Source organism: Eublepharis macularius, chromosome 9 (assembly GCF_028583425.1).
Source record: "Eublepharis macularius isolate TG4126 chromosome 9, MPM_Emac_v1.0, whole genome shotgun sequence".
Taxonomy (NCBI): domain Eukaryota; kingdom Metazoa; phylum Chordata; class Lepidosauria; order Squamata; family Eublepharidae; genus Eublepharis; species Eublepharis macularius.
The window spans coordinates 51,185,203-51,329,381 of NC_072798.1; the positions used below are offsets into that span (position 1 = coordinate 51,185,203).

Consider the following 144,179-nt stretch of genomic DNA (forward strand, 5'->3'; position numbering starts at 1 on the left):
TTTTCCCCAGGGCAACTGATCTCTATGGCCTGGAGATCAGTTGGAATTCTGGAGGCTGGCAGCCCTAGTCTGTCCTCTTCTGGCTAGGTGAGTGTTAAGGGTGGTAGGGTTGGACTGGGGGGCTGCAAGCCTTGTTTTTTGGGGGGTGTCCCTGGGGGGTTCCCTAAGTCCAGCCCCAGCACCAGACAGTAATTTACATTACTGATAATGTTGTTGAATTGTGGTATAGCAGATTGACTATCCAGTCATATCCAGATGTTATCAAATTACTGTAGACCTAAACTAGGCTGTCAGAAAGCATTAGTAAAGGTGTAGGAGCACGGTGTGCACCTACTCGCAACCCCACTGTGCTGAGGTTCCATAATAGGATGCTTGGCAGATGCTTCATTTTTGATGCAGTTCGTGAGGGAACTCAGTAATTCAGGCACCATTTTGGCTACCTTGCCAAATACATCAAATCAAAATGTGTGTGCAGACTGGAATAAAATATTTGAAGTGCTTTTTACCTAAATAGAAAGGTCAGAGAAAACTTAAATGTTTGCTCCTCAGGATAGGTGTGACCTCCTTTAACCCTTTTACCTGGTCCCATTTTGTGTTGTTATCCCCGAGGACCTGGATGTCAAAACCAGATATAATTATGATGTCCTCAAGTAAGGCCAGCTTCCTCAGTTAGCTTTCATGAGGGGGTGGGATGAATCTAATGCATACCTGGGGATTCCTTGGATGTGCACAATTTTCTCTCCCCTTTGTGTCTGGTCCATTTTGTGACTTCTGTTACCCAAATGATGGCTCTGAATTAGTTATAACAAGTTTTCTTCCTTGCCTATCTTTCTGCCTTCAATCCCCTCCACTTCTGTCTCCTTCTGTCCTCCTTTATCATTGTTTTGGAAATTCTTATACTGCCACAACAACATAAAATGGCTGGATGAGACTTTGCAGCCTAATCCCAACAACATGGAAGTGCTATTGGTGAACAGAAGGTCTGATCCAGGATTTAAGGTTTCACGTACTCTGGATGGAGTTATGCTTCCCTTAAAGGAACAGGAATATAGCCTGGGGGGGGGGGTCTCTTGAACCCAGGCCTACTGCTGGATAAACAGACAGCAGCTGTGGTCAGGCCTGCCTTTTACTATTTTCAACTAGTTAGCCAGCTGCAGACTTTCCAGGGAAGAAAAGATCTAGCCACTGTGGAACATGCCCTAAATTAGATTAGTACAATTAGATTGTAGTACTGCTCTTGAGAAGTGTTCAGACACTTCAATTGGTGCAGAATGATGCAGCCAGGTTGTAATGGGAGAAGGGACCATATCATTGCAGTCGGCCCATCTACACTGGCTCCCAATGTTTCTAGGCACAATTCAAGGTGTTGGTGCTGATCTTTAAAGCCCTATATGTAATTGTGACTAACATACCTAAAGGACTGCCTACATCCTTAAAAAGCCTACATGGCCAATAGAGTCATCTTCAAAGGTCCTGCTTGTTGGTTTTAATAGTTCTTAAGGTGTGATTTGTTAGCCGTCTTAGTGGCCTTTATGAGGGCAGAAAGGTGAGGCATAAATTTGGTTAAATAAATAGATTGCCATAGCAAGTCCAGCAGATATATAAGGTGTGCCACTGCAGTTGTACTTTGGGGGATCTCTACAGGGTATGGAGTCCTCATCCAAGCAATGGGTAACCCATATCATCCCTGATCCTTGGCCATGGGCACTGTACTATGTGTTGAGGCCCCACAGTGCAACAGGGGACTGGGAAGATAGAGTGATTAGCATCCATCCAGACTGCGAAGGTCAAAATGGCACCCAGTCTCCAAGATTTTAGTTGCCATTGCAATCTTATCCATCTGTGATGCATCCATTTCTTGAAAATTTTTGCCCCGAATTATGACTTAAGGATGAAAAATCTTTGTATGCCTGGAGATTCCCTTGGTGTTCAGAACTCTCTCCCCCTTTGTGTCTGTTCCTGTTATACAGATTTACAGTATGAAGGGAGAGATATAGTTATGATGATTTCTGCGGGACAGAACCACTTACCTTGGAAGTTGTTTGAAACAAGGCATCCAGAAAAGCCAGCCAGCTGACCGTGTGTCTGTGTGTATAGGTCACATTTGTGCCATGTATTCTATATGTATGTGCAATTTTTAAAAAATTAATTATGGACAGGTAAACTTGCTTTACACTTTCTCCTTTAGGTAAACTTTCTCCTTCATCTGACCACTGGGATATCTTATAAATCCAGCTGGATGTGTAGTCTTCTGTTAGGTAGTTTTCTGTCAGGTTGGCAGGTCCTAACAGCACATCACGTAGACAAATTCATCGGTCTACTTACCTACCCACCCATTCAAAATACCCACATCCCACTTCTCTCTCAGTTATTCATTATTGCGGCACTACTGTAGTTTGGTTTCCTGTTATCTGGAATGTAACCTAGTTGAATTAACTGCTTCAACTGATTCATGGAAGTATTCGATTTACATAGAAAGTCAGTGACTGCAAGTTATTCACTGTAAGGTGAGTATCTTAGTGTACCTGATAGAGAAACAAGCAGATGAAATCTTGATCTCAGCATCCAACCATGAAGAGCACAAAGCTCAGGATACTGACGTAATGGAATGTTGACAGGCTGTTTCACAGGGAAGAAAACTGCTAATGATGAATGAGTTCGGTTTTACCTCTGCAGTCAAGTATCCTTAGAACCAATGGACAGCTTCGTAATGTGTCTGTGCACAGTAACAAAAGTGGTATCTTCAAAAAAGTGTTTATCGGAGCCTTGTAAGAGGTCTTCGTAATGATTTTTTCCAAGTGGCTATAAATGAATTTTCAGTAAATGGTTCAAAAGGTCATTCAATAAGCTCATCAATATGTGTTGGCCAAGCAGGAGCAAAAGGAAATTAAAATACGCTTAAACCAAGACTGATCAGGAGGTACTTAACTATCTTGTTGTTGTGACTTCTTTCTACACAGAGATTATAAATGTCTTGTTTCCCACAGGGAGCCAAAGATTTCATCACAGGATGACAAAATTCACTTAAAAGATTGTGCACATCCTTGGGAAACAGTTGATGACAGATGATACTCTTTCCTCGATACCATTACTGACACCCTCACTGCAGATGAGTTACTGAAGAATAAAAAGCATGTATCTATGTGGAGTTGATGGGATACCCTTATCAGCTTCTTTACAAACAGAGCAGCCGGAAACACAGGAGGCTGATCTTTAGTGTGAGAAAATAAAACAAATATTGCTTATAAGTGTAGCTAAAAGACAACTATACATTGGCTAAGCATCAGTATGAGACTGCCAGCTTGAATGTGGTACTCAATTTGCTCAATTTTCAAAACAGCAAATTGATTTTAACAGCATTATAGTTAGTTAAGTTTATTTTGATCAGCTTTAAAATAGTTTTAAAAGAAACAATAGGACTGCCATATACAGTAAAAGGGCATATATCTGCCATTATACTCAAGCATTCCAAGATTTCAGCATGCATTTCATGATACAGATGTTAATTATTAGAAAACTTGACCAGCTCCTTTCATATTAAACATGCAATTACACAAAAGTTTGCTACATAATAGTTTGTTTCTTTATAAGCATGTGAAAGCAGCATGGAAGTGTAAAACTGCTCCAGACTTCCTGAGAAATTTATTAAAATCAGCATAATACATTTGTTGCATAATAAACAAAATAGAAAAAAGACAACGGGCTTAGACATTTGTGATTTTGAATAGGACTACATTGGGCAAATCCACACACCCTCGGAGCGTCCCGGCATTGCGCTAAATGTTCACTAAACACCCGGAAGTATAGCATCTTTCTAGCGCGATTTCTGAAATCGCGCTAGAAAGACGCTATACTTCCGGGTGTTTAGCGAACGTTTAGCGCAATGCCGGGATGCGCCGAGGGCATGTGGATTTGCCCATTGTTAGTATGTCAGTTAGCATGTGTTTGTCAGACAGTTCAGTAGTGTTCTATAACTGATGACATATAACATATAGGCCTATAACTATAAAAATTGAGTTCAACGCCAACCAATCCCATCAAAGCCCGTCAAGGTAGAATGACAATGTTGCCTATAATCAGGACATATATCAGGGGAGGGGTGGAGGACTTAATTAGAAAAAAGCTTAAACCCAATTGACCAAAAACAGCAGTCCATCATGACCCCTAATTCCTGGAGTCATATAACTCAGAGGAGAGAAAGCACACTGTCAAGAAGGAAAAGGAAACACCCAAATCACGCTCCTCTCTCTTCTGTCAGCAAAGCTGTGTTTGTGCAGGAGTAAGCAGTGCCCGGCCCATATAAGCAAAAGCTCCACACTCTAGGAATCATCTTACCAAGTTAAAAAGGTCTGCAGTGGGATGGGAAATGCAGGGAAAATCCACTGATGGTTGAATGGATTCAAGCCTTCGTTTTCAGAGGGAAAAATGGTTAGACTAGATATCATTATAATTATGTTTGATCCCTTTTCAGAGAAATTGGGTTATAGAGGAAATAGAGAGATTCATGGTGCCATCTAAATGAGAGAGCTTTGTTTTGAGGTTAAATTGATATAAAGATATCCTATATCTCAATTTTACCCAATCCTTCCTCCAAAGAGCTTAAGGTGGCATACAAGGTTAAACTTTTCTCCTCCTTTTTCCTCATCCTGTGAAGTAGGCTGCACTGAGGGTTAATCTAAATGTTACTTCCTTCACAAGTTCTCCACAGAGCCAACTCAGGCTTGCAAAAAAACACAGCAGCTTTGGGGAATGGTTTTCATAATAATGGGCTTGGAAAGCTGCTGCCAGGGAAGGGAGAGCTCCCGCCTTTCTCTCTCGCTTTTTCCCTGTGCAAAAATAGAGGGGGGAGTTTCCCATTTCATCTGCTTCATGTAGGGTTGCCAGGCCCCCTCGATCTCCCAGCGGGAGACTGGGGCCTGGCTCTTACCTTGGAGGAGTTCGTGTGTGCGCGCTCCTGCGTGATGTCATTTCTGGGAGTGACGTCATCACACAGCCCCCATTTGGGCACTGATCGAGCCCGTTGTGGGCCGCTGTGGAGTGCAGGAACGCTCCCATGCCCCACAGGGGCCCACAACGGGCCCAATCTGTGCCCAAATGGGCCCAATCTGCACCCGATTTGGCACGGATCGGGTCCGTTTTGATGCGGATTGGGCCCATTTTGGACCCCTGTGGAGCGTGGGAGAGTTCCTGCGCTCCACAGGGGCCCACAACGGGTCCAATCTGCGCCCATTTTGGCACGGATCGGGTCCATTTTGTCACGGATTGGGCCCGTTGTGGGCCCCTGCGGAGCGCAGGAATGCTCCTGCGCTCCACAGGGGCCCCGATCCAGACCAAAACAGGCCTGATCCTGGGGCTGCTGTGTGCGGGGGCGCGCAGTACTGCAGGGGGGCGCGCATGGAAGGTGCGCGCCCCCCCCCCGCTGGCCAGGTAAGTGGGGGCAGCGGTGGGAGGGTGGGGGCGGGGGATCTCCCGCCCCCACCGGGGGTCTGGCTGCCCTAGCTTCATGTAGAGGTATTTTGTGCATGTGAGGCAGCAGAAATGGAAAAACTGTACCCTCCATTACTGTTTTTGCACAGGGGGAAAAGCTTGGGAGAAAGGCAGGAGCTCTCCTTCCCTGGCAGCAGCTTTCCAAGCCCATTTGGGCTCTCTTTTTTTAATGCAAGCCATTCCACAAAGTTGCTGAGCCCAGATTGGCTCTGTGGAGAATTTGTGAAGGAAGTAACCTATAGGGAGACCCTGAAAGTAACTTGCTCAACTTTATTTCCAAGTTTCACAGCTGTGCTTTGTGTCATGCCTAGTTTTAGAACAATATTCCAACATTACTGGCTCTTAGAGAAGTCAGATTTCAATTCAATCAGCCCCAACATTCATTCATTCATTCATTCATTCATTCATTCATTCATTCATTCATTCATTCATTCATTCTCTGTTGTTCTCTCCAGTTGGGGACCCAAAGCAGCTGATATCCAGGTAGGTTAGGTTGAGAAACTATGACTGGAACATGGTCACCCAGAAAGTTTCCATGGCCAAGCAGGGATTCAAACCTGGATCTCCCAGATTCTAGTCTGACACTTTACCGGCTACAAGGAGAAAAGCAATTTACAGTAAGCAAATTTGAGATGATAAGGTGAGTTAAACTGTTTCTTCCTGTAATCCCAAATAAATCAGTCTGTCATCCTCAAATGTGTTACCTATTCAAGAGAAAGGACAGGAGGGATGGAATTGTTTGGGCAAAATTTAAATCATGTGACTTGGTAAGGACTCTGCTGTCTGGGGTATGAGACATATCAGGCAGCCTAGTGAGAAAAAGGTAATAATTAAACTCCTCGTCTACCCCACTTTTACTGTTTTGTCTTATTTATATCATATTTCTGTGGACTGAAATTTTTAGCTGGTTTTAATGATGTAAATTGCTTTGATGTAAATTGGTTTGTCATTAACTGAGAGAAAAGTGGGGTATCAATATTTTAAATAAATAAAGCAGAGAGTATGATAGGTTAAACTAGTAATTTAAAAGCATATTAAATATGCAACTTTCAAAAGAAATAGTTATCTCTATATTATAACATTCTGCACCAGTCGCAGCATTTGAACATCCAGAGAAGTTAACTGTGTTAGTCTGTAGTTGCAAAATATTAAAGACTCCAGTAGCACCATAAGCTTGCGAGAACCACAGTTCTCTTCATCAGATCTGACGAAGAGATCTGTGGTTCTCGAAAGCTTATGCTACGATAAAGTTGGTTAGTCTTAAAGGTGCTACAGCGCTCAAACAGGCATCATGTAGAGAAATTAAATCCTAAATTTGAAAGAAAAGATATAGAAACTTTTTACCAAGTAGATTTCTAGCATAAAAGGTTGACCAAGATTTTGGTCAAGGAAATTGTTTAAAGCTATCTTGACTTTCAGTGCGGGCTTATAGTGGAGTGACTTTTCTTAGGCTGGCGGTGCTAGTGTCTTAGAAATAGCTGGTTAGTTCTACGCTTTATTAGAATTGAAAGATTATTTTACGTTTTTTGAAAAAACAAATGGAATAGTCCAGAGTAAAGTGGGTCAAAGGCAAGTTCTATAAGTGTCTTTTGCACCATTAATTCTTTATTTAGGTTAATTTGGGTTTTATGCATTATAGTTGTGGTAAGAATTCTGTGGTTTGGATCGAGGTTAGTCCCAAAACTATGGCATAGAACCAGTCCTGGCTTGAAGACATCTTCCTAAGGCTCTCTCTGCATTAAAAGTTTCATTGCATGTAAGTTTTGTTTCTTGAGAGAGCTGGCTGAAGGATGCAGCACCTTTCCATAACAAAAACCAGTGAGGGGGGGGCGTGGCGTCATGCAAAGATGGCAGGCGTCTGAAAGCCTCACTCCATACCCTGATCCCCTGCTGTGGTTCCCAGCAAGCACCCAAACAGTGGTAAGCTCATAAAAACTATGGGAAAAGCTGCAGGGGGTAAAGCCAAACCAGTAGGACCCAGCAAATCCTCCTTAAAAGCCTTCCTTGAGCCCTTAGAAACAAGGCAAGCTCTGGCTGCAAATCGGCCAGAGTTGATCAAAATGGCGACTGTGCAGCAGTTAGAACAGCCTGAGAAAATGCAGCCTCTTGAAGACGAACTTCAAATTAAATTAGAACAACTAGAGAATAAAATAGTTTCTAGATTAGAAGGCATAATCAAAATGGCCTTAAGGAATCTATTCAACATGCAGCTCAAACAGCAGAAAATGCTATGCAAATGAGCAAAGAAAATCAAAAGGAGATCCAGGTCCTGCAAGCTGAAAATGAACTTCTTCAAGAAAAAATAATGGACCTTGACAATAAATCAAGGTTTAATAATGTCAAAATTAAGGGGTTTGAAGAAAATGATGAATGCAACTCTGACCTTATAGCCTTCATTGCAGAATGGCTTAGACAAGAACTGAAATTAGAAGAAGGCATTACACCCATTATTACCCATGCTTATAGAGTGGGATCAGTTAACAATTCAAGAAGATCCAGACAACAGAGGGACATAATAATAACTCTACCTGATATCAGGGCAAAGGAAAAAATCATGAGAGAATAAAGATCCAGAGGGAATTTTTCCTACCAAAATAAAAAAAAATATACATCTTTCAGGACCTCCCAAATGAAACATTAGCCAGAAGAAGAGAGTTAAAGCCTATCATCAACAAACTAAATGAAGCAGAAATAAGGTATAGATGGGCTTCATCAACAAAGATTCTGGTGCATCTACAAGGGAAGACATTTCAAGCTAACAATGTAGAAAGTGGCATTAAAATGCTAAAAGATCTTCAGTTAGACTGGCAATCTGTTTCTCCAAGCAAACCTAAGATGTACAAAGCTGGATCTTCACAGAACAATTGGAGCAAGATTTCTGTGAAAAAAGATGCAAGCAAATAATAGGAACTGTCTTGACTAAAGGGACTATACCATTCTACAAGTAAGAAGAATGAAAAGAAATATTTGGGCATTCATAGACTTTATTTAAAAACATGTTCATGGCTTATTTGGTATTTTGGGCTTTTAACAGTTAATATAAAGCCAGGCTGGCCGGGGGGTGGGGGGTGGGATGGCTTTGAGGTACTGACTATCCCCAGCATATCTACAAACCCCAGACACTGGGTGTTCTTGAGCTTAACTCAGGGACAGTGGAATATAAATTTTGGTTACTAGTGTTTATATTTCCTTTTCCAAAAAGGAAAAGGCTCTGGTGGTTTCCTCCTTGGTGTAGTTAAAGGAGGCTGGTTGCCTTGTTTGTTTGTTTGACCTGTTTTTCTTCTTCCCGCTTTTTCTACCTGTTTTTTTTTTTAGTTTCCCTCCTCTGTAAACACAAAGGAGGCTTGTGGGGTTTTTTTCTTCTTCTTTCTATACTTTACTTTTCCCTTCTCTTTTTTCTATCTATTTCCTCTTTCTTAAACAACTTCATACATCTCAGATCCTTATCTGACTTCTCTATCAAATCTCAAAATTATCTATCATATAAGAGTCAATTCGTTTTTGCTTATGTGGGAAATTCTTACTTTTAAAGTTCATTCAAGATACAGAGCAATCTATGGTATCAGAAAAGTTGAATGAGATATATATTTTTGGTCTATTAATTTAATTCTATATCTTGCAGGAAAATGGAATTCAAAGTTATTTCATTGAATTGCAGAGGTCTTAATAATGTCATAAAATGTAAAAGAATCCAATCTATGCTACAGAAACAACGCCCTGATATTCTACTACTGCAGGAAACACATCTGTCTGAAAAAGTGAAGCAGGTATTTAAGTCCAAGTGGTGGGAACTCTAATACTTAGCACATGGCAACTCAAAATCTAGGGGAGTGGCGATATTAATATCAAAAAATATTAGAACTGAGGAAATTATTACAGAAATAGATCAGAAAGGAAGATACTTATTTATAAAAGGCAAATTTGATTAAAAAAAACTCACATTAGCGTCTGTCTATGCTCCAAATAGCAACCAAAGTGAATTTTTAAAAGAAACCTTTGCTAAATTAAAACTATTCCAGGAGGGAGACATTTTATTAGGGGGAAATTTAAATCTAATTGTTAATCCCAAATTAGACCACTCAAAACACAAGAATCACAACTCTGTTAATCTAAACCCTTCTAAGATAGGCCAGCTAGCAAGCATCCTAAAACAATTTGATCTAAAGGATATATGGAGGACACAATTTCCTACTGAAAGAGACTATACTTACTATTCTCCTAGATTTGATTCTTATACTAGGATTGATTATATTTTAGCATCACCAAACCTTCTACAGCATGTCTCTAATTCAAAAATAGGCCCCAAACTATGGTCTGACCATTCATGAGTAGAATGCTAGCTACAACTGTCAGAACAAAAAATCAGACCACTAAACTGGAGTTTAAATAAATTCCTTTTATTCGACTCTGCAGCCCGAAAAGACATAACAGAGGAAATAGAAAATTATTTCAAATATAATTCCAACTGTGGTGTCTCATTAGAATTAATCTGGGATGCAATGAAAGCTGTTGTCAGAGGCAGATATATTGCTATTGCCTCTGCCTATAAGAGAAAAAAGGACAAGGTTAAATTGGAACTATTGAATAAAATTTCCCAACTAGATCAAACTCATAAGAAAACTTGTAGCAAGAAAATATACAAAAGGCTATTAGTTGAAAGAAAAAAACTAGAAACTCTCGAAACTACATCTATTCAGAAAAACTTACTATTTTTAAAACATAAGTTTTGGCAAAAAAACCTCTAAAAATTTGAAGATTCTTGCTTGGAAAGTAGGGAAAAAAAGAGCTGCGAGACTAATAAACCATATAAGAGATGAAGAAGGTCAACTTCAAACTAAATCTGAAACAATTATTAAAACCTTCCAAAAATTCTATCAAAAATTATATAGTTCAGATAATCCAAATTTAACAACAATTCATAACTATCTGAGCAATCTAGATGACAAAAACAAACTAACAGAAGCTCATAAAAAACTTATTGACCAACCAATAACAATCAAAGAGACCCAAGAAGTAATCAAAATTTGAAAAACAATAAATCCCCTGGAAACGATGGCTTTCCGGCAGAGTATTACAAAAAATTCTCGCGTTTGTTGGCCCCCCACCTTACTAGCGTCTGTAATTTAATCTTAGATAAGGGTTAAATGCCCCCCTCCTGGGCTGATTCAAGTATGGTAGTTCTTTTAAAACCTGGAAAAGATGCGACCAATCCAACATCATACCGCCCAATATCCCTATTGAATCAGGATACAAAAATCTTTACAGCCATCTTAACAGCTAGGCTCAATAACATTATTCCAAACTATATCAATGAAGATCAGTTTGGATTCATACCAAATCGACAACTAACAGATAATATTAGAAAAACATTGAATATTATTAACTATGGGAAGCAGGCCAAGCTACACTCACTCATTCTAGGCTTAGATATTGAAAAAGCTTTTGACCGTGTGGAAATTCCTTACCTTAAAGAGCTACTAAGAAAAATGAACTTTGGAGACAACTTTCTAAGGGCTATTCATACGATTTACGCCAACCCTACTACTCAAATCAAAATCAATGGTTACAAATCAGGAAAAATTAACCTTTCTCGAGGCACCAGACAGGGATGCCCTCTCTCCCCACTTCTTTTTGCGCTTGCAATAGAGCCGTTCACAAACCATGTTAGAAACTGTCCTACAATAAGAGGCATTAACATAGGCAAAAAAGAATACAAACTCTCCCTATTTGCAGACGATATGGCTTTATATCTCTCAGATCCTAAGCTCTCATTGGAAAAATTAGATGGCATTTCAACCGAATTCTCAAAAGCTTCAGGCCTGTCTATCAATATTAATAAAAGTGAAATATACCCTATATATCTATCAACAGATCTAATTACTGATATTAAAGGTAGTTATAAGTACAAGTGGGTTAAAAAGAGCTGGCAATATTTAGGAATCAAAATACCAATTAACCTAGGTGACCTGTTAAATATAAATTTATCTGAAATCAATCATTCTATTAATTCATTATTAGATGAATGGGGGGGAAATCAACTATCATTAATTGAAAGAATAAATCTTATTAAATCATTTATTTTTCCCAAAGTTCTTTTTATGTTTCGGGCAATTCCCATTACCATAGCTGACAAAACCTTCAACATCTGGCAATCAAGAATTAGCAAATTCATTTGGAATGGGAAAAAACCAAGAATATCATTAGAAACAATGAAAAGAACCACTAGCAGAGGTGGTCTTGACTTCCCCGATTTAAAAACTTACTATGAGGCTGCCCACCTTAAAAACATAGCAGTGATAATAAATGAATCCATATCACTTGACTGGAAGAGTATTGAACAAAGTTATATGCAAGGAAAAATTATAAGTGAATGTATATGGAATAAAAATTCTGAGCGCCCTACCAATTTAAAAAATAATCCCATTATAAGAAGTGACTTAAAGATTTGGGACAATCTCAGAAATAAGCTAATACAGTCGCATTCATTAGTCTCTCCTTTTGTAGGACAGCATTGGTTTCCCCCAGCCTATAACACGAACTCATTTAAATGGTGGAGACTTAATAACAAAACAAGACTAACGGATGTTTTAGATAGAGGCTCACTGCAAGAAATAGTCAGACTTGAAAGAAACACAGCCCTTCATATCCCCTGGTTTGAATACTTACAAATTAAGCATCTTATTGAGTCTCCCAATATTAAAGCTTTACTAAAAAAGCCTCTTACAAATTTTGAAAAAATTCTAAAAGAAAGACCAGAAAAGCAAAAGGGCCTATTGTCCAGAATTTACTCTATTCTTTTAGAAGAAAAACAGAAGACTAAGATTTTGTCCTACCAAAAAATGTGGCATAAAGAATGTAATTTTGATCCTTCCAATGACAAATGGAGTATTATTTGGAAATCTCAAATCTTCAGGTCAAAAATAGTCAACATAAAGATGCAATTCTTAAAATTAATTTCTCATTGGTACTTGACCCCAGTTAAACTGCATTATATGAACGCTTCTTTATCTGCAAATTGTTGGAAGCAATGTGGGGAACAGGGTACTTATATTCACTGCTGGTGGGGTTGTAAATTTATTAGTTCTTTTTGGGATGCAATAATTAAGGAAATTGAACACATAACAACCTATAAGGTCCCAAAATCCCCAGAAATAATTTTACTAAACTGTTGGGAAAATCCTGAGATTCCTACTGCCAGATTGGACCTCATTTACTCACTTATAGCTATAGCTAAACTAACAATAGCTTCAAGCTGGAACCACAGAACTGCTCCCTCCTTGAATAGTTGGAAAAACCGCATTTGGGACCACTTTATTATGCAAAAAATCACAGACCAGATGGCTCAGAGAGAAAACCCTAACTACAAATCATATTTTCTTGAAAAATGGCTTCCTGTCTTAGACTACCTGACTAAAGAATATACTGGATATAAAAATACAACAAAACAAGACCTCTACTATTCCATGGCTTATTTATAATTATAATATTCAATTCTGCTTATAAGAAATTCACGTTTTCTTTTCTTAAGATAAATAGGCTACCACCTTGCAGGATTTGTGGTGTGCTGTTTACAAGTTAAAAACTTTTTCTATTGTTATTATGTTCTAAGTTTATGGTTAATGTTGAACATTATTTCCATGTTAATGAATATATCTGTTTAATGTATTGTATATTTAAGTACTGTTGTTAGTTGAAAAACCTTGTAAAAAAACTAATAATTTTTTTTTAAAAAAAAAACACAGTGAGGGTCATAAGGAAAGGGCTAATGGGCAAAGCCCTTTTTGGCCTCCACATGAAAATCACAAACAAGACCAGAGATATCAGGCCCCTAGAACACTTTGACCTGCCAGTGACGGGAAAAATATACGCATTCATTTGTTATTTACAGCTTTAGCCTATATGTATATTGAGTATACCGTCATCTGAGAAGAGAATGTTCTAATAACATCCCTATATCAGAAGAGGTGCCCCTAGAACATCCCGGTGTCAGGAATACAAAAGTAAAACAAAGCCTACATAGTTAATGAAGTGTCAAGCTACGTCACAGGCCCAGAGAATCGGTCTATAAAAGTGCTGGGCAGAAGAGCTCTCTTCACTGCCCCTTGGTGAGGTACTGAGACCTGTTTAGGTTCTCTGTCTCCCAATGGTAGTCACTTCACTGACCCTTGGGAACACACAGGTTCTTGTTTAACCCTGTGTGTGTCAATGGCAGTCACTGCGCTGCCTCTTGGGAACTCATAGCGGCCTGCCTTGGTCCTGGGGTTTTCAACAGGGAGTACAAGAGCTCTTGTGGGGGTAGGGATTTATGCTACAGTACTTTTATTCTTGCTTGCTTATAGGTATCAGGATTTATATTTCAGAACTTTCCTTCCTGCATGCTTATAGGTCTCTATAAGGATTTTCTATAGAACTGTATAGGTTTGTATAGGGTTTTATATTATAGAGCTATTATTCTTGTTAAGTCTGTATCGGGATTCTATGTTATAGTACTACTATTGTTACATGCTTACACTTCTGTGTCATTATCAGTCTTACTAACCATTTTGAAACATCCAAGGGCAGACAGGCCCAGTGTTGGCGCCTTGTCTTGCTACTAATGTATCTCTTTTGTTTTTAAAATAACCCTTCAGTACTGGTTAAGATCTTGTCTGTACAAAGGTGTCTACGTCAGTAGCTCAGATCAGCACTACGGAAAGCGAGTTTAGTTTTACATCCACACAAGCCTTGGCAAGGGGATTCCCCAGAACAAAGAACCGAGGTGCCAACGGGGACCCACGGAGAGAGTGAGGAGAGGGGGTCCCCCAAAATATTCTCAGTGTTACCTGCATTGGTTTCCTTGTGAGTAAATAGAATGGGGGGGATTAGCAAGCAAGGAAGACAGCTATGCGAGAGGGCAGTAACCACAGGATCTCTTCACCCATAATTTACAGAGTCCTTTCCCAAGGATATACACACATGAAGCTGGTGTTCTTAATTAAAGGGTAATTTTTATTCAAGGGGCAAATGCATAAACACACAAGAGGCCTAAGAAAAGCAGTGGTGAAGGTGGGATAGATTTGATGGTTTGTGAGGTGATAATTACCTATCTGGAGAGCACAGGGTCCAAGGAGGGAGAGCTTCAAATGGCGGCATTCTCGGCCAAGGGAGCAAGAGGCTTAGGGCAAACCTCAAGAGAACAGCGCTTTAGATCTGGTGACCGTCGTGATCTGAGCCTTCATTGTCAATGAGGCATCCAAGATCACCCCCAGGCTCTTGACTCTTGGGGCTGGTGCAAGCACCGCCCCATCAAGTGCAGGAAGCTGGGACCCCAAATCCACGTTTCCGCGACTCAAGTACAGGATCTGTGTCTTCGCAGGGTTTAGCTTCAGCCGACTTTGTCTCAACCAACCAGCCACAGCTTCAAAAGCCTGCTCCAGGACATCTGGGGTAGTTCCAGGCTGGCAGTCCATCAGCAGATACAGCTGAGTGTCATCTGCACGAGAGCCAAAGATTGTATTGGTGGCACCCAAGCTCAAAACTCCACACCAACTGGGCAAGAGGGCACATATAGATGTTAAACAGCAAAGGGGAGAGTATCGCTCCCTGCGGCACACCACATACTACTGGCCAGCGGGATGATAACTTATCTCCTAGCGCCAATGGATTATAGGCTTTCTGGAGTTGCTGCCTAAAGTAGTGAGACGAAACAAAAATTAAAAACAGGCAAACAATCCCATTGTGCTTAGAACACTAAAAGCTGATTCACATTACAAAGTCCTTGTGTTAAACACATCTGCCATCGGTCCTGTTGACGTGTCTCTCAACTGAGCAGGGCCCCACTTCGAATCTGGACTATGGCACAAGGAAAGTGGAGGTTAAGCCTTCCCTCTCTGCTTTCTCAATTTGAAACAGCCTCATGAGGAATTTGCAATGTTGTCTAAATTGTCGTCACATGTGCATTAAACTCCAAGAACATGTCTGTTGACAGGACATGTTAGAGACACACAATTTTATAATACATGAATTGGCCCTACTTTGCTTTCCTCCAGGAAAGCACTCCCAAAGAATCATATTAAATGTTTCTAACATGTTTCTAACATTAAAACATATTAAATGTTTTAACGTTAAATTAAAAAAATCCCCAAAGAAATATTATATGTTCTGGATCTGTGTTTTCCTGAGATTGCATCCAGTGTCTTTACCTTAGTACTCAGTCAGCAGGCAGCCATCACTGAACAGGTTTAAACCAAGGCAACTCTGTTTCTACAAATTTTGCATAGGAAGCAGACATTTCTTCATGGTATCAGATATACAGTGCAATCCTAAGCAGAGTTACACCAGTCTAAGCCCATTCATTTCAATGGGCTTAGACCGGTGTAACTCTGCTTAGGATTGCTCTGTAAGTGTTGTGTGATTGGCTTAGGGGCATGTAAGGATAGACAAACTGGTGTGACCCTTCTCACTGTGATATTTATTTCCCCAACCCAGTTAAATTTCTTGGTTGTCAGTCACTCATTTCCTGTTAACTTATCCTGTCCCCTGCTTTCAATGTCAATTGCTCAGTCTTTCTTGAATTGATTCCACCTCCCCACAGCTTTCCCAATACTTCTACCACATTTGTAACACCAAAAATAACAGTGTATAATATGCACACCATTATCATGGAGACTTGCGATACAAGGGATGTGAAGCAGCATTAGAACAGTTTCAAGACAGAAGACTGGGAGAAGAATGGTGAAATTTTAGCCAAGGAAGAAATAGGAAAAGAGAAGAGGTGATAGCAGAAGCTATATTCCAGCTACTCATAGCCCGGATCCTTCTTGTTCAAAAAGTCAAGAACTATGTTCCTGTCAGAGAATAATCAATACACAGAAAATAATAAAAAGTCCAGTAGCACCTTTAAGACTAACCAACTTTATTGAGGCATAAACTTTTGAGAACCACAGCTTTGGTTGGTGTGGATTTTCCGGGCTGTATAGCTGTGGTCTTGGCATTATCAATGCCAAGACCACAGCTATACAGCCCGGAAAATCCACAACAACCATCATTCTCTGGCCGTGAAAGCCTTCGACAATACAACCACAGCTTTCTTCATCAGATGCATGGAGGGTATAAAGAAACTGGCCACAGATATATAAGTGGTGAGGGGAGGGGAGAAAGGGTGCAGGGAGTGAGGGCCATGTACATGCAAATCACTTGCAAAAGTCATGAAAGAGGTGGCGTGCACAATCCAGGCTGGGTGTGACTCCTTCCCTCCATTGCTCAGTCTGAATGGAATGCCTGAAATGCAGTTACTTCTGATAACGAGATAACCATCCAGTGTCTCTATTCAATCCAAGACTGATTGAGTCAAATGTACATATGAATTCCAATTCAGCAACTTCCACTTGGATTTTGCTTTTGAAATGTTTCTGTTGAACTACCATGTGGTGACCTTTCAGTCCTTGATGGAATGTCCTGGTAGACTGAAGTGTTCTCCTACTGGTTTCTGGAGATCATCATTTTTGATGTCAGATTTGTGTCCATTTATTCTTTTGCGCAGAGGTTGGCTGGTTTGTCCTGTGTACAGAGCAGAGGGGCATTGTTGGCACATGAGGGCATATATCACATTGGAGGATGAGCAGCTGCAAGAGCCAAAGATTGTGTAGTTGACACCATTGGGTCCTGTAATTGTATTTTCTGGGTAGATATGTGGGCAGAATTGGCATCTGGGTCTGTTGCAGGGTCTGGTTCTTATGCTGGTGACTCTGTTAGCTGGTTCATGGTTGTTAGTGAGAAGTCTTTTAAGGTTGGGGGGCTGTCTGTAAGCAAGGAGAGGTCTTCCACCCAAGTCTTGTGAGAGAGAGGCATTATTTTCCAGGATGGGTTGTAGATGACTGATGATATGTTGGATAGGTTTGAGCTGGGAACTATAGGTGACAACCAGTAGTGTTCTGTTGTTGGTTCTTTTAGGTTTGTCCTGGAGTAGGCTGTTTCTGGGTACTGGTCTGGCCCTGTCAATTTGTTTCCTCACTTAATTTGGTAGGTATTGTAGCCCCTAAACTGTGTGTTGTAAATCTCTTAAGTGAGATATTTTTTGGATGGAATATTATCCTAGACAAAAACACTTCCCTTCATTTCCTTTTCTAGAAAAAAGGGCTATCAGGAATATTACCCCAGACAAAACCACAGCACAGCTTGCCACTCAACTGGGCCACTTTGGGCTTACTCACAATTATTTCAGATTTGGTGACTACCTATGTCTACTGGACAACGGCACAGTCATGGGCACACACATGGTACCACAGTATGCTAACATATTCATGGCAGACTTGGAGCAACGCTTCCTCAACTACCATCCACTAAAACTATTCCTGTACTTAAGGTTCTTGGGTGACATCTTCATCATTTGGACCCATAGGAAGGAAGCCCTTGAGAGTTTTCACCAGGACTTCAAGAATTTTCACCCCAGCATCAACCTGAGCCTGCCCTGGACCTCTCTACACAACAGGTACACTTCCTGGACACCACTGTACAACTACGTAATAGACAGATAAAGACCACCTTATACCAGAAACCCACCGACCGATACTCATATCTACATGCCTCCAGTTACCACCTAAAACATACCACTCAGTTGATTGTCTACAGCTAAGCCTTATGTTACAATTGTATCTGCTCCAATGCTCTTGATTGGGACTCTCACTTATGAGATTTACAACAAGCATTTTGGGGGCTACGTTACCTACCAAATGAGGTGAGGAAGAGAGCTGTGGTTCTCGAAAGCTTATGCCTCAATAAAGTTGGTTAGCCTTAAAAGTGCTACTAGACTTTTTACTATTTTGCAACTACAGACGAACACAGCTAACGCCTCTGGATCTTTGACCACAGAAAATAATGAATAAGAATCAAAGTGCGGTTACTAACACTGGCTTGGGGAAATTGCTGGAGATCTGTGGGTGGTTTCTGGGGGAAACGAGTAGCTTACCCAAGGCCACCTACTGAGCTCCTGACAGTAGTGGGATTTGAACCAGTAGAGTGCTGATTCTGTGCACAGGATAGATAGAGTACGCACTTTTCAGAAGATCCACTTCAAGTATCATAGAATAGCGTTTTCCATCTGTGGATGTTGATGGTTAATGTGGCACTGCCTGAAACAAATTGTATCATGAGTGGATGGGTGAAGCAAACACCGATGTTCAGGCATCTTTAGAGTAAGTTAGGATCCTAATAGTGCAATCCTAAAAAGCTTCACTCCAGTCTAAACCTATTGAAATCAAAGGTCTTAGACTGGAGCAACTCTTCTTAGGACTGCATTGTAAAGGGAGTAAAGGTTCTACTGAAAACATTTTCGCAGAACATTTTATTTATTTATTTACTTCATGTATACTCAACCTTTCTTGCTGAGCCTCAAGGCGGATTACAGTTTTTAAAAAGGCAGTAAGGGCAGTATAATGGATACAATCCCCAAATATTGCGCTAAAAACACATTATAATACAGACACGAATTGCAGGAATTGCAGCAAAACAACACATGACATATATAAACACCGTAATATAATTTCAGGGAGGTAGCCGTATTGGTCCCTAGTAGAAGAGTAAGATCCAGGTCCAGTAGCACCTTAAAGACCAACTAGCTTCCCAGAGTATGAGTTTCAAGATCTCATGCCCTGGAAATATAGTTGGTCTTAAAGATATTAGCTTGTTTATTTTTATATATTCACACATATACATTACGGTGTGTGTGTATAAATACAAATATATTAACTGGATTACAAAATAAGAGAACAACACATCCTAAATTCATTCAGGTCAGTGGGCTTATAAGAGTGTAACTTTAGGATGGCTCTGGTTGAGCCTCTTATGTGCCATTTATGCGAATGCTGGAATAGAGTTTACAAGGACGTGAAAATAGAAGTCACTTTCAATGCAAAAGGGACCTTTTGACCAATCATGTCTGTGGAAATGAACTTTTCGTGCAATGGGCTTTGTGCTCTACCTGCCCACTCATGGGCATGTGGGAAAGAAAGTGGAGGAGTTGAAAGTGGAAGTTGTTGGCAACCGCAAACAAAAAAAACCCTGCAGACTTTGGCCCCTGCAGTTTGCACTGGAATCACACACATGGGAAATGCAGCTATGGCTGCGAACTGCAATCCTACCCTTGCAGTAAACTGCACTGCACAGTGCGTAGCTCCTTGTGGAAAGTGCCTCATCTGAGCAACGCAGCCCGCTTTGCTCTACATCAAAGACTACATGTACTCAAATCATTCCCTCGCTCACCGTGCTGCGTTCGGTCGCCGTCTCTCCCGCTACTGTACGGAGACCAGCAGGACGACGAGCCAACTGACTGACAAAACCGATAAAGCGCGCATACGACTCGCGGGGCGAGGTGGCCTTGCTGAACTCCTGGAGCTGAAGGGCAGCCCCGCCCGGCCCCTCCTTTCCGAGGAGGCCGCCCAGCGCCGCCCAGCCCGCGGCGTGCCGAAGGTGTCCCGCGCCGGCCGCCCTGAAGTTTCCCAGGGCTTCCCTCTCTCCGGCAAGGGCGCTCGAGGAAGGCGTGTCCTCACCGGGCTGCTGCTGCTGCGGGAAGCAGCCGGGAGGTATAAAAGAAGGGCCGAGGGGCCGGCTCGAGCTTCACTCCCCTCCGCTGCGAGCTAGTCGCATCCTGCCGCGCCGCCTCCGTGTGCGCGCGCGCCTGGGAGCGAAAAGCGAGCGAGCGAGCGCGAGAGGCACGGCAGGCGGAGGCGCGGGGCAAGCCCGATGCGCGGACTAGCCTTGCAACATGCTGGAGCTACGGAGCCGCTGAAAGGCGCTTGCACGCAGCTGCCCGAGACGGATCGCAGCGCTCTCTTTCCTTATGAAGAAGGCACAAGTGAGTGGCGGGACGTCGCGCGCCGTGGCCGGAGCCGGGGGCTGGCAAGAGGGAGCGCAGGTGGGAGCGGCGGGGTCTGGCTTGGACGGAGCTTCTCTCGGGCTGCTGCAGGCACTCGGGACTGCTCGCACGTGGCTTGGGGCGGCAGAGCAACGCTCTCCGCCTTTGCCGCTACCTGGCAGCGGCTGGGACCCCGCCGATGGGGAGCGAGGACGCCCGGGGCCAGGCAGCGCTGGCAGAGGTCGGTTGGGACCTGCGGTTCTTCAGCCGAGGAGAGACCTGACACGCTTCTTTCTGTCGTTTGTACAATTGACAAGGAAGTTCTGGGCTGAGGACTGAGAGGGGGCGCTTAATAGGTGACCCTTTGCAGGGCAGACGATGCGCCGCGCAGATGAGCGGCTAGGCTGCTGTCTGACTGAGCCGCCCATGGAAGACAGCGCGGGGTTAATGGCTTCACCCCGATGGCCGCTTTCTGGGCTTCATTTTAGTGTCGGTTTGCATTTGTCGAGACTTGGTTTTCTTCTCCCTGCCGCCTTTCCCCCCAGTCATCATGCATTGCTCTGTGTGCATTCTTAGATCCTGTTCCTTATTTTTTTTCTAAATTGTGCCCTAGATTACTGTCCTGTGGGTATTTCTTTAACGAGGGGCAAGAGAGATCGACAGGCAAAGGAAGGAGAAAATAATCTCTCCTCTCATTTGCCACTTGGAAAAAAAAGCAAGAGCTTGCAGGTGAAGAGCCGGAGCAGATCTTGGCTCCATCTTCCTCTGCAGGAATATCTTTCGGCAGCTTGTGTCACTTACCGTTTCCACAGCCTTCCTCTCCCCACCCCTTTATCTCTTTCCTGCTTGTTTCCTGTGGTACCTGCTGTTCTCTTGGTCCCTTTGTCAGTTTAGGTCTCTCAAGTGTTTTTTTCTACAGGAAAGAAGGAAGTCTAAACAGGAAAAATCAATTAAAGCTCCCCAAGTTGTATTTTTGGGTGTCTGGGGGAAAGTATGATGAAACAGGGAGACTCCATGTGCTTCACACTTTTCAGACAACAGAAGAAATTATCGTTTTATCAATAACAACGTTGAGATTTCAGCACAGCTACACCGTAAATTGAACTGGTTGTCTTCGTAGTATTTGGCAGGAAATTCCTTGGAAGCAGATTGCAGTGCAGACGCCTTCGTGCAAACTTTGCTGCAGACTGGCCAGTATTGGACCGTAAAATTCAGTTGAATGCGCAAAGGGCTTGATTCGTACAGCCTAATGTGCCTTGAACAAGCAAGAGCGTCTTGAGCAGAGTGAGGCAGCGCTGAATTTCAAAACTCTCTCAGAGAGGATTGAATGAAAACTTTACATGAATCAGGAGACCCAGTTGCATCTGATTCCATCCCAGACCTGAATTAAAGCCCTTCAGAGAGAGGAACGTTTACTGTTCAGGTTAATGGTGTGTCTGAGAAAAACTGATCTTGTCCCATTTAGTAGCCGGGGGAGGCAAGCCAGACTTGGCCTTCAGGATGATGTGTGGCTTGGCTCTGAAGTTCTTGTGGAGACTTATGGCACTCTGGAGCATATAGGCTTTCTGCTGAGTGCAGGTCAGTCACAGAGCTGTGGTTGGACAGCATTCTCCACCCCCACCCCAAATAACTAGAAGATAAAGAAAGAAGAAACAGCACTAGAGGGCAAAGTCAAATGTCTAATCCCCTTGGAAAGGGTGGAGCAGAAGAGGCTTCATGCAAAAAAAGGAATCCCCACCCCCACCCCCGCTTGTCAAAAATTAACATTCCATGCTCAAGGAAAGTGAAAGCCCATAGGTAGTAAATGGTACCTTGTTTCTTCCTGCCCCTTTTTTGTTGCTCCAGAGGAGGTTTATCTTGATATCTGGTCATAGGTTGAGATTGATTGGCCTTTGAGCACAGATTGTACATCTTTATGCCCAAGTAAGATGTCACTAACCACTACAACTTAACACATCAACCTTTGTTTTGTATAGTGATTTTTTTTCCTGTCTTTCCTCTGTAATATGCTGGGTTGCTTATATAACCATGCTATACCATTAATTGAAAAGAAAAAGGAAGGCAAAAGAATGGTCTCTGCTGCAGGATTTTTGCTTTACAAATTGATCTTATAGTTGGGTTAAGGTTTCCAGCTTGATCTTAGGCACGCTGATTAAGAAGCAAACCCTTGGGAGTTCGGTAGTTCTTACTTCCTAGTAAGCAGGCTTAGGACTGCAGGGTAGGGATGCCGTGCTGACAGTGAAGTCTGAAGCACAGCAGGAGTCCACTGGAGTCATCAGGGCTTAGAAGGGTGTGTTTAGGCTCCTACTGTAAGCATACTTACTAAGATATAAGCCTGATTGAATTCAATAGGACCTGTATGTTTATGATTGACTGTAAAAGAAAGCATTTAAAGAACTTGGAAGAGTCAGTGTCCTGAGCAAGACTAGATCAATTTATGAGTTTCATTCTCAGAAATGGGAGGTACTGATTCATGCAAATAGGTGAGTGTATTCTGAACTGGATGTTTAACTGTGTTTATAGGTAGGGCTCTAGCTGAATAAAACATATATAGGAAAATGAAAATATTGCTTGGGCTCACAAGAGTATGAGAGCATAGAATAACTTTGTTTACAGTGGCATCATATAGGTTGTAAATTCAAACTGGGCTGAATGAGCTGGCGCAATTTCAACATACCTAAAAACTGAGTTTTCAAAACTGACCATTGCATGTGCACATTTTAAAAAATTCATTACTCATGAATGGTTTTGGAAATTTCAGACAGCTGTAATGCCTTTTAAATTAACAATTTAAGATAGGATCACAGATTCTCATTTACAGTAATAACACTGATGAAATCTTATTGAAGGATTACTTTTGTGAGAGGATTTGTGGGATTATATGCTTTAGTAAATAAACACCAGAACCAGAAGTGACTATCTAATTTCTACTGTGGCATTTAAAACAATAAGAGTGTCACAGTAATTATTTCTAAACTTAATTTTTTTTAAAAAAAAATGTGTTAAGTAGGAATATTTTGATCATTGGGGAGGTCTTGTAAAAAAAATAACATGGCAACATGTTAATTTGACATAATGCGTTGGGGAAAATACTTTTTTAAAAGCATTGTAAAAATCTAAGTATCAGATACTGGCATTTTAGGAATAGTGGCCTTAATGACAAGTTTGGGGATGCCTGCCAAAGACAGTCAGAAATTTGACCTGCCTGCTAGACATACAAACTTTAGGAGACCTTAGTGGTGGAAAAGAGCTAGAGGCAGAATACTGCTTTCCTTTGTTGAATGGGTGCATTCATTGCCAGCAGTTACATGACCTTCAGTGCTCCTCTATGAGGACGGTCCTGGTAGGACGGCATTCTTGCTATTGGAAAGAAGTCTTTGGAAATAAGTAGGCAGCGCAAACTATGCAAGACCTCTTTTCTTTTGGGAACACCATAATCAGAAGAAACAAGAAAACTCTTATTCTGCTTTCCAGTAGTACTGTATGACTTTCGTGCTTGATTTAAGTCCTCCTGAAGCTCCAGTTTCATTGGCTTCAGTGGTAGATCCATTTTTACAAGTACAGCAGTCATTTGCCTGTAGCAGCAAACTGCTGACGTCTGTACTGATACGCTTTTAGAAAACTGAAGTGGCATAATATGAAAGACTTGTTGGGTGTGAGGTAGGGGACGTTCAAGCAAGGCTAAACAGAAAAGAGAAGGTCAGATCAGACAATTGAGTATTGTATGCAGTTGCAAAGGAGCGGCAGAGGCAGTCAGTGTGATTTTGATATCAGCTTCTTTAATTTCGTCATTTGGGAGACATCTCATTGTCATAGACAAGCTAAGAAATAAAAGCGTTTATTTACACACAATGAAGAAAAGGATTATCATCTCATTTAGCTGTTTTTATGGCCATCTTAAATGTTAATGACTTCCTTAATAGCGTTTTGAACCTCTGGATTTGTCTGCTCTGCTAAATTTATGCCAGGCTTTTAGCCTCCAAACATATTTTCTAGACCTTGAGACATACAAAATGATAATAAAGTATGTATAATATATGCGGAGTTAATTTTCTTAAGTATTGTGTATGAATAGCCCTCCTATAACTGAGGTTAAGGGGAAAGACTTGGGGTACTGCATGTGATTTTTGACAGTGCTTGCTCTCTGGTGTCTCGCTAGTATTTAAGTATTTGTGCCAAAGCTTTTGAGCCTTCACAAAGATCATTTCTTTTATAACCCTTGTAATGAATTATCTTACGTAATTCATAGGGTCACCATAACTCAGAAGTGACTTGAAAGCACATAACTCATATACTAGGTTAATTAATTTATTTGAACGTTTTTGTAATAAATGGTGAAAATCTCTTATGCAGTTCTTTATCAGTTGAAGATATGCTGGAAACTCTTTCAGAAGCTGTGTTACAAGCCAGGTTTTTAAACAGGTCAACCAATGCATTATTTTCACATATCTTCTTTTTGCCTGAGAATTTCTTCCTAAGTCATCCTATGGACTGCATAACATATGTGGGCAAGTTGTAATTTAAAAATGGCACTTATTTCAAGAGAAGTGTGTAAAATCACTTCGCGTTCTACGATTTAAACAGTAGAGGAGTTTCCGTTCATGAAAGTGTACACCCCAGGTGTGCGTTCTAGAATTTGCTAAATGTCAGATCAGCAGGCATAGCAGGAAAGAAAGATGAAATGAAGGATATGGAAACAGTTTTCATTATGTTGCTTATATCTTCATTTTTTTAACAATATATAGGGTATATTGGAATATGTGCCAAGTAATAATTGCCCCAAATACTTGTAAAATGTGAAAATTAGTATTTTTATCAACCTATGATTGAACATTGAAATTGAACTGAAGAACTACTGCAAATGGAGAGAATATTTGATTATTTGATTTTAGAAATAACAAGCACTTGCGGGGTGCAATTCTCAAAATTACACATTCTGGCATAGAACCACTAGAGCTGTTTCTAAGAAATTGGTTTGATCATTGTGGTCTGAGTTTATTTCAGTGTCAATTATAGTGGCTAAAATGAAATCCTGACTGCTTAGCTTTAACAACTAATGTAATGAAGATTAGAGGTGACCTACAACACACTTCAAGATGGGTAGCCATGTTAGTCTGTCTGTAGCAGTGAAAAAGAGAAAGAATCCAGTAGCATCTACACGACTAACCCTGAAGAAGTGAGCTGTGGCTCATGAAAGTTGTTCTGCATTGTAAAGTTACTTGTAATTGTAGGAGGACACCATTTTGAAACATAATTTGTGTGTGGTTTAACTCTAGATTCCTACTTTGCATCATTACTGAAGAGCTTGTCTGCTTTACTTCTATACTTGGGATATTTGGTTTGCAATATTTTCAGCTCATTTTGATGTTGTTTATGCTCTAATGTGGAGAGAACAGTCTCAAGGGATTGGCCAAGACCACAAACTGCTCTGCCTACATCTAACAGCGAAGATGCTTCATTGGATTAATGCAAAGTCTTGTCCATACATATCTTGTCGTGAAATAACACACAGTGGTGAAATACAGTTCTTTAATCAGGGGTGGTACTTGGAATGATAGCTGAGTGGCTATACCAGTCTTAAGCCATGTGTTATGTTATGACACAGTTGAGATGGTCATTGCGTAGATACTGATATTTGGAAAGAAGCAGTGAAGACAAGCTTAAAGAAGATTTTAGGAGTATGATCCTGGATTGCAATTTCTAAGTATCTGTGACAGGACTGGATTCTTACGATTCCAAAATGGAGGGACTGCCCCCACCAGTGGGTTACTGAAACCTTGTAGAATGGTGAGTGTTTTAATACTTTGACAGGAGTAGGACAAGCTTAAATTTTGCTGCTTCAATGGAATTGCAAAAAATTGATAAACAGGCTAAAGTTGGCTCTGTGTTTGTGTGAATATAACTGGATTGTTCAATTCAGGTGAAGAAAATAAAGAAGGAATTGGATATTTCAGCCATTTCATTATGTTGTTATTTTGTTAGTAAACAGAGCAAAGATGTGGTGTAGTTAAGGGATGTTAAAATTGGGGAGTTAAGGAGTTCACTAAAGCAGTGGGCTGTAGACAGTCTCTGCCTCTCCTATGCAAACACTGTAAGCAGAAATTTCGAAGAAGAATGTCCATTCAACTCAGTAGCGTTCCCCCAGTAGAATTCCTCAAGTTTGACCCCAGAGGCCTAGTTCTTGCCTCAGATTGCAGGTGAAGGACTCCCTGGATTGAATCCTCCATACATTCATTGATGTAGGCAAGCTGCTATAACCTGAAATGGTACAGCCCAGAAATTCAAGGACTGGGCCTAAGCTAAGTCCACAAGGACTATCCCAGACTGCATAGTACTTTCATGGTTAATTCTCATAACTGTTTTTGGACTAAGTTCTTGACATGGAGGCACTTTTCTTTAGAATTTGGGTAGCAACATGGTTACAATTTACGAAAATATTCTACTTGGGAAATTCCATAGGGAAAACATCAAAAATAGTTCTTTGACCTAACCTTTCTAGAATCATCATTCTTGAATGTGTGAACTGTTACTCCAGACTAGGGGACAGTACCAAGCTTGTATTAAGTCATAGCCATAGCTTGTACTTCCAAGCATGATGGAAGTTAGAGGGAGACACAATGAAAAAGAGACCTGGAAGGATAAGGTCAGGGGAGTGACTAGTATCCATTAATTGGATAGGAACCAAGGTTTTAGCTGCCCTGAAAATAAAAGATAGTTGCAATATCTTGAAACCAGAAAATATTTGAAGAATTACTGTAACTCTGGAGCCATTCCAAGGATTTGATTCATGGCACATATATGAGAGTATTCCTTGACTCCCATGGCTGTACAGCAGAGGACTTTCCTTACTAACTGCTAGAAGTGTTTGAGTGTGAAGAATATGTGCACACTGGATGCTACTTCAGATTGCTTCTCAATAATATATCCTATAAAAAAAGGGTAGGAAAATGTTCAGAGACCGAACAGGCAAATGTTTACACCCTACATACTTTGTCAGCTACCAGTTGTTCTGTTGCTTATTCACAATGCCCCCTCCCTCAATTCCATAAAAGGTATCTACATTCAGGGTTCATTTCGAGGGGGAACGCGCCAGAACACAGTTCCGGCAGTTCCCCAAAGAGGTCACTTGTCAGGTGGCCCCACCCACCTGACTTTTGGCCATTTTGGGCCCGTTTCGGCCTGGATTGGGGCCAAAACAGCCCAGATCGGGCCTCTGATGGGTGGTGGATCACCTTCCTGCTCAGTAGCGGCCCGGTCCTGACCATTTGGGGCCCCTTTTTGGCCATTTTCAGCCACTTTTTGCCATTTGGGGCCCAATTTTGGCCCTGAAAGGCCAGGATTGGGTCCAAAACAGCCAGGATAGGTGATGTCAGGGGGTGTGGCATATGCAAATAAGTTATGACACTCTTCCAGTGATGTCAAGGGGCATGACATATGCTAATGAGTTATGCTAATGAGTTCCTCCAGCTCTTTTTCTATGATATGACCCCTTTCTACATTTATGATGTGGCATTTAAGTGACAGCTAATCTCTACACACACACACACCAGTCGACCTCAGAAGGTTGGTGTAAGGGTAAAAGAGGGGAGGTTATATGAGCCATCTATGCTTCCATTTAAACAAAGGGACAGATGAAAATGTGCTAATTACATAAATATGGAGAAAGTACACATTTGTTTCCAGAGCTGCAGTTGTGTGTTAAAACCATGCAAACACACTTAATACATTATGTATGACTCCATCCTTAGTTATACCAAAAGGAACACAGTAAATTACTGACAGTAACATCCTAAACAGAATAGTTAACTCCTCCAAGTTCATTGACTTCAGTGTGCTTAAAGGAGTGTAACACTGCTTAGGATGCTACTATTAATAAACCTGGAGTATTTTCTTGTTTAAACCATTAAAAATGCTGTTGTGGATTACAGATGTGCAGGGGGCTTTCTCTCACATATTGAAATTAAAATATACCAGCAGTATTGATAGTAATGAACTGCTAATTTTATGAATTGCTGGACTTATCTAATCATTTTGATTTTAGAGACTTGTTTGGCCAAATCCAGCTCTTTCCTACATTTATCTCTCTTCTTTCCTTGAATTTTTACCTGCTGTGCTGTTTTTCTCAATAGTGACTTGTTCTAATACTTTCAGAAATTGTATCGCCTCAGGGATATTCTCTCTGACCTTGTGTATACTGAATAGATCCCTAGATCTTCCCTTTCAGCTGGCTCCTAGAATGTATTAGGAATTGTAAATTGAATTATACTGTGTGAAAACAGCAATTTCTTTTGGTGTGAAGGATTGCTTTTGAAGCTTAATGAAAGAAAGCCCAGGGTACTTTTGGTATGCAGATGTTGAGGTTTACCAAAAGGATTGCAACAGGATTGAAAGAAAATAAGGTAAATAAGGATGAAATTGAAACAATTATCATGCTTTCTCTAAAAGGAAAGGAAGCAAATATATTGAAAAGAACTGCTGGGAAAAATAAAGAATTGAGTCCAGTAGCACCTGGATATCTGATGAAGGGAGCCTTAACTCACAAAAGCTCACCTCCTGAAAATCTTGTTGGTGCTACTGGATTTGCATCTTGCTGTTTTACTGCAGACCATCATAGAGACTCACCTGAAACAATCTTGTTGGGGAAAATGTATTTTTCTTTACTTTTAATAGATACTTTTAATAGATACTTACAATCCTAAGCACACTTACTAGAGAGTATTTCCCAACATGGACACAATCTGGAGAACCGGATTTGATTCCCCACTCCTCCTCCTGAAGCCAGCTGGGTGACCTCGGGTCAGTCACAGGTCTCTCAGAGCTCTCTCAACCTCACCTACCTCACAGGGTGATTGTTGTGGGGATAATAATGACATACTTTGTAAACTGTTCCAAGTGGTGTTAAGTGGTCCTGAAAGTGGTATATAAATTGAATGTTGTTGTTGTTATGAAACTGCTTTATACTGAGTCAGACCATCGGTCCATCAAGGTCAGTATTGTCTACCCAGACTGGCAGCAGCTTTTCAAGGTCTTCAGCAGAGGTCTTTCACATCACCTATGGCTTGATCCTTACTGAGGGAAAGCAGAAGGTTGAATAAATTTTAGCCTTGCAATAGCCCTATGAATTAATCCAAAATGGGACAACATGACAGAGTTTTGAGCTTTGTGACAAATTGGAAATTGAAGCCCAGTTCTCATTTGTTCCAATACTCTTACCAGTTATATTACAGTGATCCACTAATACATTACAACCTGTAGGTTTCTGTAGACTTATTTATGAGCAAATTATGTGCAGTATATTTTCTCATGAGTCAAAATATTGCAGCCCTATGTATCAACTGCATGGCAAGGTGTCTGTGCACCCCTCTTTCATCTCCTGACTTTGAAGAATGGGAAAAGCAGTTTTCAGAATGATGTTAGTAGACATCTACAGTTGCATAAATGGAAACCTAATAACTGACAAATCAAGAGGATATTTTTAAAATCCATGGATCGGTCTATTCTTTTACTACAAGTTGTGAATCACTACGAGCATGCATTCCAAATCCTTATTCAACCTATCCCCATTTCTGTGCCTCCTGAGATTTTGTCAGATTTTTTTAGATCAAGGCGTGAAAGAGAATAAGAACTAGGAAAGCCCATGTTAGAGCTAAACTTAAAACAATGGTTTTTTCCCCTTACAACAGTGGAGAGCCTGGCATGACGAAACCCAGCTTGTTCTATTAGAGTTATCACAACAGTAATTTTTTTCCCCCTTATCAGCCCACTAATGATCTAACTCTTCCTCCTCCTTCCCCCAATTTCTCCTCCCGCCGTTGCATTCCAGAACTTGGGTTTAAAAATAAACCCATTGCATTATACCCAGAAAGAAATACTTGCGGCCATACCACAGAGGGCAAAATAAAATGATTGGGTTTTTTCACCTCCCTTTTTACTGATCAGATGACATATAATCAGTCTTGTCCCCTAACGTGATTTTCTCTTATCCTCCCCCGCTGTGAACATTTGCTGTCCTGCTGAGTGAGGGTTGCAGTCAGATCACAACAGATGCTAACCTATTCCTAGGTACTAAGCAAGCAGCTCTTGCTGATGTTGGTGCTTTGGTCATGAATAATATTGGCAAGGGGGACTTGCAGAAGAAATGCAGTAGAGGAGATGGGATCAAAGGAAAGTATGCTTTCTCTATTCCCCTTTTTGCCACTTTCTTCCTTGCTCCACAAATCCTGGAATTGGCAGGGCAGTCTATAAAATCTCACGTGATTTCTTCCTTTGCCTGTATCCAAAAAGACAGGAGAAGAGGATGAAATTCTCTTTCCACTGAGCATTCTGTTCCCTTGTTAGAAATTTGGATGAGGGTAGCGTTGAGGAGGGGAATAGGTTCATAAGAACATAAGAACATAAGCAAAGCCATGTTGGATCAGGCCAGTGGCCCATCCAGTCCAACATTCTGTCACACACAGTGGCTAGAAATCCAGTGCCATCTAAAGGACTGTCAGTGAGGCCAGGACACCAGAAGCCCTCCCACTGCCTTCCTTCCAGCACCAAGACAACAGAGCACCACCTCCCCACAAAGAGAATAGGACAGTTCAGGACAGTGGCTCCATGACCTACCTCGTAGGTATCACTGGCAGATGTTCATCTGACCCTTTCCAGCCAGGCTAATCGTGATGTGACGCCCCCCATTGGTCAGTAATGACTTGGAGCTTGCACAGGGGACTACCTTTACCTTTAAATGGGGCACATGCTTTGGGGCATGTGCCCCCTCCCCCCGAATCTGTATCCATCTTGTAGCTGGCCACCCTGCTCCATGGGTTTGTTCAATGTTGAACAGGTGGTGCAATATGCAGCTGTTTTAAAGTACTGTTTTATAACGATGATTTTATATTTTATGGTGCTATGTTTTATTATTGTATTTATTATACCATTGTGATCCGCTCTGAGCCCGCTAGTGGAGAGAGCAGAATATAGGAATAAATAAATAGTACCCATGATGAGGCATGGATATTGGTGAAAGGACAGGGGGATTGTACTGACTGTTTTCTGTCAATAATTGTGCGGACTAAGCAAGGGGTTTGTTGTTTTGGTGGGGCATGAAGGCATACAGGAGGCATTCTTATATTTTCATCCATAGCAAAGATTTTGTTTTCAGGCATTCTCACAGCTAATCTGGAATATAAGGAGTGCAGACAAATTAAAGTTCATGGGCTTTAAAGTTTGTCCTTAGCAGAGTTTTTCCTTCCTTACAGTAATGTCATAAGCATCAGTGTTGTGGGTCTTAATGGGCCAGGTGTAGTCCATTGGCCAGTCCTGACGTAGATAGTCACATGTATTTCATCTGGCTGCCATAGTGGCATTAATGCAAAGACTCATAGTGGTATATGATTAAATAGAGTTTGCTTTTGTTGTGCAGAATCGCTTTTATTCAATTCAGTTGTAAAACAACCCTGTTCACAGCTGACATACTTGACCATCTGTTGGATGACTAGTAAGTTTTAGAGATATGCTTTGACAGCACACACAGTGGCACACACATCTTTGGGTTTGGGCCTTAAGCAGAACTTTTCTCCCTGATGTGCAAAGTTTTTTACTTTGCAGGATTTTTTAAAATGTGGGGAATCACCGTTTGAGGCCAGCTTATCTTAAGAACTACCTTGTCCCATATGACCCTACTGGTCACTCCGGTCATCTTTGGAGGCCATGCTTTGGATGCCCCTGCCATTTGAGGCTAGGTGGGTGGCAACCTGAGAAAGGGCCTTCTCGGTCGTGGCGAGATTCATATGTCCCCCTAAACTGCTGTCTTCTGCAAGCAGGTGAAGACTTTGTTTTGTTTGGCACACCCCCAATAACTGTTATTAGCCTTGTTCTTGATCTTTGTGTTCGTGTGAATGTGTTTTTATTGAATTATACTATTTTAAATGTTATTTTGAATTCAACATTTTTAAAATGTTTCGATTTTTTTAATGTTCACTGTCTTGGGGACCTTATTTGGGTAGAAAGATCACATACAAATGTTTTAAATAAATAGAAAAAATTCAAAATGGTATTGTGCACGGGACATTTGAATCAGTACACACACCATTCTAATAGCTGAAGGCATTCTGTCATTAAGTTCTGTTCCATAAATAGTGTGTCAGTCTTGCAGATGAAACAACATTCTTGTCTTGTGTAAAAAAGAATTCTGACCATACTGTATCCATCGGGGGTTGTGTAATTAATTCTGTTATTCGAGTACCTAATGCAATAATTACATGGCAGTTCCTTTTAAAATGCTTGCAGATTTAGATGTCAGCTGAATTGCAACTGAGCAAAAAAATTTATATACTTGCAGTCATACGTGGGAGGCTGAACAATAGACAGCCCGCTTAATTTAGAAAGCTTGTATAATAAGTTTGGCACGTTCCCTCTCCAGATTAAAAGAGAGAGGGAGAGAGAGAGAACTTCTCACTCACAAAGTAAGCTTCTATAGGGAAGCATGTAATGAATTCTTTCCTATACACTTCTTCTTGAGCATTCCAACTGATACATTCTTTAGATTGTGTAACCTTTTTGCTGTTTCATTTATGAGAGTTCAATCATTGTCCAGTGGAAGAACACTTAATCATCAATTTACGGATTTTAATCTAGAGAGCTCTGCATGTACATGGATTTCCTGCTGCTACAGAAGGCAGTATACCAGCATGGGAGCTCTGTGTGTATGCTTTGGATTGTGCTCCTAGTTTGTCCTTTTCATGCACGAGGAATGCCAACCTCCAGGTGGGACCTGGAGGTTTCCAGAATTAGGTGAACCCAGATTACATAGATCAGTTTCCTTGGAGAAAAAGGCAGCTTTGGAGAGTAGACTTTATGCTATTATGCCATGCTGGGGTCCTTCCTCTACCTAAACCTCACCCTCCCCAGGCTCCATCCACCCTCCCCAGGCTCCATCTTCAGGAAATTCCCAGCATGGAGTTGGCAATCTTATGCACTCTTTCATAGGACCAACCTAGATGTGATGTAATGATTTAAAGTCATTTTAAAATGCCATGAGGGCCTGATCCTGATTGAGTCCACAGTGGAGTGTTCTTTTCCCACACTCACACCTTTCCAAGGGCTGAAACAGCTGTGGGGAGGTGAAGATGTGGCCATTTTTGGCACTTGATGAGATATGGTGCAGGGGGAAACGAGAGTATCTCAGTCTGCTGTGATGTGGGCCCAATCAGGGATGGACCTTCATGCCATTTTTGAATGACTTTAAAATGGCAGCAGTATCCTTGTGGCAGCCACAAGGTTGCTGTCATGACTAGTTTGGCCCATACTGTTTAGTGTTCCAGAAGTATATTCTAGATTGTATGGAATATTTAACTGTCTAGTTTATACACATGATTTTTTAGTTCAGCACATACGTTTTTCTCAGTGAAATTTTGGGCCTTACTCAGAAAAATTTCTAGAACATATTTTTTTCCTTTTCCAGGATGAGTGCCAGTAGTCGTTTGTTTGAAGTCAGTGTCTCTTATTTCAGAGAACTCCAACTCCACAGTACACTTTAGTAGAGATGGAATAAATCCAGTGCTACTTTAAAAACAAAAAAACAAAAACCTTGCACTCTGGTGTTTAGCAAGCACACAATCATTATTTGTGCTATTTCATTATCATTATATACTTTTTGCAATGCCTAATACTGCCCTTGCAGTCCAAGCAATCTCGCAGAAGATCACTTACAGTTCTTGTACCAAATCACCAATACCGATACTCTTTTATACATTGCTCTTTTTCAGCTAATTAGCAATGGAGAGAGAAGAGTCTGTGGATTATAGCAATTTCTGGGGAGACATTGTATGACCTTCTCCTCTAGCCTCTTTTGGGAGAATGCTCCCCTCCCACCCCATCTCTTTCGCTTGCTGGACCTTCTGCAATGCACAGTCAGGTGCAAGAATTTCTTTTGTGTTCAGGTGATTTTTCATGTAGCCTCCTATATTTGAAACAGAAAGTTGTGATTGAAGTTGGAATTGGCAGTTTTCAATTGATGGTTGCTTGTGTGATCTGTTTCTTCCCCAGAAATGTTTTGAAACCCCATTTCTAGAAGCATCACACTGTATTTAGAATAGTGTATGTGAAAATTGTCTCCATTCTCATGGTGAAATAGTTGTCTTTCAGAGAATACTAAATCTCTGGTCAAGAACTGTTTAACGTTTTAAGCATATTTTTGCATGTTTTGTGCCTATCAAGATATTCCAAAATAGGTAACTACACCAAATAAATTGTGATATACAGGGTCATTATTTGACAATTATTTTACAGTTGTACCATCTTGACTATACAAGATTTAGATGTTATAAAAAATGAAATTATAATCCTGCTAGGTGTAACACTGCAGGCAAGGATTCTGAAGGCAATCTTGATTTGAGAATGGATCCCTGTGGGACTGCCTCTTCTGTCAGCAGTTGTTCTAGTGGAGTAGTTTTTTATTGCTGCATTAAAACATTACACTGCATGACAAATACTTATTTTAAATATGTATCCTAAATCAAACATGTTCATGACATTGCTGCATACCTTATGTTTTATCACATTTTTCTGGTTCAGCTGAAAGCAGTTTGCTTTGCTTCATCATTAAGCAAAGCACTCACAGCCTTGTTTTGGACGGTTGTTTTATAGCTATGTAGTTCCCCAAAAGAATAATCAAAGCTACAGAATGAGCATCATAGGTCTACAGATTTTTTTCACTACGATGAGCATTCCTTCTCCTCTGGCAGACACTTATAAAGCATAGCACAGCTGTGGGGATGGCCATCTCCAAATGGAGTTCATCATTGTGCCTCCAAGGTGCTTTGAGCATCTTGGAAAATGTAGAGAGACAAGGACGAGCTGTAGCATTCCTGACAGTGAAACTCGAGGGTTGAAAGGGGAGCTATGCTGATCTCATAGTGCCCTTCAGAGTGCTTTTGAGGTTCAACATGATGCCACATGCAGGCCCCCTCCCTCTTTTCTGTCAGCCAAAATGTATGAACCCCGATGACTATTCTCCAGAAACTCTGCCAAGTCCTGTTTCAGTTTATTTCCAGCTGCTTTTATAGCTGATATTTGACAGTGATGATGTGTGGTTCGCTCTTTTGAAAGTTTAATATTTTTTAGATGTTTAACCTGAATTGTTCCAGCCCACTGTGACACCTGAATTTGAACTGGATTAAAAATGGAAAGAAATATCCTGGACACTTTTGCAAGTTGTTGAATACCTCCATGTACTAACAATCCAATCCTAAGAACACATTTCCAGCAAGTAAGTCTCATTATTTGGATGTCACCAATATGCAGATGATACTCAGCTCTATATCTCACTATTTAGGTCCACTCAGGAAGCAGTAGAAATCTTGGATCGCTGCCTGACAACTGTAGTGAAATGGTTAAAACCGAACAAATTGAAATTGAACCCAGACAAGATGGAAGTGATGCTTGTTCAAATGGCAGAGATGGAGTTCATCTGACCCTTGCAGACACGGTTAACAGCCTAGGAGTTATATTGGATCCAGTGCTACTACTAGAAGAACAAGTTAAGGCAGCTGCAAAAAACACCTTTTACAACCTCACTGTAGCCTGGAAGATGGCTTCTTATCTCGACCTGGCCGACCTGGCCACCTGGATCCATGCTATGGTAACATCAAGACTTGATTATTGTAATGCCCTACACATAGGTCTCCCATTCAGATTAACTAAGAGACTCCAATTGGTGCAAAATGCTGCAGTGCAACTGCTATCAGGAGCAAGCAGGAGCATGAACATCACCCCCATTCTGCAATCGCTCCATTGGCTACCTATCAGCTACCATGCTCAGTTCAAGGTATTGGTTATCACATACAAAGCTCTTCACAGCCTTGGCTCGACATACCTATGGGACAGCCTTCCTCCCTATGTTCCTCCACGACAGCTTTGCTCATCTGAACAGGATCTCCTGCAGGTGGCACTCTGCACATGGGCGAAATCAACAGTAGCCCATACATGGGCTTTCTCTGTGGTGGCCCTTAACCTGTGGAACTGCCTACCTGAGGAGATCAGGAGAGCCCCCACTCTCCTAGCTTTCTGCAAATGATGCAAAACCCAATTATTCAAAAAGGATTTTGTATTGTAGGGAAGGGCTCTCAGATGCTTTGCTAATGAGTTAAGGACCATAGACTTCACCACTATGTTGCCTTACATACTACATGTTGTCTTTAATATGTGTTGCTATGAGCTACTTGTGCTTCATGTGGTCTAATAGCCCTAGGATTGCTTATGTTCCATATCAGCATTTCTTCAACTCTGTATTGGATCCTTGCTATACTATGTCTTTGTAAATTGTGTTTATTTACCCTATGGCATTGTTTATGGAAATGTCCTTGAAATTAACTGTACTAATCTCACACTGTGGAATCCGCAGACTATAAATAAATAAATATAAATTGAATAGACTTGAGAGAGATTATGAGTAGACCTGTTTAGGATTGGTGTGTAAACAGTCAGTTATTTAGTGGATTGCATTGCCATGTTTTTTTTTAAAATGCTTTTACTTTCCTTAATTTACCATGCTTTGTATTTAATAAACAAAACAAACTGAATATGTTAATTTGAAGTTCTTTCTTTTTTTTTGTCGTCTTTTAATATAAAACCTGCAAGCAGTAACTATCATCCTGTCTTGGATTTTTATTAATAAAAGGTTCCAAGTTGTGAGTAAACCTAGTCCAAATTTTATTTTTACTATATTTATTTTTACTGTCACAGAGAGTCCAACACTCCTTGCCCCCTGTGGCACCATCCAGTGACAGTAAGCAATTTACACTTTACTGCAGTTTTCTTAAATCATGGCACTAAATGTGATTGTCAAACTGTGAAGTTTCACAGTTTAACTGCTTTGTGGTCAACAGACTTGGTGCATAGGAGATTTCTTTCACTGTTTCCCAGACACATTATTTTTTTACTGTGATATATTTTGTAAAAGAGAGAGAATACCAGTGAAGTGAAAATATTCTTACAGTGGAAAAATTCACCAGTAGAAACCCTTGATAAACAATAAAATTCTTTTCAAAAAAAACTTTGTATTTTGAAACATGTATAGCAAAAAATGTCTATTATATTCATGTATTCAACACATCTCAGTAGGGTTGCACTAGCCTTTTATACAGCAACACACTTTCTCTGTCCTGCTATTCATGGGAGCCAAGGAAACTGCTTGCTTTTGCAAGGCTCTTGTTAAAAGGAGACGTTTGCAGTTGAATTGTGGGAACCATGGTACCCTAGCTCAGTAACAGATCCCCTTGCTAGGGTATTATTAAAACACTATTTTTATGCTGTAGTAATAACAAGCAGTGATGATTTCAAGGATGGTGTTAGGAGATCTAGTAATAGTTTCCCTACACACCCATTACTACCTCTAAAATATATATATTTAACCAGTTCTCCCTCTGAAGCGGAGGACATCTTGGGTGATTCCCACCGTCCAATCAGGGAGGCAGGAACTAATTTTCTTCCTCTTCCTGTCTGGCATGTGGGACACCCTCTCTCTTCAGTTCTGTTCCTGCCTCCAGGGAGAGCAGTTCTTCAGCAGACTAGCTCTGATACTTTCTTATTAAGACTTCACTTTCACTTTCCCATTCCTACACCTTTGCACTTCTCTTCCTTTAATCTTTCCTTTGTCTTTCAAACTCTTTTGACTTAAAACTTTCATAGTTCCTCCCTATCTTTTTGCTGTCCTCTTCTGTCTCTTACTACTCTTCCTGGCTGACTGAGAGGATCATGGCAGCCATTTGGGGCAGCTGCCTACAAGATGGATGCCAGGGATTCTGAGGACAGCTTCCTACACAACAGAGAGGAATGCTCCCCAGTATTCGCATCGAACGCGATGGGGATTGATGAATCTGGGGCCAACATGCCTCCCAGCTTGTACACGCTCCCGGCTTGTACGTGCTCCCAGCAACGAGTCAGCACCAACATGCCTCTGTGGCTTGTGCGATCTCCTGGCTACAAGTCAGCCTCAGAGCCACAGAAGAGTTTCAAAAGGCCCGTCCCACTGATCGGGAGATGGCTGCAGCTGCGTGCTGCTCTGCAGCTGGAGTTGGCGTGTTACCTCAGCCCAGGCTTTTGGTGGGAAAAGACAACAGGAATCTCCTCAGCTCTGGCACCACAGTGAATGTGCCCATGCCAGCCTCCTGGCTGGAGATTCCACAGCAGGCTTTTTCTCTTCAGATCTAGCCCTGCCTTTACAACAGGACTCCTCCCATCAGATGGATAACGTATGAAGGGCACAAACTTGCCTGTGTCTTTGAACCTTTTAACTTCCTAAGACTAACCATGAGGGAAGAAATATATCATCTCTGCTGGGCTGAAACCTCTGTTAATAGTGGTGTGGTGTCTACCTCCTCCTCTTCCTTCCTCCATGGGTGAGGCTGAGGCTCAGTGAAAGAACTTCTGCTTGCCTGCAGAAGAATCCAGGTTTGTTTCCCATTAACTCCAGTTAAAAAGATCAGGTAGATGATGGGAAAAACTTCCTGAGATCCTGGAGACCTGGTGCCAGTCTGAGTAGACAACACTGACCTTGATGGACCGATGGTCTGAGTCAGAATAAGGCAGCTTGTAATGCGTAGAGGAGGCCATTAGGCCTACTCTACGCATTACCATCCTTACCAGTAATACCAGTGATACCCAAACTCCTGAGAAGGATCAAGTAACAGGTAGCGAAGTGCTGGTGATTGCCTCTTGGTGGCCCCGCAGACTGCTTTTCCAGACTCCAACAGACGGTGATATCTCCACCCCTCATTCCACCAACCTCTCCGGTCACATTACAGCAGGGAATGATCTGGCACTCTCATTTAGACTCACTTAACTGTGTGGAAATAGAAAGGAAAATCTTCCTAAGATAGGGATATTCCGGAGAGGTGGCTGACACTCTCCTAGCATCCAGAAAACAGTTCATGGTCAGAATTTTCAATTCCTCTTGGAAAGCCCTCACTCAGTGGGGCAGGAGGAAAGCACTGGACATTTTATACAGCCCTGACGAAACATCCATTTGGACTGGTCAAGGATGTTCCCCTGAGAAGGCTGAGAATGAAGACCATCTTCCTTATTGTGGTCACATCTGCCAGAAGAATCTTGGACCTAAGTGCACCATCAGTCAGACCTGAACTCTGTATCTTTCACAACGATAAGGTGATACTTCGTATTGTCCCCACCTTTCTTCCAAAAGTCTATTCCAAATTCCATAGGTTGCAAGAGATAAGACTACCATATTTCTACCTGAATCCTAAATATACTAGGGAGAGGGTCTGACACAACCTAGATGTCAGAAGGAAGCTCAAGGCTTAGCTGCCTCAAACAGTACAGATCAGAAAGTCGGACTTAATGTTCATCAGTACATCTCCCCTCAATTTGGGGAAGAAAATGCCTTCAGCAGCTGTAGGTGCCAATAACAAAACATACTCTATCAAAGCTCACAAAGCTCTCATCGTAGAGGTTCCTAATGGAATAACAGCTCACTCTGCGAGCAACATTACAGAGGAACACTTCTGTAGAAGTCTGCAAGGCAGCAACATGGTTGTTGATCTCGACCTTGGTGAGAAGCTAGAAATCAAATCTGTATTATTCTGTGGATACCACCTGCGGTAGAATGATCTGCAGTGTATGATCTCGGACGAAGACCACTCAAGATGTCCTCCGCCTCAAAGGGAGAATGGACCTTTGGACACTTACTGTGAAGGGTTGTTCTCCTCTGAGGAAAGGAGGACATCTTGCCCTCCCTGGGTCTTCCTCCTGTACCCGGCCGCCTCATTCTTCTACCTCCTCTGGTTTATGCTTTATTTACAGCACATATTAACAGAACAGGTGTTTTTTCTCTCAGTATTGACAGTTGCTGAATGATAAATTCAATGTTACGACTTTGTGGAGTCACCTGAACTGAAGAGAGAGCATGTCCCACATGCCAGACAGGAAGAGGAAGAAAATTAGTTCCTGCCTCCCTGATTGGATGGTGGGAATCACACAAGATGTCATCCTTTCCTCAGAGGAGAAGGACCCTTCACAGTAAATGTCCAAAGGTCCGGTTTCTCTCTCTCTCTCCATCCATCCAATATTTAATATGTCCAGACATATTAGTGGGTTAGTGTCAGTAATACAAAGAGGACCGTTGAGGTACATCATTGTAGCTACTTGCATTCTTTCCCATTAAATTACTAAAACATCTGCAATTTATTTAATTTCTTCCGTTTTTATTGAATTTGCAGTTTGGCTTTCCAGAATTCAAAGTTAAGTATTTTAATTTGCAGAAAATTTGTAACATGCCATTCATCACAGTGGTTCTCAAGGTAGAACACAAATAATTACATTAAAACAACAAAATAAAATTGAACAGTATCAAAAGATAATTTGAGGGAACACTGAGCAGAAGGCCTTACTGTAGCCAATAAAAGGTGCGGGATTGATAATGAACAGTCTTTACAACCTATTGGAAAGGGACAGGTTTCTAAAAGGGTACACCTTGTCTGGCAACTTACTCACAGTTCCCAACCTGCAGTGACCATCAGTCCATGGGATGATAAAGCAAGTTCTCATGAGATTCTCTGACTAGAGATTAAGGAGCGAGAGGTATATGAGAGGTATAAGAAGAAAGTCTTCCCTTTGATGTCTGGTCTCAGATTATAAATTGTTTGACAGGCATCAGCCTGGAAGCAAATAGTAACTGAAGATCATACAGTATAATTTTTTATACATTCTTAGTATCTAGCATAGGGAACCATTTAGCTACCTCATCTTGGACCAGTTGAAATGTCTGAACATCTTTCAGCGGGATTAGTCCAAGCTGCTTTGTGCAAATATTAGTATAATGTTGGTTATATATAATATCTTGATGCAGCCATTATTAAAAACTATGACGACTTTATACATTAGATCCTGCAGAAGCAAAAAAAAATCTGATGGAATTGTGTTTTTGAAATAATGATATGAACAAGCTAAAGGTACTGTGATGGATGAATGTATTATAACTTTCTCTTTAGAGAGTATTATACATGATAGGGATAATGAGTCTCTAATGAAATGACATAGTAATGATCAGTCAGCAGACAGCAGACAGATACTTATGGTACATGCCTAACGAGAGTTACACCTTTCTAAGTTATACATGGTCCATTTACCCTTTTTGAAGTAGCCCTCTCAGGGGCTCTACTATACAAAGTTTTCAACTTGAAGGTGGTGGGAGGCAGTGTTTGTAGGGTTGCTGGGTCCAGGTTGAGAAATTCCTGGAGATTTGGGAGGTGGAACCTGAAGAGGACAGGGTTTGGGTAGAGGAGGGACCTCAGCAGGTAATAATACATTCAATTTATGTACAACCCTTCAGGACAACTTAACACCCACTCAGAGTACTTTACAAAGTGTGTTGTTATTGTCATCACAACAAAACACCCTGTCAGGTGGGTGGGGCTGAGAGAGCTCTGGAGAACTGTGACTGACCCAAGGTCACCCAGCTGGCTTCAAGTGGAAGAGTGGGCAATCAAACCCAGTTCTCCAGATTAGAGTCCCACCACTCTTAACCACTACACCAAACTGGTATAATGCCATAGAGGTCATGTTCTAGAGCTGCCCTTTCCTCCAGGGGAACTGAGATCTGTGGCCTGGAAATCAGTTGTAAATCTTCAGCCACCACCTGAAGGTTGGCAGCCTTAGACCTTTGCCACTTCAGAAGAAATACGGAAAGGTCCCTGAATAAAATTTTTACAGCATATACCAGAATGGTATAGTTAATTAAATAATAATTGTGGTGAATATGATTGTCAGAATAAAATATATATGGCTCTTCAGTTTAGGGGTAATGTGTCCCTAATGAAATGACATTGTAAGTGGCTTTTCATGTTAAAGGATTTATCCTCTTTCAGTCAATTTCCTTGTGCTATTTTAAACCTGTAGTTTTACTTGCACAGTCCTTCCTTGATGCAAAGTCCAACCTATTTCCACTTTTTTTGTTGTGGAAAGGCTCCACAGAATTCAAAATTTAATTATTCTATTTTCTCACAGGTCAATGTATATAAAGTACACACTTTAAATGGGAGGTTTAAGTCTGACCTGGATACATATAATTCACCTTTATGATAAAACCCTCTTTTATCCAAATAGGCTGGGAAGCATTATGGTGTAACAGTTGCTTGGATAGAATAAGTGAAATTTTTGCTTTATGGGGAAAACATTCTGTTGTGATTAATGACCAAGATTTTATTGATGCTGATTTTTTTTTAATTTATAGGGAAACAATCAGATTTGTAATAGCAGTACACAGTTTTTAATTGCTGGAAGCATTTGGGGTAATTCATTACCAACTCTAAGCATCTCAGATAAAGGGCTTATCACTGGTTCACACATGTATTAAAGTTAAGACTTGTTAGTAAGATTTGGAGATTAGTCTCAATTACTAATTTATCCACTTCTAGGCAAGTTAGCTTTTGGACTTGGAAGATTATATGGCTTATATCCCTGTGTCACTTAAGATAAACATTCCTTCACATTCCTGGGGGAACAGAGGTAGCACATTAACTCTTGAGTGTTGGCTGCCCCCCAAGATAAAAAAAAGGAAGTGGATATAATTTCAACATATAAAAAGTGTAGCAGTAGTGGAGATCATAATCTAATAAATAAAATTATAAATAGTTTTTGTATCTCTTTCTTGCTGTATTTATAGATTTCCCATATGCATGCATATTTGCAGTTCTCTAAAATGTGAATTTAGGGATACCATTTCCCCAGCGGGGGCAGGGAATCCCCCACTCCCAGCTGCTGCGCCCCTTCCACCCTCTCACCTGGCTAGTGGGGAGAAAAATGTGGAGAACGGGCGTGGAAGGTAAAAAACCTCCAGGGCAAACACAGAGCGGGTGTGCTCCTGGCGGAGCCCGACGACACCACTTCCTCAAGTGATGTCATTGATGTCATTGGTCCAATGGTGGGCATGCTCCCATGCTTCACTGGGGCCAGTTTTTGCCCTCGGGGGGTTGAGTTGGCCCTGTGCAAAGTGCAGGAGCATACCCACTGCTGGCGCGATGATGTCACTTTTGGAAGTGATGTCATCACATCGGCGGCAGGCATGTCCCCACGCTTCAACAGGGCCATTTTGGGCCCCCAGTGGGCTGAATTGGCCTTGAGCATGTAAAGAGAAGCCTTCTGGTAAATACTTCCCCCCCCTCCAGGAGGATATAGGGACCTAGTAATCCTTTGTGAATTCATACAAGTATGAAGATAGACCACTGCTTGCCTTGAAGAAAAATAGTATGAAATATTTCCATTTGTTCTTCCCACTATACATTTTACTACTTTATAGCTTAAAAAGTTACGTTTTCTGCCAATGTATGATACAGTTACATAGGGCAAATCAACAGGTCCTGTGTTGTGGTAAAATTAGCTAAACTTCCGGAAGTATAGCGTCTTTCTAGCGCGATTTCTGACTCATCGCATGATGAGTCAGAAATCGCGCTAGATAGATGCTATACTTCCAGAAGTTTAGCGAACGTTTACCACAATGCTGTGACGTGTGGATTCAGCCATGGTCACTAGAAAGGTTTTTGAGGGAATGGGAATTTGAGGAACAGTGGACAGGGAAGAATCCTAGCAAAAAAAATCATTGCAAGTCACAAGATTGCGCCTAATAAAAGAATTAGAAATTTTTGTAACAATTGAAATTTCTTACAAATATTACAAATATTTTTTGGAGTTATGAGTAAAATATGTTTTCACTCTTTACCCTTTTAAAATGCTTTTATGCGACAGTAGGAGAAGGCTGGCCATTTGACTCACTGCAAAGGTTCTTGTTGGGCTGTGGTCCTCAAGGGCCTTTGAAACAAGCATAACCAAGCTTCTGTAGCATCACTAGTACCATAGGAGTAAATTGACTCATGCCCTTCAGCAGCAGCTGAAGTATTGACTCACCAGTTGCCTCCTACCCCAGCAGCATGGGAGGTGAAGGTGTAAACCAGTGCCCATCGTCCATCCTGCTGGCCAGATCAGAGCCTGCAGTGCTGGCTCTCGGCTTGGCTTGCTGGTTCACGGGCCATTTAAGCTTTCCAGGCTGCTCCAGTCTACAGTGCTAGGAAATTACTGGAAGTTCAAAATCTGAGGCTATTGAATATTTCAGAAACTGATTCGAGAGAAACTTAAGAGGGCTGTACTTTCAAGGATATATTTTTTTTTAAATGATGTGGATTTCATGTGACTAATTTTGTATGCACAGCTAGTGCGGTACTTAAATGTATCTGATTATGATAAGGCATTGAATTGTTAGATAATTTTATAAAGTTTAAGTCAGTATCAAGATTTACTGTGAATCCTATGTTATATTAAAACCACACATTAGGGTATGCTCTCACCCCACCCCAAGGCTAGAAGCAGTTTCATAGAGGAATTATTGTTAGCTCTTATATATAGTTATATTGTAGTTAGTTCTTATATATAGGTGCTGTGATTTTTTTAATGTTCTGTTTCTCGATAAGGCTGACTTCATGGGGAAAGGATTGTTTCTAAGACAGCTAATTTTAAAATAATCCTTTTGCTTGTTTGCCAAAAGGTTGTTGGTTTCTCTTTGTAGCACTTTTGTTTTTCCTATTTTCCCAGTCTATCTAAACTAAGCTATGTATATGGTATATCAGTTTACTGCTCTGCCTTTCATTCTAGGGTATATATGAATAAAAATAAGGCATTCGTACTCTTTTTAAAATATATAGAACTGCCCTTAGTGGGGTATAATGTGGTACAGTTTACCCTTCAAAGCAGCCATTTTCTCCACAGGAACTGATCTCTGTCATCTGGAGATCAATTATAATTCTGGGAGTTCTCCAGACCCTGCGTGGATGTTGGCAGCCCCCCCCCCCCACACACACACACACACCTCTACTAAAGTGTATTATCACTCTAAAACATTTTCAAAGTATTATTTCCAGTTTTTCCACTGAAAAAAATAGAGGAGAGATCCTTGGGTTAAAAAAAATGTGGTAGATGGCATGCTAGAATAACTGGTATGTGAAGACAATGGCTGGCAAAGATTTCTTTGTGTCTAAAGGGTTTCTTAGAGATGGTTTACAAAGCAAACAGTTGCCAGTAATCCAAGTGCAAACCATGCATAGATTCAGGCTGTGTATACTTTGCAGGATGTTCTTGTATACATTTACAGCTTACTGTGAAATCTTGAGTGTGCCACTTCCTAGTAAAGGACTTGCAACAACCAGTGTGTGGGATCCGAAAACTTCATGGATTATTAGTCAGCATGTCAACATAATGTTAAGCTTTTTTATACTGGCTCTTTGTTTTTCTCTTGCTTTACTGGGAAATGCAACAGCAGTAACCAATGTTTATTTCACTATAAAAAAACAGCAATTGCCCTTTTTTTAAAAAAAAAGTCCTCAGAAAGGATTCCAGTGTCATGGTGGGAAAATGGCAGCAACAGGGGGCTGACAGAAGGAAAATGGTGGTGGTGTGGGCAGTTCCCATCCAGATGGCTTGGACTGTGTTGTTTCTGATACCAAACCAGATTTGAGAAAGAACATATAGAGGAGGGGTGGGGGGAAGCCTGACAAGTGCACAATTAGAGGACGTTGTGGGGATATTTCAAAAAAACGTACTGCAGTTGGGAAGGCTATGAGGAGAAAAACCTTCATGTGGATGCAGCCAGAGGCCTTCTCATCTCTTTCAGGTCACAGGTCAGCCTCTTAAGAGCCCCTAAATAATGGGGGCAGGGGGGTTAGCAATAAACATGTAAAAGTCATGAGATATACTGGCTTTTGGGACAAACTAAGCTACTGAGTCCAGGAATGTCACAGGCACCATCCAGTCGCCCCATACAATAATTAACAGGAGGGAGATTAACAGCAGCTCGGTCAGTAATATGATTTCCCTGCAAAGGATGCCTTTGCTGGATAAGCAGTCACTGTGCATTCCTTCCTGACATGGGAAAAAAATACAAACTTTGGAAAGGTCCAAAGGACCAGTTCTGGGATGCTCACATCTGGTTTCATAATAAAACATATTTCGTTGACCTTTTTGCATGCACAGCTGGAAAAAAATGACATTGTATAACTATAATGAAAATGGATGTTCATTCTGTTGTGGGAAAGCAAAGTAAATTATGTATTACTACTGCAGTAGATCCTCTTGGATCAGGCTCTGACTTCTCTAAACTTCATAGCCTTGATATATCAAGGGATATCTAATGCAGCAGTGTTGAGAAATATTCTTAAATGTTGTGTGTGAATTTTTTACACAACAAGTGTCATTTATCAACAAAACCAGCGTATGCTACCAGAAGCACCATGGTTACAAATTTTACTGAGACACTTGCTAACTTTAACTATTACTGAGGCACTTGCTAACTGGACTATTTTAATGATTCTTTTAAGATTATTATTGATTTTATGGTTTTGTGATTGATTCGCTGTATTTTGTGAATGTTGTTAGCCGCCCTGAGCCCATTTGTGAGGAGAGCAGGGTATAAATAAAATTAATGTAATAAATAAATAACTTAGACAGCTTTCAGCAGATTCAGGCATTTCAGTTTCAAATGCACATGCTGAAATCATATGTTTAATTCTTACATACATAAGAATGCCAGCAAGGAGATTTCAAGGCAAGTGAGAAGGAGAAGTACTATGCCTCTGCAGAGGCCTACTTGATGGTCCCTCATCCAACTACCATTCTTGCTTAGCTTCCAAGATCTGATGAGATCGGGCTTTACTATGCTGCCTTCCTAGCCACATTTAATTCCTAGCAGTCCAAAATCTTTCCTTAGAGCAGTTTTGCAAAAGAACCACACTGGATTCAAAACACTTAAATAAATTGATGACAGGCAGACACTTTGTGCACCCTGATGCTTCAGTTGTGGTCTGTGGCTGTCAGGAAGGGCTCTTCCAACTAGCAAGCAAGCAAGCAAAATGTTTACTGTTGTAGCTGTGGACCATAACATCCTAACTCCATAGAACAATTCATTTCAGTACAAGTTGCACAGTCCATCATAAGGCACAACTAGTATTTTAAAGAAAAAATAGGAATTATTATCTGTGATTTATTATTATTTCTTTAGAACATTTGCATGCTGCCTTTCTACTTGAATAGGGTCCCCAAATGGGCAAACCTTAAAAATTTAAAACAACATTTTAAACAATTTAAATTTAAAATATTTTAAATAGTACAAAAATAATTAAACGCACATACAGTGGCATGTGATTGTAATTTGTGCACTGTGCTTGCTGTAACACATTTGTGGAATCTCCATAGGGCATATCTTGGGCAGGGGGAAAAGAAATGGATCAAGGTCTGGGCTGTAAAGGAGCCCAGCATACCAGCACACATCTTGTGTGGCTTTAATTTTTCAGCTGCACAAAAATTCTTTGGGAACAGCATATTTCCACATTTTTCTATACATAGATGCATCTTGACAGTTCCTATGAATGTATTCACATGGAAAATATAATTTGTTTACCAGCCCATCCACAAATACAGTCACAACAGTCTGGCAGTAATTTCTGCAAGGGTGGCAATTTATAAAACTCCAGGAGCAATCAGAAGGAAGGTTGCCAGGTCTTTGCGGTTCCTTTGATAGACAGCTGAGTCAGTGTCAGCATGCTTACAGTATGTAGCAGGAGATTTTGATCATGTGTACAGCCCTTTGGAATCTGACCTATTGCCATACTTTGGGTTACATTGGCTAAATACCTTGTTTTGCCATTCCCTGCAGCACTCTTATGCAACTAAGCTTTTATAGTGTCCCTGCTTTATGTTTGTAACATTTTGCAGCTGAGATTGTATAGTTGTATTAGAGTGACTCGAAGACCTGAAGTTGAACAAGATAGCTATTTGATCTCCGCCAGTTCTGTATTTCTAAGAATGTGTGTTCATAGTATACAACTTTAAAGAAATATATACACATTATAACCTTAAGTTGGAGACACACTGGACTTGTGGGAAAGAAAATCCCTCCCCTCATACACTGCCCCCTTCTCTTTCCAGCCCTTGGTTATCTTTGTCTTCCCCCATCTTCCACTCTGTTTCTTTTTTTCCAGTCCTTTCCCACTTCTCTCCTGCACACCAATTCCTGCTCTGTTGCCCTCCTTTTCTCACCACTTTCTCTCCCTGTCCTCTGGCAGTCCCAACAGTCTCTCTCCTTTCTTCACTCCCACTGCCTGCCTACCTGAAACTGTCTCACCCCCTCCATTCTCAATTTTCCCTCTTTCCCTCCCCCTGTAACCTGTCCACTTTTTTTTGTCCTACCGGCCTACCTTTTTTCTACAGCACCTCTTCAGCTTTAATCTTCTCCTCTTCCTCTACTTCCTTGCTTTCTATGTTTTTACCTTTTCCAGACTTTCTGTCTCTCTTCCTACCCCCTTCATACACTAATAATGACATGGAAGCCAGCTGCCAAGCAACCCGCCCCCAATGGGCTCCAAACTCACCATGTAGTTTTGCAGTATCTTGATAGCATTCTCATTATGGTGCGGGCCCTGTTTCTGTTATTTTGAGGAGGAGGATTTAACCTTTGCAAGCCTTTTTAAAAAAAATTTCAGGATTTTCTGCAAATCTGGGCCCTCCCTCAAATTTGTACAAAAGTTTCCCTTGTCTGTTCCTCGCCCCACTGGATGCATTTTTGACCCACCTTCTAGGGCCAAGTTCAGAATTATATAGATTGCATAGGATACTTTCCTAAGAGTTCTAGTGATTCTTAATCACCAGACCTTGCACTTTCTCTTTGCTTTAATATTTCCTTTGATAGATGTGTATACTTTCTTATTTTCCATAGTATACTACTATGCTGGGGGACTTGTAAAAAGGGATGAAAATAATTGGACTAACAGCTTTAAAATGATGTTCTGTATTGAAAAACATTGAGAATTGTAGGAAATGGAATGACGACGTAAATAGCATGAGAATGACTCTGACTTCAGGGTGTCATTGAACTTTGAGTAAAGATAGGCTTGAAGGGTCTCTGTTCTGGTTGCTTATCCTCTACATGTACCCAGTTGTGCCAGCAGAGCAGGGGAAAATTAAAGGACTCATTTGAGCAATGAAAGCACGGATCAGTTCCTGGAGTTTTTCTACAGTTGCAGTAGCTATCTTAAAGATTTTATTTATGGTTTTCAATGTTAGAGTGGTTCCAAAATTATTTTTGATGGAAATTTTCATTATAATTACAGATCTGGGATGGGGGGAGGGGTGTTCACCATGGTTGTTTATTGTATGGTAGGAATGTCCTGGTTTAGAATTCAAATTTGTTTGTTTTTTGGGTTCTGGAATTTTGAAACCATTATTTTCCGTGTGTATATGAGGGTCTTGGGCAGCTGTTTATAAATGACACCAAGTTTGCGCAGAACATAATCGTCCCTCTTTTCTAAAGATCATCCAAGTTTCAAGCAGAATAAAAAAGGATTCAGTTTTATAAACCCCTGAGGTAGATGCCTCTTGTCGCAGATGCGGTTCTCTGTACTGATTTTTGTGGGAGAAATGGTGGTCAGCCAGTGGCCTAGCACAGGAGAGTATTGGCCAGCCACCTGCATTAAAATACCCACCACCAACAAACCCCAATCCACTTGATTTTCCTGTTCTTACGTGCCTGACTGACATTTTTTTTTTTTACCTTTTCACAGAAAACTGCCATTCGTCCTTGTTGTGGTCTATTGCTTGTTTCATTTCACAAAGTGAGGAAAGAGGAAGGGAAGGTGAACCACAGCTCTGTCATTATTCACTATGTGGGGCTTTTTTGTGGGTGTGGGGCTGAAGTGACTATTGACTCTAAGTGTCACGAAAATTGCAGGAAAGCTAGTGCTGCCTGTCCACTAAAGAATCACCAAGTTGCAAGTGCATTGGAGCAAAGGGCCAGTTATATGGGCCCCTGAGCAAAAGTGCCTTCAGCCATCAAGGAAGGTTTCAGCCCCCACAAAGGATGAAAAAGCGAGCCAGAACCACAGCTCTGCAGCCCTGTCTCTGGCTTGTGCTGGCTGGGAGCTGCCTTCCTTGGGTTGCTGCCTGGGAAATTGGGAGAATCAAAGAAAAACAAGATGCCTGCTGCAGATAATGGTAACACAAAAAACAACATGGATTTTGGGGGGGGGGAGCAGTGTTTTTGTATTGCCTAAGAATCCCAAATTTGTGTAATTCTACAAAATCATGGTTATGACCCCAAACAACAATTTTCCTTTATATTTTTTGGCTTGAGAATTCTGGAATGCTCAACCCAAGAATCCTTGTTTCAAATCCTGGTAGAATTTGCTGGATATATTTTTCAACTCAGCAGTCAGTGGGAAATTATCTGTGCCACAAAAGCAAAGAGGTGTTAAAGCAGTTAAATAAATTTATTTGTTCATTTATACCCCATCTTTCTCCCCAATGGAAATCCAAAGCCGCTTACATCATTCTCTTCTTCTCCATCTTAAAACACATTTTAAAATTTATCCATTTAAAAGTTGTAATATCCTGAATGAGATTTTTCATGCTTCTGGAATTCTTCTGTTAACCACAAGCTAAATGTCATGCTTAGCTGCACTGTGATTACATAGAATTATAGCAAATGTTAAGAGAATTGTATAGTAATTTTGTTATTAGTTATTTGAAATATACAGTGCTATCCAAAGGGACAATCCACATACAATAAAATTATGATTTGTAATTAGAGGAATGAGCCCTAGAAATCTTTAGGTTTGTGCTCTTACTTTCACATCCCCTCTCATTTTTCATTGTGCATGGCTAGGCAATTAATCCTCTCTGGTTTTTGCAGCAAACAATAGTTTGTTGTTTCTTCCAAACAAGGTTTCTAAGCTATGTTTTAATCCTGCTTTGGAGGCAAAACAATAAACTACAGTTTGTGATTAGGATGAAATAACAGACAATGGTGTATATAAAGTGATTCATTTTCCAAGTAGGAGAACAGGATATGAGCTGGTATCTTCTCTAGACTTGTTGCTGTAACAAAATGTTTGTCCTGACTCATAATTTAGACTCGCTGCATTATTTTAGAAGGGTTTAGGGTTAGGGTTGAATAAAAAATTGTTAGTACTGTCATAATGTTACACCAGCACTTTATGGACACTGTAACCTGGTCCAAGTTGTTTAGGATTATGGTATAAATATGACACTATGTAACAGATCTTCTGTGTATTTCTATACATTGATTCCAGTGGGATTAGACAGTAATAACTCTACATAGAATTGCCCTGTAAATACTAATATGTTATTGTTTTCCTATAACAGAGACCTCTTTACAATATGTTTGTTTACATTACTTTTAGTTTGCCTGTCACAAGGCTGATTACATAAAGTCCTCTTTTCGATGAATATCAATATATGATTCTCAGTGTTGCCAAATATGTGGATACTTAAAAATCCAGAGATTGGAGTCTTGAAAGACGAGAGATCTTTCTGCAAACCTGTGAAGCACTCCAGCTTTGCAGAAAGAAATGAAATCTTTTTTTAAAAATCTGGGTTAAAAAAGGTCAAAGTAATAGAAGCAGCACCTGTAACTATAAAAAACAAATGCCATCAGGGTCCATGGCTAGGAAACCGCAACAGTGTTGCCGGTTGAAGCCTTGGTTTCTGTCACTAAGAGGAAGGGCTTTTCCAGGGCTATTTTGTCATTTGAGGGAGGACTCTTGGCACCAGGACTGGCAGCAACCATAAGGCAACTTAATACCACTCAACTTGTATGACTCATCCAGGCCCAACTACTTACTGCTGTTCAGCAGCAGCCACCCCACAAAAGCAGTGTGCACAGTGGTTAGAGTCTCACACTAACATCTGGATCAAGATGGGTAGCCGTGTTAGTTTATCTGAAGCAGTAGAAAAGAGCAAGAGTCCAGTAGCACCTATACAACTAACTACAGCTCGTTTCTTCAGATACTGTGGCTCACGAAAGCTCATACCCTATTTTATTAGTCTTATAGGTGCTTCTGGACTCTTGATCATTTCTACTGCACTAGCATCTGGGAGTCTCAAGTTTGAATGCCCACTCTCCATGGAAGCTCACAGGGTGACTTTGGGCCACTCTCACACACTCAAGCTAACGTATCTCACAGGATTGTTGTGAGGATAAAATGGAGGAGAGGAGAATGATGGAAGATGCTTTTGGTCTCTGTTGTGGAGAAAGACGAGGTATAAATGAAATAAAGAATAAATAGACTCAAAGATGGGAAGGGCAGTTAAATGATATTTTGGTTTGTTGGTGCATGGAAAGGAGAGGAAGATGCAGGGAAAGGTGGGGGCTGCTATAAGGAGTAAACAAAGAAATTGTGTGGAGAGTAAAATACAGCAGAAAACAAGGTGCTCCCTGCAAGTCCCTGTGAGTTCCCTGCCATGCAACCGGTCCTGATGCCCAGTACTACTCAGCCACACTTTTCCTGGATAGAGGCTGCCCTGGGGAGGGAAGGAAAGAAAGCTGAAGACAAGAAGGAAGATAAAGTTATCTTAGCTGGTATGTGAAGAGAAGGAAACAGGAAAAGGGGAGAGGCTATGGGGGCATTTAGGAAAAAGACAAAGGAAATAGTTGTGGTGGGGGGACAAGATGTTCCCCATAAATCCTTGCAGGTCCCCGTCTTGTCAATGTATCTATTAGTCAACATGGCCTCATCTATGGATACTTAAAACTCTGGATCAGGGCCATGGAGACATAAAACAGATCTTTCTGCAAACTTGGATGACTCTCCCAAGTTTGCAGAAAAGCCTGAAATCTTGACTGGAGCCGCCTTCCCCAAAACCTCTGTCCAGCTCCATTCATGCCTAGAGAGGGACCAGAGAAGGGTGGGGGTGATGAGGAGGAACTGCCACTGCTTTGTGAGCCTCTGAGGTGGCAGTGATGTGGGTGGGTGAACTGCAGAAGATTGGCAGTGGGGAGAAGCTGCCACTGCTGTCTCCTCCATAAGACAAGGAATGGCAATGAAGGCAGGCACCTAGGTGGGTGCAGGGGAGGAGGAGGAAGAACTGGAACTGCTGCTGCTGCCACCATGCTAGTAGAGGTGGCAGTGATGCAGACTGGAGAGCAAGCGAACTGTAGAAGGGCAGCAATGCAGGTGGTCAGGGAGGAAGAAGCTGGCGCTGTCCTTCCACCCCAGCATCAGGATGCAGCAGTGAAGCAGACTAGCTGGCAAGTGGGGGATCAGGAGCTAGCTAGTTGGCAGCTCAGTGATCCCCACCCCTGTAAGTCTTGCAGGTCCCTGCTTGTACCTTCTTAATAATGGGCAGTTGGAACAAATGTGCACAGTCGTGAATGTGGGCAGCATACACAACACCTATTATCCTATATATGAGTTCAGAGAAAACAGCTATGGAACCCTCCCATTTAGCAATTAAAGCCATATGTGTACGACAGTCAATCTTTTGTATTCACTTGGCACAATTAAGCAGGCATCTGCAATATATTAGAGAAAGTATAAGCCAAATGTGCTGTTGATATGGAGAACTGCATTTTTGAAGGAAGGCTTTGATTTCCTTCCTGGAGTGCTACTTATGGTCTTACACACTTCTGTGCAATTGCTAAATTTTCTTCTGTTCTACCTTGTTCCTTGAAAGAGTTGGCAGTGAACGCCTACGAGCCAGGGTAAATTGAGGTGAATGCAGCGTGTGTTGAATTTTGAGTTAGCGTTCTCAAGAGCAATATTTGCATATGTATCCACCATCAGGTCACGTCAGATCATACTGGGAATGTATGATTGAGTGGATCAGTTTGCACTAGTTTGTGCTTTTATCAGAGAAAGCACTGAAATAGTGGGGTAGAGGAATAGAGAAATCATCTCCCCTCCATCATGAAGACAAAAAGAGCAAGAGTCCAGTAACACCTATAAGACTTAACAAAATTTGTGGTAGGGTATGAGTTTCCATGAGTCACGGCTTACTTCTTCAAGTATCTATATTGACTCACGAAAGCTCATACCCTACCACAAATTTTGTTAGTTTTACAGGTGCTACTGGACTCTTGCTCTTTTCTACTGCTACAATTTCTCCCTGCTCCTTTTTATTGTAACAGGCCTAGCTAGTCCAGACACAGCACACCCCTATTCCTTTCCAGCCTGAAGAAAGCCTGAGGACTTGGCACATAATCTCTAGGCTAGGTCTTCACTTCAGACATCAGAGCCCCCAGTTTTAGCCTTGAGTCCCTAACACTGTTACAGCACAAGGATCCGCTATCTCCACGTAGCGGGTCTGTGCTGTGCATATATCTTTTGCAATAGCTTCCACATAAAGGTAGTTTTAAGTGGCATCCATGTGACACTAATAGCATGAGAAAAGGGCCCTAGAAAGACAAATTTAAGTTATCTTTAGTTATCTTTAGTTCCTTCCTTCCCAGTTCATTTTACAGAGGTTTTTTTTAATATGATCTTGCTGGTTAACACTTCTCAAAAACTATAAATACATAAGCTTAGGTTCATGAAAGACTTTTGTGATTATTCTCTGTCTTCTGTTCCAGTTCCAGTATCTTGGCATATTACATATGCACATTATAAAACATTCTTACCCACATGGTATGCACTCTGCATGTTTGTGCAAGAATTACGATTGAACATCTGTATCAAGTACATTCTGACAGGAACTTAGTAACAAAACTGTTCAATAATTTAGAAATTGTAGGGAAAAACAAAATGGCAAATTGTGTAAACTTCCTTCTGGGTTTTATCTGTAGCTGTGATTCTGAACATACTAAATTGCCTAGCCTTATATTGAGTCAAGCGGCTGAGCAATTGTGCTCAATATTTCTTCCTCAGGGGTCTGGACAAAGAAAGGTCTTTGCCAATACTTGCTTCTTGAGAGGTTTTGGATGGAACTTGGGACTCTTTGCATGCAAAGCGTCATACGAATTGACTACTCTGCAGGCACTTTAGCTACACAGTGTGTGTTCCTTAACAATTCTCACTTAGCGTACATGATCTAAGTCATTTAGTTTAGCTCAGTAAGCCTTATGATACCATGTAAAGTAGGCCAGATATATTGCCTCTGTATTGTAGATAATGGTAAGTGTGATGACCTGGGGGGGGGGGACTAAATATGTGTTTGATGAAAAGGGCCAATCACAGTGTCAATACTGTGGATCATTTTGCCTCGACCCCCTATTTTCAAAGAATACATCATCATCATCATCATCATCACTGTGTTTATATACGGTTTTTCTAGACAGATTAGTGCCCCACTCTGAGCAGTGAACAATATCAGAGTTATTATTATTTCCACATTACAGCTGGGGAGCTGATGCTGAGTGGCTTACCCAAGGCCACCTACTGAGCTCATGGCAGCAGTGGGATTTGAACTTGCAGAGTGCTGTTTCACAATCACTATGCTATAGCAGCTTTCTTGAGGCAGTATTGGTCAGAAGTGGCCCAGTGGGGAGTGGGCAGTATATAGCTTTATTGGGGCAGCGACTATCTTTCCCATACAGCCTTTTGACTCTGTAGAGGGCCTATCCACCCTCCCATGGAATAACACAGAATTAGCCAGTTGCTATTATAGAGCCAAGCAGGAATTTGGGGCTTTGGAAGAAACCTTTTTCACTTGCTTTGTGATGTCCTGAAAGGAGGAGTGTCTACTTAACTAAGCCTGGTCATAGACCGGTTAGGCCAACTAGTTGGCAAGAGTAGGGCAGGTTGCTCAAGGAAAGTTACTCAAAGGGGAAGGAAAAGGAAGCATGCCACACAATAAGGGGAGCATCCTTGATCCTGAGCAGCATCTTTCTGAACTTAGCAGAGACCTTATGGACAGCAGAGGAGGGGGGTGAGGCTTGGAACCTCTCCATAGTGCATGTGCAGGCAAGGATAAACAAGGCTTTCCACCAACCTAGTTTGGAGCCAGGGTGGGCCTGCCCATCAAAGTAGTCACAGTTGATTGCCACGTGCAGCTTGCCCTTGAGATAAATTAGCTACTAATAATAAGCAATTACATTGATCAGCCATTTAAATACATAAAACTGGCTGAACCCATACATTTTTATTTTGTGTCTTGATTTGGGCATTGTCAGGGCAGTATGTTATTAAAGACTTCGTTGTTTTCAGTTGTTATAATGTTCAAATTGACACAAAAATATGCTGATAATCCTACCTACTGTGGCTGTATGAGAATGTGTCTGTCCCCCGAATACCTCCCCCTGCTATTTACTACAAAATTTCATCTTTTATTTTTCCCTATGTCTCAGATGGTAAAAATTAGCATACCTTAGTATGTGTAGGGCGTGTAGGATCACAATACTCACTTTTTTTACTATAACATTACACTGGTATAATTGACACAGAGCCTGCTTTAGAACAGTAGTTTGAACCAGACAATCACACAGATTTCCTTGAGCCCTGTAATCCTATGTCATGCCATCATATGTTGTTGTGCCTGGCTAGTGTCATAACATCGCTGTATTTTCAGTTTCGATGGGAGACAGTATGGTATAGTGATTAGAGTATCAGACTAGGCTCTGGGAGACCCAGGTTTGATTCCCCACACTGCCTTAAAAGCTTGTTAGGTGACCTTGGACCAGTCACAAATTCCCAGCCTAAAGGCTGAGGATAAAAGGCGAAGATCACTTCAAGCTGCTTTGGGTCCCTATTAGGAAAAAAGATGGGATATAAATGAAGCGAATTGTTTGATTCCCTGGTTGTTGTCTGGATTTGTAAGGAAAATAAATATATCAACAATAAAATATCATGTTGAATAAATGAGCTTGTTTTCAAAACCGGGAGAACGATAGTCCTTGGTTCTTGTAGAAGCATATTCCATGATCTTGGACGAGCTCCGAGTAAAGCTCTACATCATGTTTAAATAAGTCCTTTGCTGCTGATAAATTGTTCCCTTGAACAAGGAGTATAGTTGTCAACCATAAATATAATGTGAATGCTGGTTCACAGTATTTGAAGCATACATTATCTATTATATGGAAAAGGCTCTTCAGTATTGGAAGAGATTTTGAGTCGCCAGAGAAAGTTGATGGATGGATGTCTTCCAAGATTATTTGTTGTGAAAATTACTGATTTTTTTACATTAAAAATTCATATGGGGGAAAAACATGATACCATAAGTTGGACCAGTTATGGATTGTAATACATGTATGATCAGAATTTATGTTGATCTACATGTACTTACCCACACTTCCCTACATGTAGATCAACATAAATTCTTGATCTACATGTACTTACCCACACTTCCCTACATGGTTTTCATGTTAGAAATAGATATGGATCCAACTCTGTGACTTTATCCAAAAAAGAAAACACCTTACTTTCAATACAGTGGCCCACCAATCTGGCAGTGCATTTGTCTGTAAATATGTAAAAGACATTTAAAGCAATAATAGTATACTTGTAGCTCATTAGTTGTGAGAGTTATCTTGTACAAAGATAGCATTAAGGGGAACATCTAGGTTAATAAAACTGATTTCATCTTATTAGGATTTTGCTTCATCATGTGCTGAAATGCTGAAACTGAACCTACTGCAGTGGAGGAAACTGTATTGTACTGCTGGGAGTCACTCCATTGTGTATTATGAAAAAAAGAGTTGTATGACACTTCCATTTAAATGGCTAAAATGTAAGAACCCTGTAAGCACACAGTCTGCCCACATTATGTTTGGAGAAGGGAAAGGAGGGTAGCACAATGAGACATGACTTACTGAGCATGTCACCACACCAGTCAACTTTACCAGCGTCCGTTTTAGCCTTATTAGGCTAAGGGCCTAGTGGAGAGCCTGAAAAATGCAAATACTGAATCTCTGATGAGAGCATAGTAATTCTACAAGCAGCCCTTTGGATCATTTCCCATTATATGAGCTTTATGCTGTTTCAAATAGTAACAAAGGCCAACATGAAGGTTATTTTTTGGGACTGTCTCAAGTAGAAAGTTTGATTAAATTTCTCCATTGTTTCCTTTAGCAGTGCCTTAAAGAATTCAATATTTTGTATTCTGGAATTGCATTTTCTGGAGTTTCTACCATGCAACCTGTAAGACATAACAATATGCTATGTTAAGACTAGTATTGAGTTAACTAGATTGAAGTACAAGGGAATATTTATATTACCCATATTGTGAAATCTAGTTTTAATTTAATGTAAACACCTTATTCCTCAAGATGAGGTGAATCTTTATGTCAAAATAGCCTTTGCTCCACACCCGTGCAACACCCTTGATAAGGGATGTGGAAAAAGAGGTTTAGATCAGGGGTAGTTTTACTGTCTTTGCCATTCTTTTAAAAAAACTTTTGAGATACGTGCTATATAGTACAGAAAAGAGGCAGATCACTCTAGGAAAAAAATGCAGCTCAGTGAAAATCCACTTTATTGTTGTCTTCCGCAGTAGATAAAGACTACTTTGTTTTGTTTGGTGTTCCCTCACTAGCATGAGTTGTCATCCCTCTTTATGTGATTTTATGTGTTTATATGTTTTATTTAATTGTTATATATGCTTTTTATGTTTGAACTGTGTTAGTGTTTTGATATTCGCCCCCTTAGGGATCAAGAATTTGGTGGAAAGGCAACACACAAATAATTTTTTGGTATAGAGAACTGAGAATAGCATTTTCATATTCAGAAAAAGTACCTGTTTAGCAGGTCCTGTGGACATATAAGTAGCATCATCTCACCTTGGCACGAAACTGCTGTAGGCACTAAACTGCTGTAGGACAGAGATGGAACACAGAATCAGACGGACCCTTATCTAATCTCCCATGGATGTTCTTATCCCTATTAATGATTTGAGATCCAGAGGAGTTAGCCATGTTAGTCTATAGTAACAAAATCAAAAAGAGTCCAGTAGCACCTTTAAGACTAACCAACTTTATTGTAGCATAAGCTTTCGAGAATCACAGTTCTCTTCGTCAGATGCATGGAGGGTAAGAAGAAACTGGTCAGATATAGAGGAGGGGAGGGGAGAGAGGAGTAGATGCAAACAGCTCTCAAACAGCTCCTTCTGATATGGAGATCAGTTTGCTTCTGATTTCCTTTACAGAAGCAAACTGATCTCCATATCAGAAGGAGCTGTTTGAGAGCTGTTTGCATCTACTCCTCCCTCCCCTCCTCTATATCTGACCAGTTTCTTCTTACCCTCCATGCATCTGACGAAGAGAACTGTGATTCTCGAAAGCTTATGCTACAATAAAGTTGGTTAGTCTTAAAGGTGCTACTGGACTCTTTGATTAATGATTTGATAACTAAATCAAATAGGCTTCAGATAAATATCTAGAAAATAGTCTAATACCAGTTTCTTTACAATGAAAGATCATTTTTAAGAACACGACACATACTGTGACGGCTTTCCATGAAGCTAGTAATATTTGAACTGGTAAGCCAGCTTCGTGATGAAAACATTGAACTGGGACAGTGAAATATGCCTTAGAAATATACATTACATTCCAAAAGTATTTGTAATGAAAAAAAGACACAGTGTGTTTAATTATACTTATCTGTACTTTTGTAATTTAATAGCCAGTATAGTATTTTAAACTATTCATTCTTTCACTCCTAGGTATTAAGGTATTATATGGTACTCTGTGTAATGAGTGTAAAGATTACCTAGCAAATATTCCCTCTCTTTTACAGACTTGGATTATCACTTGCTTTTATCTTCAACTGCTCCTACTCAATCCTCTTGTCAAAGCCCAAAGTCCCTGCGGGAATCCTGTGACAGATGATGTGAATTACATTGAAAAACTGGCAAGTGGCTTTTCTTTTAAACTTCTTTCTAAATACTAGATGGAAGTGGACTAGACACTCTGGGGAAATGTGGTCACTGAAGACGCTCTACTTGATTTACATAGGAGATAGGGGCACAAAAAGGAATACACATTTTACAGCTCACAAGTATCCCTGAACAAGGTAGCCTCCCATCTGCACATCCTTTTCTATTTAAGCAATATCTTTTAACACCAGAAATATCTCAGATTTCCAAATTATTTTTAATGAGTTTTTGAATTCTCCTAAGTGCTGCTTTGAGCTTCCTCTCAAATGTTCTGTAGGTGCCTCCATGTAGTATCCACAAAAAAATCCCCTCCTTCATATTGGGCTTGTTTATTTTGAGGTATTTTGCTTTTATGAATGTTAGTGGTAGAGATTGTCCTCAACTCATAGCTGACTTATGGCGACCCCCGCCCCGCCCCAGGAGTTTCATGGCACGAGACTGACAATGGTGGTTTGCCATTGCCTGCCTCTGCAACTGTGGTCTTCATGAGGGGTCTTCTATCCAATTACTAACCAAAGCCAACCCTTCTTAGCTTCTGAGATCTGATGAGATCAGGCTCACCTGGATTATCCAGGTCAGGGTTTTATGAATGTTACAGAAGGAAAATAGAATGTGTACTTTTCTTAGTTTATAAACAAAGACAATAGGGATATATATAATCTTTTATGGATTGCATAATTCTATAGTGTTTAACTAAATAAATGTTAGGTATTTTGTGCCCACTACTATAGATGCAAGCAACAAAAATTTCATTGGAAGACTTTTTATAATACACTGCAAGTTTTTATGCTACACTCAAAATAGATTTTAAAGTACTGTTGAATGTAGAACATCATGAATAATGTACATAGCTGTTTCAGTAGAACTGTTCAGATTTTAGTACATGTAGTTTTCGTGATGCTGCTCACCTCATTTAATAATTTAATAAGAAATTTACTTTATGGAGCAAACAAGGTGTTTCATTAAAACAAAGGGAGTGTCAGAATCTGTTGCTCCACGTTGTGGTCAGATTTGGGTAGATTGGTGGGTTATTATAAATAATGCTATGAAACATTCTTGCTTGTAACAAGCTCCAGTGTAGCAAGGAGGGTTTTTTATTTAGTTATTTACTTGGATATTTTACCCTGCTTTTTTCCACTTGTGTGGACTCTTAAAGTGGCTTACAGTATGAGAAAATAACAATATCGAATACAACAAATCTACCAGTCAGCAAAAAAGTAATCCACAGAAGAGAGAAGGGAAACAGAGCAAGTAGTAAAAACTCTTTACTGATGGCAGCAGTCTCTCCCCAGACACTTCCTTCCAGGAGGCAGCTTCCTTGTAAACTTCAAGGGACTGATGGGGAACAGGTGGTAAAAGCTCTGCCCTTATGGCAATAGTCTGTCTCCAGATTATAGCAGCTACAGAGCTGCTTGCATGCATTCATGTGATCCAGTTTCATGTATATCCCACTTTTTGCTGCAAGAAAGGTGGAGTATAAATGAATGAATGAATGAATGAATAAGTAAATAAATAAAGCATTTACGCAAATCACTGTGCACAGAGATTTTCCTAATTCACTTCAATTAATAAGCTTCACCTGTACGTTGCAAAAAGCATGGCCTAAATGCCTCTTTAGCCTAGGTGTGTTTGAAGTGTTTTTCTTGATATGGAGATTAACCCATGTTCGGAAAAGAACAGTTTATAGAGGTCTTTCCTACTGCATTCTTTCCAAGGTACTACTGCTTCTAAATAGTATCCAATCTATAACCTCTTAGAACAGCCAGAGATCATGTGGAAGATGATTTAAAACCTCTTCATCTGCCCAAGGGTACAGAATTCAAATACTCAAGCACTGCCAGCCATCATACCTGGGCATACTTTTCCTGATATTCTTCAATAGCTATCAGGGTTAGAAAAGGGCTTATTAAAAAGACTGTATAGGTGTGAAATGTGAGACGGACATATCATATATGCAAAAAAAGCAAAATAATAATTAAAATTCCCCGTAGAACAAAGAAACACCTGGAAACCTAGAGCTTTGCAGGTGCTTTATTTCACAATGAACAGCTACAGAAAAAAATTAGAGGAATTTGCCTGAACAGATGCCCATGTTTGTCTTTAATTATCCTATGACCACAGATGACTATCAGCATTTTATCGCTGAAGTGGATGTGCATATAAGCTTTCATTCCATGGAAGTACAACTCTGTTACAAAGCAAACTAACAGCACATTTTTTTGTGTAAGGGGTTAACCAGATGTATCAATGGCAAATCTGCAAGTTAGAACATTTTTATGCAATGTGTTCATGGTCATCTCCAGTTACAGTACTTAGATGTCTTCAGCAAATGCCATCAAATGTTTAGTAGTGTTTAATTGGTATTTTAGATTTTATAAATTAGTGTTTTTATTGTAATTCATATTGTGCTTTTATTGTATATTATCTAACGCTGTTGTAACCTGTCCTGAACTCTTCCCGCTGCCTTTTCCTTATAGTCCCTTCCTCTCAACTTTCTCAGTGGACTTATATGGGAAATAAGCTCTGCTGGAAGAAAAATGGGCAGAGGGGGTTATAAGCCAAAGCAGGAGATATGGGGAAGGATTCAAGCCACCACCACCACCCTGCAATCATTTTTCTCTGCTTTAAATCCCCCACTCCATTTTTGTAAAGATATTGTACAACCTACATTCTAATGCATACACCACTGCCCCATGTATTTGCAGTTCTGAACAAAACACTAGTATAGATGTCTCATAATTGGTACAGAAAAGGATGATGATACAAAACGTTTGGGTCAGATGCCTGCTCCAGACCTGAGTAGAATCTCCAGGAAAATGCTTAGGGGCCATCTCTTCCTATTTCCTGTTTCTTCAGATACGTAAGATTATACATGGTGGTTTAACAGACTATATCAACAGGAATCCTCTTCAGTTTCACTGTCCATTGTACCTGATCTATTGTATGTGATGGAGGTTTCAGCCTTGGTAGAACTTAGATTCTATTTTCCATTGCTGTTGTAATTTCTTAATTTTAATCACATGAGTGTACAGCCCATCCCAGCTTTTAAACTATGCAGTCCATCACAGAAGGAATAAAGAAATTTAGGAAATAGTCTTTGCTGGAGGAGTGAAGGGGAGAAAGGTATAAACAGGGAAAAGAGGGAAGAATCACAGGCCAAAGCAGGAACAAGCAACAGTAGGATGACAGCAAGGGAAATGAAAGGGAAGTGCTCACAGCTGTCTCAAAGCCATCAGGCACTGTTCACCTATTTATTCTGTACTGTGTTGGTTCACAAAAGACACATGTTAATTTTGATCTAATTGTAAACTTTCTCTTTACATTTATGATTGTTCCTCATTGAATGCAAAGTATTCTAGACTAAACAATGTAGCCTAAACCATGGGGCACAAAGGTACCCTGGCGCAGAATTATGTCTTCTGTCCCTGGAATGATAGATTGATGGCTCATCCAGAGGTGTAACAATTAATTGGGAAAGGTTTGATTAATCATATCTGGGAGGGACTAGAGGTAAGAAAGGCACTTGATGACCTGTGATGGCTGGATTGGAGGGGCTATCAGGTCCCTGATTAGCCCAGATTAGGAAGGCAGGGTAAGGAAAGTACAGAAGAGCATTGATGACATAAGCAGGAACTCCTTTTGTTTTACTTAAGTGCTTCTCCGGGGCACGGAGGGGCAGCTAGTCAGCCTGACACACCTTTTGGTAATTTTCTAACTACAGCCGGGGTTGGTATCTGTTCTGCCTGGCCAGCCAGCGTTTTTGTGCTTACGGCAAACGAGGAAGGGTCTTGTGATACTTTATATTCATAGGCTGCCCTTGCAATAAGGAGAAAGGGTAGAATTGCTAACACTAAAGTCTCAGAACTATGGGAAGTGTTTTATCTCTGGTGTTTACTCAACTTGTCCTGCATACAAAGTGGTGCCTCAGTAGAAAATCTTAAATGGTTGATAGGGAGGACAGGATATTTCAACAACATTGATTGTTGACCATGTAAGGCATTATAGGTAATAACTAGTACCTTTCTTTGTGCCTAGCAGCATAAAGGCAGACAGTGAAAATCTTTTAAATTGTCGACATATGGTTCCTGTAACTTTGAAATCGCACTCCTAAGGCAGCTGGCAGTTTGTACAGATGCCGGAATATTTATGCATTGCCATGCAACCAGTTGTGACAGCATACTGCCTGTTGCTGTTTACACCAGTTGTACCTTTAGGGTTGCATGGCCATCAGGAGTTCATAGTCACAGAGTTGTGAGGAATGGATGACTCTTGCTAATCTGAAGAAAGAAAGGGACAGTGGCCTTACTTTTGTATGAAGTAGGGAGGGGGGGGGGAATCTCTCCACTGCAGATACTTCATATTCACTCTGCTGCTTCCTTGGTTACCTAGGCAAGCAGTTCAAAGTCAGCTGTGGATACTTCTCTTTCTTTTGCCACAGGTACAGGTGCTTTTGTGTCCATGCATGCAGGTGGCCTTAGAGTGTCTTGGCTGGTTGCATCTGTGGTCATGGTGGCTCATCCTTTAGTTCTAAGGACTGATTAACATGGTTGTCATGGGACAACAAAGCTGTGCCAGTGCCAGCAGCAGAGACATCCCCAGGGCCTATTGGCAGCTCTGCTAGGCCCTGGGATGGTCTTGGAAGAGCAAGAGCTTACTCAGCTCTCTGTGGGTGGGCTACAGTGGGAACTGTGTTGCATCAGCCAGACCCTTTCAGTCCCAGGGCACCTAATCAGTGGGGTAGAAGGCAATCAGGCAGCAACCACAGGGGGCAGCATTTCATCAACCATGGGGGAGAATATACTGGAGGGAGGAGCCCTTTCAAAGCAATTAGCGGCAGGTACCCAAATTTCAGCCTGCATCCGTTTCTAGGAGGCCTGGTTTGTGGGAAGGGATGGTAGCAGGTGCAGGACATGCACATAGAATTGTCAGCTCCAGGTTGAGAAAATCCTGGATGGATTTTGGGGAGGGGAGGGTTTGAGGAAGGACCTTAGCAGGGTGCAGTTCCATGCAGCACATTCTCCAAAGCATCCATTTTCTCCAGGAGAACTGATCTTTGTAGTTTGGACATCAGTTATAATTCTGGGAGATCTCCAGGTCCCACCCAGAGGTTGGCGTATCCATGGAGGCTGCCTTTAAAAATGGGAGGAAGTAGGCATATGAGAACAGGGCAGACCTTTGCTCTTGAGGTGAAGGTAGGAAGGCTGGGAAGAGATGAGGAGGAGGACTAGAGCGCCAGCCTAACCACTCCCTCTCACTTCCTAGGCCACTGGAGCTGGATAGATCATGACTCTACAGGGTGGTTGCCCCTCCAGCAGTAGTCACCAAAAATATAAAAACATGTTGCAAACCTCTTATAAAATTAGTTTGGTGAGTTACTTTTTTATGGAGGCTATTGTTTGTGTGTGCAAATACATCTGCAAATATGCATAAGAAGCTTAAGTTAAATCATGAAGAACATGACCAACAAAAATCAAGGTTTTGTGATTCTCTGTTGGAACATTTACGCTGGTACAAATCTCAGGAAATTTAGCCTTGGAGAGTAGAAAAGCTGTATCCCCACAATATGTCACTTCATCTGAATCACAAATTCTGATCTGGCTTGAGATTGAAATACTGTTCTGGGGAGGAGGGCCCAAGCCATAGTTTGGGATTTTAACTACTTATCATGAAAACTCAAGTCTTATTATTGCACATAAGGGGAAAGAACACGCAAGTCCAAAGATTCATTGTGTTTGGGTCAAAAACTGGCTTGTCCTTTGCTTGTTTGATTCATGCCTTTATGTAATTTCCATGTCCATTCTTGTATGGTAAGTCCTGCTGTGCAGAAAAAAGCAGAAAACCATACAGGAGATTAATTGCCCCAAGGACCTCAGAGCAGCATCCATATCACTGTCCCCAATTTTGACATCATAACAATCAGAAAGGGAATATCCTCTGTTTAATTACTGTTGGTGACATTGTTCTCTCAGAGGATTTCTTCCAAACTGTGAATTCTCTCATAGGCAAAGTTGAGCACCATCCCTCTCATATATTTGGGAACCAGGAAACAACCCAACCAACAGACCAACCCAGCCTGTGGGATGGGGGACTCCCAAGGGCTGGTTTCCTTCCTAGAGTCCTCTGCTAGAGCTGCTCCTTCTACTCTCTGAAAAGGAGCTAACTACTTAAGATGGGGAGGGATCGAAGAATGAGACTCTGTCTGGCTTCTCCTCCTTTCTAGATCCATAACAAGAAATCCCTACGTACGTTATACCAAGTAGGATGCCTGCCACTGCTCTCTAGTTCTGGATGGACCCTCCATGCAGTTTCACCTGTCAATAGACTAGTAGCCTAGGCTTATGGCACAAAAGGATTTTCATTTCTGGGCTTAGTATAGAGGAAAAGTTGGCAAGGCACTATGGAACAGTTTTCAGCTCACAAATGGGCTATATTTTTGTTTGTTTATATTGAAATATTTATATCCCACTTTTCCTTGTGGCTCAGGGTGGCTTACAAGATGAGCCTGGTCCTCTTGAAATCTTCATGTTCACAAAGGACTCTGGACCACTGTCCTTATCCAGTTTGTACATTTATTTGACTTGAATATCCATTCACAGTATGTATGAAAATATATTTATTAGGATGTTTCATTTAACATTAAGAAACATTTGTATGATTTCATGCTGGAAATTTTGTTTAAACCATTCATGTTAAACCTAAGCAAACCCAAAAAGTTCAGCTAAGTATATAATACATGTGTTTGTCATTTAGTTTATATAATTACTTGTAAGAATCACTGGTGTCTTTTAAGATGTGTTCCAAGAGCAAAACATTCAACATTCATTTCCAAAACAAACTAAGGAGATGAGATATTAAGACTTGATCCTTTTCTACAGCAATTATGCTACTGAGGATATAAACATTTGTTACACTGATAACTCATTAATGGTAATCTGTGTTCATCTAGCAGCTTTTTACAAATCCTGCTAGCAGAAACCAGCTGGGACACACATACATATAGGAAAAAACCACCAATTTACCCCCAAGATAACTGTAAAATTGATATTCCAATGCTAAATTTGATATCCCAATCAATAAGGATGCGATTACAGCAATTTTAGAGTTCCGGCATGTTTAGACCAGGCCTGTACATCATAAGGCCCATGGGAAGATCATGTGTACCCCCTCCCTGACCATTTATACCCCCCTCAGATAATTTCAAATGTACTTTGTAGTTTTCCTATGATTCTGCAAGAACTAATTTTTATTGGCTTTTAAAAAAAATAATACCGTACCCATTTCTTACTCATATATGTTCATGAGACATCAAAGGCTTGCAGAACTCTACCAAGAGAGAGTGAGGATAAAAGAATTCCTATATCTGCATTGCTTTTCCTCTTGCAAGTTGGTATTATGGTCTTACTGCCAGTTTTTCTATCCTTTCCAATTTTGTCAGCCACCCTACATGGATCTGCCTGTGTGACTTCCTCAGAATATGAATTTCATGTGTGGAAAACTTATGTGCTGTTGCAGCTCAGCTCTTTGAGGAAAAAAGTTGGGGGCGGGCTGTTTGAGATGCATAAAAGAGGGAGGTCATCAGACAATGGATTAAAATTAAAATTGTAACAAAAATACATTTCAAAGTACCATGTAGCAATGTGACTGTTTTAAAATTAATTAAAATGTAAAATGGCCCTTAGAACAATCTGAGTTGTTTATCCCTGCTTTAGAATATTTGCTGAATTTTGTCTTCTGATGGAAATGCTTCCTATCACTATTATTAAGCTTGTATGTTTCCTTTGTGGGACCAATAGCAGAAACCTACTGAGGTTGAAAAAAGGCCATAGGAGGGGGGGGGGGAAGGTTGGCTCCATCTGTGCCACCCCCAACGTGGTGGCCATTTGCTATCTAAAAACCTGTAGTAGAACCATTCATGGCATGTAGGAGGCCTCACTCAAGTTCAATTTCTGACATTTTTAAAAAATGAATGTCTATGCTGCCTTTCCAGTGAACCTAGTTGAGGTAGATAGGGGCTTGGCTGATTGATCTCTGTCTTTTGGTGCTACACCTCTGAAGATGCCAGCCACAGCTGCTGGCGAAACGTCAGGAACTACAATGCCAAGACCACGGCAATACAGCCCGGAAAACCCACAACAACCATCCTTTTTAACTGTTTTTTATTTTATATTACTGTAATATTGAAATTACGAAATATCGAAATAATGACACTCCAAGGAAGTGAAACTTCAGTAAAATTCAGGCACTGAACTGTCCTGCATAGGAAATGCCCACGAAAGCTTTCCACATGCTTCCAAATTTCCAAAAAAGAAACGGGAGAGAGCCATCAGTGCTGTCAGTGGGGGAAAGAGAGGCATCATTATCTTCAATGATGTTTCTTTATAAGGCAAGATCGAAATAACGGAAAAGTGCACTCAAAAAAATTTTTAAAAAAATGGGCGGGAAAAAAGGTCCCGCCCAAAAAAGCAGTTTTCGAGCGGCCGTGTGACCAGAGGGACACGCGAGAAAGACGGATTGGAAGCAGGAATGTGAACGAAGAGGAAACAATTGTGGATTGGAGGCAAACGGAAGATATCCAATAAACATGCGGGTAATGGGTGAATGTGGATTCCACCTCAGTATAATTTCAAATTATACTGCTACTGTTCATGCCAGTTCAGGAGGAATAAAGTAGAGATAACAAATCCACATTGTTATGGATGATACTTTGGCATGCACAGCATGATCCAAAAAAACAAATATACCTCATGAGTCCTATATTATGGCTTACCAGAGACTTCATTCTCCCCTGCTCCATTTTTTCTGGCTCAATTAGGCTGTAAAAACAGGATTTATAAAGTGTTTGCTGGAAGAAACTTCTTTCTTTTGGGGGGAAAGGGCCCAAACTTTGTTCTGGTTGCCATCTTATATACTAATAGTCAAGTGGCCTGATCTGAGGATACTTCAGTCCAGAGATTGGAGCCATGAACAGAAAAGACATATCTTCCTACTCACCTTAAAAATGCCCAAGGTTTGCAGAAAAATCTGAAATCTGAAAAAAAAATACCCGGGAAGAGGGGTTAAAAATCCAAAAAGATAAAAGAAGTGCTTGTAGCTTTAACCAAATGCCCTTAGCAGTGGTTGCTAGGCATCCATAAAAGTTCAGCGGTGTTCTAGGCTTGGTTTCTCTCAGTAAAAGGCAGGAGGAGGGGCAGGGCCCTTTTCAGAGTCATTTTGGCCTTTGAGGGAGGACCCATTGGGGCCAGGCTCAGAATCAACCGTCAACCGAATTGATATCATGCAACTGGCATAACCCAGCCCTGCCTGCTCCCTACTGTTCAACAATAGTCCGTCCCCCCCATTAAAGCCACAGCACGGTTGTTGTGAGAATAATATGGAAGACTGTGACACTGAGAGATCTCTGTCTTTTGGTGCTACACCTCTGAAGATGCCAGCCACAGCTGCTGGCGAAACGTCAGGAACTACAGTGCCAAGACCATGGCAATACAGCCTGGAAAACCCACAACAACCAATATGGAAGTCCTTGCGGGTGCCACACTTCTTACTACTAAAGCAAGAACTATTACTTATCATTGTCACCAAATCCAGTGAGAAAGTTTATACACTGATCTGCTCAACTTTCTGCTAATTCAAAGACACAGATGTCTGCCTAAAGTTCTTCTGCTAAAATATCTGACAGTGATCTGAACTGTCATCTAATTCTATGTTGTTTAAATAAAATTTATGATGTTTAATTATTCAAATATTGTTGACCTTGGCTTTCTAGTTCTAAAGTCCACCAAGTGAGTACTAAGTATTTAGTACTCAGCTGCCTGGCCCAAGGCTGTCCAGGTGCTCTCCAACATCACAGGCAGGCTGAGGAGGCATAACACTTTCTGCATCTAAAACTTCACTTTGACTACAAAGCAAATAAGCTAATGGCAACAACTGAGACAGGGCTAGCAAGCATTTCAGAGGTCAAAGACAGTATTGCTAGGAATAAGGCGGTCAGATGGCAAAGAAAGGGCTGCGAGCCTATTAGAGGAAGTTCCAGAAGTCTTAAACAGCAATGTATCTAAGTCTCAACATGGCTCTGTCTGTGGGAGACTGGGGCAAAAAAACCCTAAGACAAATCTCTCTACAGACCTAGCACAATGCAAGTGGGCTGGCAGCTAACACTATGCAACTTGGCCTGGCTTGGCCCAGCCCCTGGAACCTCACAGAGTTTTCCCAGTGAAAGCCTAATGGGATGGGAAAGCTGAAGATGGGGGCGCAGATAAAGGTAGATTGGCTGCTGGGTAGCAAGGAGAGAATGAAGCGGGAAAGAGGGAGTGGCTATGGGGACTTCCATTAAGGGGAAAGAGGAAATAATGGGGGAGGGGAAATGAGGTGTCTTCCACTTGCATACTTTCTAAATTTGCCATTGAGGTACTGGGCCCATCTTTTATCTGCTCCTTTGAAATGTAGACAGGTGATCCTAGAACATACTAATAAAACTATATTAAAATACGTTTTAAAAAATTCTAACAGTGCAATCTTGTACAGAATTATTCCATTTTACAATGTCCTATGATTTCTGATGTAATGTAGTCTGCACTGGAAAAGGTCTGTTTAGGGTTGCACTGTAAATTAAGGAAGTTTTTCTGAATTAGAGTATGCTTTTTTTCAAACCAGTTGTCAGGCACAAGCTATCTAAGGCTGAGGTGTGATCCCCAGCTTTTTGTTTAGAAGATGTTAAAAATGTTTTCAGTCTTCAAATCTGTAGCCTTGGACACTTATGTTTTATAACTGTGAGTGAGAAGTGCTTGACAGGCTTCAATGTCAGGAAAGTAGATGGTATACATAATGCATGTCAGTTCTTGTTGTGCTTGTTGGTCTGGAACAAATTTCATCTTGTGGTGACCTTTCTTAAAGGAGTATACACTTGCTGACACAGCTAAGTATATTCTAGTATAATGAGTATGGAAAACTGCACCTGAAGCTTTCGTCTTCTCTTTTTGTTTGGTGTGTGGTTAATAGTGTATCCCTATGCACAGCATGGAAACGAGCTGCTTATATGGGATGGTGAGAGATTTACAGAAGGAAAACAGTAGAAGAAACTTGTAAAACTGAGTCAAACAGGTTTGAGAAGTAGGGAAGAAATACTGTGAATTACATATACTTTTTTTGCTGTGATCTTAAGGTCATCTACCTCCTATAGCTTTTTTCTCATTATATACATAGTGTATAAAGTAAAAATACTGGAATAATGTTAGATTTTCAGTTAAAGTTAAAATGAGACTATGGACACATCCATGGTGAACGTGACACAATTATAAGATTAAATAAAAACTCGAGATAACATGAAATGACCTTTCAGACATTTGTGAATACTTTCGCTGCCACATCTTTGTTGTTGAACCATCACAAACATAACAATATGCCTGTTTTCAACTGAGTTCCAAATCTGGCACCAATCTTGGGAATATGCTCTCCGGACAGTTCTCCCCATCACCTTCCCTTGTAAGCCTTGATCCTGGTTTAGCGTTACTTCATTTGACAGAAAGCCCTTTTAAAATACATGTTGATCAAGTGCCATCAGTATTCAACCCTGACCACAATGTCATCATAAGGATAATCTGACAAATCATGTACACAGCATCTTTGTTCCATGATAATCTGGGGAATAATAGAATTGCAAGTAATTATTCATTTCTTTTATTTCGGTATTATTTTTAAGTATTTATTTGAGAAATATAAATGAACTTCAGCTTCCAAAACATATACTCTACCCCTTATCTTAATATCTGTCCTTCTACTCGTCTTAACTTAGTGATTACATAAAAATCAACATGCAGAAACAAATGTTAAGATTTTGTAGATTATGCAAAAGGTGCTAATGGGTTGGTACATTAAACTCTACCTATTATCTTTCTGTTATACCTTGCTTTAGTATGCTAAAGTAAGCTTATGTAAAAAGCTTCATATCAAAGTTACTAAATAGCATTGAATATCTTTTATTGTCTCTTTGTAGGTTGGAAATCTTCCAAATGATTATAGGATAACCCTTAAATATGTCGAGAAGATGGACAGTCTGGTATGTGTAGCCACTTGATTATTTTCTATAACACAATCAAAAGAAGTATAAATGAGTTCTTGCCTTCTAATCTTATGTCATGTGAATTTCATAGTTGTAAACTCAGGCTAATCAGAGACCAGTCAAGAACTCCTATCTCAAAAGATAGGAGTAACTGTGTGAGTAATTGCAAGGGTCCCGATTAGGGAACATATAACACCTATACTATGCCAGCTGCACTGGTTACCAGTTGAGTACCGGATCCAGTTCAAGGTTTTGGTGTTGACCTATAAAGCCCTATGCAGACTGGGCCCAGCATATCTGCAGGACCACCTCTCCCCATATATACCCCAGAGGATGCTTCGTTCAACAAATAAACAACTGTGGGTGGTCTGTGGCCCAAGGGAGGCCCTCCTGGTCTCAGTCAGAGCCAGGGCCTTTTCAGTCCTGGCACCGACCTGGTGGAGCTCTCTGTCTGAGGAAACCAAGGCCCGGCGGGATTTGTTATCTTTCCGCTGGGCCTGTAAGACAGAGATGTTCCGCCAGGCATATGGTGGAGGCTAGGTTCAGTGGAGGCTCCCACTGGCCACACTAAAGATCTATCCACCACCCTACATATGAGCCAGGGCTTGAAAAGCAGTATTTTATCGTTGCCATCTAAAGAGAAGCTGTATTGTATTTATTGTATAAAGTTGTTTTAATGTTATTTGTATAATGTTTTATCCGTTTTTAACTGTTATTTATGTAAATTCAAATGTTGTACTCCACCCTGAGCCCGCCTGGTGGGGATGGCGGACTAAAAATCTAATATAATAAATAATAAATAATACATATCTGAACCCAAACTGAATGCCATGATTTCTGTGAGAGAACTAGAAACGTAATTATTTCTCTTTAAAATTAAAGTCAGGCTAGGTTGTGCCCTAGAGGGCCAGTTTGGTGTAGTGGTTAAGAGCATGGGATTCTAATCTGGGGAACCGGGTTTGATTCCCCACTCCTCCACTTGAAGCCAGCTAGGTGACCTTAGGTCAGTCACAGCTTCTAGGAACTCTCTCAGCCCCACCCACCTCACAGGGTGATTGCTGTTTTGGGGGTAATAATAACATACTTTGTAAACTGCTCCAAGTGGGTGTTAAGTCATCCTGAAGGGCAGTATATAAATTGAATGTTATTAATGTTATTATAATTATCATTTCTTTACGTGATTATAAAAAGCAATGTATGTTCATCAGTGATCAAGAACAGGGAATAATATAGATGTCTGGCAATATGAATGGTTTGTATTTTAGCTTATATTGTACAATGACTCCAGCAAGAGTGAAGAGCAGCATGTGTATAATTATCATTTCCTCAAAGGAAAGAAACATAAGACATTGCCAGAAATAAAGAGAAATGAACAACTGCTAGCTGAAGTAATTGCTATTATTATCTCTTTTAATGAATTTAATCAAAAGAATATTTTATTTTACTGTCATGTATGTATTGTCTTGATTTTTTTTCCTACTGAATGCTTTAGCTCCTATTCTAAGCACTATCAGGTCCAATGTAGTAATCATGTTATTATACAAATCCTGTGATGTATTTGCAATAATAAACATTTCCAGTATTGTCCAAGGGTGACTTAGTTAGTTCTTTGTAAACACTCCCAATAAGCTTTATTGTTAGAGAATGTTAAGAAAGATACATATTCCTTGCTGATTTTTAAAAATTGCTTTAAGTAGCAACTATATGTCAAAGCTATATGATCCATTAATTTTGCCTAATACTCATTATACAAGGAATCCTGCATCTTTTGTATGTACCAATGTTACTGTTAGGTTCCACTTTCTTCTTTTGTAAGTCTAGCCTGTGCTCCTTGGTTAGATGTGGTGGTGGAAAGTGCTGTCACATCATAGCTGAGTTATGACGACTCCTTATGGAGTTTTCCTGGCAAGAGACTAACAGAAGTGGTTTGCCATTGCCTGCCTCTGCCACCCTAATCTTCATATGAGGTCTCCAATTACTAACCAAGGCCAATCCTGCTTAGCTTCCAAGATCTGATGAGATTGGGGTTGCCTGGGCTATCCAGGTCAGGGTGGTCATAGATATAGTACCAAGGTCTGAGATAGTACCAAGGTTTTCTATATTAAAAAAAAAATTCTTTGTCTCTTCTCGTAGTCTATTTTAATGTTCAGCAATCAATGTTTGCTTGAAAGAGAAAGGAAGAGGAAGGGACTGTGAGAGTGTGCAGGTCTTTAATCTCCTGCCTGTAGTTAAGAGATTGGCATTGTTTCATCGGCACCAGGGGCATCCACTAATCACACAACAAAACTGTTCCTGAACTGTATCATTTCTAGCTGCTAATGAGGGCCTTGCAAGATTGGTGCCTCTCTCTCCCCCCGCAAAATATTTTTACCAGAGATCCTGAGAACTTCCACATGAGATTGAACTGTTGGTTGACATGTGAGTCAAGTCACATGTCAACTGAATCACATGTAGGTTTTTGTTTAAAGGTTGAATTGAATGCTGTGTAGAGCAGCTATGTGCCTATGCAGGAGCCACTTCCATAGGATCACCTGCAGAAGTTCCATCGGATGCTGCAAGGTCATGAGCATGTAAAGGAAACCACTGCTCCATGCAGCTCTTCATCACAGTGCAGGGCAAGAGTCATGTGGTTGTCCAAGGAATGATAAGTCTTCCCCTGAACAATAAGTACAGCTTACATGGGGCAGTGCAAGGATGTGTATGTATGGATTCTTCCAAATCTGAATAGTTCACCTGCCTTTCCTATTAAGAAACACTGCATCATAAGTCATAGGCCAAGAATACATTGGCGGCGGGAGGGGGGGGGGGGAACCAACACAAATGATACTTTTCAAGAACACATCTTTTCTTAGTCAAACAAGTTTTTAAAACAAGAGTTGGGTGGCAGCACTGTGTGCCTGTACGGAAACTGCAGTTTCCATGAGGTAGAAAAGATAAGTAAGTTGATCTGGATCTAGACAACTTGCTTGTCTTTGTCATTAATGATCATTGAGTCAGGCAGCAATAAGAAACACAAATAGACACGTTTCTACAGTATTACTAATTGTGAGATGTAAATGTTATGTGCACTTAGACATTACTTCAAACAGCAGGTGGTGAAGTGGTGGTGACAGTGAATGAGGGGAAGCTGCGGGAAAGTAGTATGGGATTTTGATCAATCATATTTTTTACATGAATTAGCTGTTCAACCGCCAACAAATGTTCACCTGTGCTGATAACAATATGTGCACTCTGTATATTGGTGTTGTGCTCGTGAGCAGTCATGTGGAGGTAGGGAGCAGGGCCAGCACGCTTGTGCTCTTTGTCCCTCTCCATGTGTTCAGTAAGCTGTGCAGGAGATGTGTTTACAGGGCTATTGATACACCAGAAGAAGATGGGAAGCCAGCAACACTTCCTGATTTTAAGCTTTAAATTACTAATGAAGAAAAGCAGAAAAAGAAAGATCTTCTCAAGTTATTTTGGTGGAAAGATCCAAGCTTCAGCATCTCTACATATCAACTCCTCTATCAAACAGTTTTCATGTATTTATCCCTCTCCACCTTTTATTATTTTTCCCAAAATTCAATTTTGATCTTTGGATTTCAGGTGGGAGGTACTTTTTCCAACATACAGTTGGAGAAAATGGAATTGTTTGCGCTGACAAACAATAAATATTGCTTCTGGCAGCCTCCTGCTAAACCATCAGTCCAGAGTACACCCTTTAAGTCCATTGAAGTCAATGGCTTAGAATTGTATAAGTCTGCTTAGGATAGTTCTGAATTCCCAAGTATTGGGGGAGCCCCCAGGCAGCCAGTTCCATAAGAAATTGCTTGGTGCAGACAGAAAGCACTGCTCATCTCTTGTTAACTTGTGGCAGTCCATTCAGATTAATCAGTTTCTTTCCTTGTGTGGACTGCTAGGTGAACCCCCAGACACAACAGGCTTTCTAAGGCTTCCCATCTCTCCTAATGTGCCAGACATCCAGATGTGTATTTGACATACCCACATTTCTCATGGAACATCTTGTTGTTTTCCTACTTGTGGTAAAATTTTCTCACACTAATGTTCTCTGATTTAATAAAAAACAGATGGACGGCAGTCCATCTGAATTACTTTTGACAAGCCCTGGAATTCATCTAATACTAGAAATAGTCATTCATAAATTTGCACTGTTAATTTATTTCATACTGCCTTGTTTGTGAGCTCTGACTCTTGAAAGCTTTTGCTAGAATAACTTTTGTTAGTTTCTAAAGTGCCCTGTTTTATATTGTGTACAGTTTGATCTTTTTTGCACTGGGCTTCTTCATTGTTTCTAGCCCCATACTGCATCTATTTCTCTCCAGAGTTCTGCATGCATGGTCAGAATTCTCAAAACTGCTTCTCTGGTTGTATTGCATTCTGCATACTGAAAGGATGCATCAGCTGCAGAGTCAATTGTTCCCTGGGGTTTTTGACCTGCACACATATCCCGATGTTTTTTCCACTGAAGTCACTGGAAAGTGAAGTCACTTTTTTGCAGTTCAGAATGCTTTCTTGGGTGTGAGGCCTGGCCCTGGCTCTGCCTTTCACCCTCCCCCTTTATCCTCCTGCATCCTGATTGGTTGAACAACAACCATTCCAGTTCTTTCTTTCTTAAAAATGTTTTTTAAACAACAATGTTGCAATATTGGTGCATTTTTTAAAAACTTTGCAAGTTTCCTAAGCATATCAGCTTCAATATGGCTAAGAGAAATTTTAAAAATGGATTAAAAATGTGTTGTGTGTGCACACTAACCTTGGCAGTAAGAAGTAAATTCCTTTTTATTTTTTTAAATAACAATGTTGCATCATTGGTGCATTAAAAAAACCTTGCATGTTTCCTCAGCTGATCAACTGAGGAAACTGACCTGTCCTCAGGTGATCAATGGATGAAACAGAAAGCCAGCAGCAGAAGCAGGATATTTTTCTAGTGCAAACCCCCCCCCCCCCCACACACACACCACTTTGGTTCAAGTAATGCAGAATTACAGAGGCCCAAAGCAGATCTGATCGTTGTTGATCAAATGCCCGGAAAACCTGGTATAAGGTGCATGCATAAGACACCTTTATTTTGACAAATAAGGAAACCAAAACTATGTATCTTCAATATCCTGACAGCTGTGTCCATCAAAATACATAATGATTTGTCCAGACCCATTGTCTAGTGAATGAAAATCAGTACTGGGGTTCTCAATCATTAGTGTAGTTTTCATTCATTCCTAGAAATGTATTGGTTTTTGTGATTTTCACAGACATATAAAGTGCATCCAATACAATTCTTAATACATTACAAATTACTTTTAGTGGCGTATCTAAGGTTGTAGGCTGAAATAAAAACACAAATTGCAAATACTCTGGGGAGGGGGGGGCGTGTCACTGTGACTTAAAGCCTAATGAAATATGTTTGCTGGCAGGAAGACATATTTATTTATTTATTTACCTTTCCACCTAAATAGGGTCCCCGAATCAGCATCAAAATATTTCAACATTAAAACAGCATTTAAAATAAGTGTGCGTATCAATAAAAACACAAACATACATAACACCAAAGCTTGGGAGGAGGACCAATAACAGTTACTGGTTTGAGCCATTCAAAACAAAGAAATTTTTCCTCACTGGCAGAAGACAGCAGTAGAAGGATACAGTTGAATCTCCCTGGAGGTGGGAGTTTAGAAGTTTCAGCATCATGGGGTAGTGGACTTACAGTGCAGTCCTAAATAGCGTTATACCCACCTAAGCTTATTGAATTTGCCTAAAATAGAATTAAAAGGGTGTAACTTTGATTAGGATAGAATTCTTAAAGTTTGAATTTAACTCAGGATGATTGGATTCAAATCCCTACCTGAACCATGAAGCTTGCTGAATAACCTTGAGGCAACTATTCTTTCTCAGCCCAACTTGCTTCATGGAGTTTTTGTAGAAGCAAAATGAGATCATCCATATATACCATGCAGAGTTCCTTAAAGGAAGGGTAGAGAATCTGTCATTTTTTAAATCCCTCCTTTCCCTCCAATGAGCTGAGTGTGGTACACATGATTCTCCTGTAGTCTAATTTGTCCTCAAAACAACTTTATAGGATAGATCAGGCTGAAAGAGTGTGTGTGACCCAATGTCACCCAGTGAGTTTCATGGCAGTGTAGAGAGTTGAACCTAGGTGATTTGGTATTCTGGTTTCAATAGTTTTGGATACAAATGGAAAGAATGATAAATTGGTTTTGTTTTGTATGTATATAAACAAAAGGAAAATATCAGCCTTTTCTTTGAGTTTCAGACTGTTCGTTAATGAAGCCACAGGTTTAATTGTTTTCAGTAGTAATAATACATGTCACCACACTTGTTTGGCCTGCCTCAAGGTTTCAGTCAAAGGTACAGTTCGTTGTGTGGAGATTTCCTTTTGGGCAGTGGAGTGCCATTCTTACAGTGAAGCTCTTGCATTAGGTCTCTAGCTAATGATTGGATTGGAAAACTACAGTAGTAGCGGTCAAACACAAAAGGAAAATAACTCACATTGACCTGATCTTAAGTGGGTTTTCATTGTTCACTGATGTATATTTTCCAATAAGACAAAAGTTTAATACACAAATGGAGAAGACTACTGCAGAATTTTTTTAGAAGTTAAATTATTCTCCAGCGTCAAAGTGAAGAAACATTTTAAAAGTATAGAATTGTCGAGGTACACTAGTCTGTCTGTGTGGTGCATGTGTTTATGCATGAGCCACAATACTTTCAGATTTACTCCGGAGAAGAACTGCAGCTATGAATAAACACTTCTTAAGATACCAATGGACTGCCCCAAACAGCTCTGCATCACCATTGCCAGAGCATTTATCTGTATGGTGGAGAAGTGCCAGCAAGTTTTCTCCCATCTCAAACTTTCCTCTATGTAACATAGTAGGAGTTGAGCAGCTAGCCCTGAGGGAAGAAGCTCAGGAAGTCTCAAGACAAATGAGAAGAATTGAAGAGAAACACAGAAAAAAAATAAAATACAGTTTCTTGCTAATTCAAAAATTATACTAATTCTGTGGTTGTCATGCCTCTCTTGTCAGGCAAGCCAAGCAGTCCAAGGTTCAGAGCTGAAAGCCAATAGCCCCCATCTTGCTAGTCTTTATTCCAGGTCCCTCGAGAATCAGAAAGTGTGGAACTTGTTCAAATGTTCCTGTCAAAAATATTATGAACTATTTCCCCAGGATCATGGGGCATTTATACTCAGAACTTACATGGCTCTTTGTAGAACTAAGAAGGGCAGAAAAGGCCCTTTGGGGCATGTGCACCAGATGAGGTAAATGGGTTTTCAAGTGTGCTGATACATTTGTCAGGCTACTGAGCACCCATCTGGGTTTCAGATCTGTGAGATTTACATGATGTACTTCAGCTCATGGAATGGATGTTTGGTTAACTAAGAACTTTACAACATTAACCTTGTTTGAACAGAGAGCTTTCCTTCATTATAAGAATAATTTAAGGCTAAAAATACAATGATTAATGTAGTTGTCCTTATTAAAAGAAAAGCAAGATTATGGAATAGATTCTAGCATGATAAGTCTGAAAAAAAAGTTAAAAACTAGTTGTGAAGTTTGCCTGTCCTTAAATTGGCAAAGAGGACAAAGCAGAAATGGCAATGTTTGCTGACAGTCATGGCTGACCTAGTTATGTTAAGAAGAGTTGTCAGGAATTGCAAAAGGACTCAAGAAAACAGCAGGCTACCTAATGACAGCTGAATTTTAATTCAACAAAGTGCAAGCTAATACTGATTGGAAACAAGGAGTTAATCTACTTTTACACACTTAAATTACTTAAACAGTTGTTTTCTTTGGAATGTAATGTTACTTTTTTTTCCTTTTATCATTCCTGACAGCCTAATCATTGTTGGTTGCATTTGATGGTCCCTGAATTGACAAAGAGTCTGAATAATCTTCTCCAAAAATTTCAAAAAATTTCAGATATGTCAGATGTCTTAAGTAATTATTCAATCATCAGTAATCTCGCAAGGATCATCAATGATATAATGGCATGTCTGTCTCCTAAAAATAAGGTAATGATCTTAACATTGATTTCCCTCTTTGTTTCTAAATAATGCTGTGTGTATAGATTAATATAATGCCTCCTCCACAAAAATCATTCTCTGTTGCCTTCAAGATTATATCAGCTTTCTTCTTAAGCCCTTTATACAGCTTCTTATACTTGTGTTAAAAACATTCTGTGCGTCCTCCCGCTGCCTTTTGTGTACATGGAAATGTGCAGGGATGGGAAGAAATATGGCGTTCATCAATCCCATGTGGGACTCAGCACATTGGTCTCAAGCTATGCCTATGAGTGTTCAGCATAATGAGGGCACAAAAGCTACAGACATGAAAATGAATAGGATTAGACTCTTGCTTTTCTAACGTTCACGTTTCTGGGGATGTTTTCCTTGTGTGTAAGCTTTGTGCCTATGCGATGCCAAATACATGGGGGTAGAGCTAGCATGCGTGGATTTTGGGAAGGGGTGGACACTACCCACTAACATCTATCCCATCCAGTGAAAAATCTCATTGTCCTATCTGATTTAGCCCAAAGATGAGTAGTATTTAATTCTGGATTTTGATGGACCAGTGTAATATGAACTTTCTTTTAAAATAAATGTTGTATTTTTATAGAATTTTAGAAAACAAAATGATTATCTGTATAAAGAAGATCAGTTCTTCCCTGAAGACTTCTTTAAGCATTTTTATAGCACCATTGAAGTGTACAAAGCCATTGCAAATAAACCAGAGCAGAATGAGTGTATTCTGCTTTCAACCACAGAAATACCCCAAAATGGTAAGAGTTCTTTCGTAGTCTCAACTGATGCAAATTTTTATAATTCCTTTAGCAGGGTTCTGTCAATTCTTTATAATCTTCCGTGTACAGTTACAGGTGATTAAATGTAGACCCAGATCTTTCTTGTGGCGACATTTAGCTGCTAAACTTTGACAATAAACTCTTAACCGCTCTGTCATATTAGAGAAACGTTAAGCAGGCCAGGAAGGTAGGAGATCAATCTGTGTGTGTGTGAAATGCATATTTTGGGGGAAGTCAGATTTTTTGAACAATTCAGCTAAAACCAATTGTTGCTAACTGCGGATCAATCTTGCATGTAAAAATTTTAATTGAATAATTCTTGCCTTTGTTGCAGTATTTAGTAATTCACTTTTTCATTGTCCGTCTTCTGTGCATCCCCACATGGGACTGCGCACGCGCAGGCCTGCCGACCGGAGCTTTCTTCTAGCTAAAATTTCCACTAGGGGGCGCACTTCTGCCGACCGTGCATGTGCAGTTTTTCCCGCCAATACGGCCAACCGGCGGAAGGCGCCCCCTCACCCTCAGTTTCTCTTTTGCCGCCAACCGGTGAAGAGCTAGCTGCTTCCACTGCGATCGTCAGTGAAAGCGTTTCATCTTCTTTTCCAATTGGTACAGTGAGTGTTTCAGCCGAGCAAGATGGCTGAAAAAGCACTCTTTAAGAGGTGTGTGACTTGCTCAACTAAGATGCCTGGCACAGACGGCCACTCCGTCTGCCTCGAATGTCTGGGGGAAACCCATGTGGTTCCCAAATGCAAGCATTGGCAAAAATTCACTCCTAAGGCGAGGGCCGAGAGACAGGCGAGGCTGCAGGCCATGCTTTGGTGACAGGCTATGCGGGCGACTAATGGTTCAGAAAACCCTTCTAAGCCCCCATCTCTGAGCGGGAAGTCTTCTCGGAGTGCTACTTCCACCACTAAATCGGCCTCCCCCAGTCGGGCTCGAGAGCCTGCTCCTTCAGAGACCAGTGCTGAGGGCCCTTCCAGTACCCCTCGGATCCATAGACCTAAGTCGTCTACACCGAGTCCGAGGAGCGCGTCGGATCCGACATCGGTGAAATCGGATCCGAAGAAGGTCGACCTGAAGCCCTCGGATCCGAAGGGCTCGGATTCAGCCCGTTCTGGCCATTCTTCGAGGGAGTCCACGCGATCGGAACCGAGCGGCTCAAATCCGACCAAATCATCGGATCCGACAGCTTCGGAGCCGAAGACTCACAAATGCGCTGGAGAAGTAAAACATTCAGACCAGCCTCCTAAGAAGACGTCTAAGCAAAAGCACACGGCTTCTGTCCAGACGGATCCGACGTGGGATAGACCTAAGACCCCTTCCCCTCGGATCCACTCGCCTCCCTACCAGTCATCTATTGATGAAGGCGAGCTCCATGAGACCCGCTGGACCGACTCTCCTGTTTGTTCGGAATGTCGTCGGGTCCTCGAGGGAGAGTCCCCTGCTCCTACTGCCGTTCTGCTGAGAGGTTCGGTTCCGACTTCTTCCGTCCTCGCCATACTTACTCGATCGAGTCGGCTCCAGAGGATTGGGAGCGCCCCCTCAGCGACTACTCCCATTATGGTTCCCCTCATCGGGGACAAGGTTAACGATTCTCGGAGCGGGAGCGCAAGCAGAGTCCCAGCCCTCCATCGGATCCATCACCAGATGAGATCATCATTGGGGCCGGTAGGGTTTCCCCTACTGAAGATTTCCGTTTGTATGCAGAACAGATGATGAGGATGGCACGCTCTGTGGAGCTTGAAGTGTCGGCTGTGAATCCTAAGCCCAAAGACAAGATAATACGTCATATCTACTCTGGGAATCCAGCGTCCATCGCCTTCCCTATCGTCGAGGGCTTGGAGAAGATCATCACCTCTGTGTGTGAGAAGCCTGCTTCCATCCATCCAACATCTCGCCGCCTAGAGGCTCTTTACAAAACTAGAGATGATGTGTGTACTTATCTCTTCTCTCACCCACCACCATCATCACTTGTGGCTGAGGAGATGCAATCTCGACAGCAGCAGGGATCCCATGCTGTCCCGGCGGACAAAGAAAGTAGGAAGCTGGATGCCCTGGGCAAGAAGGTGTATTCTTCAGCTGCCCTAGCTGTTAAAATCTCCAACTATTCATCTATAATGGGCGCTTACCAAATTTTCTTATGGGACAGAATTGCCGTTTTTCTGGACAAGCTCCCTGAGGATCAGAAGATGCTTGCCAAGGTGATCAGGGATGAGGCCTTGCATTTGTCCAAGCAGCAAATCAGTGCTGGCCATAATACCCTTGAGACATCTTCAAGGGCCTTAGCATCAGTTGTAGTGCTTCAACGCCACGCCTGGCTCCGAACAACTGCACTGCCCCTGGAAACTCGGAATAGGGTCGAGGATATGCCCTTTGAGGAGAAGACTCTATTTTCCGGCAAGACGGACGAATATCTCTCCCAGAAGCGCAAAGACCGCCTAACAGCACGCTCTTACGGCATTACCCACTCAAAGCCACCTCAGTACAACCGCGAGTCGTACCGTTCATCTTACTTCTATCATGGCAGGAACCATAGATACCAACCGTATCCACCCTATGGTTCGTTCAGGCAGCCCCAGCAACAATCGGGCTCGGATATGTGGTTTGTCATTCTAGACCTCAAAGATGCGTACTTCCACATCTCAATACACCCAGACCATAGAAAATTTTTGAGGTTCATCTCCAATGGAAGGGTCTTCCAATATCAGGTTTTACCCTTTGGCCTTTCCACGGCGCCCAGAGTCTTTACTAAGTATATGGCTCCAGTAGTGGCATTCCTGAGGCAGCAGGGGTGCTTTATTTTCCCCTATTCGGATGACTGGCTTTTAGCAGTCCCTTCTGCGGATCTCCTTCGTGAACATGTAGAGAAGGTGATCCGTACCTGCTCACGTCTTGGGCTTTTGGTGAATTTTCAGAAGTCAGTCCTAATCCCTTCCCGAAGGGCAAAATTTATTGGCATGGTTCTTGATGTCATACAAAACAAGGGATTTTTACCGTCTGACCGTGCGGTGCGCATTAGGCGCATTGTGACCTTTTTCTCCAGATGCCGTTTTCAGTTGGCATCGGCTATCCAGGCTTTATTAGGCCTCATGGCGTCCTCCACGGGTGTTACTCCTTTTGCCAGACTGCACATGCGACCACTTCAACTTTGGTTCCTTTCAGTGCATGATTTCCAGGTTTCTAGCCAGAACAGGAAATATTCTATCCCTCGGAGGGTGATTCAATCTCTTACCTGGTGGCTCTCAGAGAGTAGCTTGTTTCAAGGGGTTGCCTTTGGCTCACTTCAATGTCAGATTACCATATCCACTGATGCCAGTACCATAGGCTGGGGGGCTCAATGTGGTTCATTAAGGGCTCACGGTACATGGACATCTCAGGACAGAGAGCTCCACATTAACTTATTAGAGCTGATTGCCATTCGCTTTGCCCTTATCGCGTTTGCAGATACGCTTCGACACAAGGCAGTTCAGATCCTTACAGTCAATTGCACGGCCATGATCTACGTGAACAAGCAGGGAGGCACCACCTCCCGAGCCCTTTGCGAGGAAGCAATGCGAATTTGGGAATGGGCCATAGACAGGGACATTCATTTACAAGCAGTTCATATCCCCGGAACCTCAAACGTGATCGCGGACAAGTTGAGCCGTCTGACATCAGACAATCACGAGTGGACAATAATAGATTCCCAATTGGACAGAATCTTTCAGGAATGGGGCTTCCCCGAGGTGGATCTGTTCGCCTCAGAGAGCAACAAGAAAGCCCCACTGTTCTGTTCCAGGGGGGGCTTGGGTCGACAGTCCCTGGGGGATGCCTTTCAGATCACCTGGACAGGGCACCTCTTCTACGCATTCCCACCGTTTCCCCTGGTGTCCAGAGTAGTGAGCAAGATTCAATGAGAGGGGACACAGGTGGTTCTGGTGATGCCCTATTGGCCGCGTCAACCCTGGTTTCAGTGAGTGATGCAACTATCACAGGGTTTGTTTTGTCAGTTTGACCCTGTTCCAGATCTCCTCTGTTTCACGATCTACCCAAACTGAGACTGACAGCATGGTTCATAAGGGTCCGCCCGGCTTGTCCGACAGAGTAGCAGAGATTCTGGTTAATGCCAGGAGGGATACTACCCGTAGATCGTACACAGCTAAGTGGAAACGTTTTGAGAGTTGGGCTGCCATTAGCGGACTGGATGTATGGACCTGTCAACTGGGCTCCATCTTTGATTTTCTTTTGAGCTTTAAGGATTTGGGTTTGTCAAATTCTTCAATCAGGGTTTATTTGGCTGCCATTTCGGCCTTCCATCACAAGATTGATGGCAAGACAGTTTTCTCCCATAGTTTATCCAAAGCTTTTTTGAAGGGACTGCTGAATATGTACCCTCCTGTTAGGGAGATTGTCCCTCAGTGGTCTCTCACATTGGTGCTAGTTGCGCTTATGAAAGCCCCTTTCGAGCCTTTGGCTTCTTGTGAGTTGAAGTTTTTGTCTTTGAAAGTTGCGTTTCTAATAGCAATTACATCGGCACGTAGGGTTAGTGAGTTAGTGGCCCTGAAGCATGATACTCTTCTACCTTCAGAGAACCCGCCCATTTAGGAAAGTGACTCAATTGTTTCTTTGTTATGCTGGTCCTCGTGAGGGTAAGGCTGCTATCCCACAGACGATCTCTCAGTGGGTGACGATGGCAGTCAGGACTTGTTATTCACAGTCTAAGGTCGATTGCCCTTTGGAGGTTCGGGCCCATTCTACTAAGGCCCAGGCTTCTTCAGCAGCCTTTCTGAAGGAGATTCCCATTCGGGACATTTGTAGGGCGGCTACCTGGTCCTCAACTGAGACGTTTGCCAAACATTATGCCCTGGATACGCTGGAGCGCAGAGAGGCTGCTGTGGGTCACGCTGTGCTTCAATCGCTTTTCCAGTGAGAGAACATACCCACCTCCAGGTAAGCGGCTTGTGAGTCTCCCATGTGGGGATGCACAGAAGACGGACAATGAAAACAGAGTTTCACTTACCATAACTGCTGTTCATTGACGTCTTCTGTGCAGACACACATACCCTCCCTCCTGCCCCGCTATGTTCCTCTTACAAGTTTTTTTTGGGGGGGGGGGGGTCGGCGGCACAGGAGAAACTGAGGGTGAGAGGGCGCCTTCCACCGGATGGCCGTATTGGAGGGGAAAGCCGCACATGCGCGGTCGGCAGAAGTGCGCCCCCTAGTGGAAATTTTAGCTAGAAGAAAACTCCGGTCGGCAGGCCTGCGCGTGCGCAGTCCCATCTGTGTCTGCACAGAAGACGTCAATGAACAGCAGTTACGGTAAGCGAAACTCTTTTTTTTTCCAAAATAACCACTGATGCACTCTCTTTCTGCCATAGAGTCCAGAGTCAGCAAGCCCTTTTGGTTACCTCCCGTTGCTGCTAGCTCCCTTAGGAATGACAGCAGTGGTGATACCAGTAACAGTAAGTACAAAGAAGTGTGTTACCATGACGAAAGATTTCTTTCTTGATGAAAAACAAAAAGAATAAAGAACAATAATTGTTCAGGATGACAGTTCCTGATTGGTATGAGTAACAGAAATGCATTTGATGGCAAATTGATGGCCATGAGCATAGGCGGCTTTAAAAGGGGGTTAGACAGATTCATGGAGGACAGGTCGGTCAAAGGTTCTACAAACCTGAGGAAAGCTTCAGGTTTGCAGAAAAATCTGAAATCTAAAGAAAAAAAAATGGGAAGTTAATCCCCTCAAATAATGGCAGCAGCACCTGTACTTTAAAAAATGAAAGCCCTGGGCAACCACAGCAGTATTGATGGTTGTTGGGGGTTTTCCGGGCTGTATTGCCGTGGTCTTGGCATTTTCCACACTGTGACACTGAGAGATCTCTGTCTTTCGGTGCTACACCTCTGAAGATGCCAGTCACAGCTGCTGGCGAAACGTCAGGAACTACAATGCCAAGACCACGGCAATACAGCCCGGAAAACCCCCAACAACCATCGTTCTCCGGCCGTGAAAGCCTTCGACAATACATCACAGCAGTATTGTTAGCCTTCAAACCTTTGTTTTTATCAGGGGGAGAAGGCAGGGCTGTTTTGGCCTTTGAGAGAAGAATCATCAGGGCCAGACCCACCAGTAACTTGTTATGACTCACCCACACTGGCTGCTAGCTACTCTTCAATAGCAACCATTACATGAAATCCAGTGCGGTGCAGTAATGAGAGTTTCAGACTAGAAAAGGGCAAAATTACTTGAAGGGCCATCACTTGTTTATTTATATTTCTTTTTAATTAACCTTTGAATCAGTAGCTGCATTTCACAGAGAGTTCAAGATGGTGTTTAGTTGGACTGTCATTTTCTGATACTTTTATAGCTTAACACATTTCTTGCATTTATGCTTTCCAGCAAACTAAATCAGTATTGCTTCTTTGTTGTTTTGCCCATCTTTTAAAATTATATCACCCAAGAGTGCAGTCCCAAGCAGAGTTACAGCCATGAAAGTGTATTAACGTCAAAGGATTTACAAGGTGTAACTCTGTTTAGGATTGCACTGCAAATTACTGTATAGGTGAGAAATGCATTGAAGTAGTATAGATAACAATCTTGTTTTAATTAATTTGGAATAAGCCCCTGGGTTACATAGCATGGGAATTAGTGTGTGGTTTTTTTAGTTAATTTTTCAACAACACACCTTATTAACTGACCCTTCTATAATTAGACAATCAACACTGGAAACATAATTTGGCCTATTTTTTAGGCATGTCATAACTTCTCTGGAAGACTATCCTATCAAAGGTGTTCAGAAAGGTAACTCCAAAAAATCTTACTCCACCCAGTACACTGATGTGATGATTTTCTGTAGGGATGACAAGTACATAAAAATGTTATCAGAAGGATCACAATTGATCCAGCTATTTTGGTTTTGTTTAGCTGACACAGTTGAGATGATTGACATTTTGTTTATTATTATGAAAAGTAGACTATAGCAGGGATGGATGTTATAGCTTGATTTTGAAACATTCAAAGTATTCACATTTAATGTCTCTCTTGATAAATAGATGCAAAATCTTGATAAACAGATGCACAAGCACTGTGAGAGATACAGAATATCAAAGTATACAAGTTTGAGTACAAGTTTCAAATCTATCATTAAGAACATGAGATGGAGTGATTTATGGAAAGCAACTTTTATTCACACAGCCAGCATTTTTCTATGTATCTAGATACGTAGTTTATGCAACTTGTCTTGAAGTGGTTAAAAGCAGATCTTTCCACGGGCTTGAGACCTGTTTTGATAGCTATCACTATTTTCCATGCACCCTCCCCACAAATGTTTTCATTTTAGCAGCATCAACAGATTACAGCTAAATTAAAAAAATAAACAGCATCTTAAAAGGGTCAGAGTATAAATATGAAACACACAGATGTCTGTTTGAGGGAATTTAATGTGCACGATGGGGTTTGGCTCCACAAAATCTATTTTTTCAACTTTTGGTCCCCCTCCTCCAATATGGCTATGATTTATTTATTTAGAATATTTCTGTACCACCGCTTCAAAATCCAGCTAGAGGCATCTCACAATTAAAACAACAACACAATATTTAAGACACACCATTAAAAACAAGCCATCAGTGAACATAAAAACTACTCATAAAACAGAGGCAGACCATTACAAATCTAGTAGGAACCCCCCTCCATTAAAAGCCTGTGTGTTTGGGCCCGAACGTGTTCAGGCCTGATGCCAGGTGAGCCTCAAGGAGAAGGACGTTCCAACCCTGTCTATAGACACCATTTGCCTCACTTCTGAAGACGGGCTTTGCTGCACAGGTTTTTTCATAAACTCTGGCTCCATACTGCTTTGATTTATCCCTTGATTTCCACACACATTTTTTTAGCCTTTATTTTTTGCATTTTTTGTTTTTTTCTCTGTTTCCCCCCCCCCCCTGGTTCTTTTGAGACCATTTTTACCCTGATCTTTTTCTGGAGTTAATTTTGAATCCGTTTTTTATTATACATAATGTTTCTCTCAGTTTTAATTGTCCTGCCCACTCCACTCATCTCCAACCTACTTTTTCAAACATTCATTGAACCACTCCTTCCCCCTGCCTTTTCCCCTTGCTTTGTTTTGCTTTCAATCTTTTTTTAATCCTCAATTTCATATCACTATGTCAACCTACCATTGTAATAATAGATGCAGAAGGTTCTCTGAATTCTGAGCTTTCATTTTTTAAAAAAGGAAGTCTCTAGTCCCTTCCATTGCAGAGATATCTTTTTCTTTATATCTCTACAAGGGAAGAAGCTAGAGACTTGCTTTTTTAAAAAAAAATGAAGGCTATGAATTCAGAGAACCTGCTACACCTATTATTACGATAGTAGGTCAATATGTTGAGGTGAAATTGATTATTCTTTTTAAAAAACACCTTTGTGGCACAGGAGAGGGCCCCATTTCTGATTCCAGAAAAAGCAGCATGCTTTGAAAAACATACAGTCACTGCTGCCCTGGGCTCTATCCCAACAGAGGTTAGTTTGCCCTGCCAGTGCCAACCCTGCCTCCTGGCTTTGGGTCAACCTGGGCAGGGCTTTCCGGTTTAGACCATGGAGATGAGGGACTTTGGTATGAGTGGTGAAGCTGCTCTACTTTTAAACTTCCCATGTAAAGACTGGCAGCATGTTCGTTTTCTGTCTTTTATTTTTAAATTCAGCCCTTATATTGCTATATCAGTATAAGCCTGTGTGAAAAATTAAAAGGGGGGGGGGCAGTGCTGTGATGACACTAATGATGTCAGCTCCCTCTCTGATTATTTAAGAAACATGAAGAAGAAAATAAACCATCTCTACAATTGTAAAAATGCAAAGAAAGGGCAGGCAGGCATAAGAACCTGGATCAACTGTTAAGAAAATCAGGAATAAGTTGAACATGAGGAAAAGCCTGGTGAAGGGTACTCAGAGCAGGGCTTGAGAGAACAGACGTTAACTGGTGGGCTTGATAGTATAGGAGGAAAACATCCTTCAGGTATCTTGACTCAAAGTCTTTTAGGGTTATAAAAGTAAGAACCAACACTTTTAATTGTCCTGGGGATCAGATGTAATACGATATTATCCCTGTAACCAACCCTGACAATAGCCTGGGTAGCTCATTCAGGACTATTTGAAGTTTACAAACCATTTTGAAAGGCAGTCCCACCTAGAGTGCATTTCAGTAATATAATTTGGATGTATGAGAGCATAGATCACTAGGGCCAGATTATACTTTCCAAGAAATGGTGAACCCGCTGGAGTTCATAAAAGTCACTATATGCCATGAAGGAAACCTGAGCCTCCAACTGTAGGCCACGTTCTAGTAGCACCCCCAGGCTATGAACCTGCTCATTCAGTGGGAATGCAGTTCCCTTCAGGACGGGCTCATTCTGCAATCAGTCACGCATTTTGCTGCACATGGCTTGAATGTAACATAAGAATTACACAACACATGTATAAAGAAGAATCAAGTGTACGCTGTATGGATTGTACATCCATTCACTGAAACTTGTATATAAGGAAATGGATTGAAAATAAAACAGCCAGTATTGTCATGCCTTTATATAAATCTGTCTCATTTGGAATACTGTGCACAGTTCTAATCACCTCATCTCACAAAGAGATGTGAGGAAATGTGTGGGAAAAGGCAACCCAAATTATTGAATTAGTGTCTGTATAAAAATATTTTTGAGACTTTTTAGTTTAGAAAAAAATATGAGGAAACATGATACAGGTTTACAAAATTAGGCACAGTATGGAGAAAGTGGATAGAGACAATTTTGCTTCCATATCCCATCATGCTAAAAATCACAATCATCCACTAAAACTGATTGGCAGTAGATTCATGATGGGAGGAAAGGCAGTGCAGTGTAGCCCAGTCCTGTCAGATCTTGGAAGCTAAACAGGATCAGTTCTTGACACCAAGGAAGACTCTGTAGAGGAAGACAATGGCAAACCCCCTCTGCTTCTCACTTGTCTTGAAAGCCCCTTGCTGGGGTTGCCAAAAGTCAGTTGTGACTTGATGGCATTTTACACACACACACACAGAGTCATAATAGAGAAAACACTTCTGCATAAACAGCATAGTCGACTTACGAACTTCACTGATTGTCTCTGCTTTTTCAAGGGGTTAGATAAATTCATGGAGGACTGGCCTGTCAGTAGATACTTACTATGTTGCCCAGTTCCTGATGAGCAAACAAGTTAGGACAGTTACCTTCATATCCTCTTGTGGGATTTTTGGAAGCTAATGGCAGGCAGCTTTTGGAAATTCAGTGCAGGACTTCTCTTAGTGTTCCGTTGTACTGGGTCTTTAGTCTGAGTTGCACTGAAAAAACAAACAATAAAATTATTTTGAAGCAACAAATAAGAACTGAAATAAGAATACATTAGCCAATAATAAGATAGCATTTTCCAGTCTGCTCCCTTAATTCACTCTGGTTAGCTAGAATTGTTTTTAAAAATCACCTTCTAGTTACAGTAGCATGAAGTGTCTGTTCTGCTTGACTAAAATTTCCTTTAGAGTTGGCACACCTGCAGGGCCTAAACAAAGTTCAAACAATGTTGACTATAAATCTGACTAAAGAACAAGATTTCAACTATAAAGCAGCCTTATAAACTGTGCATTAGCATTGTCAGGCACTGTTTGCAGCGAAGCTCAAAATGTGGTTTGAACTAGATAGAACAGGTTCTTTGTGGCAGAAGTAAATGAGAAATAAAACCCATAAAAATGTCTGACACTATTCACCAAGGAATTGAAATAATGAATAACTTGTAGCAGGCTGTAATGGAACTCTTGAGCACTTACTTGTCATGTTTCCCAGTAGTTTCAGGTTGATGTTGTTTAGATTGCGTTGTCAGCTGCTTATCTGCAAAATATAATCAGAACTAGAAAGTATACCGAGTCATTCATGCTTTGCTAACCATCTGTTTCAATAGTTCAAATTATCAGCCGTCTTTGTGGAATGGCTACCTGCGTGCTTGTAAACCTGCAGGAACTATGTGAAGGTCCTGTGATATCAGTTGGTTCTTCCACGTGGGAGCTGTTGCAATCATGCAGTTCAGCCTTCTCATGTAAAGCAATGAAACAGTAAAAGAGAGAGTCACTGCTGCTCCCCATCCATCAACTCTCTGACCAGGAATGGTAGATTGTTTCAGATGCTTCAGTTATGTATCCAGGACCTGCGGAAACAATCTTACCTTTCCTGGTGGAAGTCACATCAGTGAGAGTTAGAATCACAGGTCCCAAGCATCACAAAGACCCCTGCCATACCACATTCTCCTATTTTTCTGTAGGAGAAACGATCTTCTGCTTCTCCCAGGTGCTCCTGCCATCAAGAAATTGGAGATCGTCCCAGAGGCCTCTGTGATATCAAAGGGGATTTGGGAGTCATCTCTTGCTTCTTTACGAAAGCACATGGGCCATGCATCATGGATCAATAGATGTGGGCCTTGGTAGCTGCTCACCATGCCTGTTTTTGTATAGTTTGCTTTTTATTAAAATAGAATTGTCTCACTTTTAAGTGTACATAAGAATACTGCCAAAATAACACAGAGAACACTCTCTTAATGTGCCACACTCATCTCCAAACAGATACAGGACAAACACCTGTGTAACTATGGGATAGAGATTATAATGATTTCATGATTTGTTGCTTTTCTGTTCAGTAAAACTGTTCTGTGTGCTGCTGCCAGATTGCTGATTGTAAATGTAACCTCCGTATGAGACTATTTGAGCATTCTGATCCAAAGATCGACAGCATAGCAAATGTGCTACTTACTGAGTTTTGAGTTTGTATTGCTCAATCCCTTAGGGAATTACTATTGTGTAATTCAGTCTGGTTCAGTAAACGGCCTTGGGAGTTTAATAGGGAGGAGGGATACTTCAGCATAAAATCCATAGAAGAGGAATAAAGATGAATGTTGATCAGTGTCACTTTGCAGATCGTAAAAAATATGCTTATTCAGTTGCCAGCATGTTTATCTTTCCTGAATGAGAGTAAATAAAACTGTGAATATGCAGCAACCACACAGATTTTTTTTTTTGCAAAGAAAACACTTATTTACAAACCCATCACCTTTTAAATATATTGTATGGTTGCCAAAGTGATCCCTTAACTACTAATACTTTATAACAACACTAGTTTAAAAGTTTTTATTTTTAAAAAGCCATTTTCACTAATTAAAAGTGTTCTTAATTACAGAAGAGGCACTGGGCTTGCTCAGCAGTCCTAGCTTACAAGGAATCAGCATAGCACTAACATCACTGGTGACTCTTTTCATTGGCTTTATTTTGGGAGCTCTATGCTGGAAGGTAAGAACTATAAATTGTAAATAAATTGTATTGACTGAGGGGCTACAGCTCAGTGGCAGAGCATCTTCTTGGCATGCGGGAAGGACCCAGCTTCAATCCCCTATGTCTCCAGTGAACCCATGACATGAAAGAGCTCTTCCTGAGACCATGGAGAGCTGCTTCCAGTCTGAGTAGACTGTGCCTTGTGTTACAAATTTTAAACTGGCAGTCCATATAACCAGGGCTGGATCGATTGGGGGGGGGGGGCTGGGGGGGTAGTCTGCCCCTGGCACCACTAAAGAGGGGACGCCGGGCGCAGCTGCCAGGCCCGGGAGCGTGCGGGCGGCAGGACAGGGGGTGCATGGCAAGCTGGCCGCCCCATCCTGCGGGGCAGGCAAATGGAGCAGGCGGCCTCCCAGCTACTTGCGCTGCCACCGCCGCCAGCTCTGCAGCACACCGGGACGGAAGTGACATCATCATGCAGCGCCGGGAGTGCGTGTGCACTGTGCGTGCGCATAAGTGGCCAGTCTTCGGTTGCCCTGGGTGCTGGCAACCGTAGATCCAGCCCTGCATATTGCACGCTTGAATGTCTTGCAGTCTGCATCAAACCACAAGTTTCCCATTGTGGCACCAAAAGAACTTTTACCCAAACAATCATATGTATATATCGGTTGAAATAAATCCATCAAATCCTTTAAAACAACAAAAAGATCTGAAGTATTAGTACAATTGGATTTCAAAGTCTTAAAGTAAATTGCTCTGGGATGGGTTCTTAATTCTTCAGCTTTCATCCCTGTAGTTCAACTCCTACACAGAGGTGTGGGAGTTTACCATGAGTTTGCCTAAACTGCAAGGACTCTTAGGATGGATAATTAATTTTACCTGGGGCCAAGAGAATCATTCATGAATGGAGATGATCACCCTCCAGATACTCAGTTGTTCCAAGAAAATCAATTAAGCTACACTATTCAAAGAAAACAAAATAACACTAGCACCACAGTTGGTTGTCAACTTGATGGGAACTGTTACTATCTTCAAGCCATTATTAACTGTAAGAGAAGCATCTTTTCCTCTTAATGTCTTTTGACTTTCTTACCCCAACAGAGAAATTAGCTACGGATTGGTCACCAAAACTTTTCAGGAAGAGTTCTTCATTGGAAGCCCCAGTGCGTGCATTCAGGTTTAGACATGGGCACGAATCAAAATACGAAGCAATTTTCATGACGAATTGGGCAGTTTCGTGTGTCACGAAACCACGTTTTGTGGGGCTGCAGTTTTCATGAAATTCACAATTTTTTGGCCCATTTCATTAGATTCATGAACGATTCGTAATTTCAGACAGGCTGGTGCTGATCCATTGAATCTCTAGGCAACAATGGGCCCAGACCTTTTCTTGCTATTGGAAACCCCAGTCATAGCCTGCTTAACCTTGATAGGCAGCTCTCCTAGCCAACTGGAGAGCTTCCATTCTGCCCTCTACAGCAAGGAGCAGGGGGTTAATCCCCTAGGCAACCGAGGAGGTGGGCCTTCTGTAGCCGTGGACACACCAATCTCACCCCTCCAAATCCTGTTAGGCAGGTTTGTCTGCCAACCACAGACCTCCTGTTCTGCTCTATGTCAGCGTTTGTTATATAAGGCACCTCTCTCTGCCTCGTGCTTTTCAGTCCCAGTAGACAGAGAGAGAGGGAGGACCTGTTGCTGGGATTGGAGTCTGAAAGCGAGTGGAATTGAGCTTTTGGCTGCTGCTGCTTTAAAAGAAACGGAAAGAAGCCTCTTATTTCCAGTTCTTGGCCTAGCTGTGGGAAGGTCTTCGGGTGAGAGTGCCTTTTTTCCTCCACCCCACCCCACCCCACCCTAGTCTCAGGCCTTAGCCTGACTCTGGGGCCTAGGCCTCCCCTTTTTTAATTTGCTTGTCTTTTCTTTCTCTCTCTTTTGAGAGCTCACACACTGTTTGGCACCTCTGGGTGAAGGGGCTGTTGAAATGGCACTGGTTCTGATGAATCACGAAACTAACGAATCGTTTTGTGAAACAGGTCAATTTCATTAAAATTTGTGGTTTGCAATTTGTGAAACATGACGAAACACGTTTTGGCTTTTTTCCGTTTTGTGCCAATGTCTATTCAGGTTGCCAAACAACACAAACGTGTAAAAAAAATGTACTTTTAGTATTCTTTAAATTTACTCCAGTGTTTAAGTAAGTCCGTTTTATGCACAGCGGGAGGGATATAGGCATTAATCCCTATAGATGTGTGCTTCGGGTCCGGATCCGGATTTTTAACCTGGATCAGGCCTGATTTGGGATATTTTGGCACCATCAAATCAGCCTCAGCATTACTGAAGCAATTGAGGAATGCCAAAGCAAAGCTTACTGAAGTGCTTCAGAACACTTCATTAAGCTTCCCTATGATGACCAACCTTCACACCAGAGAATCACTAAGAAAAATTTAGGAGCATCTTCTTTGGGGAACCATAACATGCCCCCCCCCCAAATTCCAATCTCCCTGAAACTTGGGGGGGGGGGGGCTTGAGAGAACAGGTAGGAATAGATCCCCTGCAAATTTGGTGCATTTTGCTTGCAAAATGCCACCCCCGCCACCTAGAACCCCTCCCCTCCAATTTTCCACATAGGGAATAATGGAGATTGGCGGTGGATAGGGGCACCTTCATTGGGGGGCCATAACATGGCTCCCCTGAAGTCCAATCTCCCTGAAACTGGGGGGGGGGGGTCATGAGAGGAGGGTTAGGTGAAGGTCCCCTGCAAATGTGGGATTATCTGGGAAGAAAAGCCCCCCCCCCCCCCGGGGCCCAGATAGCTGGAAATGTCTTGCCGCTTCGGAATTTGGGTTTTCCTGAATCTTTTTGGGGTGCATCTTTTTTGGGATTTGGGTTTTCGCAAATCTTTTTGGGGTACACAGTCCTATTATTCACTATAAATGGGAGATGTTGAAAATTCAAATGAAAGGCCATTGCATGGGGGGATAAGTAGGTAATACTCTAATTTCTGCAGCTACTTTTGTTGAGATAAGACAAGCTATGCTAACCAAGGAACATCCCCTCTTCTTGTTCTTTATGGCCTCAAGAGAATTAGTCCACAAAAATTAAATAACCAGAATATATTTTTTCCCATTGACCAAGTCCCCTGTACTAAGATTATATCATAGCTCTTCAGGAGTTTCCCTGTTCCCTTTATACTCATGTTATTTGTCCATCTGCCCATATTCCAGGAGAGAAAGTGCATTCTCTCTCTATCTAGTCACTCATTCTCACCTTTAGAGGTGGCAAGATTCCCCTTTTCTATCTCCAGCTGGGGCTCAGTAGGAAAGGCCATTTGACCAGAAGGGCTCAAAGTGCTGGAAACTTTGTATGAAGTGAATTTTTATGGACTAATTAACAACTATCCCTTAGCATATAAATGGTCCTTTTTATTGTCCTGAGTTTTCTGCAGCCTAGTATTTTGCAATCTGGAAAGCATGTAACTTTGCTCAGAAATGGGAAGTAGGCCAAAAGATGCCAACAGATTGCTTTCAATATCCTCAGGGTGAGCCAGCACATATTCCTTAGCAGGAGAGCTAGCCAGCAGAGCAGTCTTGTTTGCCTCAGGGGAAGGGGAGGTCAAATCAATCAGCATCTCCTGATTCTCTGATGAGTGGGCGGTAAAACTAGATGTCTTATTTTGAGGAGTAATCTTAGTCACAGTTTGCTGTATCTTTAGCGCCCCCCCCCCCCCGCCATTCCCTATCTAAATTGCTTTCTTAGAGGTGACATTGTAAGAAGTGGGGTCCTAGCTGTTTGAACAAAAGATTGGACCGGGGAAATCCTGTATGTTTTTACTAAATCCCACCTTAAAAAAAACTAATGGAGAAATTCTAGAGAGAAAAAATTCTAGCTTGACCCTATCGCCTCTCAGGAACACTGGAATCCTTGAAACATATCTCAAATCAATTGATGAAAAATGGTGATGCAGAAGAAAAACAAGATGTTCTTTTGCCATTTGCTTTGTTAACCATTTGATCATACATCCCTTGTATGGAATAATGTTTAGAACAACTGTGTTGTGTTCCAAATCTAAGGGAGGCCATCTCTGATAAAACTTTGTTGTCTTGCTGGTGTCCTTAATATTCTTTGCGCCCCCTGTAACTTCATTCATGATATCAGCTGTATTTCTTTTACCTTACCTTGCTCTCATGTCTACTCACACACACACACACACACGCCACTTGCAAATTGGCCAGGAGCATCTTTTATTGATCTGTTAGAAAGTTAATCTTTCAAAAAAAAATTTGCAGAGTCTCTACAATCATGTCTGAGATGTAAAAATTGCCACCTGCTCCTTAGATCTCTTCCGACTGGTGACATTCTGCTTTAAAGATCCAGAGGAGTTAGTCTGTAGTAGCAATTTGTCAAATACTTTCAGGTCAGTAGGGAAGTTTGTGGAAGGGATAAGTATAGAATCCTCAAAACTAGGTAATACCAGCACATTATTTATTAAAGGGGCAACCCTATTGATGATTACTCTTGGTGAAAACTACTGAAAATATTCCTGTATCTTACTTTGCTTTGCAGCTGACAGTTCCCCCTCATAAAGAATAGACCTTTTTTCCCCATTACTATTAATCTATTATCTGGGACTAACCTATAAATATATAGCCTATATTAAACTAATAAGATATCTGAGATTGAAACCCACTAAAATAATCCTTAATAAGTGATAGAGAATAAGATATATACTGATAAAATGCAATAAGAAAATGCTGATAAAATGTAATGTAAGACAATAAAATACTGATCAAAATGCTAAAACAGCTGTAAATTAGCTTTAAAATAGCTATAAAATTAAAACTAAAATTAACATTCAAGTTACAGCTCTTAACATGCTGATAAAAGTGGCTGTAGTGAATCTAAACAGATGAAATAGCTAAGATGGAACTGAAAATAGAACTAGAGTAGAACTAGGAATATTAATGTGTTTGCACCAGAGAAACACAAACCCAGAACACAACTAAAAGGCAGCTAATTTAAATAAAATAAAATATTAAAAGGAATGAAAACTAGAAAGAGGTTGAGAGGAAAGGAAGCAAGCAAGCAAGCAAGAAAGCTCTCTCCCTCCCTCTTCAATGACCAATGCCTGAACAACAGATTAATTAGGCTCCACATTTTCCAAGCAGGAGAGGAGATCATTCCAGCTGAACCGGCGTCAGCCACTTCAAAAGAAAAACAACTTTTCTCCTAGGCTGCAACAAACTACACCACACTACAGAGTGAAGGGGGAAAAAAGAAAAACAATCTAGTATAAACTAAACAGATTTGCTTGGAGCAGAGCTCAGCATCTACATCTGTTATCTTTCACTGGAACTGGAAATCTCTGTCGATTCATAATGCGTCATTACAAATTTGATATGCTGGCATTTCAGTGACCGTATGGAGTCATTGCTGCTGATAAAAATATTTAATATTTTTATCAGGGGTCATTTCACGATCATAAAATCATTAGATTCAATACTAGCAACATAGTATTTTAGCTCCATTTAATGAAAAGTGGTTACATATGAAGAGGTCGCCTTCTATTGAATCAGAGCATTGGTCATCGCAGCTCAGTTGTCTACTCTGACTGGTAGCGGTTGTCCAGGGACTCAGGCAAAGGTAGGTCTTTCTCAGCCCTGCCACCCTAGAGATGCACTTGGAACCATCGACATGCTGATCATGTGTGCTACTACTTTGTGGTTTCTTCCTCCCCAAATGTCAGTGATAGCTGTGCCTGTGTTTTGGCTCATGCAAGTATCAGACTCCCATAAGGTCTGAAGGACTTTCTTCTCCCATACTTTCCTGCCCAGGAGTTAAGCCCACAGGGAGAGGCCTTTTTGGTGGGCAGACCCATGATTGTGGAACAATCACCCCAGGAAGGCATGCTTGGCCCCCTCAACTTTCTATCTTCAGGAAGCCGATTAAGACTATTTTATTTAGGAGGACTTTTGCTTAACCACTTTTAATGTATTTTAACTTTGTTTTTTATCTAGGTTTTTAATGGTTGTTTTTAATATTTATGTTTGTATTTTATATTGTAAGTTGCCTTGAGCTCCTCTTTGGTAGAAAGACAGCTAATAAATATTTAAAATAAATAAAATAACAATGAAGGCCATTTTATCAATTGAGACAGCGCATTGGTCCATGTCACCATCTGTTCTAACTGTAACAGCTTACCAAGGCAGGGATCTTATCTGTTAGTTATCTGAGATCCATTAACAGTAGATACCACACATATGAAGTATGTCTTGTGTTCATAAATTACAACTCCTCCCTGAACTATAGCATTGTACTACCATGTTCCTCTGGAAAAAAATCAAGGAAAATCTATCATCCATCACAGTGCAGAAGAGGAGGAGCAAATGCCCTTCAAGGAACAAAATGCGGGCATAAGCAAAAAAAAAAAAAAGCCAAGAAGTATCAGAGTGTTACTGCTGAGGGAGGAAAGATGCAGCACTTGAAGCAAATTTTGGGGGTTACAAAATATTGTGGGATGAAATGTGGGAAACTGTGATCTTTCTTGCAACAAGTTCTGCCAGAAAAGATATCAAGACTCTGCAGTAAAGAAGCAGTAGTAAAATATGCTATGCATGTAAAAGATACTGAGGAAGCTCCATTTTTAACTGGAGGATCCGCATATACATAAGATAGTCTTATTTTTAGTGAGACATGTACTGCATAATTATGTTTCCTTAATAGTATAACATTTATTGTTTCTAAAACACCTTAAAAGCTGGGCTCTGTCCAGTGATTATATTCAAAACAGCATACTTCCCTTACAATATAAAAATTAGAGCCCATATTATTATTCAGAGGAAAACTAACAACAGTATTTTGCTTATTTATATTGTAGCTTGCTTTATTTTAGAACTAGCTTGATACCCATGCTTCACTATGGTATTTAACTACTTTAAATCCAGTTACCGCCTTTCTTCAACTGTCTGCAGTTTCCTTGACCTGATTTTTACCTCAGAACACAGAGTTCCACAGCTGACCAATCCGGGGGGGGGGGGGGCAGGGGGCAAACAGGCAGGAGCCTACCAGCCACACAGGAAAGTTAGACCCCACAGGGAGATTGGCAACCTGAGTGAACTTTTAGGGGAAGACTGGGAGGTGCATTTTACTCCAGGACACATTCAGTGACTCCCAATAGCAACTGTATACTATTTAAAATGTCGAGGGTGAGGATCAATCAGGCCGCATATGCAAATGCCCTTGAAAGGCTGGCCCATTCAGGGAAGAGTAGCAGAGCTGGAAATGGGTGGGGACGCAAGCAGGCAGCAGCCTGCCAGCCACACAGGGAAGCTGTATCCCTATGGGAAAACACATTTTACCCCTTTTTACCCCCTTAGGGAACAAATTTCTTAAAATCCCTTCTTAGTGAGTCTTTACATCAGGAAAGGAATGTTCTCCCCAAGTTTCAGGTTTCTAGGTCCAGGGGTTTGGGCTGGGCATTGATGAGTCTGTCTTTATAGAGAGAGAGAGATTGTAAAGTGTCTAATGCATTTTTTCCATAGAAAGCAACCTGCAGACACATACTGGAGAATGACCGGAGTGCACAGTCTGATGTCTGCCATGAGGATAACGAAATAAGGTATTTTCAGTTTTTTACAGTTTACCTGGAAAATTTAAACAAATGCACCTTCTAGCATGTTCTTAAGATCAAAATACTTTGAATGTTATCACAGTTCTTGTTGTGAAAAGTGTCCAATGAAAAACTTAGAGACATATGCCATACAGTATTTATGGCAGTATTCTACAATATTTATGAAAATCTGTGCTTTTTATTTTAATTACTTTTTATTGTAATATGAAGCAAATGACAGTTGAGGAAGAGTTTGATACACTCTGATTATTTCCATGTAGCAGACCTGATCTGCTACTGTATTTAAGCCTATTTCATTGTATTGATCTGCTGCTGTACTTTAGCCTGACCATGCTCAGACAGGTTACGTAAGCCAGTGTGCATGAACCCAACACTGCCAGGCTTGTACACCTCACTGTGCCACCCGTTTCCAACTCACATGGAAAATCTCACATGGAGTTAGAAACAAACTCCAGTTACCTGTGATGTATGAGTGCAAGCACATGTTTTAACCGGGATTATTCATTTGTTTGTTTATGTATTTAATTTATAGTCTGCCTTTCTCACTGAGACTCAAGGTGGATTACACAATGTAAATCAATATCAACAGCTGGGACATTCAGTAAATAATACAATAGGGAATGAACAGCAGAAATGTGAAGAATAAACATAAATCCTAATACAGAGCTGAAAGCAATGCTGAAACAAAACAAAACATGATATATTAAACAACATGGTGACTTCCCAGTAGGAGCATACATACAGAAACATAAAATATACAGTCCCTATCCCTTTTCTAAACCATCTCTCTGAGCCATTTCCCAAATGCACATAAAGATACTCTAAATAAAGGCTTAATCCAAGTTAGAATCACAGTTTATTAGAGAAAACTGATTTGACTTAAGCTGTGTTCCTGAATTCATTTGTTATGGTAAGTTAGTTTGTAACCAAGAGTCTTTATGTGAGAAGGAGCCAAAGAACCAAGCAACAAGCCAGGTTTCTACATATGTCAACTGAAAGTGACCTTTGAATGCAACCTAAGGTCCTTTTTGAATGGGTTCTTTAAACCCACTTTGGCTTCTGAAGGCAAATGTATTTTGCTTAAGGTTTCATATGCCTTAAGGATAAAATGTTCTCCTTTTGCACTTAATGAACCTTTAATCTTGGGTTTCCAGCGCTTGTTTTGTTCTTTTATTTTTACGTGTGTGCAACCTCTAAAAATATTTGTCGCAGCAGGGAAAACAAACATACAGATTTCATAACTCATCTGTATATTTACCCAGGTAGGGCAGATGGCAGCTCCCAGGGACCATTTGGGGTTAGGAAAATTGCAAGGAAGGAAAGATTGAAAGAAGTCTCCGGGCATTCAGTGTCTGATTTGGGCTTCCTGTAGTTGCTATTTATATGCTGGGGATAAGCTAGGGTTGCTATGTATCTGCTGGGGTAGAGAATCTTCCACTCTCAGTGGGCCTTGCATGTCTTCACTTCAGCACCAGACAAGAGAAAGGAAAAAATCACCATCCGCAAAAGTGATGTCATGCCTCTCTAGGAATCACCAAAAACCTTTTATTAGAGTTTTACCTCAGAGTTTCCTGTGATTCTTAGAGAGGCATGACATGACTTCTAGGTTTTCCCAGAAGAGATGTCCCACTTTTGCTGATGGACACCCTTCCCATGTCCTCTCTCCCCACTCCAGTCTCCTGCTGGTTGCCAGGCTGGTTGCCAGGCTGGGCCTGGCCTGGGCCTGGGCCTGGGCCTGGGCCTGGCTGGGCCTGGCAACCCTAAGATAAGCTTACTGATCTTTGAGTGTCTAATTTGGCCTGTATTCTGCCACAAAGTACAGTGAAACAGTAATTTTATAATGCTATAAAATACTAAAACCCCTCTAAGCTTTCTCTACAAATCAATCTTCTTCTTCTGCTGCTACAAAGTTTTTCATCATGTTAAAACTGATTATTTTTTCCCTAACATGGTTGTTAAAAAATATGCTTGTTTGCCTTCCAGTATGCTGCAACAGAAAGAAAAGTCATTTCTACAAGTGTAGCTGTTGTTTTTATTATACACTGTTACTGTTTCATGTCTAGGTAAGTTCTGCAAAAAAAAAAAAATCCTTGACTTTCCATTCAAGTTTTCCAAAGACAAGTATTTTGAAATGTAGAGTTACTATTTTTTAGCTAATTTTCAGTGTAACAGCATCTGTAGATACTTAAATCCAAGATTGGGAAATAGAGAGGCAAAAGAAATCTTTTTACAAACCTCAGAAAAGACCAGGTTTACAGAAAAAGTTAGAAACAAATACATTGCAGGGGGGAGGGTTAATCCCCCTAAAATGATAAAAGGGAACACCTGTATTTTTAAGAAAAGGGGAGACTCATTGTGGCCAGGCCTGGCAGCAACCACTGGGTGATTTACTACCCCACAACTTGCATGTCTCACCCGGACCCAGCTGCAGCAATAGCTGCAGACCCAACAGCAGTCACCCCACAAAAGCCAGTATGGTGTAGTGGTTAGGGTTTCAGAATAGGATATAAGAGATCCAGATTCAAATCACTATTCTGAAATGGAAGCTCACTGGGTAACTTTGGGCCAGTCACATATATCAAACCCCTATATGCCAGGGCAACATCAATACGGCCATTTCATTAATAGAACCATAGTCTATAAAAGCAGACCCTTCTTGCTTCCCATTTAGAGAGACATTCAAATTAAAATCTTGGTGCTGTTTGGAAGGTATGGCTTGATCTTTTTTTAGACTCTGGACTTCAATCCAGTTCTGGAATAGCAATTGCCTTTTATAGATACATCTTACCACTGGCCCAGCTATATTACACAAGGAGGCACCTTTGGGAATCTGTACATCCTATGGGCCTTTTGAAGGTTTGCCATTCTGGATCAATAGTAAAGCCTTGCATTGTTGTTCCAGATTGTAAAAGAACAGGCTGTGCCAAATTGTTATGAGATTTCTTTCTTTCTAATATTTATCATCTGGAGTTAGGAAAACTAACATTCGATGCCCATGGCAATATTAGAGAAGATTATAAAGTTTTTTATACAAGAAATGCAGAAACTTAAAAAGCAATCAACCTGTCACTGACTGGGCTTTCTGGTGGTTAAGACCTTTGATGAGATGAGGCTGAGCTGGCTGATGTGTTTCAGATGTGAGCTGAAATATTTTGGATTCAACCAGATTTTCTGCAGGTGATAAAGGGAGGAAGGGTTGTTTTGGCTACTAAAAAGGCTATGCTGAGGATCATGGGACCTGTATAGACAAAAGCCTTATGGGATGAGTACTGCAGTAAGTAGGGGAGTTAGGTGAGACTGAGAGAAAAAGTTGGTTGGATCCAGTTGATTGTTTACAATCTCAAAAGCTTAAAAACAGGGTCTTGTACATAAAATGAGATGCACAGTGTCAGGCCTTGGTTACGCACACATACATTGCTCAGTCAACAGATCATGTAAGTCTCACTCTCGTGCACAACACACATCTCACACAGTCATATCTCCATTCATTCCTCCCCCTTCATAAATACCATGCCGTCAGTCATTCACAAATTTATCCTCTCTATCTTCATCTGTCTTCTTTCCTGTTGCAATGGCTTTACCACTCTGCATGTGGACTCCAGCATTACCTGAGAAATGTAAAACAATATAAGTGAAACTTAATTTTTTTTTCCACAAGAAAGAATTACATTTTTAAAATTTATTTTGAGGACCTTTTACTAATTTGTGAAACAGAATATTTAAAGAAAATATATGCTACTGAGGGTTTCTCACTGTCTCTCTCTCTCTTTTTTCTCTTTTTCTACCAGGCAGCTAACAGTTCCATGTTTGCTTCATAAATGAAGCAGCTTTAAGCATATTTGTATTCCCTTCTGGAGTGACAGACTGAGTCTGCACCTTTTGTTGTTGCCCGTGACTCCATATTGAGAATATAGAGCTGTGGACAAAGAGTGTGCTACTGTGAATCCAACATTGAAGTAAACATCATCAAATGAGAGTGCACCAAGATATATGCAGACAAGTATGGTTGCTTTGCATCTTGGAATTTGCAATCGATTTTGACAATGCAGTAAATACATGAACAAACAAATCTGGATTTATATGATCCAACATCGGAAGTCCAAAGGAACTTTGCATTTTGTAGAAGAAATACTGACATGGATGAGAATAATACAATCTTCAGTACTGTACATAAGAATCTCAGATAAAGTTATGCAATGGACGAATGTGCTAGATTTCTTATATCTGGAGAACTAAGTCATGTTAAAGGAAGTCCACATAAGATTGCTTATTTCTTGAGTAATAGTTGAAATTGCATTTCGTTTCATAGAAAGTGAACATATACTTTGGCAAAGCTATTAGCAGCCATTCAGGAGACGTAATAAACATTGAATCACTGGAACAATTGCAGACGCGGGGCTATTGCAATAAGATGGAACATTGACTGCTGGGATACACGGAGACTCCCTTTAAAGTTCCAGTGAGAGAATGGAAAGAGAATGACAGTCAGAATCTGGGAGTGAAAATTACTATGAAGCCTATTAAAAATGCTTATGAACATGCCACTCTCTTCTTGACATTTACAAAAATCAGGTCATCTTGACGATACCAAGGTTTCGTTTAGCTTTTACTGTATAACATATAATATGTGCAAATAAATTTTAAGAGTAATACACATTTCATCACTTAGCATTCTCCATTATTTATGATTAGTTCAGCTCAAATAAAAATGAAAAGCTTTCTTCGGAATAGTTGTCAGTGTCTTGATATTATTTGTAATAAAGGCGTGGAAAGCAGAATGAAGGCTGGAAACATGTTAAATAGTTATATACAAATTTTAAGGGAATACTAAACATTATCAACTTTGTAGAGTATACTTAAGTTATTTTTTTCCTATGCACAAGGCTGTGTTCTGTGAAATAGTTGTATCACCTCATATTCCAAATTACTAATACAATAAGCTTAAACTATTATAAATTTAATTGTTAAAATGCTTATTTGCAGTCCATTCACAAATATATACTTAAGAAATGCTTTATTTAAACATAAAGACTTTCACAGATTTATTTATTTTCGTATCTGTCACAAACTATTAGAAATAATATATGCAAGCCTATAGAAAATATTTACAGTTGATCAAATAACACAGATATATCATTCCTAAAACCCTGTCTTTGGGGTAGTTTTGGACCCTATTAGGGCATAAAGAATACTGCCAAATACTGAGAGGAACTGTCTGAGTACTGTCAATGGAGATGCATGGAGAAGGACTGCATTTTAGTGGTAGAGCACAAGTTTTGCGTCCAAAAGATCACAGGTTTAATCCCTGTTATTTCCTGCTGAAACGTCTCTAGCAGATACCGAAAAGAGCTTGCTTTGAGAGTCTGGAAAGCCACTACAAGTCAAGAGTCAATGATGCTGAGTTAGAGGTACCAGTGGTCTGACTTGATGTGCATTTTAGATGCACACTCAAATCCATGTTATGATGCTAATTACTGGATTTGCTAGAGAGGGCTTTTCAATGCAAATACGGATATACATCCATATCTGAGTCCACTGGTTGTTGCTTATCTAGTTGCTCACAACTGCAGATAAATTAAAATCTACAGCTGTGAATTCCAACTGACCTTTTTAGAGTCGCTATTATGAAATCTGCAAATCTAAGTACACAGAAAGATTTGCTTGAATTGTGTTCTATTACAGGTCCTGACAAGGCAGAAACCAGACCCTTGGTCAATAGTAACATGCCCCAATAATTAACTAAACACTTTATAAACATGCACAACATTTCACATTCCAGCAAGTGTTCTAAAAGAAGATTATGTCTGCAATACCTGAAACCTGCTTTTTCTAACTTTCAGTAGGGAACAAAGAACCTATTTGTGTTTCATCAATATCATTCTGAAGGTAATATTGCAAACCTGTTGGAAATCATAGTACATATTGTACAAAGCTTAGTTATACAGAAAGGTTTATAACAATGGCACATTCTTTCTACCCTTACAACAGAACAAGACAAATTTAAGGTCAAGAGGCATTCACGGAGCCAACTAAAAATTCCAAGTATAATCCTAGTGGCATTACCATGCTTGCATAACTATCATTGTTCACATTTTGAATTTAAATAACCCCCATTAGTGCAAGTGGAATAGCATTCCATCAAAATTGAAGCTGAATAATTATTTTGACAGTTTGTACATTTTCTTAGCTTTTTCTGCTTGAAAGGTTTGGTTGAGTAGTTTGGGCCATCTCGGCTAAATGTCATGATGATGAAATATCTGGAGAGTGTTGCACTGCATAGGATTGCCATTTGGTAACCTAATTTTGATTGTTTTAATGCATTTATTTGGCAATGTGTTATGGTTATATTCACACTCACTTCCCTCTGTCTTTGTTTCTCTTTGCTCTCTCTCTCCTTTACAGTTTAGTGTGATAGGGCAAGAACTTGAATTCTGGAGTTGCCAGAATATTATTTTATTAGGTCATGATTCCATCTCAAAGGCAAAATTGGTATCTTTATTCCAGAGGCGGACTTAGTCCTATCGCAGCAGCAATCTGTGGAAAACCAACAAGGAAAATATATCAATTTGGTTATGTTACCAGATTTGCAGTTTTTCATGGCAAGCTTGGCAGAGTTGGTCACCTTTCCCAGGTTTAAGTTTCTGCTTTACTTCAACAATTCTTGAACATTTTTAAAGGAACTATTCACACTTGGGTAGAGAAAGGGCAAACACTCTTCATAAAGAATAAGCATGCTGACAAGAAAACATACCAGAGAGAGATCTAGTTTGGTGTAGTGGTTAAGAGAACTCTTAATCTGGAGAACAGGGTTTGATTTCCCACTCTTCTGCTTGAAGCCAGCTGGGTGAACTTGGGTCAGTCACAGCTCTTTGGAGCTCGCTGAACCCCACAGAGGGCGATTGTTGTGGGGATAATAATAACACACTTTGTAAACTGCTCTGAGTGGGCATTAACGCTGTCCTGAAGGGCGGTATATAAATCTAATGTTATTAACAGTTGTGACCCATTCAGAATTAGGATTGTGTTTTTCAAAGCATGGCATGATTTCTTCAGAAGAAATGTTTTAAAACCTCTTTGAGTAAGGTATACAACACTTTGTGGAATGAGGGGTTATATATTCCCCTGTATATCAGGTGAATTCACTCAAATTTTGTGAGTTGTTTGATTTTGTGAGGACAGGAACTACTGTTGGAGAGAAGATTTCAATATGCCTTTTTACAATGGTGTTTACTTGAATAACTTGCAGTGCAGTCTAATGCAGAATTATTCTAGTCTGAGCTCATTGAAATCAGGGTTTAAACAGGAATAAATCTACATAAGATTGTTCTGCTAATGGTACTTACTTTACTGAAGGTCTGTTTTAGACATAAAATGAATGTCCCATCCTGTAAACTATGTGTATATTCCTTTCTCTCTTAAATATGTTGAGACTCTCCAGACTATGTTTCTCCTGAATGTTTAATCAAAAAACGACTTTTCTATTATTTCAGCCATTTGGAATGAGAATTACATGATAGTTCTCCTGCATAACTAGGAATTGCATTCACCTATATTCCAGAAGAAACTGTGTTAAATACATTTAAGTTTTTGGAACTCAGCAGTTTCAGACTTCTCCTTGGAAAGAGGGCAGTTGCTGATTGTATCATGGTTAAAAGCATGTATATATTGATGTAAACATCAACACAAACTTGTGAACTTGTAACCTAACTGAAGATTAATCAACCACGTTTATAAAATGTAATGTGTATGTATATATGTGTCCTCTTAAAAATAGATGTATACTCTTGTCCTTTTTTATATTGGTTGAATCTGGAAGTACATTATATACATATACTTTATTGTTCTAAATAAAGAATTTTATGCACTGTTGGTTAGAGTTCACTTGTTCATAAGAAGATTGGAGCAGCCTTATTGCTCAGTAATCTTTCAAGCCCAGAACTACCTTTTTCTGCAGTGGTACACACTGGAAATATGTAGCCACTAGCAAAATATTGTAGCTCATACTGCTTTTCTAACATCATAACAACAACAACATTTATATACCGCCCTTCTAGACAGATTAGTGCCTCATCCAGAGTAGTGAATAAGTTAGTGTTATTATTATCCCCACAATACAGCTGGAGAGCTGGGGCTGAGAGGATTGGCCTGCCCAAGGCCACTTACTAAGCTCATGGCAGTAGTGAGATTTGAACTAGCACAGTGCTGATTTGCAGCTAAACCACTTAACCACTGTGCTACAGCAGCTCGTCTTTGATTACAAGAACTGGTATACACTTGAAGGGCTTCTCATAACTTATTAGACAGATGTCAAACACTAGGAATAATAAAAATTGTTACAAGATTCAATCATATTAGCACCAATGTATTTTCATATTTTTATATTATAATACTTGCACTTGTTGCACAAGATAATTGAGCCATCATTATCTGGTGATAAGTCAGCTATTATTCATACTGCAGTGCACTCTGCAAGAGATGCACTGGATGGCTATAGAGATTTCCAGGTATAAAATGAGCTTATAATTTTGTGCTTGTAAGAAGTCATTGTGTTAATCCTACAACTGTGGACACTTGGCCTTAGCATCTTTTAAGACAACCCCCTGTTGTTTTAAAAGCCCGGGCAATCTTTTAATGCTTCAGAATTGTCTATTAAGTGCAATTCTTTTTACTGTATTGAGCCTTCAAGAATGGGAACAGAGAGAAATAAATCAATTTTCTGTGAAGGTAAACAGTCATGGGGTAGACAACTATGCATCCAGCTGCAACCTCCCTAGAGATACGGTGCACTGATATACTAGCCTAATAATAACACGATAAACACCCCATGAAGTTGGTGAGAGAGCTTCAAGAAGCAGTGAGTGACCCAAGGTCACCCAGCTGGCTTCAAGTGGAGGAGTGGGGAATCAAACCCAGTTTTCCACATTAGAGTCCTGCCGGAAAGACCCATTATTTGCCTGGTGACAAGCAAAGACAGCCAAATAAATTGGGTACAAAGCAAGCAATCTATTCTATGCTCGTACTGCTTCTTGCCAAGAGAGAATATTCCACAAGTAATAAGTTCTTTCATCTGCTCAGCCGCACCCACTGCTCTTGTTATATTACTATGGTTACTAAGTGCCCCCCACTGGTGGGCAATCTCCCGAGGATCCCTGCCTTCTGCTGATCACAGACCAGGGAAATGGCCGCACACACATTCCACATGTCAGCCGATGACATCACTTCCAGTGTTACTGGAAGCAACAGTATCACACCAAGGCCAGAATTGATCCCAAACATAGCAAAATGCTATGACATCCCTTCCGGTTGCACCAGAATTTGCATCATTGGGTTGCCCGTGGGAGTGTGCATGTGCACTCATTCATGCATGTGGGGAGGGGACTGGTGAGTGCTACATCTCCCCACCTCCTGCCAGTTGCCCTATTTATTGCTGTATTGTGATGTTAAATTTTTTAAACTTTTTATTTTATAATAATAATAATATTCGATTTAGGACAACTTAATGTCCACTCAGAGCAGTTTACAAAGTATGTTATTATTTTCCTGTGAGGTGGGTGGGGCTGAGAGAGCTCCGATAAACTGTGACTGACCTAAGGTCACTTTGGATCCTGATTTATTGAAAAATATTTGAATAAAATAAAATTTGCTACACAATAACCTGGACTGCCCTGTTTATCACTCAGTGGTGATGCAGTGTACATTCTTGAGTGCACATTTTTGCATGAGCTTCAATTATGTGCAACCTAAAATATTCAAACATGAATGTTAGTTGTAGCAAGTTCTGCAGTGATCTCAGTCCACAATCATTTCCCACCAATAGATTGATTCCCAAGGAACTGGACAATGTTCTGTGCTATGTCTGTTTACTAGAGATGTCTCCACAGACAACCCAATCAACTTCCCACTTTAAGGAAAGGATCACATTCTTGCAGTCACAATTGACCAGACTCCAAATGGAATGTGGTGCAAGCTGCACCAGCTTTCCTTGGGACAGATTTCAGAGCAAAAAGCAACTACAAACACTATCTCATCATATGTTCTGCTAGGATTCAAAATATTATTACTTCAGTGTAGTAATTTCTGTAATTGGAAGGAAGGTGGTCAAGCTAGCTTTGCAGACCACCTGAAAAAGAATTGTAAAAAAACCATAATGTCCTTGTAGAATTGAAGTTGGAATTCATATTTGCACCTCTAACCCAGATTCTCAGATGATGTAAAACATTGCTGCTCTTTGCCTTTTAGTACAGCTACATCAGTTTACATTAGGTAAAAATCCAGTCCAGTGACTCAAACATAATCTTAGCTGACAAACTAACATGGAGTATTTTCCATATGAGCTATCAAAAACCATTTTTGCAGGACTTTTCTGAAATTGAAGACGAGGGTTTTTAACTTGTTAAAAGAGGCAGGCTGGTTCAGCAGTTCAAGTTGTACAGTAACTTTAAAAGTTCAGTCTCTGGCTGACTTACCATTAATTATTTACACATTTTAAAAATAATAGGTATAAAGGAGCTGAAACATCCTGATAATATATAAAGAAGTGAGCGCCTCCCTTTAAGAAACTCATGTGATCCAAAAAAAAAAAAAAAACCCTGTCAATGGGGTTTCTCTGACAGATTTTTAAAATTCAGTGTATGGATTTCTATCACTTCTGGATATGCCTAGAGCTTCCCTAATTTTTTTAACACCACACAGAAGAGTTCCCTACCCCTCATGAGTGATTTTTCAGGACACTGCTAGAGTGGGGAGACAGACTGAAAATTCTTGATACGCATTCGAAAACCATCATGCAGTTGTTTGAACTCCAACCTCAGCTTGGCAGAAAATGGAGATGTTAAAGCAAAATAGTTGTATTTTTAAAATCACAGACTACTGTGAGGAAAATACTTAGAGGAATATGGCCTGTTGTCTTCCAAAAATCATACCACAATTTACCAGTTTGGGCCAATACACATGACCAATTTAGACCTTTGTCATACCATAATGCAGTTTTCAATAACTTTAGAGTCTGCATGTGAATCTGAGCTGTTTACTTCAAGAATGTGCCACTGATGAACTCATGATATTGAATGTGATACTTCAGACTCACATGCATTCTTAGATGTTGGAAACTAGTTCACCTCATACATATTTTATTTATCTACTAGTAGCAATGCCCATTGTGTGAAAAAATATAGCGGGCTCTAGAAAACTGATTCAGCGGGCCCCCTCCCAGCAGCCAGCAGGTACTTCACAGTGGCCTTGAGGCCAGAGCGGGAGAGTGGTAAGGGGAGGTGCAGGGAGGAGTGTTTAGGCTGTTGATTCTGTAGGCCTCCTCCTGGTGGCAAGCAGGTGCTTTGCAGCAGCCTCGAGGTTGGCAATGCACCTGCGCAAGGATAAAAAGTGACTCGTCGTCAATACGGCTTGCCTTTTATATAATAGGATTTTTCTTCATTTATACCCCACTTTTTTCTCCAATAGGACCCAAAACAGTTTATATCATTCTCATCTCCTCCATTTTCCCCCTCATAACAACCCTGTGAGGTAGGCTAAAGCCAAGAAGCTTCCATAGCAGAGTAGAGAATTCATGTTGGGTCACCCAGATCCTAGTCTGTTGCTCTAGCCACTGTACCACAATGGTTCTCTCAGTTGAGATTGCTTGCTATAAAAACTTAGTGTACCTGGGCAAGCAATCCAGATGGATTTCCAGATGGAACCCCCTGGCAGGTCTGGGAATGAAGGCAAGAGGCAAAGCCCAGTAAGGCCCAGACATGAGAGGTGCGTCCTGATGAAAAGTCCATTCCCAAAGTCTTCTGTTCAGCTACAGTGGAGATGAAAAGGAAAAATATAGAGTTAGTTCTTCTGCTTTTCTAGCAACTAGCCCAACAACCAGGTCAAGGGTTTTACTCTAGCCAGTTGACAACTCTATTGCAATCCAGCACAACAAAAATGTTGGCAGGAATGTTGATAAAATTCACAATGAGCCATTAATTCCCAGTTGTGCATTTTTGTCTTTTAAAAGTTTTTAGCTTGTCTTCAACAATTTGGACACAATATAAAGCTGACTCTATAAACAAGTGCTGAACTCTTGACTTGTTACGCCTTCACTTATATCCCATGGAAAGAGAATAGAAGCACAAAGCAGAGATTAATTTTTTTCCAGATATATGTGAGATATTGGGCTTCTGGCCAGTCCCAAACACAGAGACAATTTTCTGTATTTTACTGACAAAGTAAGGCATTTTCTTGAGCTCATGGAAAAAAAATTCTTTGGAGAACCACAAACACCTCTTTGTTTGTAGCCTATTCTGCCATGATGAATAAAGCTTCATAGTAAAATAGGCCCAATTAAAGAAGCTGAAAGGAAGTGTGTGCAGCTTGTATCAGTTTAAGAGACCGCAGCAGAAATGGCAGACCGTCTGCATGTTAGACATTCCTCCTTGTCATGCCTTACATTTTATTTGATGGTTATTGGGCTGTCCAGTCTAGTAATCTGCCTTGTTCATAAAACTGAATGTCAAATGCCTTGTAACATTTATTATTTCAATCAGATAATCCTCAATATTATTTGTATGGTGTGGTCAATATATGCTAGATGTTGACCGCTGGGCAGAGGAAAGAGGAGTGAAGAGGTTAGTAGTTTGCTCCACCATGATGGAGCGTTCTGAAAAATCAGGGTTTCAAGTAGCATGAAAGAGCCCTGCATGCATATAAGTGAACCTCTTTCTTTATGCATGAATAGGGGTCATTGAGTAAATACATGTCTTATTTGATCCTTGAGTTAATTAATTAAGGTCTGAACCAGACAAGGATTTAGAAGGTATGCCAACAGATCTTGGTAAATATCAACCATGAAGGATACTGATTTGGATAATTTTCAAATTAGCACTTTCCTAACCTTTAATTTTCTACCCTTTGAGCCATTTGCTGTGTTAGAGAAAATACGCAGGTTGCTTATAGAATACCTGTTATGTTTGGCCCAATGAGAGAAATATCTGCTAGAGGAAGGAGTAAGATGAGCCTGGGGAAATGCAAGTAGGGGTAAGCTCAGGGGAAAAATGGTTATAATTCTGCAGCTGGGCCTTGGAGAGAACAACTTCGCCATTTATTCTTGATTTTGAGGTAGGAGAGTACTGGTTCAGGATTCAAACCTGTGGGTTTTTTTAAAGAAGTTTCTGGAATTTTGGGGACTATTATTTTCAATGGTGAAACAATTCAAGGGTCTGGGGCAGCTGTTGTTAAAGATAATGGCACCAAATTTCACAGAAAATGTAGAGCTTTAAAGGTAAGAGGGTCACTCACTATACACGTCACTTCTTTTACGAGTTTTCCACAGAGCCAACCCATACTCCACACAGACACGTCAGCTCTGGGGATTGGATTCTATAAAAAAAGGAGAGTGAAAATGGGCTCAGAAAGCTGCTACCAGGAGAGGGAGACTTCTTGCCTTTCTCCCAAACTTTTATCCCCCATGCAAAAAGAGTGCAGAGAGGAGACATTTTTTTAAAAAAAAATATTTTTCAGTTAGTTATAATTATATTAACAAATTCTGGTTTAGATTAGTTAATATCCAAATGTATTTTCATATATCTATTTCCATTTCCGACAACTGCTCTGTAAAATAAAATAATGTATCATGGGATCATCATGTTTATGACTCCAAGCTGCTACATATTGCAGCTTGCTGGATTAATGTTAATTAACATTAATTGGAGGATTAATTATGCTGTTGATTGATTGAGGTATATAGCATTGTCCAACTGTATACATCCTGAAAGCTTCATTGTGAGGTCTCATCTCTACTATTGTTATGATTGATTTTACTTGAAAGATAATACTTGGGGGCTCCTTATAATATGAATGATTATTTACATTTTACTAAGAGAAAGAAAACAAGAATTTGTAATGAATAAAGTAAAACTGTATTTTTAAAATAATGAGATAAAGAACATGCAGAGGTGGGGGTTTGCTAAATAAGTAGTGAAATAAAATCATATCAAATGTATGAAAGCAAACAAATAAATCCAATTAGAATGTCATAGCAGTTAAAAGTTTACTATTTTTTCATAGCGGCGTGCAAAATGAAACAAACAAGCCAGAAAAACATACAGAAATTGTTGTTTCATTTTGTTAAAGCAGCTTCTGGAATGCTGAACCAAATCCGGGAAATCAAATTTTAATGACACCATCCCACCAAAAAGTGTGTGTTTCTTTTCGGTTCTTACCTTGCAGCAGCAGCAGCAGCAGCAGGCAGACACTGGGCCTGCATGGCAGCATCATGTTTTCTTTAACGTCATTCAGTAATTGGATCCTAAGGGGAGAAAGCTCTTACATTATCAACTCTGCTGGCAGAATGGGGAATATGCACAATGCATGTGATTGCATCTTTTTTTCCTGTTGCTACGCAAGTAATGACATATTCCTGCCAACTGGGTCCCTGCATGGGGAGACCCCTCCCCATCTTTGGAAGGGAGAATATGCAGACTTCTATCATAGGCTGCAATTCTAAAGACACATCCCTGGGATTAAGCACTATTGAATACCGGGGGATTTACATCAGAGTAGACCTATTTGGGAGTACATCTTGGTTTGTTTTGCAGTGCTATCCAGGCACTGGTCTATCTCCCCCACCTCTATCAGGGCACTTGAACAGTCGGTTGCTGTGAGGAAAAGTGCCACTGGGTGTGTGTGTGTGTGCAAGTGGTCTGTTTAATCAATCAAACTTGATAAAAGCCCTGGAAGACTTCAATCAGAAGCTGCAATTCTAAAGACACTTCCCTGAGAGTAAGCACAAAGAAACATGGAACCGACAGGCAACAGTAAGATGCAAAAGTAATAATTTATTGGCACTATAAAAAAAGGAAAAAAGGACACAAACCAGGATTGTTTTTAATGCCAGCCTGCTACCCCTTTGCCAAACAGTTTCCTATCATAGTGTGCACCCTCCAATGCATGCCTTCTTTAGAGTCCATTGTGTGTGTGTGTGTGGTGTGACTGAGGGAAAACTCAGTGGATAGATGGTTTAGAGGGAGGACTGTGTTCTGTGAGATTTTGTTGCTGTTAAGTGCAAAACTGCTGCCTCAAAGAGTCTGGAAACTCTCATTGCAAAGAACAGTGTCAAAACTCTTGATAACAACAACAACATATGGATTAGATCTGAGCTAGCAACGCTCCACCCAGAAGAAACTAATAACAGAACAGAGTTTGTTCAGAAACCCTGGATTCAAAACTGACACATTTTTTTTAACACACACCCCTAGTTTTTCAGGAACAAATCCAATTATCTAATTGTTTTCTAATAAACTTAATGCAGGGGTTGGCTGGGGGAAAAAGATGCAGAATCAGTGTGGGATATTTTTGTCAAATCCTATCAGAAAAATCAATGAGACCCCCACTGGATATTTTTATTTTAAGGCCATTACAAAAGAAAAACAAAAACCAGCTATTTTTATTAGAATTTATAAGCGAAGAGAATGTCCAATATACATCACACGAGCCACAATTTACAATGGGAAAGTAAGCCAGAAGAATTATAACAGTGTGTGCTCTCTCCAAAGAATATTAAAAGAAAACTTTGCAAATGGGATCTTGGTACCAAACTTTTCAGCAGAGAGACCAGTAGTTGCCTCTTAATTAAGAGCAAATTCCTAACTGGTATATGTAAATTCAGTCCACCCATTTATATTCAAAATCACAGGTTGAAAAGCAGAAATTTGGCACCTTTGAAACCAACTTTGTGCTGTATAATGCTAAAAAAAAAGAACAAGTTATTTTCTCCTTAAAACAAATGTAGATATTAGTTCATCCCACAAGATTTTCACCGAATAAGTGAATGATGCTCCCCTTGCTTTGCCTCTCTTTTCCTAATAATAGGGCCAGGTGCATATATATATAATATTCCATTTGTACCTATTATATAATTCACAGTTTGCACTATTCATTAGTGCACTACCCACTCTCCAGTTTAAGATCAGATACTGAGCTCCCTCCACAGTTGTAACCTTCATCTGAGACAACACTACTTTGGAGTTTAGATTTTATTATTGTGAATGGCTATTTATTTATTGTTGGCCACCTTGGGAAATTTAATGGAAAGGTGTGAATACAAATGAGTGAATAAATATGTAGTTTTAAATTTTCTTTTTAAAGAAATCACAAGATTAAAAAAAATCTTTTATTAACTTGATTTGTTATTTCACACCAGCACTCAAATCATCAGTTAAGTAATGACTGCCTATTATGCCAAATAAATAAATAACATTGCTGTGCAAGCATCCACTAGAACTTAAGCAAGTTTAAGAAGTATGACACTAAATGTTCACTTTCGAGTGACAATTATTGTGCATTATACTAATTACTACAGAATTTTTTATACAAGAAAACACAAGTACTTGTCTACTAAACTCAGGGTTAGGTGACGGGCAGCAAAATCTTACCCCAGGGGTCTAATTAGATGAAATGTCCATTGCACACATTCCCACTTCCCACCAACAGAGTTAACTAATAACGTAAGGGATCTCTCCCTTTGGGATCCAATTGGTGAATGCTGTTAAGGAAAACAAGATGCTGCCATGCAGGCCCAGTGCCTGCCTGCTGCTGCCACCACTGTAAGGTAAGAACCGAAATGAAGCAAACTTTTTGGTGGAAGGGTGTTGTTACAATTTAGTTTGTTTTTAATTGTTTAATTTATTCAATTCATATACTGCCTCGCCACTATGCCTGATGATTGAGGCAGTTTACAATATACATATAAAACATAAACATTAAAATCAATAATACAATATTAAAATGAAATACAGCCATTAAAAACCAATAACATAGTAAAAGACAAATATTAACACCCATAGGCGAATACAGACATTAAAACCCATACATCTAATGAATATCTAAAAGAACAGCACCACCCCTAAACTCTACTCATGCCCATTTTCTATAATAAACAAATCATATGGAGTCAAGCCAATACACATATTTGAATCAGCATCCAAATGCCAGACAAAATATCTCTGCTTTGCAGGCCCTCCGGAATTTGGTTCACCATTCTGGAAACAGTTTTAACTAAATGAAACAGCAATTTCTGGGTAAATTTCCAGCTGTTTCTTTTTGCACACACCTAAAGGCCACCTAGTGAGTTCATGCCAGAGATGTGAACTGAATAAAATGCTTTCCCAGCTCCCATTCGTACCCTGCCCCAGCTCTCAACTTGATAGGCAAAGCAGCCCTTAAAGTGAGGTAAAGATGAGTGTCCGAACATGCTTCTTATTTAAACAAGCATACCATTTTCCCATACCAAAATCCTGAAAAATGACAGCATTGTAAATCTGAAAGAAAACAATGGCACAGTCAGAGATGACAGCTACAAAACCTCTGCAGAATGAATTACGCAAAAGTCTTTCATTATTCACTTTCCATTAAGCGGATCCTGTGTTCTCCAGTTCTCTCCACTGTAAAACTGTAAGACTCAGCTCTTCAGCTGACAAAGGAATATGAAAACTATATGCATCGGTGTCATGTTGCTTTCACAATCAGGAATTAAGTTGAGTAAGCCTCAATAGAGATACTGCCCCTCTACGTCTTTGCCAGGCTGTCATGGGAAAGGAGCTGGATGTGTCCCAGTCCTCGGCTGGCTCCACAGCTTCCTGCAGGTCATGCTGCTGTGCCTGCTTGCTTGGCCATGTTACAGTTACTGTCATTGCTGTTCATGTGTTCACAATAAAGTTGGTTGTTTCTTCACTGTACTGTGTTGTACTGTGTTGACTCCATCATGGGATGGGCTCTGCCTCCCCCACCCCACCTGGCTCAGCTTGGTTTCAAGCCATGTCTGGGTTCCAGATGTAGTGCCCCCCCGGGGTCTAATGGCTCAGGGGTTGGGGAGGCCTCCAGGAGGCTGTGCCAGGCTTGATACTGTCATGGAAAGTTCCAAATGCCAGCTGTTCAGTAGCACAGGGACAAGTTTCTAGATTGACCCATGGCTGACATCCTATCGGGCTGGGCTGTAGCCAGGTATTGGGGGTGGCTGAGTGGGCCCCCATACTCTGCAGAGGCACCAGCTCAGCAGCGGGTAGGGCTAAGGGTGACATCCCTAGGGCTCAGCGGCCCAGCACTATAGCCATGGCTCCGGGGACCATGGGTTGTAGTTGCTTATGTGTAGCCATAGTCCCTGGCTAGGAGAGAGAATGGTGTAAATGAAGGACTGGCAGGGGATCTTGCACTGATCTTACTCTGTGTTGGGCCATCCAAACTGTGGCTGCTGGCCCAGGGTTCTGCTGTCATGCCTGTTGCCTTGGCTTTAATGAACCAGGTCAGCTTGCCTGAAGAAAAGACCTTGGGAGTGCTCTTGTGGTAGCAGGGGACACCCCTCTGGAAGGATCAGGTCCCTCTGAGGATAGTTTCTCCCATTGGTGAGTTCTGCCCCCATATGGCGAGCCATCTTCAAGTGTGTTTTCCAGCCAGTATAATGCTAAGTCCCATGGTCACAGAGCCAATCAATGTACCCCTGTGCTGTGCAACTTGGAATCTGGCCTGCCTGCACCTGAACTGGAATTTATATTTGCCACCGTTGGTTGTGACAGGGATGGAGTTTCAGGCAGGGAACAATGAGTGCAGCCTACTGTGCCCATCAGCATTTTGTGGTCCTTGGGGCTCTGGAGACACAATGGATGATGGACAATGCTTTTCCTAGGCTCAATGAGCACTGGGCACCAACAGGCTACACCACGGTTTTGCACGTGTAACTTTGCACCATTGCTGGAGGGCATTCCCAGGCTGGGGCAGCTTCAGGAGCCAATTAATTCCTTCCGTGTCCCTGGGATCAACCCCTCCGCCATTGGCCAGGGGGTTGTGCTGGCAGTGCTCAGGCAGGGAAGTGCAGCTTTGCAGTGCTGGCCCTCAGCAATGGTGCCATAGTGCCAGGACACTCATCACTCTATGGATGTATCTCTGGCCAGCTCCATGACCGCTTTCATCCCCTCTCACCTCATTTATTTAAAATTAGGAATATACATTTAACTTCCACTTTTCTATTTCACTGTCACTTATATTAAGCATCCAAGGAAAAATACAACAAAAATAGTTGCCTAGTTAACTAAAACTATTTGGATGATTAAGACAATTATGCAAATATAGAGCACTTGCTAACTTCTGCCTTATTCTTTTCACGCTGTTTCTTCTGTGTCTCTTCAATGAAACTGAAACTGACTAAAAGTTTTTATCTCTTGCTGAATTCCAGTGCTGGAGGACAGCTGGACAGCTGACATTTAAGTATACTGCTGAAGAAGGAAGTAAGATACAGCACACATTCTTTGGGGGAAGTGGTGTGGCAAAACAATGGAAAGGCCAGGCTAAACTACATGCTACTTGGGAGGTCTGTGATCAGATCTCCTGATGCATTCTTTAATGTGAAAAAGCTAAGGGTGGAGGTCTAATTTGGATTTGGGCAGCAGAATGAGGGAAGGGTGGTTAACCCTTTCTTCCCATCCTGCATCCCTAATAACAGCCCATGTGGATGGCCCACCTGTGTGTTGATTCATTGTTCAGCGAAGGGGAGCAGGGCTGAGTGCATTGGCCTCATTCTCCACTTCTGCACAAGCACCAAGTTATCTTTATGGTACAAACATACTGTAGAAATGTCCAAACATAACCCCTTCCCTAGAATCAGAAATGCTGCCTTTCCAAAAAATTCTAATCGTGGAGGTCTGCCTACAGGCCCTTCCCTCACATTTCTGCATCATGCAGATGACTCCGCTAGTGTCTGCTCTCCTTCCCCACTTGGGGAATCAATGAACAGACAGCTTGTAACAGGGCTCATGGCCTGTATGACTTGTTAGGAGCATTGGTGGGAAAGAAAAGACAGAAACAATACCTGTCAGTCCTAGAGTGGCAGTCCCTGGCAGTTGGATCCCCAAGCCCCTCACAGCAAGCATTGGTTGAAGAAACTTTATTTAGAGATCTATTCAGTTCAGGTATGCACTCATAAGTAGAAGTTGGCAGAAGTGATTATTCAAACAATAGGACTGCTGATATAGGGGACGTTTTCCCACCCTTTGCATTCAGGTGCGAAAACCCATAAAGTTACATGAGAACAAAGCAGTTTAGTCTAGACAAAGTACAGAGTGGAATCATTCCCTCCTGTGAAAAGATACATTTCAGTACACAGCTGCAGCTTCGGCCCAAGGCCACTCAGAAGTGAAAGCACATATTTCTTAGAGATAACAAAGAGACCGCTTGCTCCTCTGGAAATTAGTATGAGCAGTCTAGACACCTTCAGGTGACTTATATAAAATGCATAAGGCAGCATTTAACTTTGGCATTATACTAGTATGAATTTAAGATGCAGTGTAAGATGCAGAAAACAATAATGGCATGGATGCTTATATCACTCTCAGAATAAAATGCAGAATACAACAATGGCACGGATGCTTGCAGAACATAACGATGGCATATAACACAACAATGGCATGGATGCTGGCATACATGTCAATACCAAACAGTCTACAAAGGTTAGTATGCAACTATAAAATTGTGAAAAGATTCTGATAAATCATTCTTCTGGAAATATTTTTTGTGTTCACTATAACAGTGTGTTTATATACTGCTCTTCTAGATAGATTAGTGCCACTCAGAGTGGTGAACAAAGTCAGTGATATGATATTATCCCCACAATACAGCTGGGGAGCTGCAGCTGAAAGGAGCAGCTTACCCAAGACCACCTACTGAGCTCATGGCAGTAGTGGGAGTCAAACTAGCAGAGTGCTGATTCACATCCCAACCACTTAACCACTATGCTACAGTAGCTCTCTATAACTAGGCATTATAAAAAGAGCTGATAATAGTAATAGCACTAATTTTTTAACTACACTTCTTTTTGTATCGAATTTAAACAAACATAGGAATTGAGGGAGAGTAGCCTATATAGCCCAAGGTTCTCTCAGGCATAAAAAGGTCTTTCCTATCTTACAGCCTTTAATTGGACATCTTTAATTGAAGATGTCAGGGAGTGACCCTGAGTCCTCTACATGAAAAGACTATAAATGGTCACGGCCCCTCCCAGGTAGCAACCCTTTAAAGCAATCTGGTACAGTATTGTTGCACTGTAGAAATCTACTTTATACAAAAGAGAATGAAAAAGGGATCTGTTATGTCTGGATGGATATAGAATATTTTATTTTAGCCCAATTATGAAATTTACAATGTCCTTGCAAGCTGGGACAGACCTTGTAGAGTCTGATTCTGAAAAGCTGAAATGTTCTATAAAAGGAAAGGAAGGTTTTTGTTTGTTTGTTTTTTGATCTGCCTGGCAGTACAATGGTGGGAGATGATTTGTTACAACTTTTCCCACAGACCAATCCCTGGGAGTATACTACTATTAAAAATCTGTTCTTGTGGTTCTACAGAAATAGTATCTGGAGCATTCTTTTCCACTTAAAATAATTACCCTGGAGTCGTTCCAGATTTGTTTTTTAAATTTAATGTATTCTCACTTTGTTACATCCTGCTATACCAGATGACTGCATTATACTAACTACAAAAACAAAACAAAATAAAACAAATAGCCTACATGATTTTTATTTAATTATGAGGGAAATCTTTGGGCTCAGGACTTCAACTATTAGAAGTTTTGAACTTAGGGATGAGGTTTTTTTTTTTTTAATGAAGTATTGCAGCCCAGTACAAAAAGCCTGTCTCCACCTGTCAGGTTTAATCTAGTACAAAAAATAAGAAATATTTATACAGCTTCAGGGAACATCCATCACCCCATTGGCACTAAGTATATACAATCTGTGTAGCAAGTGGCGAAGAGCGTGGGGCCCTGCTAAATCCCAGAGGCACTCAAGTGGATTCCTCTAGATTCTGCAAATTGTCTCCCTAAAGCCAAGGCAATGCTTGTTGCTTCTGCGGCTCTTGTGGGAGATACATAGCTTTGCCAGATTTTAAGAAGGAAAAAATATCCATACAGGAAGGTCAGATCATTTTATTCAAAGCTACCCTTTTCTCAGGGTGAAGTTTTTCATCTTTTCTATGAAGCTCCAACTAATTCCCAGAACATCTTTTCTTCCCAGTTATGTGACAACAATAAAGATATAGTAAGATTACATCTTTACAGACATTTTACCATCTTTCCATTTTATGAGCAGAAAGACCAATTTAACCATCTAACCATTATAGTTAAAGTAAGTTAGATGTAGAGAAACTATTCATTTATATGTAAATAGTACCTCTACATAAAAGAGTACCACCTATTATTTAAATAAAGCATATAAATATTTAAATCAAGTGTATAGTTTTCATAGAATGAACTAGGGGTGTGCCCCCTCCCCCAATCTGGGTGATAATAATCCAAGTTTCATGTTGAAGAAAAAAAATCCAGGATTCCTGAAATGGTTGTTGTGGGTTTTCCGGGCTGTATTGCCATGGTCTTGGCATTGTAGTTCCTGACGTTTTGCCAGCAGCTGTGGCTGGCATCTTCAGAGGTGTAGCACCAACAGACACCAGCCACAGCTGCTGGCAAAACGTCAGGAACTACAATGCCAAGACCACGGCAATACAGCCCGGAAAACCCACAACAACCATCGTTCTCCGGCCGTGAAAGCCTTCGACAATGCATCGATTCCTGAAATGTGGGCCAGATCCTCTGATCCGGGTTAGAGAATCCTAGATTCAATTGGCCATTATTCCCTATAGGGGGAAAATGTCTGGAAGGCTGGAGGGGCATTTTTTATTCAATCTCATGGCTGTCCCTTAAAGTCTCCCCCAAATTTCAGGAGGATTGGACCCCAGGATTAAGTTCTATGGGCCCCCGAACAAGCTGTCCCCAGCCACTCTGCATTGTTTCCTATAGAGGAAACATTTCCAAGTCTTTGAAACTTGATGGCATCCCCCCTCCCCTTGCTTGGCATTCAGTGGTTCTTCATTAGCTCCCTTGCAAGATTGTCAAACCAAAGAATCCCAATGCCAAATCAGATAATACCTAAGGAGAATCTCTTTACTGAAGCTGGGGGGGGGGGGCTAAGCGGTTTACTAAGTATGTTGTTATTATCCCCACAATGATCACCCTGTGAGGTGGGTGGGGCTGAGAGAGCTCCTAGAAGCTGTGACTGACCCAAAGTCACCCAGCTGGCCTCAGATGGAGGAGTAGGGAATCAAACCCAGTTCTCCAGAGTCCTGCCACTCTTAACCACTACCCCAAACTGCCTGCTGCCACTCTGCCTGCTGCCTCCTCCCCACTCTGCCAGCCATGTGCTGCTCTCCTGCTGTGGGGCAGAGCTTGACTCAGCTCCATTTGTGTGGAGGCAGCTGCCTATGACTTCCTGATGCAGCTGAATAATCCAACTCAGCAAAGTCTAGGTGGCTGGATGAGATCCAGAGGTCTTCAACAGGAAATGGAAAAACCAGATTTACGCAGATCAGCATAACTCTGGATTTTTTTCCAGTTCCCAGACCCTGAGCCACACCCTTACAGTGAACCACAGGTGGGTCTGAGCTGATGAAATCAAGTTTCCAGAGCAACATTAATATCCACCACTGCCAACTCATTTATTATCACTAAAATTATTTAATTTCTTCAGAATTTTCTACATGTTTAATTTACAAAGAATCAAGATGTCTGTTGAAATTGTCTGGACAATCACATATCCCACCCCAGAAAACCATGAGTTTCAGATGAGTAATAGCACTGTGAAAGCTTGCCAAATCTGTCTTATCAAATTCATAATGGCAGTTTCCATTTCAACCCAGGAATAATTGAGTCTCCCATGTCCTTTTAAAAAGAAAATGCTGCCGTGAATGCAACAGGATCACAGGAGAGAGGAACAAGGATAAATTTAGGTCAATGATGCCTAAAGCAACAGCAGATTATTACAGAAATCAAAGAGCATAGACTTTATTATTGCTTTTGTTCAATTAGCTTCTTCCAGACAAGAAGTTATGTGGATTCTACTATCTGATTAGAATAAGGGGCTTATCTGTTCGTACTACAGTCATTGTAGCTGGAAGCGTAAAAGATACAACTGTGTGTGGAAGAATTAATGAGATTACTAGTAGTACCGCATGTAGTTTACTGGAGTGGGGCAAACTGTTTTAGCAATTATGGAATCCCTCCTCAGTTGTTTGGACAGCCACATGGTTTACAATACTTTGCATGCTCTTAAGAAAATGAAGTGGCAAACCTGGTTGTTTTTAAATCCTGCTTTACAAGCAGGAGGGAGCTGAGCAGGAATCTGATACTATAGAGTCTATCTTCCGAAGTTTCCATTTTCCCCATAGTCTAAGATCAGTTGCAATTCTGGGAGAATTCCCCAAATGGAAGCTGGCAACCCTGGAATGGAAGAATTATTCTGATTCTAATATAAGTGTAAGCCTGTACTGGAAAAAGGGTTTGGGGCCTAGGACCTAGGCCTGATTAATAGACTGCAGATACATAGACCAGACTAACAGATAACTGAGCTGTACCTAGGGTTGTTTAATTTGCATGTTTAGCAAAGGCCCATGGGGCATGTATATAAAAAAGAGGTCACCATGACTAAGAGGAGTAGTGTTATACAGGACTAGGCTAGCTGGAAATACTAAAGGGAAGAAGAGCTGCTGCTGCTTGGAAGGCAAAGCTTGTCTCCAAGCTTTGGAGCTAAGATCATCACTGAGCTGAAACTACTGGCTGGAAGAGCTGAACTCTCCTCCCTGGAAGAACTGCAGTAGCTGGGAAGAGCTGAAGAAGCAAGAGCAGGAGTTGCTGGCAGCTGAACTCATTGACTTCTTGAGACCAGCACCCTAGCACAAAGCTGCCCACTTCATCTTGCTAGGAGAAAAGGGGAACTGCTCCTAGGGCAGTGATGGCGAACCTTTTTGAGCCCAAGTGCTCAAACTGCAACACAAAACCAACTTATTTATTTCAAAGTGCCAGCACTACAATTAAACCTGAATACTGAAGTTTTAGTTAAGAAAAAACAACTCATACAGTTGTCCCAACTAATTAAACATCTCTCTCTCTCTCACTCGCTCAGGAGCCACGAATGAAAGTAAAGTAAGTTAAATCAAAGCAGTTTGCCCTTCTTTAGACCAGCAGCCCTGCTTGCAACCACTTTCTCTCTCTCACTCACTCACTCACTCAAGATCCACGACTGAATGTAAAGCAAGTTAAATCAAAGCAGTTTGCCCTTCTTTAGACCAGCAGCCCTGCTTGCAAGCACTCTCTCTCTCACTCACTCACTCGCTTGCTCAAGAGCCACGACTGAAAGTAAAGCAAGTTAAATCAAAGCAGTTTGCCCTTCTTTAGACCAGCAGCCCTGCTTGCAAGCACACCCTCTCTCTCTCTCTCTCTCTCTCTTGCTCTCTCGCTCAAGAGCCACAACTGAAAGTAAAGCAAGTTAAATCAAAGCAGCTTACTCTTCTTTAGAAAGCCAGCCCTAGCAGTCTGGCTGCTGCCTCCGCTTCCTGCTGCTAAAGAGACAGGCAGCAGGGAGGCAGCCTTGAGGAAAAGGAATCACGTGGGCAGGGCCAAAAAACCCATGTGATCTCTGCTCAGAGCTACTGGAACGCCGTTGCAGGCGTTCCCCCTCCAAATGAGCCCTGGACCTAGTGATCGGCGACTTAGCTCACGTGCCCACAGAGAGGGCTCTGCGTGCCAGCTGTGGCACGCATGCCATAGGTTCGCCATCGCTGTCCTAGGGCAACAAGCAAGCCCCAGGATTCAGACAGCATCTTCACAAGAAGAGTACTGCTGTGGCGAGGCCTGCTAGATATTTGGGACGCTGTTCCAGGCAAAGCCTCTGGCCAAATCTACAGAACTGTCTACACACTTTACCAAGGGCTTGTGAGTAGGACTGTACTCTGGGTTCACTGGTTGCTGATCCAGTATTAATAACTTTGGGAATGTTTTCATAGTTGTGTAAAAATAAATTACATTTATATTTTAATTGGTAAACATATTGAACCTGGTCCTTGGGACTCTGGGGGTTACATAAGTCTTTGTAGCTATGGCCACAGAATATATCTTTATAGATATTTTTCTTTTATTGCCTTATGGCCTCCACTGCATCCCTCTAAATAATTCTGAAATATTTCATAGTGTCTTCATCAGAGTGACTAATGAACCTGCAAGTCCATAAGGCCTAGTTATTTTGCGTCTGATTATATCTCTCTTGTAATATTTCATATATCTTTAAGTCATCGTTCATATTTACTTTACCCAAACTCACTTTTGATCATTCTCTACTTTCCCTCCTGAGTTAATGATTAAATCATGCCATTCCTAGACCATTATTGGAAGAAAATACATAAATCCTACAACATTTTTAGTTTCACTGTTTGCAAGGTCTTAGGAGGTAATATATTGCTGATGAGGAAAGCATGATGCTATGTATCTACTTAGTAATATTCCAGGGAGTTGTTAGACCCGTTATAGATTATTAGGTTTACTATACTGTAGCCCCAGTGGAAGCAATTACCCTCATGTTTTCATAAGTATTTATTTAGATTACTCTCTTTCTTTATTTTAATCTTTCCATAGTCTCATAATTTCCCTATATTTCTTCAGCATTGCTGTTTACAGCAGAAATTGACAATATCTGAAAAATTTTCTTATTTTTGCTTCTGGAGCAACAAGTTCAATGTATGGAAAAAGTATTGGCTTCTATGGAGGGTTAGCCCCAGCCCTCACCAAGGCACCAAAATCCTAGCTTACAGGGAGTTTGGAAGCTTCCAGGATGCCTGAAATCACTGCTTGGCAACTCACTTACTTCCCCTTTCTCCCAGATTAAACTTTTCTTCAGTTGACATCACCACCCGCTCAATTTTTGGAGTACAATCGGCTGTGAGAGCCACATACCCATTTGCCCAGGACGCCTGCCGGTGCACCTCCTTGCCACCTCTTGCTGATCACTAGCTATTGGCTGGCAGAGGGGTAAGCTACCGGGAGTTTGCTTGCCACTGGTGGGCATCTGGCAAGTCTAGCTCTGGTGGATCAGATCAGTGGCCCATCTAGTCCAGTAACCTGTTTCACACAGTGGCCCTGGAGGACCAATAAGGTTGTTAAAAGAAATTCTGAGATCCAACAATACATTCCTTTTTTTTTTTTCCTTTTTAGGAATTTGGGGTCAGTTTCTAATCAATTCCATTTTGATCAAAGAGAAATTTGAAGAGAGGAAGGGACAGAGTGGAGGTCCTGCAGAATTTCACTCTGTAGCCTGGAGATCATGCTTGTGAGGTAGGCTGTGGCTTTACAGCGGCTGAACGTTACGGGGGGAAATGGCTATGCCCAAGCTATCAGGCATTTTTATTGCTGATGCTTTCAGAATAGTCCTAAAATGTCCTGTGGAGTCTGGAGTAATTTAAATGAAGTCTTTCTGAAATCAGTAAGTACTTAGACATAGGTAATATGTTCCTGTTCCTAAAAGCCAGAAGCATAACATATATTGATTGCCTAATTTACGCGTAGATGCCTTCATTACATATCCATTCAGTGCATTAGGACGCAGACTCACTTCCTGGATTGTTGATCAATTATTACACCCTCTGGGGCCAAAATCTGACTGCTTAAATATCTCTTAGTTTGGGATTGAAATGCTGCTTTCATTTGTCTTAGAAGGTGACAGTTAATAAACTGTTGTTTTTCATAATGTGGTGCCAAACACAGGACCCATTTAAGATGGCACTGCAGGCAGGCAGCATTGTAAACAACATGCATATGCTACTTACAATCTGAAAAATAATAAAACAAGAATTCCACCCCAATTAATTTATAATTAGAGATGTTGAAAAGTTTGTTATAGATAAAAATTTCAGATTCTCAAAAAGTTTTAATTGATCCTGGAACATTAGTGATTGTGGTGATGGCATTTCCAAGCATTCAGTTGCAAGCTGAGATTCTTTAGAAGCTATGTAACATTATTAGCAACAGTAAATAAGAATTCACATACATTTTGGCAACATAGAAGTAGCTTCTTGCTTCACCACTCTGTCAAATACTTCTGAATTAGGAAAAGCCAAATACTATAGACGATCTGATAAGGATAAAGAAACAATGTTATCTGTAGGTAATAGATCCAGAGGAGTTAGCCGTGTTAGTCTGTAGTCGCAAAATAGTAAAGAGTCCTGCAGCACCTTTAAGATTAACCAACTTTATTGTAGCATAACCTTTCGAAAACCTGTTCATCAGATGCATGGAGGGTATGAAGAAACTGACCAGAGATTTATAGGTGGTGAGGGAGTAGGAGAACACTTCAATCTACCAGGACACTCCATCGAGGACTGAAAGGTCACCGTAGTTCAACAGAAACCTTTCAAAAGCAGAATCCAACGGGAAGCTGCTAAATTGGAATTCATATGTAAATTTGACTCAATCAGACTTGGATTAAATAGAGACTCTGGATGGTTATCTCATTATCAGAAGTAACAGCCTTCTGCCCTCCTTAGCTTGGCCAACAAACAGGTGTGAGGACCCAGTGGAGTAAAAACAAACAAAAGGATTTATTTACAAGGAAGTCAGTTAATACCAAACAAACAAAGAAGGTGCATTAGCAACAATAGATGGGTGAAAGCAAAATAAACAAAAGGCCCTAGCACGACTGAACTCACTGTCCCTCTGTCTGCCAGGCCCGGGAGAAAGAACGCGGACATTTTCCCTCCCAGACTTATATAGCACCAGCCCCCTGTGTTCTGATTGGCCAAAAAGGGTGCCAAAACGGCCCAGGGGCTCCTGGGAATTGTAGGCAGGCCTACTCTCACTGCTAACAGGCTTCTGAGGCCTTGCTAGGCCTTCCTGGCACAGCCAGATCATAACACCACCCCACCAGACCAAATCATGGGGTCCAGCCACCGGGATCCCCGTTGATGCGGTCTGCAACCAGGGATCTGGGCTGTGCTCTACCAGGTCTGGGATAAGATGGCAAGCAATAACTTCCCGAGAATGATAGGACTTCAAGGAGTTAACATGATAAACCTGGGGAGGAAGGTCTGTGTCTGGTGACTGGACTACATATTTCACCTCCCCCATGTGTTCCTTGATCTGGCAAGGCCCCTCCCAAGAAGCATCCATTTTATTGCTCTTTATAGGCCTCAGCACCATAACTAAGTCACCAGCTTGGTAAACCCGCTCCCTGGCCTTTTTATCATACCAGGTTTTCTGTTTACCTTGGGTTTCGTGCAGCTGATTATGGGCTAGTGTTAAAGCTTTCTTTAGGTAGTTCTGAAGCTTGTCCACAAAGTCCAAAACATTATTCTCTGGGGAAGGTAGGGAACCCTCCCAGTGGTGTTTCACCAGTTCCAAAGGTCCACGGACTTCCCTTCCATAGACCAGTTCAAACCGGGAGAATCCCAAGCTGGGGTGTGGAACTGCCCAGTAAGCAAAAAGGAGCTGGGCAATTAAAAACTTCTTAATAATCTCCCGGAGGGTCCCATTGAACCTTTCCACCAACCCATTTGATTGGTGATGATAGGGGAGAGTCACTAAGTGCTGAAGCCCATGGCTGCGCCACAGCTTCTCTATCACCCCCAAAAGAAAATTGGTCCCAGCATGTGTGAGAACCTCTAGGGGCCAACCCACCCATGCAAATATATCTGCCAAAGCTTGGCAAATAGTGTTGGCATTGATACGGCTAAGAGCCACAGCTTCTGGCCAGAGAGTAGCAAAGTCTACAATAGTCAAGCAAGCAAGCCTTTATTGGCATATATAAAATATAAGATATTAAATACAGAAACGAGTCCATACAGAATGAGATTAAAATTACAGATAGGAACAGGGCAACAGTGCTGCAAAAACAGTATAGAATATTACTTGTCAGGGTGTATAGCCATGGCACTGTAGAGAAACTTTGCTACTATTTCAGTTATTTCCCCATCTGGGTTGTCAAGCAGAAACTGAACCTTAAAATCATCAGAAAACTCTGAAAGTTGGGCTAATATAGGACGCAGAAGATCCCAGCGTGGCACCAGATAAAAAGAGCACTGGAGAAGAACATGGGAAACAGTTTCAACACAGAGCCAAGCTACAAGTGACGCCTGACACAGATTGGACACTGGTCAGGTTACCTCAGGTTTTGATGGGAAATGTAGGCATCCTGGTCTTGCAGCTGTAATGGAGAGCCAAGCTGTAAAACCAGGAGGCCTACATTTCCCATCAAAACTTGAGGGAAGCTGACAAGCGTCCAACCTGTGTAAGGCGTCACTTGTAGCTTGGCTCACAGTCCATCGAACAAGGACAACACCTAGTATAATAAGGAATCCCATGAAATCTACCAGATAAAATGGCTGAAGGAAGGACATTAAATCTGGCCAGAGAAAAGGCTCTACGTAAATTGGGAGCCAAGAGTAGGTAAAGGTATACTGCTGGGAGACTTACATTAGGGACAATCCCCAAGTTAAGGGGAGAACAAGTTCTATTAGCAGAACTATAGAGAATTTATAACTCTAATCCCAAAAGACTGGATTTTATTTTTTAGAAGGCCTCAGACTCAGATAGCAAGGATAAAGATTCTATAGATAAGTTCAAGGAACTTATTTTAGCTTCAATACAGGCTGACCAACTAGAGTTGGCAAATTCAGATAATAAATGATACGTAGAACTGGGGGGGGGGGCAATAGTCCATATATATTGTTTCCCCCTCTGGGTTTTATTCTGTAAGGGCCCCACTACATCAACAGCCACTCTCTCAAAAGGGGTGCCAATCACAGGTAGAGGCTGAAGTGGGGCTTTACCCTTATCCTGGGCCCTCCCCTCAGTCTGGCATACCTTGCAGGACTGGACAAACCTGGCAATGTCCTTGCCCATCCCCTCCCAATAAAACTGCTGTCTCAGCCGGTCTTTGGTTCTTTTTACTCCGGCTGCTGGGGTGATCACGGGCAAGGCTCATGAGTCAGAGGCGATGTTGGACTGGTACCACCAACTGACGATGCGGCCTCCAGCCACTTTGGTCACCTGGTCGAAGGGACTCATGGTACAGCAGGCCTCTGTCCATCACAAACAGGGATCGGGTGACTGCACTGAGGGGAAGATCCTTCCTTGCCTGTTCATGGGCTTCCTCGAGACTTCTGTCTTCCTCTTGCTCCTTCTGGAAAGCAGCTGAGGTCACTGGAGGAGACGCTACCTCTTTAGGTGTTTCCACAACATCTGGAGGAGTCACTGGTGCAGATTCAGCTGGCTGCAGCTTTTTAGTCTGGCTGCGGGTTATACCCCTACATAGTTTCCAGCACATCTGCCAAGTTCCTCTGGAACGTCTGCAAAGTCTTTCAGAAACTGTGTGTACACATCTCCCTCTTGGTCGGCCTCAGGTTCTGCCAACTGTAGTTCATGTTCTTTTAGCTCCTGGAGCACATGCTCTGCTAAGTCTTCTCCCACAAACATGGCCACTGGGGTATAATACTGCACAGCAACTTTCCAAAGTCCATTCCAACCTTCATAGGTAATCAGTACCTGGGCAACTGGCAGCACAATACCTTCTGCTTCGTGCAGGCGCCTTACCCTCCTTTCTTCTCCCGGGAGGAGGTACTTGGGATCGATAAGAGAGCGATGCACAGTAGTCAGGAGAGAAGCAGTATCTCATCAAGCAGCAACTTCACAGCCATCCGCCATGACCGTCTTCCAGTGGTGCTGGGGAATATACTCTGGATCAAATGCAGGCAAAGCAATCTGAGGCCTCTCTGGGATCATGTGGTGCATGTCAGTCCCAGCCTTGGGGCACTTATTCCGAAAGTGGCCCAACTGGTTGCACGTAAAGCACCGTGGCACCTTCTTCTCCACCGTGGGTGACTTCCCACCAGCACTTGGGGAAACAGGTTGCTGTTGCTGGGACGGCTGTCCTTCTGGCTGCCTTCTGGACTGGGGTGGGGACTTAGGAGAGTCCCTCTTATGGCAGTCCCGATTAATGCTGTACCTCTGCCCTCCATAGGCTTCAGCCAGTCGCTCCGCCCACTAGCCTGCTTCTTGAAGGGTAGAAGGACTCTTGTCCACAAGCGGGCACCAGATGTGCTCAGGAAGAAGATCCAGGAACCGGTCAATGCACATCAGGGTCTTGACATCAGCCAGGGTCTTGGCTTCTGCAACTTCTACCCACAAGTCATAGGCTTAACTGTGGGTAGGACTCTTTACCTTCAAGCCTGATTTCTCTGAAGCGCTTCCGGGCCCCTTCCTTGGTGAATCCCACTCTCTCTCTCACTCTATGCTTGAACAGTTTGTAATCTGTTCTCTCTTCGCCTGCCATCTGGCCAGACACTAAAGCCAGGACACCACTAAAGTGAGGTCTCAGCTTTTCCATGTACTGGTCTGGGGGGACCTTGTAGTCAATGCAGACTTGTTCAGAATTCTGCAGGAAGGCCTCGATGTCCTCTCCTTCCTTGTACAAGGGGTAGTTCTGATGGTCCTCTTTCACCAGGGCATCTGGAGAAGGCAGACCCTTTGCAAGCTTAGCCATCTCAAGCTCATGCCTCTCTCTTTTTCATTCTCAAGCTTCATTTTCTCTTTTTCCAGCTCTAAGCGAGCTTGGTTCTCTTTCTCTTCTTTCTCATGCTTCATTTTCACTAGCTCAAAGTCTGCCTGCTTAAGTTGCAGTTGGAGACACAAGACCTCTTCACTTGGGGAATCCATTGTTCTGGCTGTCTCTTCCTTCTCAGACATGGGCCCAGCAGCCCTTGCTTGGGTCTTGCTTCTAGGATCAGGCGCATCCTCTGATTTTGTCTTTCCAGTTCAGAGGAGCATGCACTACCCATTCTAGCCTCACTATCCGGTTGACCTGACAGCTAAAACCGTCTTTGATAAGTATTATCAAATGAGGTGATGTTAAGTTTTCATGTACAATGTTATGCTGAAGGTACGGTTCCCCTTTAAGATAGAAAACAGCACTGAACCGTACGAGAGCAAGTACTATATATTGGGTATTCATGGGAAGCGCCTTACCCAATTGAAATGGATTATATTGGCAATGGAGATTTTGAATGCGGGGACTCATCATGACTCTATGTGAGTATTACTGTGGCTCTTGGTTAAACACCAAAGGAATGCCCATGAGCCGAAATTTATTGGGGTAATTGTACTGTACTGTGGTTGTTTGTAGAATTAACTGGCCGGAAGAAGAATAGCGTCGAAATAAGCAAAAGAGAATTATTACAGCCAGAGAAGCTCATAGCCAGGTTTTGGAAACGCCAATTGCCCGCGAACTAGGTCGGAGCTCTCCCTGTCATAGGGGAACGAACGGCGTTAGTTCACCCTATCAGGGCCAGACGGATAGCAAGTTCTTGGACACGCCAGCTGACCGCAAGCCTTTTTGGAGGTCCTTCTGCCTCCAAGGGAACGAGCGGCGTCAGCTTACCCATTCGGGTCGAACTACAAATGAACTGCTAATGTATTACGCTCCGGGGCTTTCCTGATCAAATGTACACTTGTTATAATATTTGTATTCATGTATTGGGTCCTATTGATGTATTTATAAGGGACTTGTGCAGTGACATATATAAACTATCTCTTCATTGACATCAGCCAAGTGAAGGCATTATAGACTTTGAAATTGTGGTTCAATACGGGAACCTTTTTCTTGTTTCCTCTTCCTTGAGCAGTTGCTCTCTTATTGTTGGTGTTTTCTTAGGAAGTTTCCCTCTTAGTTGTTGGCTACTCTTACTGCTAACAGGCTTCTGAGGCCTTGCTAGGCCTTCCAGACACAGCCAGATCATGACAGCAGCACCTGTGCCTAACTTGTGTTTTGCCTTCTAGAACTACTGGTATGTATAATTAGAGCTTATATGCTAAGGTTTTGTTGTTTTAACCCCACATTTGTCTTGTCTTTTTAAATATCTTTGCACCTTAAATGAATAATTATATTTTTGTATCTTGTGTGGTTCTTGACTCTGAAACCTTAAAGGCTAAACTGGTGCCTTGGCTCTGAATCACCTACCAGGTAAATCTTTATTCATGAAACTCTTGTTCATCTGTATTGTCCCAGCACCCCCAAATATAACCCAAGACAATAAAGACGGACACCAATTATGTGGGTTCAACTAGTTCCTTTATTAGCTTTCAGCTTTAAACTGCTTATCTTCATCAAACACTTGTACCATAAGCTGGCCTTTTTGAGGGTGGGCTGCACTAGGCATCCTCGGCTACCCACCTGGCAAGTCCATCTTGGCTCTAAACCTGGCTAGTGGCTTTCACCTGCCTTGTTTATCATAGCCTGTACAGCCTCCTGTGCTGAGAGGACCCAGCTTCATCTGCCTCCCCTAATGGGCTGCAAGGCACCTACCAGGTTCAACACCCAGTCAGCACACAGGGCACTCCTTCACAGCACCACCCAACCACCTGGCATGTGATGGCCTGGTCTGGACACTGCCCCCCCCCATCACTGAGATGCCTCAGGGTGTTTGCTAATTCACTCTACTTATCCTGAGAAGTCCGCTCTATTTCTGCCAAACAAGGCTGTGGCAAATGGAGGTTGAGAAATAAGGCAGCCAGCCACATCCCTTGCTGCCCTATCTGGATTGGCTGAGCCACCTACCTCAGCCCCCACCCATCAAGCCTTGTGCCATATTCAGATTATGTGGGCTGGTGCAAACTGGTCCACGGCTAATTGCCATGAACCTCACTTTTCACAGGATGCAACCTGTGTTAGGGTTTCGTGTGTTTATTAGGAATATAATTATTATTTCCTGTCATAAATATGTCATATTAGATGCGATTAATCCGCAATGTCATCTTCATATGTTTAAATGTCAGAGTATGCAGTAAATCATAGCTGAATGCCAGTTTATCATGCTCAAATCCTGTCAAAGATTTGTGCTGATTACCAGTGGAATCTGAAGACTCCCTTCTTGAATTTCACCATGTTATATCTGATCACTTCATGTTTCTCAGGATTTTCTTTGTGTGAAATATATTTATAAACAATAAGCAGGCTATTAACAGGTTTTGCTTTATGCTATAGTTTCAGGAGAATTTACTATATGGTATATGTTTCAGGAGAATTTACCAGCTTGAACCACTTCCCAAGAATCCTTTTCCCTGTAGCGGGCAGATCATGCAGGCTAAGAGTCAGAACACACGAGACAAAATACCTAGATTCAACTCGTGTTCTCTTACCTAAAGGTTTGCCGGGAAGTGTAGGCGTCCTTGCAGCTTAAAGTTTAGCATTTACAGTGCAGGCGTCCTTGCAGCTTAAAGTTTAGCACTTACAGTGCAGGCGTCCTTGCAGCTTAAAGTTTAGCATTTACAGAGCAGCGAGGAGGGAAGTGCAGGCGTGGGGCGCCTTTCCTCCCACTCTCAAGGTGCATCACGGCATTTTCCCTTCCCCTCACCCGGCCTGGCCCTGCAGAGCGATGCCTGGCTGCACCGGGAGACTTTAAGCTGCAAGGACCCCCGCACATCCCTCTCTGCTGCTCTGTAAATGCTAAACTTTAAGCTGCAAGGACACCTGCACTTCTCCCTGCTGCTCTGTAAATGCTAAACTGTAAGCTGCAAGGATGCCTACACTTCCCGACAAACCTTTAGGTAAGAGAACACGAGTTGAACCTAGGTATTTCATCTCGTGTGTTTCGACTGTAAGATGTTATCTGGGTTCTGAGCCAGTTTTCTGTTGACTTTCAGGTATGTACTTTGCATCACACACATACACCACCACCACCACCACCACCAATGTTGGCACAGTGCCTACAGTCTGAACTGAAGACGTTTCTTCAGACTAACTTAAATATCGTGGATGTCTCCATTATTGTCAAAGTTTCTAGCTGTTGTGATTTTATTGTTGTGTTTGTGCTTTGTGTTTTATTGTCTGTTGTTGCCTTTTATCTTGTTAACTGCCTTGAGGACTCTTTTAGGTGAAAAAGAGGCTAAGAATTCTCTTTTTAAAAAAAGTAGGTAAATAAATATTTGCGGTTAATATATTAGTGATACACCTTAAATTACTTTGTTTTGGAAGTGGCACTGCCAAACCTAAAGCATTATGTGACGTGCTATGCCTCTTCTGGCAATTTACTTATATTTATTTATTTAAAGCATTTTAATGCCACTTCCGCATCCAAATAGGGTTCCCAAGGCAGTGAACACTTGACTTTTAAAATATTTGAACATTAAAACAACATTTAAGATTATTGTGACCAGGAGGAGGCATCTCACTAGGGGTGTGCGTCAAAAAAAAGAAGTCCAAGTGATCCAGGTCCAGGTCTCAGGGATACCAAAAAATTTGGTACTCCTGAAATCCAGGTCAGATACTCTAATCTGGTTAGAGAATCCTGATTTTTTTTTCTGTCCGTTATGATGGACCAAAAGGCTTCAAAACATCATTTTCTACATGACAAGATGACAGTTACTACAAACATCCCAGGGTGACAGTTTGAGGAATGGGCTGTGCCCTGCCAGCTTTATGGCACCCTTCTTGCTGAGGAGAGATCCACTTTCCCAGGGCTTAGTCAGAAAGGTGAGTTAAAGGCCAGCTTGATATTTGGAGGCCTTTTTGATATCCCCTTAGTGTGAAAAAAATAACATATAAAATTCAAAAAAAACATTTAAATTCATAAACACACAACACCAAAACCATGAAAGGGGGCCAATAACACTTATTGAGTGTATGCCAAACAAAACAAAAAACATCTTCACCTGCTGGCAGATGACACCAATAGACAGAGGTAGATGAATCTCCCTGGAGAGGGAGTTCCAAAATTTTGACTCTACAACCAAGAAGGCCCTTTCTCTGATTGCCAACGATCTTGCCTCAGATGGCAGGGGCACCTGAAACAGGCCCTCTGAAGATGACCAGAATGAATCTGTAGGTTCAGTTGTCCCTTACAGCATAAAAGGTTATTTTGATGGGCCAGAAGTAGCCTATCAAATATCCTCCCTTTTCATACTAAATAGGGGTGTGCACCAAGTTCCAAGTGGATCACTCGCATCCCACTTATTGCAGGTAGGGATGGGGACTGACTGTGGTCCAACTAGCCACCCTTCATTTAAGTCAAAGAAAATTCTGCACTATAGTTGACATGTTTTGTGGCACTTTTAGCAAAAATATAAAGAATGATTCATAGTGTAAGTGCTGTAACTCTCTTAGGCTCTGGTGGAATTTAAAATAGATTCTTTATTATCTAAAACACCCTGAAGCTCACTTTTAAAATGCCTTTGTCTCTGTCTGCTGGAATTCAGTTAATGAAGATAATGGATTTTCTTGGGGTGGCCTCTGTCCTGTGTTTCTTCAAAAAGTGTCTGGTGCTTGCTCATGTAGCACAGAGTGGCAAATATTCTTCACTGGTGTAAAATGGTCAAACTAATTTGATTACAATGGAAATCTGTATTACAGTTGCTGAGCTTCTAGTCCTTCCCTTCAGATATGCTTTCAGAACACATTTATTTATATTGTAAGGTGCCTTTGGTTCTGAGAATTTACCATGTTGGCTTGGCAAAAGCATAACAGCTTTGCATGTCTGCTTTATTAATCTGATTCAGAGCTCAGTTGAGGAAATGAGCCAAAGGAATCCCCAAATATACTGGTCCTGTTTGGGTTTTTCTCCCCTAACAGTTGATGCATTCCTGCCTTCTGTTTCTTTTCAACTAGCAAAAAGTATTCATCCTTGTCTCACTGGTTTATTTTGGACACTGCAAACTCTATGCTTGTAAAGCAGGATTTAAAAACAACCAGGTTTGCCACTTCATTTTCTTAGGAGCATGCAAAGTACTGTAAACCATGTGGCTGTCCAAACAACTGAGGAGGGATTCCATAATTTCTAAGACAGTTTGCCCCACTCCAGTAAACTACATGCGGTACTACTAGTAATCTCATTAATTCTTCCACACACAGTTGTATCTTTTACGCTTCCAGCTACAATGACTGTAGTACGAACAGATAAGCCCCTTATTCTAATCAGATAGTAGAATCCACATAACTTCTTGTCTGGAAGAAGCTAATTGAACAAAAGCTATAATAAAGTCTATGCTCTTTGATTTCTGTAATAATCTGCTGTTGCTTTAGGCATCATTGACCTAAATTTATCCTTGTTCCTCTCTCCTGTGATCCTGTTGCATTCACGGCAGCATTTTCTTTTTGAAAGGACATGGGAGACTCAATTATTCCTGGGTTGAAATGGAAACTGCCATTATGAATTTGATAAGACAGATTTGGCAAGCTTGCACAGTGCTATTACTCATCTGAAACTCATTGTTTTCTGGAAATTTGGGTAAGAAGCCTTGAGAGGGTGAGGAGAGGAAGGAGTTCAGCAGGGATGTAATGCCATACAGTTCACCCTCCAAAGCTGCCATTTTGTCCATTTTCTCTGTTGTCTGGTGTTCAGTTTTAATTCTGGGAGAACTTACCACCCAGAGGTTGCAGTCCTGCTCCACTCCTGATACTCTGCCCTCTCCAGTCTCTGCCCCCAAATCAGGAATTTCCCATCCTGGAGTTGGCAAGCCTATTCCATTTGAGGAACAATAGAGGGTGCAAGGGAGGGGACAGCTTTCTAGTACAGAATTCTCAGCACTTCCAGCAGATTCTCAGGATTCTTGGCTGGGGCTAGGCATCTGTGAGTATACCTCATGCAGTTTTCTTAATGCCTAGCCACTGGCATGAAGGGCTGTAATCTAGATTGAGAACACATCAAGTGGAGAACAGAGTTTTAGATTTTATCATACCATCTTTCAACCTTATTCCCCCTATTTTGGGGGGGGGGGGAGAATACAGGTACCTATAGGTCTCCCTGTCTCCTTGGTAAAAATCCCCTTCTCTGCATGCTATGGTTCTGATCTTTATTGGACCCAGAAGGAGAAACAAGCTATAACAACAATTTGAAAAGGTCAAACCTTTTGTTTAAGCAGTTGGATAAAAAATATTTTGGCCTGGAGCCCGAAAGAAAAGTAGGATGAGAAGTGGAGGCATTCCACAGGGGAGCTGCCACTTCTAGTGAAAAACCCTGTCTCTCGTTGCCCCCTGCCTCACACAGAAGGAACAGAGAGCAAAGCAGTTTGTAAAGTGAATGTGAATAACACAGGAAGAGCTGGGATAGTCTAGAAAGAGGCAGTTCTTCAAGTACTCTGACCCCAAACTGTTTAAAGACTTTAAAAATTAGCAGTTCTTCATTATATTCTGTTTGGGGTTGCCAGGCAACTGGCGGGAAGATTGGGGGTGGGGGGACACACTGGGGGCTAGTGTAATGAGCATGATGATGTCACTTCAGGGGAAAACCTGAAAATGATGATGGTAGCTTTAGGAATCACCAGAAACTATTTCTAGAAGTTCCTAGAGCCACCACCATCACTTCTGGGTTTCCCCTGAAATTCTGGCTGGGGTCTTGGCAGGCCTAATTTCATTTCACAATTAAGTGAAGAAGGTTCTGCACTAAACCTCTGTACACACACACACACACACACACACACACACACACACACCCCACACACACACCCCACACACACACACACACACACACACCACTTACAGAAGTAATGTCATCATGCTGTCTATGGGAGTATTCCTGCATTTTTGAGCAGGACTGATTTCAGCCCCATGCAATGGGTGGGAGCACTCCCGTGGCCACCACAATGATCTTACTTCCAGAAGGGACATCATCACAAGCAGGCTGGGAGTAAACATGGAAGAAGAAGACAGGTCAGTACCACTCCACCAGTTGCCAGGGAGATCTGGCAGCCCTAATGCTGTGGGAGTTTGACTTAATGGAAGTTCTACACTGAAAAGATATTATTCAGTGGTGAAATATCACTTTGAGCTACATAGTTAAAATGTATATAAAGTTTTCTGACACAGTAACTCATTGATAAGGAAATATTTACCTCAGCCAAGGCTTCTGTTACTTTCTTTTTTTAACCTGTTCACTATGTCTGTGACTACTTAAGCACCTGAACCATTCTGAGAATAAAATTAAAACACTGCTCTTGTTCTTTTAAAAATCTTACCTCAAGAGTCCCAGTCTCCTGAAAGAAAGATACAACTTACTTCATAATAGGGAACCTACTATTCTACAGCCATTATGGAAGCCAATTCGTAAAAGAGGCAGGAGATACCCTGCTCTCAGACCCTGCCCCTCACTGCCACTTCCCCAGCCACAGGCATGCTCCCACTGGGAACAATGTGCCTGCGCGAGGACATCATTCCCGGCAAGTGCCAGATCCCCCCTTCCACTGTGGGGGTAAAGGGACCTGGCAACTCTTAACAGTCATAGAAATAAACCCTTAAATATCATGTAATAGAAAGGGGAGGAAGGAGGTTTATGATAACACTCAGGGTTTTTGAGATGATAAAATGGAGAAGAGGAAAATGATGTAAAACTGCTTTGGGCCCCCAAAGGGGGGGAAAGGGGGGGAATATATGAAGTAAGTAAATTTTAAAAATGTCATATTTAGGATGCTGGAAGACTAACAATGCAATCCTAAAAAGAGGTACACCCTTTTACATCCATTGGGCACTGAAGATGATTAACGCTTGAGAAAATTAAACATCTTTTACAGATTACAAATAAATATAATTAAAGTCCCTTACATTGGCAGAGGTGGAAAATAATAAGTAGTTGTACTAAGCTTGAAAAAACATCCTCCAAAAGACTATAATGCTACTATGTTTTCACTTTTATTTATTAAAGCCTAAGCAAAAAACCACAGGATCTATTGTCGGTTTACTATGATCGCCATCTATTCCAAATATCGTTCATTGTTTCTTTAGCATAGAGCTCAAAGTTTGAGCTGAGTTTTCTGTCTCCCTCTGGAGTTTTTCTTCTTAGGGTACAATAATACTATACACTGCTCCATTGAACTCAGTGGGTCTTGCTTTTATACACATACAGGCTGCAAGTTTGCAATCGCTAACAGGTGAAAGGTCTTAAATCTCTGTCTTTAACATTGTTTATATAGTCTCAGATAAATAGTCTGAGAGGAACATTTAGTTTAAAGTTGCACCTAACAATAAAGTGTATACCTGAAAGGCCACATGGGTGCAAGATTCAATGCAGCAATAAATCATGTTATTTTCTATTTTTCATAAGACCTCCAAACACATTTTCTATTTTTCATAAGTCTTCCAAACACATTCGTGAGCCAAAAAACTTCATATGCACTGAGAGAGCACCAAGTCTCCTCTTCCATGAAAAAGAACACATGCATACATGCATGTGTGCATCTTTACTGTGGATGGGAGAACACTAGAACCAGTACCTTTCCCATCTGCCTCTCATCCTCTTCCTTCATGCACACCCCCACAAACACATCCTTGCTCTTTATGGGAAAGGAGTACAATATTGACTCTTTCTCCCTGCATTGAAACCATTATTGACTCTTTCTCCTGGCACTGAAATCACCATTTGCCTCTTCCAGGGAAAACAGGTAACTGTACATTTTTTCCCTTGCAGGGAAAAATTAAGAGGTTGCATTGGGAAAACAGCATAGGAAAGGTCTCCCTATTGAAGCACTGTAAACCTGCTCTGAAATGCAGTAATTTTTGTAAAAGCTACCATTTTGTTACTGGCTTCACCCACCAAACCACCATTTAATTACTGATAGCTCCCACACTCTGGAAAAAATTAAGTAGCTTCCCTGGACCTGGCAAAGGTAAAAGCAATTGTTACCATGCTACTGGACCCCCTCCCCATAGGTTTTTATGGCAAAGTGAAAGTCAAATTGTGAATATATAATTTTAATAATGTGGTGACACTGCATCTACTACATTTGTGTGAAATTTTGTGCATGGCATTATCCCCTGGACTGAGCCTTGGAGAAATCTGTTCTTGTGGCTTGCAGTGTGCAGTGCTGACTGGCTGCCTTCAAATCAATCATAAAGCTTGCCTCCCCTACATACGTGTTTAAGGATTAGACACAGCACTGAAAAGGTTTGATCAGATAAGCATGCAAGGCACTTGGGGAATAAAAAGAAAACATACCTGAAGCATGGAGGGACGAAGAATCGGCCAAGAAGCTATATATATGTGTTGTTTTATTTAAAGAATGAATTGGGGGGAGGAAGCAGAATTCACTTCTCAGCAGGACATACACACGTATGTACCCCTGCTCCTGTTACCAGGTGTGTCTATATGTAGCCTAGGTTTCTTCATTTGGTAAGTTGCTCCAGATGAAGATCTCCTGTCATGGAGATGCAGCACAAGCTCAGTATCAAGTGATTAAAATTGTTTACCCTCTAGTGATCATTGTACAGCTGACAAATTTGATTGCCAAGTATTCTCTGAAATTAGCAAAGCTGACATTTTAGCTCTGATCTTATAAAAATTGCAGAAAATTGCTCTTGCTCCTAGTCTGCTGTAGAAAAAGGGGTTTGGATGTAGAAATCCAGGCTCAAATTCCTCACAAAGCTAACTGAAACAAATTAACTGGACTATTCATTGTCTGTCACCTTAATTTATATTACAATATATAATATTACAGTTTTAAAAATATGTTACTTACTGGAAAATGTCACAACAAAATTACAAATGATGAAAATCTACTTTCCTATTGGAAACTGAAATTCTCAATAAAGTCACTAGTCCTTTTAAACATTAATAATCTTACAGTGCAATCCTATGGCAAGTTACTCCAGTCTAAGGCCATTAAAGTCAATGAGCTCATGAAAACAGTCCTCCAGCCTAAATCTTCATAACCTGGTGTCACCACAGAGACTGGAAATCCTCATAAAGGTTCTTTCTATATTAGAGTCCTTTAGTGATGCTGAGCCCATGATCCACTGCAATCTGATGGATGTGGATGGATGTGGACTTACAATGATGTTTGCAAATGATATTAAATATAGCACTCTGCTTCCTATAACAATCATGTTATGCCCATAACCAGAGACAAGGGCCTACGTAGGTTTACTCAGAAGCAAGTATTATTCCATTCAAGAATGTGTGCTTAAGAACCTTCGATTTATTCAGTGTGGTTTAAAGTACCTCATGCTTCATTGGTTCCAGAGCATTATTGAAATTGACCTTTTAACTAGCTGTTTCCTAAACAGTCACTCCTGGCATTTTTAAAATCAGTCCTTTAATCATTTGTTTCCTTTTTGGAGCTACAGCAATCCCAGTATTTGTTTGTTCACTCTTTTCTTTTTATTATCTTCAGTGTGGGAATTATCTTGTGGGGCTCCATGGGGTGCAATCTTATCCCCCATGTTATTAAACCTCTATGTAAAGCCTTTAGGAGAAATCTTCCATAGCTATGGAACTGGATGTCATCATGTGCAGATGATACCCAGGCTCAGTATTTTGCTGTCCAAGTCCCCTGGTGGTGCAGCAGAGGTCCTGACTTGGCAGGTGTGGAAAAACCCTCCTCTTCCACAGGATTATTTTTGAAATGGGACTCAGAAGAAAAACTCAAAAGCTAGAAAGTGATTCCTCACTTCCAGGACAGCAATGCCACCACCAGCCTCTTTGAATAACCCTCAACTTGAGACCAAGAGGCAAATTCTAAGTCCTACAGGTTTTAAGCAAAACAGGCATTTGTTTGTTTGTTTGTTTATTCATTTATGTCATTTATAGTCCGCCTTTCTCACTGAGACTCAAGGCAGATTACATAGTGCGAGA

General features: G+C 41.2%; 1 protein-coding gene and 1 long non-coding RNA gene across 5 annotated transcripts; one reads left to right on the forward strand and one right to left on the reverse strand.

Annotated features, from left to right (window-relative positions):
• Positions 1-14,474: 14,474 nt before the first annotated feature.
• On the reverse strand, positions 14,475-19,842 carry LOC129335589 (uncharacterized). Its single transcript, XR_008597626.1, has 3 exons — positions 19,726-19,842; positions 18,434-18,596; positions 14,475-15,154 (listed from the first exon to the last, which is right to left on the reverse strand). It is a non-coding gene; the product is annotated as an uncharacterized LOC129335589 (long non-coding RNA).
• Positions 19,843-20,230: 388 nt separating this feature from the next.
• Positions 20,231-108,608, forward strand: KITLG (KIT ligand). Of its 4 annotated transcripts, none has more exons than XM_054988253.1 (10): positions 20,231-20,317; positions 59,815-59,928; positions 71,943-72,005; positions 79,861-80,037; positions 80,642-80,804; positions 86,186-86,269; positions 93,024-93,133; positions 100,651-100,727; positions 102,723-102,802; positions 104,528-108,608. In XM_054988253.1, the coding sequence occupies exons 1-9, from the start codon at positions 20,303-20,305 to the stop codon at positions 102,760-102,762; spliced, it is 843 nt and encodes a 280-aa protein (XP_054844228.1). In that variant the 5' UTR covers positions 20,231-20,302; the 3' UTR covers positions 102,763-102,802; positions 104,528-108,608. The 4 variants fall into 4 exon arrangements, with proteins under 4 accessions (XP_054844228.1, XP_054844229.1, XP_054844231.1 ...); XM_054988254.1 differs by having other exon boundaries at positions 104,532-108,608; XM_054988256.1 differs by lacking the exon at positions 79,861-80,037.
• Positions 108,609-144,179: the final 35,571 nt, after the last annotated feature.

Bases quoted from the DNA above. Each gene is read 5' to 3' on its own strand.
- KITLG (XM_054988253.1), top strand. The intron at 59,929-71,942 runs GCAAGTGGCTTT...GTCTCTTTGTAG, and splicing joins TGAATTACATTGAAAAACTG to GTTGGAAATCTTCCAAATGA. The intron at 80,805-86,185 runs GTAAGAGTTCTT...TTTCTGCCATAG, and splicing joins CACAGAAATACCCCAAAATG to AGTCCAGAGTCAGCAAGCCC.